Raw genomic sequence first — 144,179 nt, 5'->3', positions numbered from 1 at the left:
GCTTCTGTCTTGTCTGACTCTCTGCGACCGCATGGACTGCAGCCAATCAGGCTCCTCTGTCCATGGAATTCTCTAGGCAAGAATACTGGAGTGGGTTGTCATGCTCTCCTCCAGGGGATCTTCCCAACCCAGGGATTGATCCTGCATCTCTTGTGTCTCCTGCATTGGCAGGCAGGTTCTTTACCATTAGTGTCACCTGGGAAGCCCAAAGGACTTGAGTACCATCTCAAATTCCAGGCATATCGTGGAACCCGGGCAGGGTTCTCAGCCCCTCCTTTCCTACCTTCCTCCCTAAGGCAGTGTGCTGATCTGATTCTTGGGGCAGGGGTGGGGGAAGGGTGGCACTAATGGCCCTAGAATATCACCTCTCACACCGGAAAGTGCAGCACCCTGGGAGGGTATCAGGGGGTTGGAATTTTTTTTTTATCAGAACATTTTGAGGGAAAAACCAAATAGCTCAATTGATAAGATATTTCAAAACATTATAATTTTTAAATTTCATTTTAATTAACTAATTAAAGAACAGAATTTTATTTCTGGAGACTGGCAGAAATTTCAGTTCTGGAAGCTGGAAGGCTGAGGTCAGGGCGCCAGTGCTATTGCAGACTTGTGTCCTCACGTGATGGAACGGGCTGGCAATCTCCCTGGAGCCCCCGTTATAAGAGTACTGATCCCACTCATAAGGGCTCCACCCTCATGATCTAAGCATCTCTCAAAGCTCTCCCCACTACTGCCAGTCCTTTTAGGGGTCAGCATTATAACACGTGAATTTTGAGGAGACACAAGCAGTTCCAACCACAGCACCCACCTGAATCACACTCATTCTTCAAGCCCTCCCCCATCATGTCCTTGCAAACTGATGCTGGTCACCAAGGGCTCCCTCCACAGAGCCGTGAACACATGGAATTCCGTCAGAAGAGCAGGCCATTAGTGCGAGCCGTGAAGACGTTTCTTTTCAAACTTTCCATATTTCCCCTCTTAAAAGCTCCATAGGCAGCCAATCCTGTCTTTAGCTGAGAACCTTCCAGGCTGCACCGCCCCCCCACCACTAGCAGGGACAGAGGGCACAGCCCAAGGATGTGGGATATCTACCTCTGGATGGCTCCACTGTTCCCACAAACCAAAGGGTGATGGCAGAAGGCATAACACATAACACAGTCTCAGCCTCCAGCGAACAGGCTGCTTTCCCAGGGGCCACCCTCCCTCACTCCTAGGTGTGGGAGTGCTTCTATTTTCTGAAAAGTGATCATCTGTGACTCTTGCTATGGCTGCCCCCAACCCTGCCAGGTGAACAGGGTTGAAATAAATTTCCTTGCTGAAGAAGATAGCTAAGTTTCATCAGCAAATCCAGCCTTGTGGGACCTAGAGAAGCCACCCTGGCCTCCTCTTTCTCCCCCATATCCTCTGTCCAAAGTTTTACTGTTAAGCCTCAGAGGAGATGGCATGTGCCAGAGTCACCAAGTCTGGGTGTCTGGGTTCCTAAAAGGTTGCTCTAACCACAGGGAACAACGAAAAAAACCACTGCATATGGTGACTGTAGCCATGAAATTAAAAGACACTTGCTCCTAGAAAGAAAAGCTATGACAAACCCAGACAGCATATTAAAAAGCAGAGACATTACTTTGCCATGGTTTTTGCAGTAGTCATGTATGGATGTGAGAGTTGGACTATAAAGAAAGCTGAGCACCGAAGAATTGATGCTTTTGAATTGCGGTGTTGGAGAAGACTCTTGAGAGTCCCTTGGACTGCAAGGAGATCCAACCAGTCCATCCTAAAGGAAATCGGTCCTGAATATTCATTGGAAGGACTGATGCTAAAGCTGAAGTTCCAATACTTTGGCCACCTAATATGAAGAGCTGACCCGGAAAAGACCCTGATGCTGGGAAAGATTGAAGAGAGGAGGAGAAGGGGATGACAGAGGATGAGATGGTGGGATGGCATCACCGACTCAACGGACATGAGTTTGAGCCTGTTCCAGGAGATGGTGAAGGACAGGGAAGCCTGGTATGCTACAGTCCATAGTAGGGTCGCATAGAGTCAGACACAGCTGAGCGACTGGGCAATAGTAACGCTGGCCTCACTTCTGCCACGTGCATCCCTAGTGCCTGCCCGAGTCCCCTAAGGAGAAGGAGCACAGGAAGCGTCTGTTGATGAATGACCGAGCACACGAATGAGTGGACGTGTCAGGCACTTGCTGGTGGCTGAGGATCAACAGCAAGAACCAACACCTACCAACCTCCATGGAGAGGAGACAAACCATCGGATGCTCGCTCCCCCACCTTGGTTCCACAGCAAGGCTGTGAAGGGAAACCTCGGGGTGCAGGATGGATTGTGAGAGGAAGCTGGTCTCATGGAGGGGCCCAGGAAGTGCCTCCCTGGAAGAGAGATATGATCTGAAGCACCAGGGATTTTTCTGCTTGATAAACTGGTGTTAGCTTAGTCATTCGCTTGACTCTAAGCAGATTACACATGAGAGAAGGAAATCATGTGTGTGTGTTTGTGTGTGTGTGTGTGTGTGTGTGTGTGTGTGTGTGTGTGTGGTGGGGGGCAGTGGCCACTCCACGGAGCCCAGTAGAGTTCTGCTGCACAAGGCTTTTTACACTTGAATTCACTGACTCTCCCCCTTTCCTTCTTTTCTGTTTTTCTTTTTGTTTTTTTGAAAAGCATTAAGAAATTCTCCTCACCAAATACACTGATTTTTTTCAATCCACATATGCATCCCCCCAGTTGTTTATATTTCCAACATGGGTATTTCAAACGCCTATTCCTATATGTTTTTATCTTTTCTGCTTGTCAGATGGTGATGATTTCATGTGTGTGTGATTGGAGTGAAGCTGCTCCTTCTTCTTGGTAGCTTCCCCATGTGTGTCTCACATGTGCACACACACACACACATGTGCACCCATGCACACACAAAGTCAGAATGCTGCAGCCCAGGGGCCCCAGCATCTGTCACGGGCAGGTAGACTGTGTGCCTGAGTCACTCACTTCTCAAAAGGATGATATAGGCAAATAAGATGTCAGCTGGGCTCTGCCAGGTACGTTTTTGTTTCTCCTTAAACTCTGTGCAGGTCAAAAGAGATTTCTTCTGTGCGTTTCCTCTTCATTTAAATCAGCTTCTGAAGAAGGTGGTGGGAAGAGAGATCTGGAGGACGATAAGTTTCTCTGTACATTTTCACCTTTCCCAAAGCACTGAAAGCCAAGTTAAGTACAGGCTAGGGACTTAAGAGCTGCCTGAGGTTTTAGATGCTCTAGCTGGGAAAATCAGTTGTCCCACTGCTCATCGTTAGGGCTATGCTTTTGTAGGGTGGTTCTTCTTTTCAGCTGTTTCAACCTCAAGGTGAATGAAGCACTGAAGTGACCCAATCCTGCCCTTTGCAGAAAAATAGAACTCAGCAGAGTAAATTTTCAAGACCTCATTGCCTTTGTTCAATGATTCAATGAATCAGGCAGCATCCATCTAGCAGATAGAAATGAAAGACTTTTAAAAAAAAAAAAAAACTGAAGTATAGTTGATTTTCAGGGCTCTCCAGGTGGCTCACTGGTAAAGAACCTGCCTGCCAATTGCCAATGCAGGAGACGTAAGAGATGTGGGTTCAATCTCTGGGTTGGGAAGATCCCTTGAAGGAGGGCATAGCAACCCACTGCAGTATTTATGCCTAGAGAATCCCATGGACAGAGGAGCCTGGTGGGCTACAGTCCATAGGGTCTCAAAGAGTTGGACATGACTGAAGTGACTTAGCATGCATACACGCAGTTGATTTTCAATATTGTGTTAGTTTCAGGTACACAGCATCGTGATTCAATATTTTTGCAGATTATATTCCATGGTAGCTTATTAGAAGGTAATGGGTATGCTTCTGTATGGATCCAGTACATATTCTAGTTGCTTATCTATTTCATACCTAGCAGTTTGTGTCTCCTAATCCCATACCACGAATTTGTCCCTCCCCACTTCCCTTTCTCCTTGGGCAACCACGAGTTCATTTTCTGTGTCTGTGAGCCTGCTTCTGTTTTGAATGCGCATTCAAAGTTAAAGACTCTTATAGCCAGAAGGGAGTGGGAACAGAGAGGCAAACAGTGGGTTGGTTTTGACAAGGTCACATTCCTTTGGGGAATTCAGGGGGGCTACCAGGCCTAGTGCTGATCAGGTGATTTCTGATTGGACTATTTTAAGATTCCATTTCTTGGGGTGGGGGGTGGGGTCAAAACTGTAAATAAGTCTGAGTTCAGTAATGTGGAGTTTAGCCTAAGTGGCTCCATTTGGGGTTGTTGTCTTTAACAGCTCCATGCCTTGACTACTTGTACACTTTGAGAAAAGGACTTCCTGTCCCAAATCAGAGAAAGACTTCAGTTATGCCCAGTTAGAAAACACTATTTTTCTGGACCAAGGGTTCAAGTTCCAGCAGCTAGACTGATGAATGAATTCCTCTTTAGCCAGCCGCCACCCTCCAGTTGGACAGAGGAGAGTGCGTTGGAGTCCAGCATCTAGAATGTGCTGTATACCATGAACAGATGATTCTAAACTCTCAGGACACTAAGTTCTCTACGTGTCTCCTAAATACAAGGAGCACAAGTCCCTTTTAGGAGACCTGAAGTCTCCTGTTGTGTGCATAAACCTCTGTGGCTATGATGGAAAGATGAAGACGACTGTTGAAAGCCTGTGAACTTTGAACAACTGATTGAATGCAAAGTTGATGTTAATCCAAAAAACACACATTTTCACAACGATCAGATCTTTGCAGGCAGTAATTATCACAAACAACAACAACAAAAAGAAGTCCTTCTTTGAGGGTAGGGATGCTTCAGTTCAGTTCAGTTCAGTCGCTCAATCGTGTCTGACTCTTTGCGACCCCATGAATCGCAGCACGCCAGGCCTCCCTGTCCATCACCATCTCCTGGAGTTCACTCAGACTCATGTCCATTGAGTCCATGATGCCATCCAGCCATCTCATCCTCGGTCGTCCCCTTCTCCTCCTGCCCCCAACCCCTTAGAAATCAACAAAAGAAAGTATTCTCATGAAAAAATTTTCTGAGATATTCCTGTAAGTCAATCTTGGTCCTCGCTTTAGGTAAAAGTTAAGATGGGAAGAAAAACATATTCAGGGGAACGAAAAAGCTTACAACAGGGTTTTGGAAACAGTCTTTTTAGACAGATGGATGTAGTTTCAGAATTGTTTTTTGGAAATTGTTTCTTAACTCTTTGACCTGAAATTGTGCTTAACATTTTGCAGAATAAAGAATGCTTTCGGTGTTGGTTGTATAATTTCTTGTTAAGAATCCAGCATTTATTTTTATCAAGAGATATTTTTATCTAATAAGATACGAATATATTTTTTCTCTGCCAGTTTCTTCAGACTGAGGGAATGAATGAAAACTATGGAGTTCATCTTTTAGGGGCTGGCTGGCTAGTTGACAATGGGATCTCAATTCAAGAACCTAGGAAGCAGGAAGGTAGGAAGAAAGGAATGGCCCAGGCTCTCTACACTTCTGGTTCATTCAAGGTGAAGTCATATTCATTGAATTGCATGTCTTCCAGAATATACTGTTGTTGTTCTTTAGTTGCTAAGCCATGTCCAACTCTTAGGGACCCCATAGACTGCAGCCCACCAGGCTCCTCTGTCCATGGGATTTCCCAGGCAAGAATACTGGAGTGGGTTGCCATATCCTTCTCAGAGAGATTTTCCCAACCCAGGGATCAAACTCACATCTCCTGAATTGACAGGCGGATTCTTTACTGCTGAGCCACCAAGGAAATCCATTCCAGAACATAAAAGACACTGGTAACCAGGTACTTCTGAATGTTCAGTTCCCATTTTTGCTGACTTTTCAAAATTCTGCTGAAGTTCTCTCACATGCTAGATTTCTCAATATATGTTTCTTGTTAGATGGACTCATGGTTTAGCTTTTGCTTGTTAAAGTTATTTACATGGCCTGAGGTCAAATGGTGTTTTTTTCACATTTTGCTTGATGGAAACCTTACTGGACTCCATTGTTTTTATAGCATAAGATCGGTTTCAATGAAGTGGTAGAGAACTTCAGTTCTAATGTGTCTGTTTAGCAATACATTTACCAGGCACTCAAATCTCCTGGAGAAGATATAAAATCTTGAGGTCTGTATCTGGAGTTTTGATGTGGTGGTTCCTGATCTGAGCCGGGTGAATTCGCACATTGTCAGCCTCGCACACCAGCAAGGGAGAAGGTCAAGCGTCACATTCTTTCCAACAGAGGCAATGGCGAGGTAGCTTTGCTTTCTGGAGGATTATGTAAGAAACTGAGATGTCTGGAGGTCATCGGTGGTAACTGGAGGAGAAAATTGAACTGAACAGGCTGCTTCCACTTAGCCAGGCTTCTCCAGAAGATTATTTACAAGTCTGGGTCCAGCTCTGGTGGAGCTCAGTTTCATGGAGTCAGAGAAACACTGTAAAATAATCCTAAATCAGGCCATCCAACCTTTTGAAAAAAGGCGAGGAGGGAGGGGGGACACTAAGGAAGGGAAGCAAGAGGACTCATTCCCAAATCCGCCCAAATTTATTCCTTTCCTCTTTGTCTTCGTTTCCTTGGCTCTCATCTCTTTCAAGAAGTCTGCAAGCAGAGCAAACAGAGGTGAATAGCCAAAATGGTAGCCCACTCTGCTGCTCTGGTAGGAAAGCCTCCGGACTTAGGCAGCCATTTTCCCTTGGATCATGGATGTCCAAAGTCACATTCTATTAGCTCAGCAGCACATGCAAAATAATAACCATAAACCCAGAAATGTGCTGTGGAATTTTCTCCAGCTCTCTTAACGAGCTCTGCAAAGCTCCTCTGTCAAGGAGAGTGGGGAATGTGTAATTTCAAACACATTTTTAATAGTTTCTCTTGGCTCCCTCCGAAGAAGAGGGAGGCATGCTGACGCGGCTCTAGGAGAGGCAGCAACTTTACAAGAGTAATGTGAAACAAATCACCCAGGTGCTAGTAGCACTTGGAAAGCGTGGGGAGCTGCCTGGGGAGCGGCGGCTCATCAGCAAAGAGCGATGCTGGGGTCTAATGCGTGGCTCTGGAAGTCAAACCAGTGTGGCATACAGTGAGTACAGAGGAAGCAAGGCACCCTCAAAGCTCTGACCAAATCAAGACCCTTTCCCTTTATAACCAAACGGGATTTTGTAAAAACAGAGAAGAGAGGTAACTACAGTGGAAGTGGTAGCAGGTGCCAGACCACCAAGGAGCATCCGTGAGGATGCCCAGAGCTCTTGGCTCTTGGCTGCAGCAACAGATGGACACCTGGTGTAGCTCAGTGTCTTAGACACACTGAAGAGGACTCACAGCTGGAGACCAGGAAGGAGGAGGAGGTGTGTCACTCCTTGGCTTCTCTGGCTCAAGAATCCAAAAAACAATGTATTGGAAAGGATATGGGGTCTTCCCTGGTGGCTCGGCGGTAAAGAGTCTGCCTGCAATGCAGGAGACACAGGTTCGACCCCTGGTCCTGGAAGATCCCACATGCCACGAAGCAACTGAGCCTGTGCACCACAACAGTTAAGCCTGTGCTCTAGAGCCTGGGAACCATAACTCCTGAGCCTGTGCCCCCCAACTGTTGAAGTCCAGGCATCCTAGAACCTGTGTTCTGAACAGGAGAGGCCACTGCAATGAGAAGCCCGCACATGGCAACTAGTTTCACTGGCTAAAACTAGGGAAAAAGCCCTCGCAGCAATGAAGACCCAGCATAGTCAAAAATAAATACATCAGTAAATTATTTAAAACAGTCACATGAAACATGAACTCAAGGCTTTTCTGTCTTTCTCCCTTTTCCCACCAGTATTGTTAAGTACCTGACCACGGTTCCTTAACTGAAAATCAGAACCCATGGTGAGACAGCAGGTCAGAATATTTGAAATCCTGACAATTTTGAAAAACCTATGACTGTGTTTGGTCACCACACTATAGGCTTGATTCATGAATGTACTTAAGTGATTTGCTCTTCAAATTAGGAAATGCTGCTTTTGTTGAAATAAAACCTTTTCTTTTATCTGATAACTGGTCTTGGAGAAGTTATTTCCTCATGATCAATTTCAATGTTTCACCTATTGTGAAGGAAGAGAAGAAATGGACATTTACTGAATCAAGGGAACAGAAAGTTATCTGTTCCCAGCCCCCTCCTCATTTCATAGTAAATGAACCTGGGGCTCAAGGGAACAACCAAAACAGTGGCTGACTACACAGAGCCCCTGTTTTTAAGCTCAGTGTTATTTCTCTGCATTCTGCAGCCCACTGTGTATCTGACTCATGTGGGCTGATTCTCCCTTGAGAGGTCTGCTTCCAGCCACCTCCCCGCCCGCTCTCCGTGTCTGCAGTGGAAGATGGTGGGCTGAGTCTTCAGCTCCTAGCCTCACGTTGGGCAGCTCTGCAGCCCCAGTGGGAAGGGAAATGCTGAGTGGGGTCTGGCTTTGGTACAAGTAGGCTAATCATGGTGAGTGGCTGGTAGGAGCTGTGAGAAAGACATGAGCTCCCTGCGGTCCCATTTTCTTCCCCGAGCCCCGAGTTTATCCTCCTGGCCTCCTTTAGGTCATCTATTTCTTTCCTGACAAAAACATCTGGTTGTTTCAAAACTGAAATTTTCATGCATCTCAGCTCATGTAGGAATGTCGAAAAGCTGTTCTGAAAAACATAGCTCCTCCGGGTGCCAAACCAGTTGGGCTGGATTGAACAACTGTTGTGATAAATCTCTGCTCTGTCGCTTCAACAGCCCCAGAAGGTACAAAACAGAATGTTTCATGAGACCAGCCAGTCGAATTGAATAAGACCTGCCTGGAGGAGCCCTGTGCCTTAAGAGTGTGGAGCCACCCCTTTCTCTCCTCCTCCCTCAGGCTCTCTTCTTCTTTTAGACAATTTCTGGGACTGCTGGAAAGAGGACAGCATGTCAGGATTCTCTGTGTTCACAACAAATTCTTTTGTGTCCTTAAGTGGAAAAATATTTTATGACATGGCAGAGTAACTGCTTGTTCTATGAGTGATTCACAAGGAAAACTCAGCGACTTAATGATGTGTGTCCTTGCCAAGACCGAGGCAAGGAAAAGGATTAAAAAAAAAAAAAAAGTGACCCAGAATCAAAAGTCTGAGAGGAACTTCTAAGATGCTAGACCACCTTTCCACTAAGCAGTTCCCACCATGGGCTATGGAACTTCCACTTGTGCTGTCCTTTATTTCAAACCCACCCTTGTCCACAAGGTGAAACATCCACCCCCACAAAGTCCGTGCACAAAACCTCCTGACCACTCGGGCTTTGTTTTAGTGTTTTGTTCTCTGTCCCCTATTTCCTAGGATATGCATTCTTATCAAGATGGTCTGTTGTAATGCTTGGAGCGTGCATGCGTGCTAAGTCTCTTCAGTCATGTCTGACTCTGTGTGACCCATGGACTGTAGCCCACCAAGCTCCTCTGTCCATGGGATTCTCCAGGCAAGAATACTGGAGTGGGTTGCCATTTCTTACTGCTGAGGCTCTTCCCAACCCAGGGATAGAACCTGTGTCTCCTGCTTGGCAGACAGGTTCTTTACCACTAGCACCACCTGGGAAGCCCATGCTGCTGCTGCTGCTGCTGCTAAGTCACTTCAGTTGTGTCCGACTCTGTGCGACCCCATAGGCGGCAGCCCACCAGGCTCCACCGTCCCTGGGATTCTCCAGGCAAGAACACTGGAGTGGGTTGCCATGCCTATGGAAAGTGAAAGTGAAGTCGCTCAGTCGTGTCCGACTCTTTGCAACCCGTGGACTATAGCCCACCGAGCTCCTCCATCCATGGGATTCTCCAGGCAAGAATACTGGAGTGGGTTGCCATGTCCTTCTCCAGGGGATCTTCCCGACCCAGGGATCGAACCCAGGTCTCCCACATTGCAGGCAGATGCTTTTAACCTCTGCACCACCAGGGAAGCCCTTGAGTATACTTCGGTATAATTCAGTACTGTAACTCAAAGCTTCCGTGGTGCTTCTGGAATCAGAGGACACACAGGTCGTATTTCACCACGTTTTCTATAAAAATGTTGTTGGATGTTTTGTCACATATTTTGCGGAAATCATTGCACAGCGTGTCCACTCAGTTTCCTCATCTATCAACCTGGAGACGCTATAAAACTGGAACTAAATCTAGAATAGAAACCTGTGTTGGTCATGTGGGCAGAAAATTTCCAAGTAACCACATGAACTTATTTGCTCCACTGCCTTTGCTGCTGGCATCCTTCTTGGTTTCCCTTTGGGATCCCCTTGCTTCCTTGTTCCAAAGACCAAGATACCTTTCGTGTACCATGAAAGAATTTACTTAATTTGTTCCCTGAGTTCTTGTTAGCTTGTCCTCTGAGATAACACCTGCATTGTAACGGCAATCCTCTGTGCCTCAACCCAAAAATATGGGGCTAGAGAATTTGTGGCAACGCCAGGGACCAGGGTCATCACATCTCCTGGGATCTGCTGCTTATTCCATAACGGTGACCACTTCTCAGTCTGCTTGTTTCTATGTCTGGCAACTCTTGCTGTGCCATCAACTCCCCAAACCCACCCACCTCCCCCCAGCATGGCAGACAGGTGCTCTGGTTACACAGTGGGACCCCTCCATGGGTCCCCAGCCAGGCTTCTTTTAGCCAGTATTGGAAATGGCCTCAAGGGATTTTTCCCTTTTTGAAGGGAAGTTTAGACTCTTGCCTAAACTGTCCTAAATCAAGTTAGACAAGTCCGCAGTGAAAAACGCCACCTCTTTTTTTTTTTTTTCTCACCTCCCTTCCCAATATGCTCCTTCATTACCAACAACCAAGAGGGTTCATTCATTCAGCAAAGAGTTGTTAAGCATATATTTTGTGCACCAGTCTGAGGTGGTACTGGGGATTCAGAGGTGAGCAACACAGCATGGTTCTGCCCTTGAGAAGTGTCACCAGGTCAACTAGGAAGACAGTTTTTAAATATATAAAAATGGCTGGAGAGAGAGGGTTATGGGGAGGACAAGCTCTTACCTTGCTCCAGAGGGTCAGGGCAATGGTGTGGGAGGTGACATGGACGACAGAAGTGGACCTAAGAGCCTGAGAGAGGCCAGCTGTCCCTGGGGACGGTGCCCAGAGTCCTGTCCACCCAAATTCTTCTGAATGCCCCTGCAGTTGAGGGCTCCCTCGTTGTCTTGGGAAGGTGATCTAATAAGATCTCATTTCACAGCTCATCTCAATTTAAATTCTGGGCTTGTCCCAGACTTTGTTTATCTGCAGAATATTTACCAGCCTGCAGAGTGATTTATTTTTGCAGGAGAAATGCCTGCAGGATTTCTAGCTCCTTTCTGAAGTGGCCAGCTCTCCCCCTTCCTCTTTGAAACTCCATCTACGCTCAGAAGTGCCTCAAAGTAACCAGTTAGAATCAGAATTCCTGGCTGTTCTGTCCCAAGTGAAAGTCGCTCAGCCATGTCTTACTCTTTGTGACCCTATGGGCGGGCTGTAGCCCTGCCAGACTCCTCTCTCCATGGGATTTCCCAGGCAAGAATACTGGAGTGGGTTGCCATTTCCATCTCCAGGGGATCTTCCCAACCCTGGGATCGATCCCAGGTCTCCTGCATTGCAGGCAGATTCTTCACCATCTGAGCTACCAGGGAGCCACTGGATTTCAGAACTAGCGCTGGGACCTGGGTTTCTGAGGACTCTAACCATAGCTCCGTGTATGTGGCCCAGTGGGATCAGCGGAGGGCACTCTTCTGGGGGGCTTCTCGATCTCCCGACACACAGACCCCCTAGACCTGCAGAATCTACGCAACCAGAAGAAAAGCGCAAGTTGATGAGAAGCGTTTGCTCAGCTTTGGCCATCTTGGGAAGGGGCTGCTTCACCCCTGGACGGCCCCCACCCCCTACCCCTATTTGCTTGTCTTGTTCCTACCTCCGTCCCCTCCCCCTCACACCCCACGAGGCTGCACAGGCCCTTTGTCGCCTTGCTGAGCGACATTCCCGTTCCTGGACCATCCCGCGCTCTTTCCCTGCAGAATCTCCTTTGCACAGAGCCTGGGGGTTGGAGCGCCGCGAAAAGCATCTGCAAACGTGGAAAGTTTCCCTTGTGCGTTCTCCTTAAACATTTGACAAGAATTAAAGTTTCCCCCAGGGGAACCAATTTCACATATTAAAACCAAACTTTGTTCCTTCTTACAGTCTCTCTCCCTCGCCCAGGCGCAGACCCGGGAGGAATGATTTCCTGTGAAGTCCGGCCGCTCGCCGCCCCTGCGCAGCGGTGAGCGCGCCGCCGGCGGTCGGACCCAGGGCTGCGCGCGGCGCGACCCGCATCCTCCATCCCCACGCCGGGCCGGGGCGGGCCCCGCTTTCGCTGGAAAAATAATAAAATGTGAGGTCAGTTTCTTTTAAGCTGACTTTCTGTTTCACAATTCAAGTTTTCTGTCAGGAAATGAGTACCGGCTAGCCCTTTAGGGTGGGGGAAGGCGGAGGGGAGCGGGCAGGGGGCGGAGGGGAGGGGGCTGCTCCCCCTGTCCGCAGCAAGGCCGCCTCCGGCTGCAATGGGGGGCGTTAGGCCCTTCGTTTGTCCCTCAAAACCCGCCCGCGTGGACCCGTCCATCAGCGTGGGGGTCTTTTGTGCGGCTCCAGGAGGGGCCCCCTTTAGAAGGGACAGAGTCCAGCATAACCAGACAGAATATACATCTGTAATGAAGCCGGACGGCCACTGGATGTCTGCAGACAGGGTCATTTTAGGACCATGGGGACGCGCCAGTGAAAAAATCCCAGGCGTCCCTGGAGCAGTCTTCTTCCAGGAAAGCAAAAATGGAAATGGGGGCACGGGGCTGGGAGAGGATGGTGGGGGCGTGGGGGTGAGGAGACGCGAGGAGACTAAAGACAGAGTTCCAGGCATAAATATGCATGTCTGGGCAGCGTGTGTTTCAAATGGAATGTTAACGCGCACACGCAGGGTATCCCGGAGGTTGTTTGTGAACGTCCCCCAAAAGGGTGGAGGGGCTCGAACGCACATTTGGAATTTTCATTGGAAACACATGCACAATTAACAAAAATGAAAGCATATCTTAGAAACATTGAACTTGCACCCAAGCAATTAGCAAGCTGGTTCATTCTGATTTGCTGGGTTGTGGGGCTCGGATAGCCAAACCTTTAAGCTGTGGTGGTGGCCGTGGTGGTGGGAATCAAATAACTTTTAAGTCCAGAGAAGACTTTCCAGAGCCCTGCTATGGCTAAGGGGGCAGGATGGAGGCTGGGTTTGTTAACAGTTAACATCCTATGATTCCCAAGCGATCTGGTTTGGAAACAGGGTTTGGAGAGAAAGTATTCATCCTGCTTTAAAAATTCTTATAACATGCGTGCGGAGAAGTGTGTCTCAGGTCAAAGCACTTTCTCATGCTGAACACATCTGTATGATCAGCACCCAGAAGCCTCACTCAGCTGCCAGGCACTGCTCTCTTCTCCTCATCATTATGTTTTAAATTACAATTTTCTTGTCAGTAACTAAAGACAATAATGGTTTATTTTGTGCCAGAACTTCAGGGTAAAGTGAGTCCAGGCCAGGGGTGTGCTGTGCACACACCCAGAGCCTCCTCAGGCTCCACCGGCTGCCTGCATCTTCCTCAGGCTTCCAGCACCACCCAGAGCACAGCGTGAACACTGTGGCCCCCAAACCTCTCCAGACCACTAGCTCCTCCATTCCAGAGGCCCTTGGAGTTTATAAAGTTACTCGTTTTATATGTTGCCTTAATCCGTTCAGGCTGCTGTAACAGAATATCACAGACTAGGTGGCATTTCTCAAGTTTTGGAGGCTGGAAGTCCAAAATCAAGGTGCCGGTAGATTTGGTGTCTGGTGAGGACCTTGATTCTTGGTCTTCTCCCTGTTGCTTCACGTGATGGAAGGACTGAGTGTGTTCGTGTTAGTCGCTCAGTCATGTCCGACTCTTTGCGACCCCAAGGACTATAGCATGCCAAGCTGCTCTATCCATGGAATTCTCCAGGCAAGAATACTGGAGTGGGGGCCATTCCTTTCTCCAGGGGATCTTCCCAACCCAGGGATCAAACCCAGGTCTCCTGCATTGCAGGCAGATTCTTTATTGTCTGAGTCACTGAAAGAGGTTCCTATTCTACCGGCACGAATCCCATTCCTGAGGGATCCATTCTTATGGCCTAATCACTTCCCAAAGTCCCTACCTCCTAATATTGTCTACTTCAGAATTAGGATTTCAACATAAGAATTTGGGGAGGACATAAACATTCAGTCCATGCCGTACATACTGACAGCCAACCAATACCAGAATCTCTACTCCTAAGGAGCTGAACAATCTATAAGAGAGAAAAACAAAGAAACAATAGGGTGTGATCTCTGCTAGGGCTGGAATTAGCACAGGGGAAGGGAAGGATCTGAAAGGGAACACTGATCTTCAAAGGTGGAGGAAGGTTTCCTAGAAGAAGAGCCTCAGCAGAGTCCTGAAGGAACACCCAGGTGAAGGCGAGGGTGGTAAGGAGAACAGAATTCCAGGCAGTGAGAACAGCATGTGCGAAAATGGGGAATGAGTGGGGTGAGGGAGAGGAGATGGGTTTGGACCAGCTCAGGAAGACCCCGTGTACTCCGGGTGACCAGATGGCCCCACTTGCCCTGGGGAGGTATCTACCTACACTTGCTCTTCTACATCACAGCCACCTTCTCCCCTCCTTCATTCTCAGTAGTGACTGATTTGGACCCTAAAATGATGTAGTCACCTCATCCAAGCCATGCCAAAGAAACTGAATTCAATCCTGAAGGTCCAAGGAGCTGGTGAAGGCCTTTGAGGAGGGAAGAAACCACAATCACATTTGCGTTGTAGAAACATTACTTCGGCTGCAATGGAAGAATGTTTTGGAGAAAACAATGATATTTTAGGAGATTATTGCCTTCATCTAAGGTAGAGGTGATGGTAGCCAGGGTTAAGAGCTCAATCATGATGATGGATGAATTCAGAATGAATGAGAAATATTGCGTAAAAGGACTTCCAAGGACTTGGTGATTGTACTTAACTCTGTGTTCATTGAAAGTGAAAGTGTTAGTCGCTCAGTCAAGTCCGACTCTTTGTGACCCCATGGACTGTAGCTCACCAGACTCCTCTGTCCTTGGGATTTTCCAGGCAAGAATATCATGTTCATTGGTCATTTATATATTGCCTTCTAAGATTTCGAGGAAATGGCAACCCACACCAGTACTGGAGAATTCCATGGACAAAGGAGCCTGGCCAGTTACAGTCTATGAAGTCGCAAAGAGTCAGACATGACTGAGCAACTAAGACTTCAAGATTTAAAACTGGATTCTGCTGGCAGCCTGGTGCTCGGGTTCCAGCAGTACAGAAGCCTTGGAGGAGCTGGAAGGGACGACGAGAGTGAGCATAGGGCTGGCTTGGGTTTTCCATCTCTGGAAGGCAGAGCTAACCTGTGCTGAGCCAGGTCACGGCAGCAGCTTGGGTTGAGGCCAAGATTAGGGCCAGGGCAGGGTGGCGCTACCTTGGGGTGGTACAGACAGTATGGTGGCACTGGGGTGCTCAGCAAAGACTTCACTCTTGGACTGGTAGGCAGGTTCACATCCTGTAAGTTTGAGGAGTGTTACAAGCTTGTGAATTACATTTTAAAAATTCTGTTATCAATACCTCTAAAGTAGTAGGAACTCCAGTCCTCACCACATGTGTTTTCCATGTGTGTTGCGACTGTAGAAAGTAACCAAACAACTCTGTATTGAACTTGTCAGAATATAATCAAAAATTCCACTAATTACTTCAGCATGAAGCCCATTGAGCTCTCTCCCTTAATCATCAGAAGTTAGTGAGCACCAGCGCTCAGGAACAGCACTTGACTGTGTTTCTTGGACAACTGCAAAAGCTTATCTTTCACTGCAAGGTTTTCTCATTTTTCAAAACCCCGTCCCCGTTACAGTCATCATTACTAACTACATCAAGAGTGCGCGACTCAGAAAGGTACATGCAAAGAAACTCCTGAAATGGGAACAGACATTCACATTGGAGTGGTAGTTTTTGCCAAAAAAAAGTTAAACTGGAGCAAATGAATTGATTATCCTAGGCTGCTGGCTTCATTGCTCGAGAAAGAAGCAAATGCAAAATTCTGCCAGTGAGTCCACGCTGTTTAGCACATTCGCTTTACCTCTGAAAGCCGGTAATAATGACAGAAGAAAACTGATGGAGTTTTGAGCCCAGGAAGAAAAATTAAGAGGCTTTTAATATTTACAAAGAAAAACATTATTTCCCTTTAATCTTTCTTGTCTCTCCTTTCAGTTCCCATTAAGCATCTGCACCGTGGGGGTGGACGGGGGGAATTGTGGAGAGAAGAAAAAACAGAAAGTGAAAGCAGTGAAAAGAAATAGTAACTTCTTAAACAGAGAGAATGTATAATAATTTATACGGATATGAGAGAGCCTTAGTGCAGAGTCTGTAAATGTTTATATTTGGTTTCTAAATGAAATATGGTAAGCCCTATTTACTATTCAGAACTCCAAATTTATAAAACAGATTTTTTGTTATTGTTGTTAGTGGGAAGAGAAGTGGAAATGAGTTGGAATGGGAGTTTATTCACATTGCATAAAAATTCTTTACTTTGCAAAATGATTCACTGAAAGCTTCCTTTAAATAACAGCTCTGCTGGTGCATTTAATTTACCAAAAAAATCAATTTTAAACAGAATTTTAGGAACAACGTCTGTGTTATGCAGTGAAAATGCAGTAGGCATTTAAAAATAAAAACAGATTGGGGTGAATATGAAAATAAATTTGTATTCTTTGAATAAATTTTTCCTAGGCAAGTATCAGAATGGTGGCCTAGAAGTATGATGGGAGGTCATTGTGCAGGAGTAAGTTGAAGGATTAGGTAGGATTAAGGAAGGGTGTATGGATTTAACTTTAAAAACTGGACATAATATCATCTAAGGAATGAGTTTTACTAGGAGACCTTGTATCAGTAAAAGTAAACAAAGGGATTTCTAATTCAAGTTGCAGATAACCTCCCCTGCATTTAAGCAAGCAGATAATTTTGCTTAGATTCCAAATTCCCATTGAAATTACCAAATACATAACAGAAAACTCTGCATCAGTGTTTAAGTGGTTTTTGCAAAAGCAAATATGACAGAAAAGAGTAGTAAAGGGAAGGAAAACTGATCCTAATATTTTTAGATGCAGCTCCTGGGCAGATTGATAAAAGTTACTGGGAAGGTAATAAACATAATGTAAAAAATTAATATTATTAGTAATCTAGATCCAAAAGCTTAGATTATTTCAACAGCAATTTAGATCTGGGGGACATGAAATAAAAGGCTATTAAGTGTCTTATTTTACTGGAGGGAGGGGCAGTGCTTGATTGTGATCAAGAATTTTGGCTCAAATATTATCAAAAGGCAACTTTTTAAAGAACAAATGTAGTAATAGAGAGAGGTAAAAAATCATAGAGTAAGTTATGTCAAAACAAAAAACGTCTTTATATTGGTCCTTTCAACATATATAGACAATTCGAGGCAAAGACTGAAGTTAAAAACACACGTGGGGACTTCCCTGGTGGTCCAGTGGTTAAGACTTTGCCTTCCAATGCAGGGGGTGCAGGTTCGAACCCTCATCAGGGAACTAAGATCCCACATGCCTTGTGGACAAAAAAGCAAAACATAAAACGAAGCAATATTGTAACAAATTCAATAAAGATTTTTAAAATGGTCCACATCAAAAAATCTTTTAAAAAAAACACATGCAAGTACTTTGGTGCTGGTAAGCACAAGACCCATAAAATGCATGCCCCTTTTCTAACATAACGTGTTTTATTTTTCTAATGTGGACCATTTTTAAAGTCTTTATTGAATTTGTTACAATATTGTTTGTGTTTTACATCTAGCATAGCAAGTTAGTGAGTTTGGGGATCTGCAAAGGTGGGTAGGCATGACTAGCAATGGAGAGCTAAAATATTGTCTATGAAATGTGAACGTCCAGTGAGAGATATAACTCAGATTTACATAGTGAGGGAACAGTCACCTGTGGGGGAATGTGGTTCACAAAGAATCTATAATGTCAGGATAACCAAAGAAGTTTTCAGCAGAAATTTGCCTCATTTGATATTACTCATTATTGTGCTTCCCAGGTGGCACTAATGGGAAAGAACCCGCCTGCCAATGAAGGAGACATGAGAGACCCAGGTTCAATCCCTGGCTCTGGAAGAGTCCCTGGAGAAGGGCATGGCCACCCACTCTAGTATTCTTGCCTGGAGAATCCCATGGACAGAGGAGCCTGGTGGGCTACAGTCCACAGGGTCACAAGAGTTAGACACAACTGAAGCAACTTAGCATGCACACATGCGCTGCTCTAAGTCATAATCTCTTCATCACCTCAAGTCTTCAGTAAAGGCTTTGCAGAAGGTTTGGAAGTAATTAAAAGCTTTAGTATTAGATTTGAATGGGTAGAGAGGTTGAGGAGGAATAAAGAGAAAGTGAACAGAGAAACATCTGGGCCAGGACAAGGCTGTGGGTACTGCACAGCCATGGGAAATGCTCAAGAGATGTTGAGGGCAGAAGACACAGACAATCAGAAGCAAATTTGCCATGAAAATACAAGTCCCCATAAATTTGCCCAGATCTTGGAGAGGATGGTAGATTTCTCATTGAATGTGGTAGCAAGGTCAGTGGTTTTGTTTTGAAATCTCAAGAAGCCATGTGATATCTGTATACATAGTGTCTACAGTATTAGAGGTGAAAAGATAAATCTATCAAAAAGTAAAATGAAAAATAGACACAAAGCATTAAATGAAATACAACAAGTTAGAGCAAATAAAATAGTTATGTGAGTAGTTAAATGTGCCTTTAAATGACAAGGACTTGCACTTTATGGCAAAATAGAGTAGGTCATAGTCACTCAGTGTTCTCACTATATTATCTAGAACAGTCCTGAAAATTTCCAAAATTACATATCAAAGACATAGGAGAGTTGTGGAAACAGAACTAGATGAGTTGGAATTCCAGTTCTGAGGTCTTCTGGAAATTACCAGATATTTTCTTTCTAAAACCAATTGCCAATTTGGTTTTCTGAAAAGAAATGGACAATATGCTGTTTACAAGAGACACATTTTAAACAGAAGACCATTTACAAGAGACTTACTTTATTTATGAGGACACAGGAAGATGGAAAAATAGGAAGAGAAAAATGATATTCCATACAAACACTAACTGAAAGGTAGCTGATATAGTTGTATTAATAGCAAATGATAAGATTTAAGGCAAGAAATGTTAAAAGAGACAGAGGAAAGTCCATAAAGATGAAAGAGTCAATTTATCAAGAAGACATAATAATTTAAAACTTGTTTATGCCTAAAAGTTACAAAAGGTATAAAGCAAAAGTTGATAGAACTAAAAGTAGAAATTGATAATCCACAATTACAGTTAGAGATCTAATACATCTTTCTCAGTAACTGATCATAATTCATACTAATACACAGAGAAAAAAATGGGTGTGATCTGAACCTAATTGATAAATACTGTATAGAACATCACATTCAACTGCAACAAGTCTTTTTCAAGTTTACATGGAACATTTACCAAAATAGATCGTACGCTGGATCACAAAGTAAGTCAAAAAATTTCAAAGTACTAAGGGATATACAGGAAATGTTTTTTGACTACAGTAGAATTAAACTTGAAATCAAGAACAGAAAAGTAGAAAATCTCCAACTTCAGTAACGTATGTATCAATAAAGAAATCACTGTAATAGTTATGAGATATTTTGAACTCAATAATGATAAAAATTTGACAGATCAAAACTTGTGGAATATAATTTCTGACCAAAGAGAAGTTTATAGTTTTAAATGAGTACATAAGAATTGGGAATCAATGATTGAAGTCTCTGTCTTAGGAAGTTACAAAATAAAAGGCAAATCAAATCCTGTTAATAAGTAAATGGAAGGAAAGCTAAAGTTAAAGGGGAGATCAATGGCATAGAAAGCAAAGATATAATGGAAATGAAATAAAGTGACGGTACATACCATTTAAGAAAGCTATATAGCAATATCTATTAAAGCTAAACATGGGGTTATCCTATGATCCAACATTTCTGCTCTTTGGGTGCATACCAAGAAAAATCAGTTTTTATGTCATATATATATAGAAAATAGGATACATATAAGGCATGAACTAGACATATATAAGAATATTAACAGTAACATTTTTATAATAAGTATAAATTGAAGCAACCCACATTTCCATAAATGAAAAAATGGATAAATAAGTTGTATTATGGGTTTAAATGGAATACTGCTGCTGCTGCTAAGTGGCTTCAGTCGTATCCAACTCTGTGTGACCCCATAGACAGCAGCCCACCAGGCTCCGCCATCCCTGGGATTCTCCAGGCAAAAACACTGGAGTGGGTTGTCATTTCCTTCTCCAATGCATGAAAGTGAAAAGTGAAAGTGAAGTCGCTCAGTCATGTCCGACTCTTCGCGACCCCGTGGACTGCAGCCCACCAGGCTCCTCCATCCATGGGATTTTCCAGGCAAGAGTACTGGAGTGGGTTGCCATTGCCTTCTCCGAAGTGGAATACTATATAGCAATAAAAATAACGACTTTTGCCACATGTAGGAACATGATGAACCTCACAGACATATTGTTGAACAAAATTAACCAGAATGAAAAGACTGTATGTTTTGATATTCAATTTAAATGAAATTCAAAATTAAACAAAACTAATTTGGGCTTCCCGATGGCTCAGCAGGTAAAGTATCTGCCTGCAATGCAGGAGACACGGGAAGACGTGGGTTTGATCCCTTGGTTGGGAAGATCCCCTGGAGGAGGAAAATGACAACCCACTCCAGTATTCTTCCCTGGAGCATCCCATGGACAGAGGAGCCCGGCCAGTTACAGTCCAAAGGGTTGAAAAGAGTTGGACGCGACTGAGCGACTAAGCACAATCCACAGTGATAGAATGCTATTTTCCTTGGGAGTTTACTGACAAGGAGGACATGGCAGACACAAGGAGACACTGCCCGGGCCCCCCTTCAGGGCAGGACTTTTTGCTCCAGACTCTGGAAGTGCTGTCAGTGAGCAGCCTTCAGCTAGTTATGCAAATCATACCTCAGGAAAAAAACAAGAACTAAGACTCAAAATGCCTTTAAAAATGCAACTATATGTTGTTTTCAAAAGACTATCTCAGAATAAAGGATAGAAAAAGTTTAAGAAAAAAATAATGGAAATACAGTGTATTGGAAATTCGAGTTCTACTCTCTCCAGAGATTCTCCTGAGATGGCTATAAAAGAATATTGAAAAGGTTTAAATCCACAAACACAAGAAGAGAAGGATAGAGAACAATAGCAAACAATGTCAACATTTTGAAAGCAGGAAAATGGTGACTGACTTAACAAAGTAGAGAGAAAGTTGAAATCTAAGTCTATAGGCATAGAAACCAACAGGAACTGAGGTAGTTTCCACACACAGCTCCAGCAAAGCTCAGGCAAACAGGAGCACAACAAGCGGCTGAGATCAGGACGGTTGGTTGAAAGTCCTCAGAGTGAGCAGTTGGACTCCTGGATCCCTTCCCTTGAGCCCACACTGTCACCATCTCCCCATTTTCAACGGAAGTCTGAAAGCTTTCTCTTTGGAAAGGGTCAGTCTTACAGGCTCCAAACTTGGGCACACCCAGCACAGCAGAAAAGTGAGAGTGAGGTGTCATATTGAACACCGAGGATCAGATGAAAGTTCACGCCCTCAGTGGTGAGACCTTGGTCCTCTTCCTTCATACAGATCTCAGAAAACTAACAGCCAGCATGAACCATCTAGCAGAGGATGAGTTGGTTCTTCTCTGGGGAAACTGCCCAGCCCAGAGAAAAAGACTGCTCTCATCCTTCTTCGCAAGAGCCCTGTGTTCTTGAAGCCCAAGCAACTGGGTTTCAGCAGGACCCAAGTGAGTCAGCCAGTCAGCTGAGGAGCCCAGGCTGCTAGTTCTATCGACTCTGCATGTCACCTGGAGAGCTTTTAACCAATATCCCAACCTATCCCTAGGGTCCACCTACCCTGGGTTTTCTACTCTATCTAGGGGAAGGTTTAGTAGTAAATTCGCTCAGTCGTGCCCAACTCTTTGCGACCCCATGGACTGTAACCTACCAGGCTCCTCTGTCCATAGGATTTTCCAGGCAAGAGTACTGGAGTGGGTTGCTATTTCCTTCTCCAGGGGGTCTTCCCAACCCTGGGATTGAACCCTGGTTTCCCACATTGTAGGCAGACGCTTTTACCATCTGAGCCACCAGGGAAGTCAGGGGAAAGTTTAAGACAACTCAATTTGAATGTTTAAAACTGTGTGATTAATTTTAAAAGAGGAATTAAAAAGAAAATTATAATGATGTTAAAGTGAAAGTGAAGTCGCTCAGTCGTGTCCGACTCTTTGCGACCCCATGGACTGTAGTCTACCAGCCTCCTCTGTCCATGGGATTTTCCAGGCAATAGTGCTGGAGTGGATTGCCATTTCCTTCTCCAGGGGATCTTCCTGACCCAGGGATCGAACCCAGGTCTCCTGCATTGTAGACAGAGGCTTTATCATCTAAGCCACCAGGGCAGTCCATAATGATGTTAAGTGCTCCCTAATTTAATACTCAATGGCCATGAATTTGAGCAAACTCTGGGAAACAGTGAAAGAAAGAGGAGCCTGCTGTAGTGCATGGAGTCGAAAAGAGTTGGACACAACTTAGCAAGTGAACAACAATTTAATGCATTGGAAGGACCATTGCTGAAGCTGAAGCTCCAATACTATGGCCATTTGATGTGAAGAGCCAACTCACTGGAAAAGACCCTAATGCTAGGAAAAGACTGAGGGCAGGAGGAGAAGGGGGCAGCAGAGGATGAGATGGTTAGATAGCATCACCGACTCAATGGACATGAATGTAAGCAAACTCCAGGAGATAGTAGAGGACAGAGGAGCCTGCTGGGCTACAGTCCATGAGGTTGGAAAGAGTCAGACATGACTTAATGACTGAACAACAATAACAACTTAATACATGAATCCTAATCGTCTTTAACAAAATCAGTCAGATGATCCTAAATTTCATCCAGAATAATACATATAAAAGACAATACCTTACTTATCATGTAAGGTATTAAAATTAATCATAAATTTGCAGAAATTAAAAGAGTGAGGCTCTGCTGCCAGAAAGGACAAATCAGTATAACAGAGTAGGATTAAATATGAAAACTTCACAGACAACAAAAGTGGCATTTTATATCAGCAGAGAAGAGTAGATTGTCCAGTGAATTGTGTTGATAATCATGAGAAAAAGGACAGGAAAATGATTTTATTTATTTTTCAGTGGTTAATTAATGAAGATTTCTGGAAAACTGGGTGCTCTGTGTCAAAGCTTGTCCCTGTGATGACTCATGTTACCCAAGCAGTGAAACAAAACACGATCAGATGAGGTGCCCACGAAGATTCCGCTCAGCTCAAAAGTTATGTAGTCATTCTAAACTAAGGTAGTTGCTGCTTTTGTTTGCCTTTTTCAAAGCTCAATGGAGTAGTGGCATTCTGAATGTCAAAATAGAAAGACAAAATTAAAAATAAACTTGCCTGACTTTCTCCCTTGAAAGAAGAGGAAAGATTACTGGCCATTCTAGCCTCAAGGGCCTGAGGGACTTTGGCACTTTTTGACATGAACTGTTTGTTTTCAATGGGAAATTACTCAAAATGTAATAAGGAAATATTTTGCTGAGTAAATAGATTCGTTTACATCTTGTGGCATGGACGGTTAAGAAGAATCCTGGCTTTTAAGCTCCCTTGGCTGAAATTCCCAGTCAAAGAAAGGGATTTCTCTTCTCACTAGTATTTCTGTCTTTCCAAAGGACTCTTCCTCCTCCTCCTTTTGAAATCAGATATTTTAAGATACTTGAAATGCAGGGACTGGATAGAGACTTTATTCTACTGTGGCGGGGAAGAACATCATTAATGTTTTGTGGTCACAACCTTTCTGGAAGCCCTCCTGCCTCTCCCAAGGGTCTAGCTTTGTCAGCTCTGAGTGTGCGGTGTGAAATGGATTCAACGGGTGGGACAGACACACAACTGGATGAGCCAAGACGTGGGGTTTACGTTGGAAGGGACCAGATTATTCATGAGAAGGGCCACTGGAGATGAAAGTGAGGAGGGACAGGGAAGGAGAGAGAGGAGCAGGACTTGGCCACGGAGAGAGCTGGACCGGGAGCTGGGATGGAGGGCAAGGAGGTTTCTGGGGCCAACTGAGATTCTGCGGTGAATATCGAGAGTGACAGAGGCAGAGAAAGGACCCAGCATGATTTCTGTGCATTCAAAGTGTAGTTCTCTCTACACTTCTTGGCAATTTTCCCTTAAGTAAAAGTTGGAGCTGATTTCATTTATATATTTCAGCAGAGTGTGGTTCTTTGAATCAAAATGTATGTGCTGAGGCTACGCCAAGTGGGTTTCAGTTATATTTGGGTTATGCCACAAAAGCCAAAGGTTGTATCACTCTTGGCCCTGTTCACTCACTTTTCTCTTGGCCTCGCCCCGTCTTTTTGCCTCACATAAGGGTTCTCCTGTTTCTTGTTCACGGGCCTTCGCTCCACTGCAGACTTGTTGCTATATAGTCCCTAAGTTGTTTCCAACTCTTTGTGACCCCTTCCTCTCATCATCCCAATAAAGGTAAAAATGTATTAAAAAATATCCATCTTAAATGCTACCAATATCATCTCATCTTTGTCCTCACTTGCAGCCTCTGAAGAAAGTTTGAGTTTGGAAATGATTATTCCTTTCAAAACAGCTGCAGGATGGTCCCTATCAACAGGCTAGCATGACGTTACTTTGAATCACAAACCCAAGCGACAGTGGAAATGCGCCACGCTGGGTCCTTGCTCGTTCACACGCCCATCCTCTGTCTCCAAACACCCAAGCACCCAAGCACCCACTGAAATGGCAGTTGTATTATATTCATGCATTCATGCAGCAAATAGTTTCTGAGCACTGGGTGCCAGGCGCTGCTCAAGTGTTGAGGACACAGCGATACAAAGAGAGAAAGCAAAACAGACGCCCCAAATCCTGCTTTCCTGTTGGTTATAATACCCAACTCAGTGGTGCCATGGACTGTGGATCACCAGGCTCCTCTGTCCATGGGATTCTCCAGGCAAGAATACTGGAGTGGGTTGCCATGCCCTCCTCCCGGAGCTCTCCCTGACCTGGGGATTGAACCCGGGTCTCTTGAGTCTCCTGCTTTGGCAGGAGAATTCTTTACCACCAGTGCCGCCTGGGGAGCCCTAGTGGTGCAAGCTAAGACTTAACCTGAGGCAGGGATACGGATGTCGGGATGGATGGAGGTAGCTGGTGTTTCAGATGGGGTAGCCAGGGGAGTTCTCACTGAGAAGGTGATGCTTGAGGACAGACCTGGAGCACGTGAGCAGGGGAGAGTTTCAATGGACAGAATCTCTAGGGGAAGGCTGTGAGACAGGAAGGTGCCTGGCAGAGCGGCTGGAGCTGCGGATTGAGGCCAAGAGCTGCCCAAGATGTTATAAGAGAGGTCTCAAGGGCCACGGAGGTTATAATGAAGACTCGAGCTTTTTCCTCATGTGAGATGGGAAGCCGTGAAAGGAGTTTGTCGAAAGAAGGGACACGATTTAAATGTTAAAAATTTAACATTTAACAATGTTAAAAATTTAACACGATTTAAATGTTAAATGTGATTTGAATGTTACCAGGATCATTTTGACTTCCTTTTTGAAAACAGACCAGGAATGAGGCAAGGAGACCAGCAATTCAGTCTGTGGGTGAGACAGGATGGAGGTTCGCACAGGGATGGTAACAGTGGAAGTGAGAGAATCTCGATTCTGATTTATTGTCAAGCAAAAACTGATGTGTTGACTAGTTTCCTTCCATTCCTAGTTTTTGAGTGTTTTTATCAGTAAAGGGTTGCACTTTTTCCATTTTTTTTCTGCATGAATGGAGATAATAATGTGGGTTTTCCCCTTCATTCTGTCAATGTGGCATATCACTCTGACTAATTATTGAATGTTTAAGGAATCTCCACACTGTTCTCCATAGTGACTGTATTAGTTTGCATTCCCACCAACAGTGTAAGAGGGTTCCCTTTTCTCCAAACCCTCTCCAGCATTTATTGCTTGTAGACTTTTGGATCGCAGCCATTCTTACTGGTGTGAAATGGTACCTCATTGCGGTCTTGATTTGCATTTCTCTGATAATGAGTGATGTTGAGCATCTTTTCATGTGTTTGTTAGCCATCTGTATGTCTTCTTTTAAGTGCCCTGAGATCCCAGGAATAAATCCCACTTGGTCATAGTGCATAATTTTTTAATATGCTTTTGGGTTTGGTTTGCTAGTATATTTTTGAGGATCGCTGTGTTAGTATTCATCAGGGATATAGGTCTGGAGTTTTGCTTTGTTTGTAGTGTTTTTGTCTGGCTTGGGTATCAGAGTAATTCTGGCCTCATAGAATGAGTTAGGAAGAGTTTCTTCCTCTTCAGTTTTTGGGACGCATTTGAAAAGGACTATTGTTCTTTTTTTTAATGTTTGGTATAATTCATTAGTGAAGCCATCAGGTGCAGGGTTTGTTTGCTCTTGTTGTTGGGAATTTTTGATTACTGATTCTATTTCCATACTGATATGTTATAGGTCTATGCAGATTTTCTATTTGTTGTGAATTAGTCTTGTCAGGTTTTGTGTTTTTAAGAAATCATTCATTTCATCTAGGTTTTCCAACTTGTTGGCATATGATTATTTTAGTGCTTTTTTATAATTCTTATTATTTCTGTAAATCAGTAGTATTATCCTCACTTTGATATCTGATTTTAGTATTTTTAACCTTATCCCTGTTGTTTGTGGTACTCTAGTTAAATTTTGTCTAGTTTTGTCTAAATTTGCTCTAGTCAATATCAATTTTGTTGATCTTTTCAATTAAAAAAACCTGTTGATTCTATTAATTTTCTCTATCTTTCTCTAGTCTCTATTTATCTCATCTCTCCTTTCTTCCACTAGCTTTGGGTTTAGTTTGTTTTTTTCTAAAGTTAGGTTGTTGATTTGGAATCTTCTTTTGAAATGTAAGTTAATATATATTTTACTCGTAGCCTTACTTTTGCTGTTTCGAATAAGTTTTGATATGTTGTGCTTCTGTTTTCATTCATCTCTAGATATTTTCTAATTTCCCTGGTGATTTGATCTTTGACCCATTAGTTGTTTAAGAGTATGTTGTTTAATTGCCACATATTTGTAAATTTTCCAGTGTTCCTTTGTTAGTGATTTCTAAGTTCACCTAATGGTGGTTGGAGAAGAAACTCTGTATATTTATCTTCTTAAATCTATTGAGACTAACTTATGGCCTATCTAACATTGAAGAATGTCCCTATGGGCACTTGAGGACAGTCTGTCCATACCATTGTTGTTGGATGAATTATTTTGTACCTTTGTTTATAGTTTTTTATGTCTTTTTGTTGTTAATATATAATTTCCTTCTTTGTCTCTTACAAATATATATGTTCTTTGTCTCTTGTAAACTTTTTTGATTTAAATTCTACTTTGATTTCTATAGTCATCCCAGCTCTCTTTTAGTTATTATTTTCATGGAATACCTTCTTTCATCTTTTCACTTTTTAAGCTATTTGTGTTTTTGGATCTAAAGTGAGTCTTTGTAGGATATAAGATATAGTTGGATCATTTTTTAAAACCCATTCTGCCAATCTATGCTTCTGATTGGACAGATTAATCCATTTACACATTAAGTTATCATGATAAGAAGGGCTTCTGCCATTTTGTCATTTGTTTTCTATATACCTTGTAGCTTTTTGTTGCTCATTTCCTTCATTTCTGTCTTCTTTTGTGTTTGATTTTGGGGGGGGGGCAATAAAACGCTCAAATTCCTTCCTCATTTTCTTTAGTATATATTCTACAGATATTTTCCTTGTGGTCACCCTGGGCATTGCATTTAACACCCTAAGGTTATAATACTCTAATTTGATGTTAACTTCAATAGCATACAAAAACTCTGTCCCAATATAATTCTGTCCCTATCTCCTCTCAGTTATTGATGTCACAAATTACATCTTTTTTATATCGGGTGCCCAGAAAAACAGCCTAATAAATTTTAAATGAATTATGTAGAAATTTAAAAGTGGCGTTACAAACCAAGATTACAATAAAACTAGCTTTTATGATTGCCCATAAATTTCTCTTCACTAGAGAGCTTTATTTCTTCATGTGACTCCTAGATATTGTCTAGCATGCCTTCATTTCAACATGAAGGACTCTCTTTAGTATTTCTTCTAAGGAAAGTCTAGCAGTAATAAATTCTTTCCATTTTTGTTTATCTAGGAATGTCTTAAATTCTCCCTCGTGTTCTGAAGGACAGTTATGCTGGATGTAAGATTCTCAGTCGAAAGTCATTTTTTTCAGCACTTTGAATATATCATCCCACTGCCTTTTGTCCTCCAAGGTTTCTGACAAGATATCTGCTAGTAAGGAACACATTAATTGTCTCTTGAATCTTCAAGATTATCTCTTTGTCTTTTGACAGTTCGATTATAATGTGTCTCTTGGAGAGTCTCTTTAAGTTTATCATACTTGCAATTCATCAAGCTTCTTGGGTTTGTAGATTTACTTATTGCATCATATTCAGGAAGTGTTTGGCCATTACTTCTTCAATAATCTCTCTGCCCCTTTCTCTCTCTTCTACTTATGAGACTCTCACAGTGCTTATGTTGATCTTCTTGATAAGTCCCACAGGTTCCTTGGGCTCTGTTCACTTCTTCACTCTTTTGGTTTTGTGTTTCTCAGAGTTGATATGTTAGGTTGTTTTTTTTCTTTAAATTCACTGTTATTTTTGCTGCCTGCTCAAATCCACCTTTGAGTCCCTCTAGTGAATTTTTCATTTCAGTTATTGCAATTTTCAATTCCAAAACTTTTTTTCTATATTTGTATATTTGCATTTTGTTCCTACATCAGTTTCTTGAATTTATCTATATCATTCTTTAGTTCTTTGATAATCTTTAAGACAGTCATTTTAAAATCTTTCTGGTAAGCTGCCATCTGATCTTCCTCATAGGTATTTTCTTTTGATCTATTTTTTCCTTTGAATGGGCCATATTTTCCTTTTTCCTTACATGCCTTGTAATTTTTTATTTAAAACTGAACATTTAAATCTTACAATGTGGTAACTCTGGAAATCAGATTCATCCTCTTCCCCAGGGTTTGCTTCAAAAATTCTCATAGGGCATCTCTGCCTGGGAACAGCATGAGGCATAACCTTCAGATCTCAGTTTTGTTTATTTCTGAGTCTGTGTCTTTCCCTTGGGCATGTGTAATGACTTTATAAATTGCCTGGGGTATGTGGTTGCTTTTAAATGTCCTAATCCTTAAATGTTAGGCTCCCAAAAGGGAAAAAGGAGAAAATGAAGAGTAGAGACTTTTTCTTTAAATTCACTGGAACCCACTGCAGTCCATGGATGTGTCTTGCAACAATAGTGGCCCACTTCTGTGTCTGCAACTTTATGATCAGAAACAGCAATCAGAGATCAGAACACAGATCCCCATTATTTGCAAGGTCCTCTTGGCTTCTTGGCTACGCTGGTTCCCAGGAATTACTTTTGTTGGCATGGTTACCTGCCATGGGGCTGGGGCTGGGACCTTGGTAGCCATTACCCTACTAATACCTATTATCAACTAAAATTAACCTCAGTTTACAGACCAAGACTTCCCCTGGAAGCTGCAAGCTTTTGAATAGACTCAAGAGTTACAAAACAGATACATCAGACAGATCCTCAGAGGACAATCGTTGTGAAGGTAGAGAAATGAATTTCTGGAGATTCTTACCCTACTATCTTCCCTGATGTCAGTCCTCCACTCTCTATTTTTATACTATTTCCAGAAATAGTGTCAATAAAATCAGGCTAGGAATAATGCTTGATTACTGTCTGATTCAGCAAATGAATCACTCACATCATGAATGTCAGTTGATAATTTTGTTCATTTTGATTAAGAAAAAAGTGAAGCAACATGGAAGCCTGCCAGATCTTTACTTGTTTGGTAAGGATGTGAAAATTTTCTTTGTTGAACTATACAATAGTTTTTGAATACTGGGAGAATATTTTCCCAATTTTTGTGCTAATCCTAACACTAAAAGTCACAACACTCTCAATTTTAACAATTAAATATCTGCACTCTTTGCGCATCAATAACCTCAGATATGCAGATGACACCACCCTTTTGGCAGAAAGTGAAGAAGAATTAAAGACCCTCTTGATGAAAGTGAAAGAGGAGAGTGAAAAAATTGGCTTAAAACTCAACATTCAGAACACTAAGATCATGGCGTCTGGTCCCATCACTTCATGGAAAATAGATGGGGAAACAATGGGAACAGTGATGGACTTTATTTTCTTGGGCTCCAAAATCACTGCAGATGTTGACTGCAGCTATGAAATTAAAAGACGCTTGTTCCTTGGAAGAAAAGTTATGACCGACCTAGACAGCATATTAAAAAGCAGAGTCTCTACTTTGCCAACAAAGGTCTGTCCAGTCAAAGCTATGGTTTTTCCAGTAGTCATGGATGGATGTGAGAATTGGACTAAAGGAAAGCTGAGTGCTGAAGAATTGATGCTTTTGAACTGTGGTGTTGGAGAAGACTCTTGAGAGTCCCTTGTGCTGCAATCCATTAGGTCACAAAGAGTCGGACATGACTGAGCAACTGAACTGAACTGATTCTTTGGGCTTCGGAGGTGGGACTAGGGGTAAAGAATCTGCTTCCCAATGTAGGAGATGTAAGAGACACAGGTTCGATCACTGGGTTGGGAAGATCCCCTGGGGCAGCAAATGGCTACCCACTCCAGTACTCTTGCCTGGAAAATTCCATGGACACAAGAACCTGGAGGGCTACACCCATGGGGCCACAAAGTATCAAACATGACTGAGCACATCTGCATTCCTTACATTGCCTTTTTATTTCCTTAAATCTAGACCACATTAGAAAATTATTTTTGTAAAGAACAAAGTAAATGTAAAAATAAAATGAAAATGGCATTGCAGGCCATACTGACTCTATTGTAATGATTCAACTTCGGTGTTCTAGCGCAAGTTGTTGTTTAGTCAAGAAGTCATGTCTGACTCTTTTGTGACCACCATGGACTGTAGCCCACCAGATTCCTCCGTCCATGGGATTTCCCAGGCAAGAATACTGGAGTGGGTTGCCATTTCTTTCTCCAGGAGATCTTCCAGGCCCAAGGATTGAAGCCACATCTCCTGCATTGGCAGGTGGGTTCCTTACTACTGAGCCACCAGGGAAGCCCCAGAGCATAAGTTAGCAATAGAGAATAAACATGGCTATGTGCCAATAAAACTTTAAGGATGTTAAATTCTGAATTTCATTTAATTTTCACATCATTAAATATTCTGCTCAGTGAAATGCTTGAACTAAACATTCCTGACTACTCTGTTCAATGTAGTCCCCCCTCAACTTCTCTTGCCCTTCTGATGCAGTCCTTCACATAATCCAGCACAAGCTGGAATTATTTTGTTCATGTGTGTGTTCTCTTACTTACTATCTTTCTCTCCACATTAGAATGTGAGTGTCATGAGAACAGATTTCACGAGAAATCTTACCTTCATATTGTCTGCACCTATAACAGTGCCTGTATCTAGCAAGTGCTCATAATTATGTTTTTGAAGGAAGACTGGAATTTCAATAGTAAACCTGCATTCATCTTACCATTGTTTTCATTCTGGTACACATTTCTATGAAACAGAGCCGGAGAATATTACAAATGGCACGGAGAATTCCCACTCAGTTTTGCCCCTAAAACAGCTGCAAAGGGCCATGCCCTGCGAGTCTGCAGGAGGCCCTACAGCTCCTCACAGAACGAAAGCAGTGTTTCAGCCAGGGCGGCTGCATAAGGAGACGCTCTGTTGGAGGTTGGTTAAAAACATTTGGGAGAAATGTTTTCCTTAGTGTTCACAGCTAATGGAACGTTGTTATTTTAAAGGTGCCGTCCGGGGCCAGTCGTGTTCCTCGAACGTGTTCTCCCTGAAACAGCTCAAAATGAGTTGCAGGCTCTCTGGGGACTTTTTTGATAGAGACCAAGTTTGGCAGTTTCTGACTTGGCTGTGTTTGCTCAGGGAGACTGACTTGCCTGTCCAGCTCCGTCACTGTTAGCCAGAGCTTCTGAAGAGCACAGCAGTCCCATGAAGGACTCCTGTGAGCGCAGCTGATGCTTCTGCTGGCCCTTCCAACATGCTTCAAGTTGCTCTTCTGACTCTAGATGTATCTCCTGACCTGCAGAACTTTGACTAGGTCACCACAAGGCACGCTGTAATAAAAACGGTCGGGGTCACAGTATGGAAATCATGTCCAAGCAGAGACAGAGAATCTTCAGTTATTATTTGCTACTTGTGTCAGACGTTGCAGTTTATAAAGGAATGGTATATTGTCAGTTGGAACCTCAAAATTATCTACATCAACAAACATTCTTATGATTTGTGTGCAGTGACTGTGCTCCAGAAACATAGTTTAAGCAGATGTTCCACACGGGTCTTGCAGGAAGAAGTCCACGAATATCCTCTGAGTTCAAGGGGGAAGAGAGATGACCCAAACAGAGAAGGGGAGCCCCGGCCGGAGTCTTTTTTGGCCCCCCAGCCCAGTGCCCATGTCCGGAAAGACGGCGGGGGAGGGGGGAGGGGGATGTTTCTGCAGCGCGGTGAGGGTCTCTGTCAATTGCCCTCTCTGGGAGGAGCCAGGCCGGGGCAGGGCGGACCGCCTGGGGGCCCGCGCATCCTCAGGTTTCTCTGGCCACAGCATCAGGCAGAGGCTGAGCAGGAAGAGGTTGTCCAGGTCCAGGGCTGCGGCCCCAGGGAGGCTGAGCCCGAGGAAGAAAAGCTGCAGACCTCTGAGCGGGCGGGACTCTGGACCAGACCCTGGGAATGGGCTGGAGGTGGCCTCACCGAGGCCCCCAGAGCCTCTGCCTGGACGGTCAGTCCTCTCCTCATCCCCACAGGTGAGCGGCCAGCACAGGAAGCACGGCGCCTTCCGAGAGGAGGAATCTTTTTGGCACAGATACCGGCTCCATATAGAACCCTCATTGTTCAGAAGAGGAGAAAGGAAACCGGGAGGCAGGATCCTGGAGGCTGAGCTCCAGGATCCACTGCGCTGCCTCCAGGGGTATGTTGGTCCCTGGAGATGCTCATGAGAGGCGGCAGGGCGAGGTCAGCGAGGGCGAGGGCGGGGAGGAGGCAGGCTGAGGCCCCTGGTAGGGGCTCAGGCTCCCACCACACTGGCTCCTCTCCCCTCCCTGTGCCAGAAATACTCACCCCCCCACCAGCCCCCCGTACCCACCCAAACGTCAGGCGGCCGAGGCCCGGCTTGCCCAGGCAGCCCGTTCCATCCTCCACCAGCACCTCCGCTCTTATCCTCCGCCCTGGGCGGCACCTCCGCGTTCCTGTCTGACCTCGCACCTCCTCTATCACCACCTGCCGATTCTCCCTCTGTAACTTGCCGGTTTGAAATATCCAGGATGTTTATGTTTTCCTGATTGAATTCTGACTCACACAGGCCTTAGGAAGAAATTCTCTAATAAGTAGAAAAACACAGATAGTCCAAAGGGTAGAGGGAACCTAATTTTATAAAAGATTTATTGCAGAAAAAAGTAGCCAAGACTCAAAATTTAAGAAAATGTGGAATCTATGCATAGGACCGAAATCGGTCATCAAGCTGAGATTTTCTGAAAAAGCAAAATGGGATAAGAAGAACGCTATGAGATACAAGATGAATGGAAAGATCCGAATTCCCCTCTTGGAATATCAAGTTGGTAATGTTGAAGATGGGGCTTCCTAGGTGGTGCTAGTGGTAAAGAACCCACTTGCCAATGCAGAAGTAAGAGATGTGGGTTCCATCCCTGGGTCTGGAATGACAACCCACTCCAGTATTCTTGCCTGGAGAATCCCATGGACAGAGGAGCCTAACAGGCTATGGTCCATCGGGTCACAAAGAGTCAGATACGACTGAAGCAACTTAACACAAATCTCACAGCTTAAAATATTTGTCCAAATGAAGAGAAAAGGAAGAAAAATTATTCTGAGAAAATAGTTTTAGAAGCTATCTTTGTAGACTTAGCAACAAGTTCTATTAATATATTTTGGTAAATACGAAATGGAAATGTGTTATAAATTGGAGGGACCCTTGGTGAAAATTTTTTTTTTTAAATATTGGGTTCTAAAAAAATGTTTCAGTTTGTACCAGGAATTCTAAAAAGCAACTGTGAAACTGTGAGTCTGATTTCACCTGGGAACAGTTAAACAGAAAGTCACGAATCCTGTTCTCAGAGATTTTTATTGAGTGGATCTGGGACAGGGCCTGAGAATCTGTGAATTTTTTAAATTAATTTTTAAATTTTATTTTACTTTACAATACTGTATTGGTTTTGCCATACATTGACATGAATCCGCCACGGGTGTACATGAGTTCCCAATCCTGAACCACCCCCCACCACCTCCCTCCCCATATCATCTTCTGGGTCATCCCAGTGCACCAGCCCCAAGCATCCTGTATCCTGTATCGAATCTAGACTGTCTCAGTCGGTTTTGACTTGGCTGGTCAGGATCAGGGTTTTAAAGCTACTGGTTTCCAGGAAATGTTACAGCACTACTCCACCTAGTGGTGGAATACCCTAATTGCAGATTCTATGGGGCGCGGTTGCTGGCTAGAATAAGACATTGTTTCTTAAGAGTTTACTCTATTGAGCAAAAGTTAGTAGCTGGCTGGAAATATTTGGGGAAGAAAGAAGATCATTAACAGAACTGGAAGAAGGCAAAAGAAATCCTAACTGCTGTAATAAATTTAATATCAGCAGGGGACCCCTGAGTCTGTCCCTGCCACAGAGCATCATCCATAGGGTCATGCAACCTCAGGGATTCACTGAATCCTTAAGACACTCGGACCTAAACATTAGCAATGAGTTTCTTTTCCTTGACTCCCTAAGAATCCTCTGATTATGGATGGGGATTACCAAAGGGAAATAAACGTAGAAAACACTGAAAGGGGAGGCAGTATGCTTGCTTTGTGAAGTAGAGTTGTGGCCCAAGGTCACAGCAACATGGGGGACCCAGAATGTCACATCCAGCCTTGCTTTTCGACTTTCTTTCCTAGGAGTCAGTTTGAAAACGCCACATTAAACAACCACCATTTAGGAGCGTCCCCTGGATCTCAGACCCTGTGATGCCCAGACCAAGAAAAGCCAAACCCTCTTTTACACCTAACTGGGTTCGTGCTCTCGGTTCCAATTTCCTTTCTGAGGCTCAAGCTTCTTTCCCAAAGAAGCTGGCCCAGGAATCTCTCCAACTTTCCAGTGAGACTCCACCCACCAATGGGGGTGCAATCAACCCTTGTAGACTCAACAGTAAAACTATATTAAAACACAACAACAATCCTGTCATCTTCATTCTATGAGGTCCCCAAAGACAGTACGGTGGAGTTTTCAGAAAGAAGGTCTCGCACTGGAGCTGCTGGGGTTTTGTGTATTATGTGTGTTCTATTTGCTTTGATCACCAGAGCGCTGACTTCTACTCTGAGACAGAAACACCAAGGATAAAGGAGGGAAAGGAGGAGGGGGATGGGCAAACAACTAAAGAGAAGTGAGAACGTAAAACAGAAGCCTGGGGTCCAGGCAGAGCAGAAGCGAGCCTGTGTAGGCTGTTCGGGGACAACAGTGGCGGAAAAGGGAGTGAAATGTAATCCCAGGTTCTTTAGTGCTGTTTGTTGGGCTTTGATCTCAGCCAACAGCACAGGAAGCAGTCAGCTCCACTCTGGTTTAACGGGATCGGGAACCTTCCCTCTGGGGTGAAATGCTAAAATCCACTGGCTCCTTTCTGAAAGGTCTTAATGAGCAGCTTGAAGCTGAGGCTGTTTCTCCATTGGCCAATGGCAAAAAGTATGGAAAATTCCAGGCAGTGGATAAACAAAACTTTCCGATGTATTTGGCTTTGGGGGTGCATGATATATGACGGTGGAGCTCTCAGTAGCAGATTTCCTTCCTAATGATGTTTTTCTTAGGCTAATAGGCAGCCCCCTTATGCTCCTGCACATTTGTGGCCCTGGCGGCCATGCTGCCTCAGAAGCTCTGCCACTTCTTACCACCTCCACCTGCTCATGGGCACGTTCCTCTGATGAGTCTTCACTAATTTAAGCAGACATATGCAGTAAAACTCCACTTCCTGTGTTCCCCAGAACCTCTTTGTCACAACTGAGTACAAGAACTTTACTATTTAATCAATGCATTTGGCATACTACTTCTCTCCTGCTGTGGTTATGTGACACATTTGACCTTTTTGAGAAATCTGAAAATCAACTTAAAAGAACCAGCGTTGGTTCTAAGGGGGAATCACTGGGCTAGACACTCCCATTATCCGAAAGCAAATTTGCTAAACCTCCGTTCACTCAATGACTCATTTCTTGAATTAATAAGGATTCCCTCCCCCCGCCCCCCTAGTTTTGAGCCATGGCTTGACACAAGTCTCCCACCCGGCCGACCTCTGTCCTGTCGCTGCTGTGGTGAGACGGTTTCCTGTTTTTCCTGCTCTGGCAGAGCTGACCCCTGGCCTGGGCCTCTGCTGCAGCAGTTGCCCCTGCCTCAATCGTGGTTTAGAAAGAAGAGAGGTCTTCTTCTTCGAGCACTGTTTAGGGCTTTCTCTGTCTTGGCTGGTCTGTGCTCCACAGCTGCTCTTGAGGCCCTGCCCATCCATGGCCTGGACCTGCCTCTTGCTTCTGGCAGTAAAACCACAGCAAACTGGTCCCCCTGACCTGAAGGATTAAGCCCGGGGGCAGAAGACAAATGGTCACCAGCCTACTCGGTGATTTGGAGCACGGGCCCCATTGTGGCCTGGTTTCCAAGTGGCCGGCAGGGCTGAGGTTATGGTTCTTCACAGCCAAGAAAGGCCAAAAACTCAGGAAGTGACTGCTCCGAGTGCCCTCCTGTCTCTCCTGAGGGGCTGCAGAGGGACAGGAGCCACGGTGGTCTCTGCCCAGCGGTCTCAGAGCCAGCATGGAACTGGGGAGATGTGTTTTATTAAATCTCAGCTGGTTGGAATTGTCACGGCCACTTTCCCATGGCCAGGGGACTCCTGCAGGGAGTGTCACTCAGCTTCAGAAGTGAGCAGAGGGACTTTGCAGTGCGCAAGGGTGGGAGAGAGGAGCCAAGTGGGGCCCCTCCAGGAGGGAGAACAGGAATGGAGAGGGTGGGGAGGGTGATGGTGAGAGAGCTACTAAGACATAGTCCAAGGGCCTTTCTTTCTGAGTGAGGAGAAGGGGTCCCGGGCAGGACCTCCACGGTTCCCTCAGAAGGAGTGGAGGAAGTGAAAGTCCTAAAATGACATCCTGACATTTCAATTTTAGGTAAGTCTTTTTACGAACCATGGAAAGTGTTTTAAAATGCACAGTTAAGTTGCACAACTATCATGACTATCCATTTCCAAAACTTCATTGCCCCCCAAAGAAGCAGTAAATCCCCTTTGCCCACTCCCTCTGCAGCCCCTCAGTTCAGTTCAGTTCAGTCACTCAGTAGTGTCAGACTCTTTTCAACCCCATAGACTGAAGCACGCCAGGCTTCCCTGTCCATCACCAACTCCTGGAGCTTGCTGGTTAATCTATAAAATCCACTTTCCGTCTCTATGAATTCACTTATTCTAGGTACCTCAAGGGCAGTCATACAACATTTGTCCTTTAGTATTTGGCTCATGTTACTCAGTATCTTCAAAGTTCATCCATATTGTAGCATGTGTCAGAAATTTCACTCCTTTCTGTGGCAAGGCTGTATATTGTCACCCTGCTTATTTAACTTCTATGCAGAGTACATCATGAGAAACGCTGGACTGGAGGAAGCACAAGCTGGAATCAAGATTGCCGGGAGAAATAACAATAACCTCAGATATGCAGATGACACCACCCTTATGGCAGAAAGTGAAGAAGAACTAAAGAGCCTCTTGATGAAAGTGAAAGAGGAGAATGAAAAAGTTGGCTTAAAGCTCAACATTCAGAAAACTAAGATCATGGCATCTGGTCCCATCACTTCATGGCAAATAGATGGGGAAACAGTGGAAACAGTGTCAGACTTTATTTTGGGGGGCTCCAAAATCACTGCAGATGGTGATTGCAGCCATGAAATTAAAAGACACTTGCTCCTTGGAAGGAAAGTTATGACCAACCTAGACAGCATATTAAAAAGCAGAGACATTACTTTGCCAACAAAGGTCTGTCTAGTCAAGGCTATGGTTTTTCCAGTGGTCATGTATGGATGTGAGAGTTGGACTATAAAGAAAGCTGAGTGCTAAAGTATTGATGCTTTTGAACTGTGGTGTTGGAGAAGACTCTTGAGAGTCCCTTGGACTGCAAGGAGATCCAACCAGTCCATCCTAAAGGAGATCAGTCCTGGGTGTTCATCGGAAGGACTGATTTTGAAGCTGAAACTCCAATACTTTGGCCATCTGATGCAGAGAGCTGACTCATTTGAGAAGACCCTGATGCTGGGAAAGATTGAGGGCAGGAGGAGAAGGGGACAACAGAGGATGAGATGATTGGATGGCATCACCAACTCAATGGATATGGGTTTGGGTAGACTCCGGCAGTTAGTGATGGATAGGGAGACCTGGTGTGCTGCAGTTCATGGGGTCGCAAAAAGTCAGACATGACTGAGCAACTGAACTGAACTGAATGTTCAAAGTCTCTCTTTTTTTTAACCATTGCATTTCTCCCACTTTGGATACCTTTGCAAAAACACAAGGTCCTCGATAAGATGTGTGAAGTCACATATGTCATCAAAGGCTTTGTTTAAGAAAAGACACCAAGGCTGGTGGAGTAGCAGCTGCTTACGGATCAGGCTAAGGAAGAAAAGAGTTCTGCCTTAGGAACCCAAAGAGGACTCCAGCAAGACTGACCACATATGACCTTTTAGAACTGGTCAGACTTGGAAGAGTGACCCGGCAAGGAGTTAATAAACATGGAGGAAAGACAATTTGATATCCATTTTAATCTTTGCCTACACCTTAAAGAAATGTTCCTAATTTGTGGTTATTTACAACACAGTAAATCAAGCAAACACCATGAGGCGCCAATAAAAATTTTTAAAAATCAGCCTTAAATAGCTAAACTCTCAACAGCAGCTCATAAAGTGAGGCTTGGCAGTTGTTAGGTAGTTATGGTTAAATTGACAGTCCTTTGGGGAGTTAAGATATCCAAAAATGCAGAGGTAGTTAAGACTATAGTGATAAATGGTTGGGCTTGTTGGTTGAAGAGATTTTACAGCACACATTTAAAGCTTAACCGCCTGTGAGAAAGTGAACAGGAAATAGAGGTTATCACTTCTTCGTGGCCACTCCATTCATTATTGACCTCAGGGGGTCGGTGACACACAAGGCAAGACTCAGGCTGTTTGAAGGAAGAAGTCATTTCTAGGTAATATGATACTATCAGGCAGAAAGGGGGGTTAGTGCCGGGGAGTTCCACAAATCTAGCAAAGGTACAGAAAAGAAAGTAAAAACAAAATATCAGAACCAGCATTTTTAAGACTACAATAAAGAAAAATACTAAGACTATAATTCCCCCTGAGACCTCTGTTAGAAGATGACAGAACAAAGTTATATTTACTTGACTCCCTTTCCCAGGGTTTCCCACAAGTTTCAACAAGAGAAACAGAGAGCAAAGCTTTATCTTTGATGAAACTTGGCTTCGACACGACCGGGGAACATGAAGACTGTATGATGTGTACAGAGACATGGGGATCATTCTGAGGGGTGATGTAAGAACTAATGCATAGACCTCTCTACATCTCAAGCAGGATATAGATTGCCTAAAAGTGAGTGAAACAAAATCCTAAAATAGCCAATGAGTAATCTCTTACTTTGGAAGACCAGGGCTTGGGTCTTAAGCAGGTCACAGGAAAAAGGTAAATCCCATGGAGCATTTAGTTTCATAACTTCAAGACTTATTGTCTTCTATGAAAAAATGGTCTAGACTGGAAAAGGAAATGGTAACCCACTCCAGTGTTCTTATTTGGGAAATCCCATGGACAGAGGAGCCTGGTGGGCTACAGTCCATGGGCCAGCAGAGTGGGACATGACTGAGCACAGCACAGCAGCAACTTGCAGAGTATATTCACTGCCCTAAAACTTCATCTGTGCCCTGCCTGTTCATTCTTCCTTGTCTCCCAACCCATGGCAACCTCTAATCTTTTTTCCTATCTCCATAGTTTTGCCTTTTGCAGAATGTCATACAGTAGGAATAATACAGTCTATTGCCTTTTCAGATTGATGAATTTCACTTAGTGATATGCATTTACATTTCCTCCCAGGTCTTTTCATGGCTTGATAGTTCATTTCTTTTCAGTGTTGAACCATGTTCCACTGTCTGTACCACATGATATTTATCTGTGTGCTTAGTCACTCAGTCGTGTCTGACTCTTTGTGACCCCATGGACTGTAGCCCACCAGGCTCCTCTGTCCATGGGGATTCCCCAGGCAAGAATACTGGAGTGGGTACCATGCCGTCCTCCAGGGCCCAACCCAGGGATCAAACCCACATCTCCCACATTGCAGGTGGATTCTTTACCATCTGAGCTACCAAGGAAGTCCAAGAATCCTGGAGTGGGTAGCCTATCCCTTCTCCATGAGAACTTCCCAACCCTGGAACTGAACCAGGGTCTCCAGCATTGCAGGCAGATTCTTTACCAACTGAGCTACCAGGAAGCCTGATATCTATCTATCCAATTACTAAAAAACCTCTTGGTTGCTTCCAAGTTTGGGTGTTGCTGCTGCTGCTAAGTCGCTTCAGTTGTGTCTGACTCTGTGTGACTCTGTAGATGGCAGCCCACCAGGCTCCGCCATCCCTGGGATTCTCCAGGCAAGAACACTGGAGTGGGTTGCCATTTCCTTCTCCAATGCATGAAAGTGAAAAGTGAAAGTGAAGTCATTCAGTTGTGTCCGACTCTTCGCGACCCCATGGACTGCAGCTTACCAGGCCCCTCCGTCCATAGGATTTTTCAGGCAAGAGTACTGGAGTGGGGTGCCATCACCTTCTCCCCTAGTTTGGGTGATTATGAATAAAACTGCTATAACCATCCATGTGCAGGTTTTTGTGTGGACAGGATTTCAACCCCTTTGGATAGATATCAAGGAACACAATAACTGATTCACATGGTAAGAATATGGTTTGTTTCATAAGGAACCACCAAACTGTCTTCCAGAGTGGCTGCACCATTTTGCATTCCTACCAGCTATGGATGAGAATTCCTGTTGCTCCATATATGTACCAGCATTTGGTGATGTCACTGTTCTGATTCTGGCCATTCTGATAGGTGTGTAGTGGTATCTCATTTTGGTTTTAATTGCATATAATGTGAGACATCTTTTCATATGCTCATTTGCCATCTGTATATCTTCTTTGGTGAGGTGTCTGTTAAGATCTTTAGCGTATTTTTAAATCAGGTTGTTTTCTTATTGAACTTAAGAGTTCTCTGTGTTCTTTGGACAAGAGTCTTTTATCACATGTGTTGTTTGCAAATATTTTCTCCCAGTCTGTGGCTTGTCTTCTCATTCTCTTGGCATTGTCTTTCAGAAGTTTTAAATTTTAATGAAGTACAGTTTAGCAATTTTTTTTCTTATGTATCATGTCTTTATTGATGTATCTAAAAAGTCATCACCATACCCAAGGTCATCAAGGTTTTCTCCTATGTCATCTTCTAGGAGTTTTATAGTTTTACATTTCACATTTAGATCAGTGATTCATTTAGAATTAATTTTGGTGAATGCATGAAAGTTCTGTCTAGATTCTTTTTCTTTCCTTTGCATGTGGATGTCCAGTTGTTCCAGCACAAATTGTTGAAAAAACTGTTTTTTCTCCACTACATTGCCTTTGCTACTTTGTCAAGTATCAGTTGACTGTATTTGTGTGAGTCTATTTCTGGGCTCTCTATTCTGTTGCTCTGTTGAATTTGTCTACTTTCAGCAACACTACACTGCCTTGATGACTGGAGCTGGATAGCAAGTCTTGAGGTCAGGTAGTGTCAATCCTCCCACTAAATTCTTCTTCACTGCCTTGATGACTGGAGCTGGATAGCAAGTCTTGAGGTCAGGTAGTGTCAATCCTCCCACTAAATTCTTCTTCAATGCTGTGTTGGCTATTCTGAGTCTTGCTTCTATATATAAACTTTAGAATCAATTTGTCAATATCCACAACAGAACTTGGTGGGATGTTCCTGGGGATTGTATTGAATCTATAGATCAAATTGGGAAGAACTGACATCTTGACAATATTGAGTCTTTGCAATCATTGTAGTGTAGTGAAGTCTCTCAGTTGTGTCCGACTCTTTGCGACCCCGTGGACTGTAGTCTACCAGGCTCCTCTGTCCATGGGATTTTCCAGGCAATAGTCCTGGAGTGGGTTGCCATTTCCTTCTCTGGGGATCTTCCCAACCCAGGGCTTGAACCTGGGTCTCCCGCATTGTAGACAGACGCTTTACCATCTGAGCCACTTTTTACTTCTTCTTTGATCTTTGATTTTGTTCATCAGAGTTTTGTGGTTTTCCTCATATAGATTTTATACATAGTCATTAGATATACACAGAAGTATTTAATTTTTAGAAGTGCCTAGGTCATTTTGAGTGCCAAAATAAATTTCCAAGAAAGGTAAGATTCAATATACAAAAATAAACCAAAGAACTAATAGCAGAAAAGTTAGATGAATTTTTTTATAATCTAGGCACTAACTATGTACCAGGTACTATTGTTATATGTGCTCTTGTATATATAGTGAATTTAATCCTCACAATGCTAGGAAGTAGGTATCATTATGATTCAAATTTTACAGATGAGGAAGCTGAGGTTAAGTGTCTTGTCTAAGATTGTAGAGGTACTAAGCAGAAGAGATAGAACTTGAACCACAACAGTCTGGCTCTAGAGCCGAATTGCATCTATGATGACCAAATGCATGTAGTTCCCGCTTACACACTGTAAGTGTATGCACATGTGATGTTTAAGGTTCTAAATTTTTTTAATATTATAAAGTGAAAGTGAAGTCACTTGGTTGTGTCCGACTCTTTGCAACCCCATGGACTGTGGCCTACCAGGCTCCTCCGTCCATGGGATTTTCCAGATAAAAGTACTGGAGAGGGTTGCCATTTCCTTCTCCAGGGCATCTTCCCAATCCAGGGATTGAACCCGGGTCTCCCGCACCGTAGGCAGACGCTTTACCATTTGAGCCACTAGGGAAGCCCTTTCATTATAACGGAAACAAAAATATATTAAAAACTGGGGAAATATATGCAACCTAATTATAGACAAGGTTGTTGTTGTTGTTCAGTTGCCCAATCATGTCCAGCTCTTGGCGACCCCACGGAGAGCAGCACCTCAGGCCTCCTTGTCTATCCCATCTCCAAGAGTTTGCCCAAGTTCATGTTACTTGCATGGATGATGATGTCCAGCCATCTCTTCCTGTTACGGTAATGAAGTTATAAATACACAAAGAGCTCATACACATCATTAACAAACAGAAAAAAGAAGGAAAGAAAGGGAAAACAGACAGACAGGTAGGCAGTTCACTGAATAGAAATACTAATGGCCAATAAGCTTATGCATAATGTTTCTCATTGTTAAAACAATGATATAATTTTTACTTATGACGTTTTCAAGTATTGAAAAGCATAGTAATAGTCAATGTTTTGACCAAGAGGAGGAAAACAGACACTCATGCCCTATTGTTAGAATTGTAAAATGGTAAAACTTTAAAATGGTAATTTGGCAACGAACATCAAAAATTTAATGTACCTATTGTTTGACATTAATTCCACATCTAGTTATCTATTCAACAGAGGTATAGTGGCTGAGGGCTTCCTAGGTGGCTCAGTGTTAAAGAGTCCACTTACCAGCGCAGAAGACACAGGACACGTAGGTTCAATCCTTCAGTCAGGTAGATCTACTGGAGGAGGAAATGGCAACCCACTCCAGTATTCTTGCCTGGAAAATCCCATGGACAGAGGAGCCTGGTGGGCTACAGACTACAGGGTCTCAAAGAGTCAGACATGACTGAGCAACTTAACAAGCTCAAGTGGCTGAAGACATATATACACAAATACAGAGCTGCTCAAATAGGGTCTGCATAATGATGGTACTCTACAGACGGCTTGTCATTCGCCTGCCAGGAGATCAGAGGCCAGAATGCAGATCAATCTCACTTTTAAGAGCACTGTGACTTCAAGTGACAATTTCTTTTCATAGAAAGACTTTCTTAAGGAAACAGTATATTGATTTGTACTTTGGTGAAAGCTCCTTATCTCACTGTGAAACAGCACTTTGAATAGCACTAGTTTATAATAACTAAAAATTGGAAATAACTCAAAAGTCCTTAGGAGTATTTGTTGGATAAACTTAATAATCCCAAACCCAAATACTATGCATTCATTAAAAATAAGGAAATCTACACATAGTATATACATATATACACCGTATATACATACATGGGCTTCCCCAGTGGATCGGCAGGTGAAGAATCCACCCGCAGTGTAGGAGTCGCAGGAGATGCAGGTTCGATCCTTGGGTCAAGAAGATTCCCTTGGTAGTTATGAAGAACTCACCTGCCAATGAAGGAGGCATGAGACCTGGGTTCAGTCCCTGGGTTGGGAAGATCCCGTGGAGGAGGGCATGGCAACCCACTCCAGTATTCTAGCCTGGAGAATCCCATGGACAGAGGAGTCTGGTAGGCTACAGTCCATGGGGTCACAAAGAGTCAGACACAGCTGAAGCAACTGAGCATGTACCCATGCACTGTATATGTATACACAGGATGGAGAGGAAAAATTTTTGCAAAGCAGGAGGAATATATTAATAGTAAGAGGTACAAGATGAAGAAGTACAAGTACAAAAAGTACAAGATGAAGAAGTACAAGTACAAGATGAAAAAGTACATGTACATAGAGTTTCTGGAAGCATACACAAGACGGTTTGAACCATGGTTATCCTGGGGACATGGGATAGGGTGTGGGGCTTTTATGCTTATGTCCATCTGTACAGCTTAAATGTTTCTACAACTAGCATAAGTTACATCTACAATGTTTTAAAATATGAATTAAAAATTTTGTTTAAAGGTCATGAATCAGACTCACTGCAGAGTGAATTTCCAGAAACTGGAAATTTGAGCTGAAATTTGTTTCAGAATACTTATTGAGGTAATCTTTATATGGGATGGGATGAATTTTCATGGAGGCATTTGTGTGAAGATGTAAGAACACATCAGCTTGTCTTTCCTAACTCAGAAATCCATTTTTCTCACCTTATTATGGCCAATGCACACACCTCTCAAAGCAAATTTTAGTCCATCTCTAGGATGGGTCTCAAAACTAGGAATTGATGAAGTCAGGACTCTGTCCCTGCAGTGTGACAATCAGTGACCTAATTCAGATCTTGACTGTCACAAAGAAGTACAGGACCAAAAGATACTTTGTGCTCAAAAAGACCCAAAGATGGTGGATCATAGCAAGTCTTTTCAAAATCTAGGGTTCCTATATGCTTCATGGAAACCACAATTTATTCTGCCAGAAATTATCGGATATTAGGCCTTTCAGAGTCATCTGGAACATATTAATAATCATTAACGTTTGTACAGTCCCATGCAGTTTGCAAAGCATTTTTTTATCCACTGTCTTACTCAATCCTCATAACAGACCTTTGGGATAGGTAGATTTCATAGACCAGGTTTTATAGATGTAAACACTGGGTACAGAAGGCTTATGCTTATTCCCAAAAGACACTGAGGAGTGAAAAGGCGAAGCCAGGCTGTGGCAGCCTAGATTCTTACCACCATCCCACACTGCCTTCCAAGGCATCTGACCTAAGCGGTGCAGACAGAAGTGTCTGGGCAGCTTGCTTTATTCTCTGTGTTTATTTGCCTGATGTTATGCCTTTGAGCTGGATGAGTTTTAAAGCAGACCTGGCTGTTGCCACTGCTTGTTAAACATCGCTACTTGGAGTGAGCAGAGTACAGACAGCAGTTTGAGTTCTTGGTCGTCTCGAACAGGATCAAGCAGGACAAACAGAGGGGAAAGCGATTCTTGTTGACGAGATGAAGGAAGCCATAGCACATGGTGTGTTTCCTATGGGCGCATCTGTTCTTCCTACTTTGGTTCTACTTTAAGTGACAATAATAAAACAATCTTTCTTGAAGGCCTAATTTTGATACCTACTTTACCTATTTCATGCAATCTTCCATGTCAGAGAGCTTTCCTTTCCCAAGGTTCTTTATTAAACTATCCACATCTCGTATTCCATTTATATTTCTACTTCCTTGCACATAAGCTCTATAGAGAGGAATTAAAATTATGTGATAATACCTTCCAGTTATTGAGCACCTTTTAACTGCCAAACAATGTGGAAGGGGGCTTCCCAGGTGGTGGTAGCTGTGAAGAACTCGCCTGCCAATGAAGGAGGCATGAGACCTGGGTTCAGTCCTTGGTTTGGGAAGATCCCATGGAGGAGGGCATGGCAACCCACTCCAGTATTCTTGCCTAGAGAATCCCATGGACATAGGAGCCTGGTGGGCTGCAGACCCATCAGGTCACCAAGAGTTGGACACGACTGAAGCAACTCAGGACACAGGCACCCACTGTGGCAGGAACTTTGTATATCATATATTATCTTTAAACCTTGCGGCACACTCTACGGGTTATAACTCGTTGCTCTCACTTTGCGGGACTGGGTGTGGACCCGTCAGTGGTGAGTGGCAGAGTTGGGATGCAGGCACAGATCCGTGTAGCCTCAAAGCCAAGGTTCTCTCTAACTCACAGCTTGCAGTAATAATGCGTATTGTATTAGCTACTGGAGGAAGGTATTTAATGAAAACGTTCATTTTAAAGTTCTGTATTTTAACAGTGAGCATCATACATTCTTTTCCTCAGCTCTTAAAAGGTGGGTTGGTGGTGATCTCAGGTGGTCTCAGGTGATGAAATTCAACCCTGATCCAAATGTGAAGCTCCCACATCACATCCCTGACCAACCTTAGGAGAATTATGGCACATAATGGACCCTTTTGTTCTGCTTCTCTTTCCACCTGGTCAGCTCTCAAAGGAAAACAACATTCTTATGATCATTGTGAGGTCTAGAAATTAACTTTTATTTTAAATCTGTCAGGAACTCCTGGCAGTTATTAATTTTATTAAAATGATTACATATGGCAAAACAAAGAATAGAGGTAATTCTATTTCTCTACAACATAAATTATGAGTTAGGGTCTCAGCTGCTGACTCAGCATTGTTGAAGATTTTTTTTTTTTTAAGGATTGGGGGGAGGACTTTAATTTCCAGAAAATATTAAAGCAGCAAGAGAAAAGAAAAAAGTAAAAGTAATTGCAACTGGAGATACTGCCTAGGATGTGCTAATTATATAACTGTCTTGATGTATTTATAGACCGGACTCCAAGCTTTGGTGTTTAAAAACAAAAAATCATGTGAAGAGCTGTCCTTATTGACTTGTCATCCATAGTTTATAACATAGAACAAATTTGCTGATTCTTTTTGAAAAGGTGGTAAAAATCAATTATGACTAATTTAAATTAAAAAGCAACCAGCATTCATTTATCTAACTGAAATATGTAAAAACAAAAACCATTTTATTAAAATATTTAATACCAGAATAACTTATAATAGTATGAAAAAGAGTGAAGTACTTGTCCTTAGTTTTCACTGACATGATCACATTTTGGCAAAATTGTTTTATAAAGATTCCAAAGTTTTTATCATGGATCTATAACTATTTAAGGATCTTATAAACCAAAAGAACTCATACTTCATCTGATCATACAGTCATAACTTACATATCTTGCTTTGCACTTACTGTTACTGCAAACAGCAACTTAGAAAACAAAGTAAAAATATATATATATACAAAATATTTTTATATCAAATTATTTTCATTACACTAAATAAACCCAACCCCCAAATGTTATGGTACATGAAAAAGTGTCCTACAATTTATATCAAGACTGATACTGTCCATATATCAACTAGAGCAGCCTTTCGGTTTAAATGTATTTTGTAAAATAAAGAAAAATATCACCATGCGGCTGCACTGCTGGCTGTCATTCACACTCACAAAAATGCTTTCCAGTTTTTTAAAAAAAAAATTATAAAATAGATTACATACCCAGAAAAAACATCCCACCATTAAAGAGTCAAAGCTCTTTTACTTCTCTGAGCACAAATACTCTGTTATATTTGGCGTCTCTTCTGTTTATTCAAACTTCAAGCCTCCCCAAGCTGATGAGAATACTAAAAAAGATCTTCTTTCTTGATATTGATTATTCTCACTCAATGATAGCCTAATTTAGAAACAAAATGTACTTTATTTTAATGCATGATTTCATTTTAATGTCCTACTTGGCAAAATTCAGAGACTGTTCAATGTTTGTTTTCCATATGTTTTAAATTTAAAAATCAATGTTGTGTATATGTATACCCACAGAGATCCATTTCCTTTATTGCCTGTTTTCAATGCAGTGTAAGTTGCCCATCAGCAATTGTGATTTGAAATGAATCAAATAAAAGGTTTTTCCATATGAAAAGAGCTATTCCATATGAAAAACAGTTTCCATCACAAAACACACTGAACTCTAATGCAAATGGATTATGTTTTAAAACTAAATTATAAATTGAGTTTTACATGGGAAAATTTCGAGTTACTGAGATAATGAAGTTTTTGAAAACTTCGGCAAAACTTGAGAAAAAAAATCCAAATCAATTCTAAAGAGCATCGTGGTGTTTTCCAGCAGTGCTTAAAGACTTATTTTTCTGATCGCATACATTGCCATCTTCCTTGAATGTATACATTATGTGATTCCCAAGCCTTTCCTTTTGGAGGTTTGTAACCTACCAGATATCTAGGCAGGATACACGCATAAAATTCTCACTGTCACTCTGCAAAGCACATTGAACAGTTTTAAATATTGCAGATTTTTTTTTTTAAAGGAACATTTCATTTGGGCTGAAGAGATTTCCAGGCTTTAACATGTGAACTAGTGAACACATTTCAAGGTGTTCAATCCTGGCACCGGTGGCAGGTCCATCCAGAATAAAGCTCACAGTTTAGTAAGCACTGTGGTGCTGTCGTTTTGAGGCACTGCTGCTCTGCTGTGCCCACGTTGTAACTTATTTTCAAGAAGCAAGGCACTTACTGTAACGGCAACACAGACATTTTATGCATACTTGGAGTAACATAAAATAAGTTAATATTTTTGATTAAAGTGGAGTTTTATAATTTATATGTCTTTTATAGAAGCAACTAAATGATACATTTAGGATGATTAAAAATAAGAAGAGGTTTGAGAGGGAGTCATTGTCACTCCTGCTCCAGCTCTTAGGATGAGGGTTTATGAAAAAACACTGATGCGAAGAACAGCCATCCATCTGAAAAGTAACAGACTCTTAAAACTGCGGAACCAGGGGCACTTTGACTGTCTTCACTTCCGCAATGTGGGACGACTTCTGGATGATGCAGCTGGTGGTCCCCTGCGGCTTGTCCTTTCCCTGTGCGAGATTGGTTAAGGCCATGGCTGCGTTGATCTCCTTCCAGTACGTGTCATCCTTGCTCGGTCCCTTTCTAGTAGCTGCACTGGATTTAAGCAGAACAGAAAGAAAATGATCAAACTCACAGCAGCGTACGTAGAAAAGATCATCACTGAAAAGCATGGATGGCAAATAAAAACATACCACTCACCTGTCACCCTTATTAGATCCATTTTCCAGAGTGTCTGTAAAGAAAAGCAAAGATTGGATTACTTTTCCTTTTTTGCTCTCTTTTTTCCAAAAAAAAAAAAAAAACCCAGTACTTACTTATTTTTGGCTGTGTTGGATCTGTGTTGCTGCTTGGGCTTTTTCTCTAGCTGGGGTGAATGGGGGCTACTCTCTAGTTGTGGTGCACGGCCTTCTGATAGGGGCGGCTTCTTTGGTTGCAAAGCACAGGCTCTAGCACACTCAGGCATCAGTAGCTGCGGTGCATAGGCTCAGGATTTGCAGCTCCTGGACTCCAGAGTGCAGGCGCGATAGTTGTGGCATATAGGCTTAGTTGCTCTACAGAATGTGGGATCTTCCCAGGTCAAGCATCAAACTCCCTTCTCCTGCATTGGCAGGAGGATTTTTTTTTTTACCACTGAGCCACCAGGAGAGCCTGAACTATAAAACACGGGCTCCTGGATGGTCTTTGGGGTGCCTGTAGCTCAATAGTCTATGGTTTCCTGGAAATCAAACCTCATCTCAGGGAAAAGACTGGCCATAGTCCCCTCTGGCAAGTCAGCAGGTGAACAAATGACCCAATGCTGACAGCAACCTGGAATTCCTGGTGCATTAGAACAAGCAGCTCAGGTGTGTAATGTCCACATGAGCCCTGCACCCTCCACTGCAGGGAATGAAGGTTAGGGCGTGGCCTCTGCTCATGCATTTTCACCTCTGGTTTAGACTGGCTCCTTCACTCAGAATATGTGTGTCTATCAAAACCACATTATTACAAAGGAGGATGAAATGGGTTTCTGGTCTGGATTAAGCCTCTCTAGGAGAACTGCTTTGGCTAAAAGAACGAGATATTGGGAACACAAAAACAGACATGCTGGAGGGAAAGATTCCAGAGGGTAAAGAAGTAAGGGAAGAACAAAGAATGGGGTTGGGACTCCCCATCAGCCTTAGAGACCCCAAAATACAGTAGTTAAGTCACTGCCATCAACAACCACCACTACCACCAAGAAGCTGCAGGAGGCGCTGTGCCACACACGAGAAGCACAAGAAACATGGCATTTGCTCACAGCTGTCTCTGAGCTCCATGGTTTCTGGAAAGCTTTTTCCTGCTCCCAGTCCTCTCCTTTTCTTCTTCTCTCCTAACCCAGTATTTCTGAAGGCCAATTTTTTTTTTCTCTGCAATACTCAAGGCTAGTTAGGCCATGCACCCTAATGTCCAGCCCTGGGCTCCCAGAGAGCTGTGGAACCAGGAGAGACCTGGGAGGCAAAGCATGAACATGATCATAATATAGTCCAGCCGTGGCAGCACTTCCAGGGATGAGAGGGAAGAGAAAGTAGCAATATGGCCACTTCGACATAGTAGCTAAACTTTGATGCCTTCAGAAAAGAGTCAATGAAATGTGTTCACACATCCTGAGTCAGGCCATGCAGTGAAGACCTGAGATAATAATGGTCACCATGAGCTCTTTGCACAACCTTTTTACTCAAGGCCCACCTCACCCCCGCACCAAAAAAAAAAAAAAAAGAAGACATCAAGAGAAACAAAAGCACTTAGTGAATAAATGACAAGGTTGTTACATGAAACTAACAAATAAATAAATGAGATGATGTGTGGTGCTGTGCTGTGCTTAATCCCTAAGTCCTGTCTGCCTCTTTGTGACCCCACGGGCTATAGGCCGCTAAGCTCCTCTGTCCATGGGCTTCTCCAGGCAAGAATACTGGAGTGGGTTGCCATGCCCTCCTCCAGGGGGTTTTCCCAACCCAGGGATATTACCTAGGTGGATTCTTTACTGTCTGAGCCACCAGGGAAGCCCGGGACTGCATGTGTCTGGCCCCAAATGGAACAATAAATGTTAGTCCCTTTGGTTTTCTTTTGTTTTAAGGCATCTTTGGAAAAATAAGTGGATCTGTGAGGAGTTGATCATCTTCTGGACCTTCTGGCCCCTGCAAGGTTGGCTTGGATGGTTAGCTCCACCTCTGCTGCTTGATAATTTTGGAATTAGAATATTATTCATGTAAATAGAAGAAAAAAATGAAAATTTTGAATTCACAGAACTGTGATAATCCTAGCTTACTGACTGTGCCCTGTGTTCCTTGTATGATTCTAGGCACTTTCAGTTCAGTTCAGTTCAGTTCAGTCGCTCAGTTGTGTCCGACTCTTTGCAACCCCATGAATTGCAGCACGCCAGGCCTCCCTGTCCATCACCAACTCCCACAGTTCACTCAGGTCTAACTTATTTGGCGTTAGTAACTTTGGCCACTTAATGCAAAGAACTGACTCACTGGAAAAGGAGGAAAAGGAGGCAACAGAGGATGAGATGGTTGGATGACATCACCAGCTCAATGGACATGAGTTTAAGCAAGCTCTGGGAGATGGTGAAGGACAGGGAAGCCTGGCGTGCTGCAGTCCATGGGGTCACAAAGAACTGGACATGACTTAGCGACTGAACAACGAGAAAACAACTCTGCGTGTGGACAGCAAGTCTCTGCTGTCTGTTAAGTCTTTCTTTGTGCTATTATCTGCAAATCTTTGCTCAATGACGACAGACACAAGGCACGACCAGAACAGAGAATAAGTCAATGCCTTTGTTTAGGACAAGAAAAGCTAACAACACTGGACATTTTACAGAGAGGGAAAGAGAATAAAAAAGGGGGTTAGCCTTTGCTCACTTTTGTCCACAAATTGCAACCATTCTGTTGCCAAAGAGAAACAATAGGTTTTGGAGATATTTATTCAATGTAAAGTCTTGGCGAAAGCAGAGTAAGGTCCACGATTCTCTAAATAACATTAGGGAAATAACACAACCTAATTTCGAGAAGACCACGTGACTCATGTTCTGGCTCAGGGATGGAGCTCTCTCGAATGGACAGAATCAGATTCCCCACCTGGACTGTCAACAGAGAGTGGTTACAGAGCAGAGGACAGGAAGGAAGCAGGTGGCTGCCGACTGCACATGCAAGGAAGACACAGACATCCCTGTGAAGGTCCACGGAGAGCTTCCTTGGCCCCCTTGCCTGCTAGACACTGCAAGCACTCCCTAACTTCATGACTGCTTGCTGGAATCATTCCACCAAGAAACACCTTGACAACGGCCAACTGTGAAACTGTAAAACTCTGCTTACTCTTGGGGTCTATGTGTTTTACAGTTTGGTGCTTATGAAAATACCTTATGAAAATACACTTCAAAGTGTAAGCACAGAGACCCCATTCCCATTTGGGAGTTCTTCATTAGTTTCAGGAATTTTCACGTCCTTGCAACAAAGAGGATTCCTGTGTTTTATTTCTAGGGCAGATGGGCACTTAGTGTCCTAAGGTATAGGTTCAGGTTCCTTTCCGAACCACAGAAGAAAAGGTTTCATTAAAAAGGAATGAAAAGAAACAGTCTGCTTCTGTATCAGTCCAGTGTTAAAACAGCATGTAACAAACTTCAATGTCGAAGATTTCAAACCGAGAAGGAAAAGCTGACTAGGACTGCCTTTGGGGCTGGGGGTGGGGGGCTCTCTGTGCCCAGGTTTTGGTACAGAACATACGCTGGTGTTAGAAGGGTGTGCTTTTCCTACTACTGGGTATTATGCATCTGAGAGACACCCCCCCCCCCCTCGGAGGCACAGTTCCCAGAGGAAGCAGCCAAGGGAAGACAGCAAACAGGGGCCCTTTTACTCTGAAACATTCATGCTTTTGTAGGAAAGCAAAGAACTATAAAGATCTGGCAGTTTGGGGAGACCTTTCCCCCTCTATTCCTTGTGCTGAGATGAAATCTGGGGAAATGCCCTAGATTATCTGAGGGGAGTTCAGAAAATGCACGACCCCGCTCATTCTATGAAATAGTTGTGTTAAATGTGAATTTTTTTTTTTCCACATGCTCTTTTCCTTTGAAGTATAAACCAGCCGGCAGTTATCTGGTTCAATGGCTTTGTGTCTTTTCAGCCGATCATCAGGCTTTAAGGAAGGGTGGGTTTCTGAACACTACCCCTACTCCCAACTCAGCGCCACTGCAGCAGATGGGCAGTCTCACTGGCTCTCCTCCAGGAGTGGCACCCAGTAGCTCAAGGAAGGATCTGACAGGAGAAGGAAGGGCTCTGAACGCTGCTGAACAGAGGGCAGTCTGAGCCAGAGCAGGCGTTTCCCTGACGCTAATTACCGTGCGCAGACCCGAGGTCTATGCATGTCCTACATTCAGCTCAGCCTATCTCCTACTCTGCAAGAAGCTTGGCTCAGCCTCTCCCACGTCTGAGCTAAAATGCCGTTTTAGATCCTCAGGTTCCAAAAATCAGCTACGCTGTCAATTACCATAAAAGCAACTGGTTGGCAGGAACAACTTGCTGAACCAGCCAAAAGAGCATGTTTTAAGACCAAAAAAGAAAAGGAATGAAAAAGAAAAAAAAAAAAAAAAAAAGGACTTGCGTAGTTACGAAAATCTTGGATGCTGTAAAACCCAAACCATGTTGAAACTTAAAATGGGGCTATCCTCAGTTTGGACATGTGTTTCCTTATAAAGTTAAGTAGAGAAACAATTATAAAGGAAATTCAGTCCTACTGCAGCTCACAGTCGTGTGAGCGCAAAGCCCTGTGGGCAGAGTGTCCATTCAAGTTTGAGAAACATGGTTCAGAAATATTAACTCTGAAATATATACTCCTGAGGTAATATTTCGGGTCATAAAAAGAGACAAAAATAGGGCCAAAGCTTTTGTGCTGAGATGGTTTTCAAATTTAATCAGTTAAGTCCTAAAGTTAGGAATGTCTTGAAACGTTTCCCCAAAGACTACTCACATCACGGAAAGGTAAATAAAATTGTGTCTAAGAACCTGAGTATTTTTAATTAAGTGATCCGAGTCATCCATCCAATGTACGTTTTCCTAAATGAAGGCAGAGAGAGAGAGAGCTCCAGATGCTTGACATCTGTACCCTCTCACCCTTGGTCGGTTTGGGGGCCGCTGCTGGAGAGAGCAGGGGTGGGATAGCCAGGCCTAGTGTTTCTCACCTCAGAGTCCTGAGGGCCCCTTGCACACCACCCAGATCCATCTCTGGAGTTATTTACATACTTGGCACAGCAGAGATAAAGACTGAGACTCTTGGGGAATTGGCCAGATATGAAGCCTCACTAAGATTCCAAAATACCGACTGCTCCAAATTTGCAGGATCTCATAATAGACAGATCCCCATTCCCCTTGTCCTGTCTGTCTCTACTTCCCTAGGCACTAGGTCTGGGCTGGGTTCACACACCCGGCAGACTGATTGATTCCACTGTAACGCTACATTTATTTACTTTTAAAAACAGAATTTCGGGACTTCCCTGGAGGTCCAATGGTTAAGACTTCACTTTCCAAGGCAGAGGGTGTGGGTTCGATCCTGGGTAGGTGAGCTAAGATCCCACATGCCTCCGGCCAAAAAAGGAAAACAAAACATAAAACAGAAGCAATATTGTAACAAATTCAATAAGGACTTTAAAAATGGTCCCCATCCAAAAACAATCTTAACAAATAAACATTAAAGAAAAAATAAAAGTAGCGTTTGTTGCTGTTCTCTAATAAGAAAGCCATGTAGGTTTGCTGCAGATAATACAGGAAAAAGTGGAAAAGAGAAAATCAAGGGCAGTTTAGGGATAACTCGAATAAATATTTGGATGAATGGCCTCCCAAAGTAAGTTTATATACATTTTTTTTTTTAAGAGAGTCATTTTGTACATGTTTTAGAACTTGCTTTTTTACTTAACTTCTACCTTTTGCATACCCTTTTGCTAACAAATAAGATAATCTATCACCTGGCCTACTCTGATGTGGCAATATTTGTTTTTTCTTTTTGAATTTATGAAAAAGAAACAGCTTGAAAAAATTCAAAATCTAGCTCCACTCGGTTTAAACTTGGATATTGAGAATCTTGAATGTTATAAGAAGGGGCTACCGTTAATATAACAATTACTAGCATTTCACGGAGAAGGCAATGGCACCCCACTCCAGTACTCTTGCCTGGAAAATCCCATGGATGGAGGAGCCTGGCAGGCTGCAGTCCATGGGGTCGCTGAGAGTCGGACACGACTGAGCGACTTCACTTTCCCTTTTCACTTTCATGCATTGGAGAAGGAAATGGCAACCCACTCCAGTGTTCTTGCCTTGAGAATCCCAGGGACGGCAGAGCCTGGTGGGCTGCTGTCTATGGGGTCGCAGAGAGTCAGATACAACTGAAGCGACTTAGCAGTAGCAGCGGCAGCAACATCTTTTCTGTACTTTTTGCTAGTATTTTAGACCATAAAGATACTCCCGGCCAAAAAAAAAACTTGGTGTAGCGTTAGTTGCTCAGTCAAGTCTGACACGTTGCGATCCCATGGACTGTAGCCCACTAGTCTCCTCTGTCCATGGGATTCTCTAGGCAAGACTACTGGAGTGAGTTGACATTTCCTTCTCCAGAGGATCTTCCTGACGCAGGGTTCAAACCCAGGTTTCCTGAATTGCAGGCAAACTCTTTACCGTTTGAGCTACAGGGAGGACCTCGAAAAGGCTTAACCCCTTCCTTATTATTTAGTCTGTAATATATATTTTAAAAAATGGTCCAAATCACAGAACAGGAAACCTACGCTCTGTTGAGCTCATCCCTGCACTTTGACAATTTTATTTATTTGTTTATCGGCTGGGCTGGGTGCTCACTGCTGCACAGGCTTTCCTCCAGTTGCAACAAGTGGGGACGACTCTCCAGCAGAAGCGCTCCCGCTTCTCACTGCGGTGGGTTCTCTAGTGGCGAAGCACGGGCTCTAGGGCACGTGGCCTCAGGGGTGGTGAAGGGGCTCCATTGCCCTAAGGCACATGGAATCAATCTCCTGCCATGTTTCCTGCATTGGCAGGAAGATTCTCTACCACTGAGCTACCAGGAAGCCCCACCTTCTCACTTTAAGTTAGAGTTACACTCCCTAGCAACAGCGGTCCCCAGCCTTTTTGGCTCCAGGGAATGGTTTCATGGATAACAATTTTTTTCACAGACTGGTGTGTGAGGGGGATGGTTTCAGGATGATTCTCATAAGGAGCATGCAATCACTTTGCCGACAAAGGTCCATCTAGTCAAAGCTATGGTTTTTCCAGTAGTTACGTATGGATGTGAGAGTTGAACCATAAAGAAGGCTGAGTGCCAAAGAATTGATGCTTTTGAACTGCGATGTTGGAGAAGACTCTTGAGAGTCCCTTGGACTGCAAGAGATCAAACCAGTCAATCCTAAAAGAAATCCACCCTGACAATTCACTGGAAGGACTGATGCTGAAGCTGAAGCTCCAAAACTTTGGCCACCTGATTTTCGAAGAGCCAACTCATTGAAAAAGACTGATGCTGGCGAAGATTGAGGACAAGAAGAGACGAGGGCGACAGAGGACAAGATGGTTGGATAGCATCACCGACTCAATGGACTTGAGTTTGAGCAAACTCTGGGAGACAGTGAAGGACAGGGAAACCTGGCGTACTGCAGTCCATGGGGTCGTAAAGAATCGGACATGACTGAGTGACTGAACAACAACAACCACCTAGATCCCTCGCATGTGTGTTTCACAGTAGGGTTTGTGTTCCTAGGAGACTCTAAAGCCACCCCTGATCTGACTGGAGGCAGAGCTCAGGTAATGCCAAACCATGGGGAGTGGCTGTAAATACAGAAGAAGCTTTGCTCACTTGCCCCGCCCTTCACCCCCACAGGCCAGGGACTGGACCAGCCTTTGGCCCTGCGGGCCTCTGTTCTGTGATCCCCCTTGCATCACCAGGAGGGAATAACTGCTAAGTAACTGCCAGACAGCTGTTACTGCATCACTTTTAGAGGAAATGTTTGTGGTTATCCTCTCTTTAGGGGTAGTGAGAGCTTTTGAATGAGTAAAGATAAATCATCCCGAGTGATTCTGCCCAAAAAGGAAGGGATAAAAACCTATCCAACAACCTGCAACATTTATCTGTTGATGATTCAGCTGCTTTTTTTTTTTTTTCCAGCGCCACAGACCAAAAGTGAATTGCACTTTAAAAGTTCAGCATGACAGGAAAAGACTGCCATAAAAACTCCATGACTATCAAGGCTATTGCTCATGGAAGGATTATGGAGCCTTTTGGAATAGTGAAGTGAAATGAAGTGAAAGTTGCTCAGTCGTTTCTGACTCTTTGCAACCCCATGGACTATACAGTCCATGGAATTCTCCAGGCCAGAATACTGGAGTGGGTAGCCTTTCCTTCTCCAAGGGATCTTCCCAACCCAGGGATCGAACCCAAGTCTCCCGCATTGCAGGCAGATTCTTTACCAGCTGAGCCACAGGGGAAGCCCTTTGGAATAGTGAAAACTACAAAATGAAACCCACCTCAGCTTCATGGATGGAAGTGGTTATTTTTTTCTCCCTTTTGCAATATACTAGCTACATTATTCATCCTGGGGCCTTAAAGAATGAATGGCTTCCAAAATTATTTGAGTTTAGAGAAAAATCTTTTCCAAAAATTAAGCCAGTGTTTCCTCCAGCCATGACTTCCACCATCTGGCTGAGGATTCTTCTCCTTCCTGTTACCTCTCATGTGGGCTGGCCCTGCACTACAGCTAACGGTGCCCAGATGGCCTGTATCCACAGGGTCCCCACCTTCAGTTGCCTTTCTGTCAATGCAGCCTGCTCTCTATCTCCTCCTAGAAAATGAAACATTAGAAACCACACACCTCTACTAGACCAGTAGTGAAGAGGGGGAAGCTTTCAGGATAGGTTATATTGCAGGAACAGAAGCAGAACACCTTCCCTGTTCCAGGAGCACATGCACCTGTGGATAAACCTGTGAATGTTGTCCTTATCAGTTAGGGGGCTATAGAGCCTTCCTGTGACTTTTCTGACTATGCAGGGGGTCTCCTTGTTAATTATGAGCTGAACCTTTGTCCTGGTAAAACAGTTATTCTGACCTCATCAGTCTGGACTAGAGGACTAAAGGCATAGGAAGTGGGATTTGCAACTTGAAAGTAACTTTTCAAATACGCACAGCACCACCCAATTAGAATGTCTCAGCTCCACTTTCCATCTTTCCCACTAAAGATATTAAATGTCCTCAATCCTAAATTACTCTGCGTGGTCCCATTACCAAGATCGCTCCTCTGTGATCTCAAGGGCTCCACCTTCCCAAAGTTGAAACCCTTCAGTCTGAAATTTCACTCTGAAGATCAGAATGTAGTCTCTAGGGAGGAAATTGTTGGTAAGTAACCAGAAAGGGGGTCTGGAAATGTTAAGTATTCTCATTTCTATTCTTAGCACGTCATTACTAACTCTGAGGGTGGTCTGCTGTGAAGTACAGAGGCAGTGTGGGGCAGTGGGTAGAGCCCAGACCCTAGAGCCAGAGGCTGGGGTTGGATCTCTGCTCCACCACTGATTCTCTGTGTGACAGTCTGCCAAAGGACTGACCTCTCTGTGCTCTGACTTTCTTACCTAGGAAGTGGGGCTAATCACATTAGATTCAGTGTTGTTATGAGGAATGTGTGATTTCATATTTTCTAAAATGACTTATAAGAAAGCTTAAGCATATATACCAAGAACGACTGATACATAAATCCTTGTAAAAATTAACCTCTCGGAGAGGTTGAATGTAGTCACCAGAAAAGTTAGTACTGTTCAGAGATTTGATATGAAAACCATTATGTAAGATGAAATATTTTAATTCTGGGCAAAGCCCATCAGCCTAGATTAATGGATTAAGGGTGCAGAATCTATCATCTTCAAAGACAAGATGGCTTTTCTGATGCTATTTTGTGCCAAAGTACAGTAACATGCCAAGACAGAGAACGCTGGAGCCACATTAAAGAATATCCACTGATTTTAAGTGTCTAATGGATTTTGTTACTTCATTTTCTCAAGGGGAATACTGGAGATATCACCCAAACGTTTCATTCATGAAAGCGAAGTTTTCAGCCAAAATCTCAGAAAATGCCTTCCTAATTACACGCGAAGAACTTCTGTGTGTGCCTGTGTGTTACAAGGAGCATTAATTGTTTATAAAAGTGCTCTCTTTTACATGCAAGTTGGGCTACTAGTTCTAAAAACAGGGTAGACTTGCTCTGATTCTTGGCTAAACTTTAGTTTTGTCCCAGGGTGATGACATTGACATTCATCCACCAAGTTTTGCAACAATGCAAAACGACCATGGGTGTGGCTGCCGCACTGCAGTTCTAGAAGGTTGATGTTTAGTAAATATATAGCTGAATAGTGTTATGTTAGAAAGTACGAACACAACTTCCTTTAGCAAAAAAAAAAAAAAAAAAAAAGGGCCTTTTAAATGGAAAAATGTGTATTTGTTATAATCTAGAAATTGGCTGGAAAATCTGGCTCCATCTATGTATTTTTAAGTTCGTCAGTATCTCTGAAAAATCATCAAAAAGTACTTCTGCTTTGATATATGAACCGTAGTGTATCCTTGACTTGGCTCACATTATGGCCATGCTTTTCAAATTCCTTAATACCATCTCCAGAAATGACACTTCAGACTAGGCGATCTTGCTGTTAAACCTGTCTGAATGCATTAACACCAGAAATGACACAATAAGAGAGAGGATGTTTGCCAACTTCTTGGCTCTTTCAGAAGAGGAGCAAATGGCAGTGTCTCTGCTCACAGTTCATCTGCTGTATTTATTAATAGAAAAGCAGCATATTTCAGACATAGATGAACTGTGCTACCAGTCCTTCTCCTACATTTCAAGTACATTTGGATGTTGCGAATACACTTGAAATGTTAAAACTATACTTGGCATGTCAGGGTTCTATGTTCACACATTTCTACACTTAAAGGTTCTGTGATTTTCTGCTTTTAATTCCAGGAACAGTCATTTAAAGTCTAAACCAGGGTGGGGAAGGACTTTCAAATGAAAATTGGAAAGATTTTTGTTGATGGTATGGAAGGCAGGAGGCATAAAGATGAGGTAGAAGATTTTGCTGGCCATGGGTGTGGCTGTAGGTCTAAGCATTCCCCTGGTCTAGAAGTCTTCTGATGACCCCCTTTGACCAAGAGAAGACCACATAATCTCCAGGAATCTATTTGTGAAATGGCACGGGAGCTTCTTAGGTGGCACAGTGGTAAAGAATTTGCCTGCCAATGCGGTAGATACAAGAGATGTGGGTTGGTTCCTGGGATCAGGAAGATCTCCTCGCGTAAGAAATAGCAACCCTCTCCGGTATGCTTGCCTGGAGAATCCCATGGACAGAGGAGCCTGGTGGGTTACAGTCCATGGGGTCACAAAGAGTTGGACATGACTGAGCACACACACAGTGGCGTATACAGGTCCTATTCCACTGCTCTCACCCAAAGGTAGGATACAAAAATTTTCTTTGAAAAAGAAGGGGATAAGTTGTTTACCTCTAACAAGTTGATCAATTTGGGGAGAAATCAAAAACATTTTATAGGTCAAGCCCACGATTTTATACAGTAATTTCTCTAAGTCGTAGGATGCGTCTTAAGATCACAGGAAAATAGCTGTGGGCTCAGTAGGAACAGGACTTGCGTGAGTCACGTTATGTGAACTGCATCTGAAGGGCTCCCCCCAAAAACGAGGAAACAGTAACTGTCCCTCCTGGGCTTGCAATGAGGATTCAACGTGGTGTCCAGTGCCCAGCTCTTGAAACAGAACCTGGCCTGTAGGAAGGGCTGCTACTGCTGCTGCTAAGTCACTTCAGTCATATCTGACTCTGTGTGATCCCACAGACGGAAGGGTTATGACGCTACAGTTGTGGGGTGATGCTGACGCTGTCAGCCGACCTTCACCAACTGTGGGGGCCATTCCAGGCTCCGCGTTGTTGCCAAGTGCCCTAGGCCTCAGCTGGGACAGCCAAGGCTGCAATTAATGCTCCGAGTTCCCGACTCTATCTTTGTATCAGTAGCAGATATAACACTTGTATTAGGAAAATGCCGTTCAGAAATGGGTGACTCCAGGTTCAAAATGTTTTTGTCTATTTTTGCTTGCTGCTGCTGCTAAGTCGCAGCAGTCCGTCCGACTCTGTGCGACCCCATAGACGGCAGCCCAACAGGCTCCTCTGTCCCTGGGATTTTCCAGGCAAGAACACTGGAATGGGTTGCCATTTCCATCTCCAATGCATGAAAGTGAAAAGTGAAAGTGAAGTCACTCAGTCATGTCCGACTCTTAGCAACCCCATGGACTGCAGCCTTCCAGGCCCCTCTGTCCATGGGATTCTCCAGGCAAGAGTACTGGAGTGGGTTGCCATTGCCTTCTCCACTATTTTTGCTTAACACCACTAAAAACAAAAACAAAAACAAAAAAACCTGCCTTTTTATTAATAGGAGGAGTAATAAAACTTTGGGCTTCCTTGGTGGCTCAGCAGTAAAGAATCCACCTAACAAGGTAGGAGATGCAGGTTCAATTCCTGGATCAGGAAGATCCCCTGGAGAAGGAAATGGCAACCCACTCTGGCATTCTTGCCTGGGAAATCCCATGGACAGATGGAGTCACAAAGGAGTTGGATACAACTTAGCGACTAAACAACATATAAAACTTGACTTGCATTATTTTCCCCAGGTGTTACAGTTTTTGCTATGGAGTGATGTATAACTTAGGGGGAGTCATTACAAATACAACTTAAGAATAAAGGAACCCACGATTTCCACTGTAAAACATGGCACAGTTCTTCAAAATAATCAAATCACCCTTCTTCTTCTAACTGGAACAGCTATGGTAATGACAGACTGTTACAAGATCTGTATTTTCTATTTTGAAAATAAACATGTAGACCCACTTCTATATTGCTGTGATGTAGGGCCTTTTATTTTCGAGAGTCTTATATTTTTCTAAATTTTCCTTTGGGAACATAGAGTGACAAATAGTAATCCAGATAGGGGTCATCAAAAAGTAATTATTCAATGTAATGCAGAGTTGTTTTTTTTTTTCTTTCTAGGGTAGGATAAAAAGCCTTCATAAAGTAAAGTAAACTTAGTTTCTGTTGCCCTTAGTAGAAGTAAAGTAAACTTACTTTCTGTTGCCCTTAGTAGACTGTTTTGTTCAGGCCTGCTTCAAAAAGGACAGACCTTGGTTTTATTATACATGGTGATGAGGTTTACAAACAGTTTTTGGTTATTTTTAATCTGTTATTTTTACAGCAGCCCCGAGAGGTAACTGGAGCTATATGATCTCTACAGAGGAACGGGGACAAAGGGAACAGAACCACCATGCAAACAATGTGGTCACCCCTGGGACCAAAATCACTAAAATAGAGCTCAGTGGTCAAGATGCTGAGCTGAGCTGTGAAGGAGGTCAGAGGGGCTCCTGTCTCAGCCTGCTGACGGCTTTGCTTCTGAACAAGAGCAGAGATGGCAGAGACTCTGACTCAAAGGGCTGAAAAGGGTCCAAGTACTAATGGTTGTCACCTCGAAGTCCCCCAGAGATCCAGGGGCAGGCTGAAAACTGGAAACAACCCTCGGCCAGTATCTGCTGGAGAACGAGCTGGGTTCCTTCTTCCTGCAGAGCACATGGGTTCTTCCTGTGCTGGGACCACCGCCCACCAGTGCTGACCCAAACTAGACATACAGGCTCCATACCAAAGCCTGAAGAAGTTCAGTCTCACAAGGGGGTGTTTCTCTCACAAGATAGTAAAAATGTAGTAGTTAAACATGAAGCAAAGAAATTGTAAAGAGAGCACGCTTAGGATCTTAGATTAAAAAGAAAAAATACAAGTGCTTGATCATCAGGAAGAAGAGTGAGCTTAACATACAGAAAAGTTTCTGCACAGCCATTTCATGGAAATTTTAACACAGAAGACTGGCATGCTCGCATGATTTAAATATATTTAAATACTCAACAGCTGCTGTTCACAATGTTCTATAAATGAGTTCCCTTCTCCAGGGGATCTTCCTAACCCAGGGATTGAACCGAGGACTCCCTCATTGCAGGGGATTCCTTACCAGCTGAGCCCTTAGGGAAGCCCAGGAATACTAGAGTGGGTAGCCTATCCCTTCTCCAGCAGATCCTCCCGACCCAGGAATTGAACTGGTGTCTCCTGCGTTGCAGGCAGATTCTTTACCAGCTGAGCTACCAGGGAAGCCCTGTGATATAAGTAAATAAGACACCTCAAAAATAAAAGAGAAAACATCTTTGTTTTAATCATTGAAAGTGACTGATTTAGAGAAAAGGACAATGAATCCAATATTATTTTTGGACTAGAAGCAATCCTCTGCTATTATATTTTCTACCCTTTCGTGTACTTTTTGATGACTTTTAGAGAGAAATATGTTTCAGTTGTGTAAACTAATTTTAAAATAAAAGGGAGAGAGGGAAAGGCAGAAAGCTGTGCAAAAAAAGAGAAGAGAAACAAAAGTTACCTTTCCAGGACCAATCAGATCCACTTAGTCACACTTCAGCATTTGGTGATGAGATATATCATACATACCCAAAAGTGACTTAAGTATTAAATCTCTAGACAGCCAGAAATAGGTGATGAGTGAGCAGAGTGAAGAAGACTGAAGTCATTGCTTTGAATCAAAGGACTAAATCAGCAAGTGTAAACAAACTACATATTGTCATCACGAAACGACAAAAATTTGCTCCTTCTTTAGGTACTAACAGCAGGAAAATCGTAATTCCTTGCAAGATCCCCAAGTTCCTGCAGGCAGGTGGCCTCTCCCCTCCCTTGTGGTGATTCTAGTCACTTTTCCACACTTCTAGACAGGGAAACAGAAGGGACCAGTCTTGGATCTGAGGGCAGAACACTTACAAAAACAGCAGAGCTGTGAAGGCTCCTGAAACTACAAACGTGCCACAGCACTGCTCTCTGCATCCTCCACTATGTCAGCGGTCTGTCCTGTTAGACACACCCCAGTTAAAGCCAGCAGGAGTGAGCCACGCTCTGCTGCACATACGGTTTGCATGTGGGTCCCAAGCCAGGGAAGCTGAAGGCATCTACTGAACACAAGAAGAGAATCCATCCTCCCAGGCCACCCACAATGAGAGCTGAACAGGGGACATTACAAACACGCAGGAAGAAGTGAGCCATTGTTCCTTGGGTTCTGAGGCAGCATTTAATTACACAGCCCTCAGCACAAGAGGAGAACAGGAGTCCGTCCACAGGGTATTTCTCTTATGTTTTATACTCTAAGTAGCTGGATATATTATCTAGCTGATTTTCAGTCTACTTTAGGAGGTTTATAAAAATCGTCTTATAGAGAAAGACAAATACTGAATGGTATCACTTATGAAGTGAAGTGAAAGTCGCTCAGTTGTGTCTCTTTGCAATTCCACGGCCTATACAGTCCATGGAATTCTCCAGGCCAGAATACTGGAGTGGATAGCCATTCCCTTCTCAGGGGATCTTCCCAACCCAGGGATCGAACTCAGGTCTCCCGCACTGCAGGTGGATTCTTTACCAGCTGAGCCACAAGGGAAGCCCAAGAATCCTAGAGTGGGTGGTTTATCCCTTCTCCAGCAGATATTCTCAACCCAGGAATTGAACTGGGATCTCCTGCATTACCAGCAGATTCTTTACCAACTGAGCTATCAGGGAAGCCCAATATCACTTACACATGGAATCTAAAAAACAAAACAAGCAAATGTGTTCAGCAAGACAGAAGCAGGCTCACAGATACAGAAAACGAACTCATGGTTACCAGTGGGGACAGGGAGGGAAGAGGGGCAACCTGGGGTGGGGGAAGGAAAGGTGTAAACTACTGTATATAAAACGCAGGGAGTATACAGCATATATATAATCCCTGTAGACACAGGGAATATAGCCATTATCTTGTAATAACTGTTAATGTAATAGAGGATAACCTGAAGAGGGGCAACCTGGGGTGGGGGAAGGAAAGGTGCAAACTACTGTATATAAAATACAGGGAGTATACAGCATATATATAATCCCTGTAGACACAGGGACTATAACCATTATCTTGTAATAACTGTTAATGTAATAGAGGATAACCTGTAAAAATGTGAATCACTATGCTGTGACCTGAAACTAATATAAATATTGTAAATCAGCTACACTTCAACTTTAAAAATGGAATGATCTGCTTAGAAAAATAATAAAATCATGAGATTTTTAAAAATTAAAAATATTAAAGTTATAAGATAGTTTATTAGACAACATATAGATTCTTATTTGGACAAAAGGATGCCCCAAAATACTTTCAGGAATGTATATTTGTGCTTGTGTATTATAGGAGCTCATGGGTTTCCCTGATGGTTCAGACAGTAAAGAATCTGCCTACAATGCAGGAGACCTAGATTCAATCCCTGGTCAGGAAGATCCCCTGGAGAAGGGAATGGCTACCCACTCCAGTATTCTTGCCTGGAGAATTCCATGGACAGAGGAGCCTGGCGGGCTACAGTCCATGGGGTCGCAAAGAGTTGGACATGACTGAGCGACTAACACTAATAGGAGCCCATGCTGCTGCTATTGCTGCTAAGTCGCTTCAGTCGTGTCCAACTCTGTGCGACGCCACAGACGGCAGCCCACCAGGCTCCCCCGTCCCTGGGATTCTCCAGGCAAGAACACTGGAGTGGGTTGCCATTTCCTTCGCCAATGCATGAAAGTGAAAAGTGAAAGTGAAGTCACTCAGTCATGTCCGATTCTTCGAGATCCCATGGACTGTAGCCTACCAGGATCCTCCATCCATGGGGTTTTCCAGGTAAGAGTGCTGGAGTAGGGTGCCATTGCCTTCTCCATAGGAGCCCATAGGAGAAGCATAAAGAAATGAAGGACATGTAATGATGAAAATGCACTGAATTATTCACATGAATAGTCATCATCGTTATAATAATTAGCAGGGCTAGGAAAAGCAGAAAGTGGGCCCAGAAATGGAAAAAAAGATGATTATTTTTACACTGGAGAAAAAAGGAGGTAACGAGAGTTGTGTGGGGCAAGCGTTGAAAGCATCTGTCAAAAAGTGGCTTTAGAAATGGGAGTCCCAGTTCATGATTAATTGAAAAATTATTCAAATGGAAATTCCATGCTAGCCGTCTTTAAGACAGAGAATAATCAATTAGTTACTCAAATTCCCTCAGCCGCTTTTAATGGGATTCGTGCCTTTTGGGGGGTTTATCTTGCATTGAGAGATTGAGTGCACCTGTTGGCTGCTGATCAGTGTGACCTGTGGAGGGTGGAATTCACTTAACCACATGTTACTCCTCCAACAGTAGGTGCACTGGGAAGAGAGAAGATTTGGAACCAGAGAGCTGGGGGTCCTAATGACAGTTCTGCTGCTTATTAGCGTGTGGCTTGGAGCAAATCAGTTAATATCTCTGTGTGACATTTTTTTTTCTCATCTGTAAAATAGGTACAAAACAGGGAACAATGAAGGCTGTTGTAGAAATTAGTAAGTTTCACTACAAAACATCAGGCAGCCAGGAGTTCTCAATAAAGAGCAGCTACAATTATTTCACATTAGTAATTATGCTTCTTGTAGTGGCAGCCATCAGGGATGCACGTGGAAGATTTACCCTGAAATGGAACAGATAACGAAAAACACAACAGTCCAGCATGGTCTTTGTATTAGAATAGTCTCTGCCAGGTCAAGGGCAGGCATGTTATGTCTATGACACTCTAGTGTGGAAAATTCCCTGAAGGGCAAGACTGCATGTCATGGAGACTTCAGTTTTGCAGTCCGCTTGGAGAAGGTCACTTCCATTGCTTAGTAGCCATAATATAAAAAACATTAGGAGAGTGAGAATAAGCACACCCCGTGGCAAATTCCAGGATTATGTCAGCAACTGGTCTTTGCTATTCATTTCTGGGGTTGGTGCATGTGGCTGTTATCGGACTGGCAGTTCAGACATGTTACCCATGCCATCATATAGGTATGCTGGAGTAGTTTGCCCTTAATGGCTTGGAAAAAGTTTTAGATGTGAAGGTCTTCATTCCAGGTAGAATATAACATTTGGATGTGGAGGAACAGCTTTGGGAATGCCCAATTCTTAAAAGATAGGTCTTTGATCTCTGCTATTAAAAATTTTTTATGAAGAGCTGACTGATATACTTCCACCAGGGAAAAATAACAACTTAAAACATACATTACCTAAAAGACCTTCATTGCTTCATCCTAAACAGCTGTACACAGTGTCCTTAAATTCTTAGGTTGGAGCAAGAATTTATTGATTATTTCAATACTCCTGATAGCTTACAAAGAGACCAACATTCATTAAAAAGTTCTTCCCACTGCAAAGAAGAATGTGAAATACTCAATTTCATAGAGAGTGTATAGTAACACTGCAGTGAAGCTGAACTTATCCAAGGAAAAACCAAAAAAATTTTTTGATTGCCAAATGGAAAATTACACTTTGTACACATTTTACCCCCATCCCTTTTGGGAGCATAATTAACGTCTAGATCAACTTAACACAATTCACAGTGGTGACAAAAATACTTATCAAGCATTTTGCAAGTCATAAATGTGCAATTAATCTCATTTCCATTCTATGCACACATATCATTTTCCCCATTTTATAACTGAGAAGCAGAAAAGCTGACTGGCAGGTCCAAGGCGAAGCTGTTAGTACATAATAGGGCTGGTGTGTGTGTGCGTGCGTGTCCATTTGCTTCAGACATGTCCATCTCTTTGCAATCCCATGGACCATAGCCCACCAGGCTCCTCTGTCCATGGGACTCTCCAGACAAGAGTACTGGAGTGGGTCGCCGTGCCCTCCTCCAGGGGATCTTCCTGACCTAGGGATCAAACCCGTGTCTCCTGAATCACAGGCGGATTCTTTATTGTCTGAGCCTTGGGGGAAGTCCAATAGGGCTGGTACTAGAAGCCACATCTTTCATTTTAAGTTCAGCAGACTGGGCTGTTCTCATGGTGTCTTCATTCACTATTTCAGGGGTTTACTGGTTGGTTCAGCAAACATTTACAGAATGCACCCTGACCATCAGGCACCATGACAGGCCCTAGAAATACCACAAATTACAAATGGGTTCTCATCCCCATGCAGCTCACCATTTACCGAGTTAAGGACAAGAGCTCAGTGTGGGAAGTGCTAAGGGAGCGACGGTGGGGGCGGGGGCACGGTGGGCCTGAAAGCAGCTCTGAATGAGACAATGCCCTTTGGGCAGCAGAGGAGAGGTGCTGGGCAGGTGTGTCCAGCAAGCCTCTTCCTCTATTCATGCCAGGCCCAGCCAGTGTTACGTCATCTGGGCACCAGGGCCCAGGAAAGATGGGAAAGCACAGGCCAGGGCAAAGATAGGCAGCAGGGGCCGGGGTGAAGATGGGGGATGGCGTTCCGGGTAAAGGGGCATCTGTGAAAGCACAGGTGACAACAGCCTCACGGGGCCCTTCGGGGAGCTCTGTCTTTGGTGCAGCTGAAAAAAATGGGGTGTGTGCAGGGTCAGGTGGGAAACGACCCAAGAGAGACTATAAAGGCCAGGAACTGAGGGTTTCTGGGTTTGCACGCCAAGAGCAGGAATGTGAATTTGGTCCTGAAAGGTATCAAAGTGAAAGTGTTAGTCGCTCAGTCATGTCCGACTCTTTGCGACCCCATGGACTGTAACCTGCCACGCTCCTCTGTCCAAGGGATTCTCCAGGCAAGAATACTGGAGTGGGTAGCCATTCCCTTCTCCAGGGGATCTTCCTGTTCAGGGACTGAATCTAGGTCTCCTGCATGGCAGGCGGATTCTTTACCAACTGAGCCACCGGGGAAAGGCATGGGGAATGACCAAAGGATGTGTAACAGTAACAGGATGAGATATGGATTTCAGAATGCTCCCTCTTGCCTTAGGGGAAGACAGGGTCAGAGGAGCCAGGCAAGATCTCGGCGGGAACATCAAGACAGAAGAGGAACCCTGGGAATAGGGAAGATCCCCTGGAGGAGGCACAGGCTACCCACTCCAGTATTCTTGGGCTTCTCTGGTGGCTCAGATGGTATAGAATCTGCCTGCAATGCAAGAGACCCAAGTTCAAATCCTGGGTTGGGAAGATCCCCTGGAGGAGGGGATGGTAGCTCACTCTAGTATTCTTGCCTGGAGAGTCTCATGCACAGAGGAGCCTGAGGGGGCTACAGTCTATGGGGTCACAAAGAGTCAGACATGATGAAGTGATTAAGAACACACAGTGGAACTGTGGTGGTAGAGAAGACACTTGAGAGTCCCTTGGACAGCAAGGAGATCCAACCAGTCCATCCTAAAGGAAATCAGTCCTGAATATTGATTGGAAGAACTGATGCTGAAGCTGAAACTCCAATACTTTGGCCACCTGATGTGAGGAATTGACTCATTTGAAAAGACCCTGATGCTGGAAGATTGAAGGCGGGAGGAGAAGGGGACAACAGAGGATGAGATGGTCGGATGGCATCACTGACTCAATGGACATGGGTTTGAGTAAACTCTGAGAGCTGGTGATGGACAGGGAGGCCTGGCGTGCTGCAGTCCATGGGGTCACAAAGAGTCGGACACGACTGAGTGACTGAACTGATGGGGCAAACTTGCTGAATGGCTAGAGGGTGTTTGGGAGCAGGAGGCAGGATCTGCCTTGCATGACTGGGAGGATGGTGGGTCTCTGAACCAGGAACTGAAGGAGGAAAAACGTGTTTCACCCAGGAGGAGACAGGTTGTCATGAGTGTGATGTTGACATGCTGAGAACATGAGGTGCTTTGAGGACCTTCACGTGTGGATGTGGTCAGGAGCATAGGATGTCACCCTGAACAGTAAAGAATGCAGCATGGCTGCACTGCTTAGCAACATATTTAGGAACACTGTGGTGTTTCCTCCTCAAAATATTCATTTTAACATCAAGACTGAACAGCATTAGGTAAGAGAGGTATGTGTGCTCACTCATTTGTGTCCGACTATTGCGACCCCATGGACTGTAGCCCGCCAGGCTCCTCGGTCCAAGCGACTCTCCAAGCAAGACTACTGGAGTGAGTTGCCATGCCCTCCTCCAGGGGATCTTCCCACCCCAGGGACCAAACCCGAGTCTCCTGCCCTGGCAGGAGGGTTCTGTACCACTGGGCCATTTGGGAAGCCCGAGAGAGGTGTACATGTAAATGAATACGGACAGGTCTTACATGAATCTAGCTAAAGAATGACATTTTAGCACAGATATCTAAATATTCTCCCAAATGCTGGTTAATATTATTCAACATGTAATTTAAAAAACAATCTCCAACACAGAAGTCTCGAAAGATGAATTATTTTACAGTCTTCATGAGTCATGCCCTCTATCCACACTACATGTACTTTCAGAAGGAAATGTACATCCAGAGGGTGAGAAGGAAAAAAATAGTTTCCTTCAATGAAGGAGCAGATGAGAGCAGCCTGTGCACCTGGCGACCTGCCAGTCTAAGGACTCTGAAAAGCTAGGAGTTTCAAGGCAAATCTACACTAATCCATCTTTTACCAAACTTCTCACTTAAAGTCTACCTTTTGACATGAAATATTTAATGGGAACTTTAACCACGAAGTGCCCTTAAAAAAAACGTAACACTGGATTCCATACTAGGCTAAAGGAAGAATGTATTAGGTTAAGTGAAAACAAACAAACAAACATCTATAAAAAAAAAAAACAGAAGAATAAAAGGACTTGTGAAAAGCATAAAGCAGTTAATGAGAATTTCCACTGAGAACCAAAAGTTACTGACAAGGCAAAGTTTCTTTGCTATTGAGGACAGATGCTTCTTAGAGAGTGGATAAGTCAATAAAGTCCATTTTCCAGTGGCATTTGGAGCCACAGTTTTAATCTGTTGAAACAGCACAAAGACAAAAACCAAAATACAAATAAACAACAACAAAAAAGGTTTTCTTTTTAAAAGGAACACCATTTAATTGGCTTCCACTCTCGCGGTTTAAGTTGAGCTCCTTAAAGGGGAGTAACTCCCTCAGGAGGATGGCTTTTTGTTGGGTACGTGCGTGATGTTCATTTGTCTTGCATCTAAAAATTAGAACATAACAAGCTTCTAATCATCACTTGTTAATTTGAAACAAAAAGAATTCTTTTTTCCATTGAAAGCAGATTGCTGTTAAAAAAAAAAAAAAAAACAGCAGCATTCTCCAAGGTCATATGCTGTTGGCAAAGCTCAAAAAACTCTTATAGTCCAACTTGCTTATGTTCAGCTGTGTTTACTTAGACTTAACTCGACAAAGTCTGCCTCTGATTACTCTGAATAGTCATCTGCCCACAGATAAATAGATATTACACAAACTTTTAGAGGGAATGACATTTGGCCTCCATAATTTTGGAATAATTTACTATGTACCCTCCACTTAAAACACCAAAATGCTCCACAATATGTTTTGGGATTGGAACATAAATATTTCATTTCACAGAGGGAGCAGTGTCCATGACCTTCACGGATTTCAGGTGATTTACTAACAAAGTGCCGCCTTGCCCCAGGAGGTGTGGACTTGTTCTGCAACAGGCAATTTCAAGGCAACATCTATTTCAGTCTTTTCAATAACCATCAAGATTTCAAGGAATTTCTGTAAACAAACTGTCACTTAAAGAAAAAATCTTTCCATCAGTGTTTTTGCAACAAAGTCTCCAGAACAGAACATGCATATAAAAATAGGAGTTAACTAAATTATTTCCAGAGACTACATGTTAGAGTAATGTTTACACTATTGGTAGAAAGCAAAAGCTCAGTGTTTTACCACTATTTCTTACACTAAATGCGAAATTTTGCTTTGGGGGTAATGTAAACCATTTGCATGGCAGAGTCTGTTCCTGATTACCTAAGAATTGATGCTGGCCCATCTTATTTACTTTGCTTGCTGTTATATTTACATAACAAAAGATATACACACTCTCCAAACTAAGATTGTCTTGGAGGTGGAAGTATTCATTAAATTCCCCCGCAATCAATCAATGAAGCATCAGTCAACAGATCTTCGCCGCATTTTGCCAACAACCGACAATACAGTAGTGAGCAAGGGAAGACGCTTTCTGTCCTCTCAAGTTTATCTAGGGAGAAAAGTGATACACTGAACACACACTGTCATCTTCTATGTCCTTCACTTTATTTTATATGATTATGAAGTGTTATCCCTGCTGAAACTAACACATTTTCTTCCCTGACTCTTGTCTTATTACTGAATTACCCTGGGGATTATCCTTCATTTGGAATTGCTAGGTGTGTTAAGGGAGCCACGGATACTCACTGGGCCAGCTCCCTCTAGCATTTCAGGCTCTGTCTGTAACAGGGTTAGTTCTTGAGTGATTCATTTAATGCTCTCTATTTTGGCTTTTATACTAATGCGCTATTTTGGTTTGATAAGCTCTCTGTGAAGTGAAATAATGTAAACGATGGTACTGCTACTGTTGGAGTGGCTGCCATTCACGCCTAATGAGACAGTTTCCAAGTTTCTCCTGAAAGGACTGAATCCACTGATGGACCTCAGAGCACATTTTCCATTGTTTTTTCCCATGATGCTTTGGCTTTGAGGTTCACAAAAGATGCTTTTGCATATATAAATAAAGAAGGAATATGCTTCCAAACGTGCCTGCCTTTCAAGACCAGCTAACAAATCCAGAACACATGCTGGAGACTGGAGTGCCTTCAGACTAATCTGTGTGAGAGAAAACAGTTAAGGCCTCCTCATTACCTTTTAGTGCAAAACTGCACCCACAATCATTCTATGGACAGAAAGGGCAGAGCTTTCAAATTCAACGTGTAGTCAGAGAACTGAATCCAGGAAAATGAGGAAGTACGCAGCTGACTTCCGAAGCCCAGCCACGTGACAAAACCAGAGCTCTCTCCAGAGCCACAGAGATACCAGCAAGCCAGGTGAGGAAAGCTGCTCATGCTTGAAAAAGGAACTTTCCACCTCAGTATCTAGGTGCCCTGAGAGCTGCCTAAAAAAGGAAGGTAAGCGGAGTTGGAGAACATGTGGGCACACATGCTAAGTCGCTTCAGTCGTGTCCGACTCTGTGCGATCGTATGGACTGCAGCCTCTCAGGCTCCTCTGTCCACGAGATTCTCTGAGAACGTGCAAGACACGCCAACAACCACACACTGTACATTTCAAGCACGGAGGGAAGGAACAGCTGATACCCTTCCAGTGAAGAACGAAGCTACTTGTGGGTGGTTTCTTACAAAGGAAAAGTCAATTGGCAAATTTTATCAGATTGGACGAAGACATAACTGCACAGAAACTAATACGGAAACTCATCTTGGAAAAGGAATACAAACCCCTACACATGCCAGATACTGTACACGAGAGCAAGGCTACAGAGAGCAATGCGATGTTTGAACAGCCAATCTATCTCCAGACACTCGGTTCATTATCTAAAATGCAAAAGAACTTTACAGAGAGGTAAAATTTAGTTATGGGTCACTGGCCAGAATCAGCTTGCAGAAGATCTGTTGTTGAATAAAATTTATATGGCCCTCTCAATGCTAACTGAAGTAGGAAAAAAAGAGAAAAAAAAAAAAGGAAAGCTTTCACAACCAAAAATCTTGAAAAATTTCCTATATTTTTTGGTTTCGTTTTTCCCAGAACTGAAACCCCACAAAATAACACCACCTCAGTGCACTCACTCACATCCAGCTCAGTCAGGAAGTGCTGAGGTACATAAACATTTTTTATTTCACTTTTTTTACAAGAAGGTGACCAACATTTTCTTAGCTTTCCAAAAAGCTTCAGGTTTGGAAGACATTTTGGTTAAATGTCAGCAAAGGAATTCGCTCATCATTCAAACAGCACTTTTTCTTTCCAGCCTTGGAGTATGTGTAGGAACTGTGCTGTGAATGGAATTACAAAACAGCTCAGAGCCACAGAGGGGAAGGCAGTCCTACGGTAGGAAACATTCATGCAGGAGAAATCCGGAGTCACAGGCATGTTTACACACACAGCTCATCAAGGGCTTTCCCCGTTATCATCAATAACTTTGAGACACTGAGATCTTTCTTTCCCTCATTTTAAAGATACTGACATAAATCAAAAAAGTCATATGATTTACCAGATGTTTCTTAGTTATTCATAATTACTGGTAGAGAAGAAAATCTGAACCCAGATCTCTGAAGTCTAAAACCATAATCTGAAAGGACAGTCACTGAAGCCCAAAAGCCAGCATCACAAGTGATGGGAAAACACTAGCAGTGTGGTCAGCAAGGTCAGAAACAAGACAAGAACATGCCCCATCGTTACTGCTATTTAACACGGAGCTGGAGGTACGATCTAGGCAAGAAGCCAGAGAAAAACTTCATGGCAAGATTTTAGAAAGGAGGTAGAATCATTACTATTTGAAAATAATAGAATTATATTACTGGAAAATGTAAGAAAGTCAACTGAAAAAACTACCCAAACTGATAAGCAAGTTCATGGTGGTGGCAGAGTACAATATTAACATAGAATGTTAACATTGCTTATGTAAAAACCACAGTTAAAAAGCTGTGGGAAAAAGGACCCTGATTACAACAACGTGACAACAAAAAGATAACATGTCTAGGACTAAATTTAACAAGAAATGTTCAAGACCTAGGAGGACTCAACTGAAGCGACTTAGAACGTAACACAAGGGATCAGGGCAGGTAGGTGCTCAGTGGTAAAGAATCCCCCTGCAATTCAGAAGACTTTTTTTTTTTTTTGAGAGACAAGTTGATCCTAAAGTTAATATTGAAAAATAAACCAGCAACAATAGCTTTAAAAGCTACGAAAAAAGAAGACTGGAGGAGAATGAGCACAGCCAGGTGTTAAACATATTCTACAGCCTCAGCAGTGAAGACAGTGTGTGATGGGAACACAAGAAAAAAAAAAAAAATTCCATAGGAGACAGAAAGATAAGATAGACTCAGCTTAAAATGTAGTATTTCCAAACAGGGAAGGAGGAGAAATTGATCAATAAGCAATATTAGAATAACTAGGTAGCTCTATGGAAAAAAATTAAGTTGGACATTTTCTCTACACTGTATTATACCATTTCTCAAGCTAAGATACATTCCAATGAAATAAAATGTTTGAGATACAAATTGAGACTCATAGAAACACCAGAAGAAAACCTGAGGCACTCCCTTTAAGGTTTTGAAGTGAGGACGTTCTATTACATAAAATCTAGCAGCCATACAAAGCAAGATCAATACATGTAATTACATTTCGTTTCAAAGACTACATGGGGAAAACCAAAAGGAAAATCAAAGCATATATAACTAATTGGAACAAAATAACTGTTACTCACAAACATCCTAGGCTTATCTCCCTGTTCCATAAAGTGCTTTTCAAGTTTATAAAACGTTATCAATGGAGGGTCGATAGCAAAAAGATTATGAATATATACACAGAATAAACAGACTGTTGCTGAAGCTGAAATTCCAATACTTTGGCCACCTGGACATGAATTTGAATAAACTCCAGGAGATAGTGGAGGACAGAGGAGCCTGACGTCCATGGGGTCGCAAAAAGTCGGACATGACTTAGCCATTGAATAACAACTATATATATTTATCTCCCCTCCCTCTTGAGCCTCTGTCCCACCCCCCCGACCCCGCCCCCAACCCAGGTTATCACAGAATACTGGCTGGCTGGTTAGGCTCCCTGTGTTACACAGCAGCTTCCCACTAGGCACCTGTTTTACACAAATGGTGGGTGTATATATGTCAATGCCACTCACACCACGCCAGAGGCTGTGGTACTGGGGACCAGGAGACAGGAACCCAACATGCGTAAAGAGATGTAGAAGAAGCACGGAAATTCACCCATGCCACTCTCATGGTCGTGGACGCTCCCCCGCCTCCACACCAGCGTTTATCTACCCTCTCTGACAATTACTGCTGCAACATTTGGCAACCAGTACCATTAAATAGGGGCTATATCTGCAAAAATATCTTAAGTTTTGAATTTCAAAACAAGAAAAATAGAACTTTCTTCCTGCCTTATGCTAATTCACTTGTTTTTCAAGGGAGATTAATTTAAAGAAAACAAACAAACAAACGTGTTTTTCTAAGTGGAAGCTTATATCCTATTTTTTTAAAAATTTTGTTTGAAATCACAGTGACTCATGTCACATGGGTACAGGTTAAATTACACTGGGATCTGTATTATTCTATCAGAAGTGAGCAGGTTAAACCAGTGGCAAATTTGTGCCCTTAAAAAAAATGAGAAAGTGCTATTGTGCCATATTGTGCCATGGAACTCTGCTCAATGTTATTTGGCAGCCTGGATGGGAGGGGAGTTTGGGGGAGAATAGATACATGTATATGTATGGATGAGTCCTGTCGCTGTTCACTTGAAACTATCACAATGCTTTTTGTTAATCAGCTATACCTCAATACAAAATAAGAAGTTAAAAAAAAAAAACGGAAAGTGGATGATGCCAGCCTTTATAAATTTTTTAAAATAACGTTTTCCTACATTTTATCCCTGAAGAGGGAAACTATTACCTCTCCTCACTGATTTAAAGAAATCTTTTTAAAGCTTAAGAAATACTTCCAACCATAGACTATTAAAGAAGTTAACAGCTGGTACAGCATGTACACCAACCAATTCGAAGACATGTTGGCTGGAGAGACCGGAACACGGATGCCCACTATTGAATATTTAACACGTGTTGTAGAAGAAGCTTTGCTCCCAATTTCACATGCTTTCTCCCCAATTTAGTTCACTGACCATCACAAGGTCTTCGCTAATATACCTGAACCTACAGGTATATTATTTTTGTGTACCGTTCAGCTATGTATTTCTGTATTTCTTGAATGCACACAGAAAACCAACCATACACCAGATTATGTTGGGAGCTGGAGGTGAATGAGACAGTCTCTATATTGTAGGGAAGTCAGAATCTAAGGAGGGCAGCAACGTAGTTCTGTTCTTCACACTGATTTCTGAGATCTGGTGACAATAGTGAGACAAAGGTGAACTAACTGATAGATGGCTGTGGTTCGAGGCCACATGCATGAAGGACCCTGAAGACAGCAGAGCTTCCTTAAGATCATCTCTGCACCTTTCACGCACTAGTCTCCCGCCCCCTGCACCACTAAGGCACTGCTGCCCGAGAGAATCACATGAGATGAGAGCACAGTCAGACGACAGCACACATGCAAACCTCAGAAGCAATTTTAAATTGTCTGGTAAACATGCTGAAAAAAGGAAAAGGAAAAAGAAAACATAGTTTTAGTAAAATATTTTCTTCAACTCAATACAGCCAAAATATTATCATTTCAACATGGAAACAATATAAAAATTATCCATGAGATATTTCCCATGTTTCCTCCCTCCCCCTATCCATGCTAACACATATCACTTTGGACTGGTCACGTTTCAAGAGCTGTCACCTCACGTGGCCAGTAGCTAGCATACGAACAGCACAGTTCTAAGAGACTCTGTAGAATGCAAACCTGAGCTATTCATTAAATCTCATAGTGACAGAGTGAATTCTGAGGAATCTTCAAAAATACAGAAATGTTCACAGTTTGCTATAGACTTCCTGTGAAAGCAGAGATTCCCAGAGCTGCCCTGCAATGAAACGGGTGAAGGTAAGTTAGGGCTGGCTTGGTCACCATATATTCTGCTTCCTGTTCTTAATCTCTGGCTTAGTCAGTCAGTTCGGTAGCTCAGTCGTGACCAGCTCTTTTCGACCCCATGTACTGCAGCACGCCAGGCTTCCCTGTCCGTCACCAACTCCCAGAGCTTGCTCAAATTCATGCCCATCGAGTCGGTGATGCCATCCAACCATCTCATCCTCTGTCGTCCCCTTCTCTTCCTGCCTTCAATCTTCCCCAGCATCAGGGTCTTTTCCAATGAGTCAGTTCTTCGCATCAGGTGGCCAAAGTATTGGAACTTCAGCTTCAGCTCTTTCAAAGAATATTCAGGACTGATTTCCTTTAGAATTGACTGGTTGGATCTCCTTGCTGTCCAAGGCACGCTCAAGAGTCTTCTCCAACACCACAGTTCAAAAGCATCAATTCTTCACAGCTCAGCTTTCTTTACAGTCCAACTCTTACATCCATACGTGACCACTGGGAAAAAAATCTCTGGCTCAGTGGAAAGGATTCACGACTTTGGCCACAAAGACCAGATTTCTTCTTCCCAGTCTCTCTTGGTCTTGGTATTGGCCTGAGAAGGAGCTGTCTGCTGAGGTTGCTGACTCAGCGCACTTCAGCACACTGTTTTTCCCTTAAAGATGCCTTCCCTTAAAGGCCCATCTTGCTGATGGGCCCCTGGGAGAAGACTGGACAAACTTATAAAGACTTAAACTAAATCCCTCAGTACTTGGCAAGTAAAGAATACCAGTGTGAAGACTCAGCAGTGCTCCTCTAGATGAGATCCACAAACCTCTCCAAGGGCCCTTTCAGGCCTGATTTGCCTATTGTTGCTGTTGTTGAGTAGCTGAGTCATGTCTGACTCTTTTGTGACCCCATGGGCTTCTCTATCCAGGGGATTCTCCAGGCAAGAATACTGGACTGGGTAGCCATTTCCTTCTCCAGGAGATCTTCCCCACCCAGGGATCCAACCCACGTCTTCTGCACTGGCAGGCAGATTCTTTACTGCTGAGCCACGCAGAAGCCAAGCTTGCCAGTAACTCCTGGTATTTAAGGATCCTCTGATTCTCAGCCGGCAGAATTTGACCCACCCCCCCGTTAGGTTCTGACTTTCTCTTCTCCCTCCAGCTCTCTCCTTTTTAATCCAATCACCTTTCCAAATGTCCTTTTCTCTACATCACTATGAAGTTTTCTCAGATCTTTCTCCTCCAGATTCTCTTTCCTATTACTCACTGTTTCCTTTATCTTTCCGTCTCTGACATCGTTATTTCTTATACCTGGCATGCAATCATATTTATACTTAATATCATTGTCCTGGATGGTTCTTTCTCAAAATCAGATTCTCTAAGTCTTTCGTGATATATTTATTTGATACACAGTCAAATATTACAATATCCCTTCCTTGCCAGGAGAGAAATTTATAAATAAATTGTCCCAAGTGGTCATTGGTTAAAATAAAGAGGTGAACCTAGTGATTTCTGATCCTGGCTGATTCTTTCTACAGAGGCAGGAAGGACTTGCAGAGGCCAGTTGAATCATGGTTAGCCAGCGAGACAAGACAAAATGTGTCTGAAGTCGCTTCTTTGGTTTAACATCCCGATCCTGCTTCCTTCCAGCCTTCCTCCAATCTATCAGAGAGTGGTGCCCCACTGCTGGAAGGAGGAGGCATGGATAGGGCACAGTCTCCAAGTTTAGAATTTCTACCTCTGCAATGCAACTTAGGAACAGCAGTAAGTATAACAACATCCCTGGGCTCACCCCAGCCCCAGACCTCTGTCAGTTTCTTAACACCTGTATTCACCAAGTCACATCATGATCCTGGAGTTTCCTTCAGAAATATGATAAATTCCAGCCCAATCATATCACTGCTTTCAAGTCAGACAAAAAAACTTTTGGGACTGCAGGGTCACAGTAAGAACAAAGCTGTACAGGCCGGGACACCCTGACACAGAGGAAGACTGCAGGAAGCAGTCCTCTGAAGTCACAGACCAAGGAGGGGACCTCGCCAAAGAGAATTCGTCTCTCGGAATAACACAGCTTCAGATTTAAAATCTAATGAAAAATAGAAATTTCTATTCCTATATCATGTTCTTCACTTCTAATAATACATGTATCATTTTCTCTTTAAAGAATATAAGCATGAAAAAAAAAAAAAAGAATACAAGCATGAATCCCAGTGGCTTTTGTTGGATTAATTGATTTGTCTTTTTTTCCCAGAAGTTTCGATACCAATCCTCAGTTTCTAGTCTGGCCAGCTGAGTGGAATAAGGTAGTCCACAAGCAGGGGATCCAAGTCCAGGGATGGCCTCTACACCAAGTCTCCCAACTGAAGAGGACCCTGCACTGGGCATGAGGGTGCTCTGCATCTGATCACTAAGTCTACCCCAAAGAGGAGCCCCAGGTAAGTCCTGAACTCACACAACCCCAAGCAGACCAGAAACCCCAGAGCTATATCCAAATGGTATTCCAGTCCGAGTGGGGTTTTAGGAAATCTCTGAGACCCCTGAAATAATGAACAGGTATAACAGAAGAAGGCAAATGGAGAAGGCGGTGGTAGAGAGTGAGATGGTTAGATAGCATCACAGACTGAATGGACATGAACTTGAGCAAACTCTGGGAGATACTGAAGGACAGGGAAGCCTGCCGTGGTGCAGTCCACGGGGTCACAAAGAGTCGGACACAACTTAGCAACTGAACAACAACCACCACAGAATAAGAAAATTAACTGCCATTTCATCTCACAAATGTCTTAGCAGGAAGGTGACAAGCATGAACTACAAGCCCCTCTGATTTGCTTAGCGCCTGGGGAGGGGCTGAGTACACACAGCAGGCCTGGGACGAAGTTTTGTAGCTAACGCAAGAAAGAACTAGATTACACAAGCAAGAAAGAGCTATACTGTGTGGAAAGAACCTGGAGACTTTGGAGCCACATGGGAGTTAGGCGGTAAGCAGGAAAAGATGGAAGGGGGAGGCATGAGTCTGGGAGATGCTGTGCTGCCAGGGACCCGCTGGGCCAGAGAAGGCAGAGGTGAGTTCCACTTGCAGTGGCTAAGGAGAGCTTAGAAACAAGGAAAGCAGTGCTCTGTAAGCAGTGGGGTGAACCACACTAATGTAAGGGCCTCCTGTGCTCTGGTATGCTCAGTCACTCAATCGTGTTTGACTTCTTGCGACCCCTTGGACTGTAGCCTCCCAGGCTCCTCTGTCCATGGAGATTCTCCAGGCAACAGTACTAGAGTGGGTTGCCATGCCCTCCTCCAGAGGATCTTCCCAACCCAAGGGTCGAACCCAGGTCTCCTTCATTGCAGGTGGATTCTTTACCATCTGAGCCACCAGAGAAGCCCGAGAATACTGGAGTGGGTAGCTTATTCCTTCTCCAGGGGATCTTTCTGACCCAGGAATCGAACTGGGGTTTCCTGCATTGCAGGCAGATTCTCTATCAGCTGAGCTCTCCAAATTCTCCACACAGTCCAGGGCACGCACATGCCTTCTGGGGGTGGGGAGCTGGGCGGTGGGGGCGGAATCTTCTAGAATCTGAGGACAGGACCACATTGCACATCAGAATCAACGTGATATAGAGCAGGGACCACAGGTGTGGGAGGGCAGAATGACCACGGACTGAACGCACTGTGGAAAGTCAACGTTTCTGACACACTTTGAAGATAGAACCCTCAGGCATCATCAGAAACCTTCAGAAGGGTCTGCTCTTCCACAGCAGGAACCGTGTCCTTTTTGGACCTAAATCAGAGTCAGCTCTGTTGCTGTCCCTGGTTGCAGAGAAGTGCAGGCTGGGGACGTGCTTGTGCTTTTTTTTGGAGAAGGATCCAAAGCTTTTTAACCAGTTTCAAAGCAGCCCATGTACAAAAGAAGAAACAGCTCCAAATAAGTTAAGAATCACTGTTTTGGAGAGGTCAACTCTATAAATGATTTTTTTTTTTTTTAATCTGAGTATACTTAACCAGGATGGAAAACACCGTAAAATCGAGTGGAAAGAGTCTGAAGGAGAAGCGAAAGACTCAAGTCCTCTTTCTGGCTCTGCCATTAGGTAGCTGGGCCCCAGCAGGCCCCCTCCCTCCCACCTGGCGAGAAAAGCCAAATAATCATCCTCACTTTTACCTCACAGAGTTGTAATGAGGATCCAACAAAATGACAGATGTCTGTGCACTTTCTACAGGACACAGAGTTACACAATATATTATTAGATCTCATCTGGCATTAGATTTGCTAACCAAATACCAGAATAGTAAGTACAAAAATGACCGTAGTGAAAATATTTTCACAGTTCAATCATGGACATTATCCCCCTCTTCTTGCCATAATAAATAAAGGCATTCAACTTTAAAGGATATTTTGATCATCCATCCGACTTCTGGAGTTTCACCGTGTTCTAGCCTCGCTGTACAAGTTCTGTTTGTGACTCTTCCTCCCTACTGCTCTGCGGGGGCATGCCCAATTTGTGCAATCGCAAAGGAGGCTTCACTGTTTTTTTCTATGCATGGCAATAAGCATGACATTTGATCTTACATAGGGATTAAGTCATTCATGAGCGGAGCCCAAAGGGAAGAACAGCTTCAAAATAACAACCAGCCTTGCTGGTACTACAACATTCAGAAAGTCATAGTCACTTCTGCTACAGTTATAATTTGTAGTCTGTCTGGCACTAAGAAATCTAACTGCAGTCTCTGTGGCTTAAATAAAATGTATCTACAGTAACTTGGAGCCATGTTTTAAAATGTTCCATGTTATTTTAGTTCAAGGACAAGCTTTTAAAATTAAAAGAAAACTTTGGTTTTAATTATAGATTAAAAGTGAAAGGTTTTTTTTTTTTTTTTTTTAAGGAATGCTATGGAGTCCCAGTTTTGGAGAAAGCAATTGAAATTAGCTCTCCTAAGGTAACAATCTTTATTAATATAGGAAGATCAAGAACTGAGAGCACACACACACACAAAGACAACATTTTTGTGGTTTTTAAACTATGATAGTCACAGTTCATCTACTCAGTATTATATTTTCCAGTGATTTCAGATGTATTTTATGACCAGGATGCAATATTTTAACAGGCATTGCTGCGGAAACAATGACAGAACTAATAAAAGGCAGTTGATAGTGTCGTCTAACTTTAAATTTAAGAAAACCCTAGTAGAACCTAAATTTATAAAACACAGAAGTTGAGTTACATTGTTCATAAAACAAAAGGATTCACTGCTGGATTGTTTTAAAATACCAAGTGTCTGTGCTGCCCTTAAAATCTGATTTAATTTAAATCTAATATTTTTAGAATGTGTCTATCTAAAAATTCAAGGCACAAGTTCATTATATTCTGTAGATTGATACAGAGTGGCCGAAAATAGAAGCTTTAAGTCAAGTGCACCAGCAGGAGCAGTAAGTAAATGCTTAAACCCCAGGTTCCAGGCAAGGGCTTCCCAGTTCGTGCCCTCGGCTCTCCTGGGCCACTCAGGATGCTACAGGAAGGAATCTGATTGCAGTCTGCTTATTTTCTCAACTGATGCTCTGCTCCTTCCAAGGTAACATCTCCCTCTACCCCAGCAACCTTGTTCTGTGATTGTTTTTCGACTCCGTAGCTTCAGGCATGGTGTTTCCAGTAGTCATGTAAGGATGTGAGAGTTGGACCATAAAGAAGGCTGAGTGCCAAAGAATTGAGGCTTTCCAAACTGTGATCTTGGAAAAGACTCTTGAGAGTCCCTTGGACTGCAAGGAGATCCAACCAGTCCATTCTAAAGGGAACCAACCTTGACTATTCATTGGAAGGACTGATGCTGAAGCTAAAGCTCCAATACTTTGGCCATCTGATTCTAAGAGCTGACTCACTGGAAAGGACTCTGATGCTGGGAAGATTGAGGGCAAGAGGAGAAGGGAGCGACAGAGGATGAGATGGTTGGACGTCATCACCGACTCAACGGACATGAGTTTGAGCAAGCTACGGGAGATGGTGAAGGAAAGGGAAGCCTGGCGTGGGGTCGCAGAGTCAGACACGACTGAATGACTTAACAATAGCGAGTTTTGTGTTCTCTCATCCTCAAAATAAGGATTGCAACACATGCATCATAGAATCACTGCAGGGACTAAAGTAACACATGTAGGTGGAACACAATGCAGGCGCAGAGTGAGTGCTCAGTAAACTGCAGCAGCTATTGTCAGTAACTGCAGACCACAGGGAACTCTCTAGCCATCAGCCTTAGACACACCTTGTCAGTTGTCTGATGCCTGCCTGTATGTTATAGATAAGAGGTATGTACCCTTCAGGGAAGCAAGACTAACTGAAGGTATAAAGAGAATACATATGTGTGTTTCTTTGTGCTTATATGTAAATAATTATGTAAATTTTAACTAATTTACTTAGACAAGATTTGATTACTCAGTTTACAGATTATCCATACCCAAAGCATTTACAGCAGTATCTTTCTTATACTTTATAATTAACGGATCACACTAACAATGACGCTTGTTGTCTAAACATTTGAGGTTGAAGAGGCAAAACTTCATCCAAATCCCCCTGCTATGTGATCTCTGCTCAGATAAGCAGAATTCTGCCCCCATAACCTTCCACTCTAGTGTCACATCTGTGAATGTGCTATGTTATTCACTAAAAGTGACTCTGCAGACAGAACTAAGATTACCCATCAGCTGACCTTAAATGAAGGGTGGGCTCAATGTAATCACACAAGCCCCTTAAACACAGAGCTTTTTCCTAGTTGGGGCCACAGAGCTGAGGCAGAGCAATTCAAGCTCTTGAAGGATTGGGCATACTGTTGCTGGTTTGAAAATACAGTGACTGGAGAGAAGGAACGGTGCAGCTTCTAGAGCCTGAGATGTGAGGGGGCAGGACCTCAGTCCTACAGCCATAAGGAAACGAATTCTGCCAGCTGCCTAAATAGCTTGTGAGTAGCTTCTTCCCCAGAGCCACCAGGTAAGAACCCAGTATGATCAAAACCTTGATGTCAGCCTAGTGAGACTCTGAGCAGAGCATTCAGCCATGCTGCACCAGACTGTCCACTGAAATAATATGTAATAATATTATATAATACATTTATAATAATATTTGTTTTAAGTTGCTAAGCTTGTTAAGCATTAATAGAAAACCAAAATATAAGCATATGATTTACAACCACATCACTTTTGAACCTGTGATGGTTATTTAATTAAAAAACAGCATACTCCATCCCTAACCATGACACAGAAGCTGCCATTTCTGCCAATGGATGTGCTGTGATCTCAGGCTAGTCTTCTGACATTTCTCTGTCTGTCTTAGATTCAGGGGCCTCACTTAACACTTTCTGAAAATAATTGCTTGGATCTGTACCTGCTCATGTAGCATCTCTCGCAGAGCGTGTGCAGGGTCATTGAAGAAAAAACCCTTCAAATCCCTATATTCCAGGAAAAACCTTGAGAAGAGACATGAGGTCCCTTGGATATTTCCTGTTTATGCTGGTGCCCAACGGCAAGATCAACCGGTGATACCACGTGGTGCTCTCAACCTCATCCTCACTGGGAGGATTCTAGTGCTTCTGTGGACATGCCAAAGCATCAGTACATCGCTCAGGGAAAGAACTCCTCTTCCCCCAGGAAAACAGACACCAAACAGATCATGAGCAAGGGACTCTGGGAACGTTAGACATTCCAGCAAGAGACGGTGCTGCTCTCGGAATGATATTGGGAACAGCAGCCCATTTTGAACTCATTAGTGTTTAATCAGCACAGTGTCCACGTGCTGACAGCTGGACAATCAAGCATATCCCTAAGGGAAGAAAGAAACCTCAGAGAAAAGTATTCTGCGGTGAGTCTACCGCTGCCCAGAGACAGAAATACGGTGAAATATCCATCAACTAAGCCACAGTTGAACAAACCAGCAAAGAATCTGGACAGCAGAGCCCTGAGCAAAGACAAGGGACTTCACTGTTAAAGCAGAGTGAGAAAAAGAGACGGAAGCGGGGAGATAGGGAGACTGGCAGGAGGAAGGAAGGAAAGATGGAAGAAGAAATAAGAGAAAAAAGAAAGATGTTGGAGGAAAGACTAGATATTTAGACATTATTCAAATAACTTGAACATTTACATTTCAATATGTACTTTATTAATGTATTTTTAGGGGCTCCCCTGGTAGCTCAGAGGTTAAAGCGTCTGCCTGCAATTCGGGAGACCTGGGTTCGATCCCTGGGTCAGGGAGATCCCCAGAGAAGGAAATGGCAACCCACTCCAGTATTCTTGCCTGGAGGATCCCATGGATGGAGGAGCCTGGTGGGCTACAGTCCATGAGGTCGCAGAGTCGGACACAACTGAGCAACTTCACTTCACTTCCCATGTCATTATTTTGATAAATACTTTTAATTAAATACATCTGTACCACTAGCTAAAAATCATTAAAGTAATCCAAGTATGAGAGGGGAAAAATAATATAAAGCAAATTTAATGCTCTATTGATACTTTGCTAGAAGGAAAGATTGGCAAAAATGAATGGAATTCTTAGCTTCCTGTTTTTACTTAAAAATTCCCAACAGTACTCGCTCAAACAAAGAACTTAAGTTTTCCACTGGAAGGACGAAAAGAAAAGTTAGTTCTAGCATGTCCTGCCACATGCTTCACTTCAGAGACTTCAGAGTAAAATAGTATCGATTTGGATTCTAATCACATTTCAAAAGCACAGTATTTATTAGGTGCATGACTGTCAAGTGCCACTATATCACAGTGTTATGATTAGAGGCCCTTTTTAAAAAACTACATTGTACTTAGTGCTTTATTTCAAACACTATAGTTGATGGAAAGTCTTACCCATCATAATATGTCATGTTTTTGTACATGAAATCCATCAGATATTTTCCAGGAGTTCCCACATTCCTCTCTGCACAAAATTTCCTTTGATTTTGAGAACTGATGCCTAATTCTAAATGTATGCAAATTCCCAGTAAAACGGAAATAAAGGAAACATCTCTTATGATAAAATCATTTACTGGAAGTCTGTACTAGAGTTCCCTTTAAGATGGTATACTGACTAAGCTTGATTTACTTCTCTCTCAAAACCCCATTAAAATCACAGACTGTAAATTTAAAACCAAATGAATGCCTAGCAGTCCTCAAAAACAATAAAGGATACCATCGCCAAATCAGAAGAGTTGAGAAACTCATGAAAGATGAAATGCATGTGGCATCTAGTGGGTGGGGAAATTCAAACAGAACCACAACTCAAACCATGTGGAGGGCAAGACTGTGGCGGAGCAGGAGCTGCTGCTCCCAGCAGGGTATAGAAGATATTCCAAGTCATAGAGTAAGCAGGTCAGGACTCCTGAGGGTTACCTGTCAAAGGACAGTAAAGGGAAGAGCTAGGCCATGCTGCCTTCCTGAGTCGGGGTTGGTGGGGGTGCACCTCTGGTTAATCTGGCCCAGGACACAGCTTCTGCAAATGTTCTTTACACAAGGTAATTGTTGTTTAGTCACTCAGTCGTGATAATTCTTTCATGACCCCATGGCCTGTAGCCCACCAGGCTCCTCTGTCCATGGAATTTCCCAGGCAAGAATACTGGAGGGGGTTGCCATTTCCTTCTCCAGGGGATCTTCCCGACCCAGGGATCGAATCCACGTTTCCTGTGTCTGCTGCATCGCAAGTGGATTCTTTACCTACTGAGGTATCAGGGAAGTCCTTACACAAAGTAGGAAACCTCTGTAAAGAGGGTGCCTGGCATGAAGGCCATAGAGACATGCAGAGCAGAGACCCTGGCAACCTCTGATCAAGGTGGGATCATGGCTGCTGTGAAGAAGGTGTAATAAGAAAAAAAGATGTTTTTGGAAAACAAAACTGAGATACTACAATGAGAACTGCAATAGGTTGATTAATAGAATGGAAGTGGCAAAGTTGAAAGTTATGTTGGTGACTGGGAGGAAAAAGTTGAGAAAACTGTTCATAAAATAAAGAAGAAAGATGAAAAATGTGAGAGGAAAAGGAGAGGACTAAGGAACACCAGGCCAAGATCATTTCATGGGTGAATTCCTTCAAACCTTCAAGGTACCAGAAAGAGTTAATCCATGCTTCATTTTAACTTTTCTGGAGTAGAAAAAGATGAAATACTTTCCAGCTCATCCCACAATATCAGTGTGACTCTAACCTCAAAACTGTTCAAGGAGAGCATTGGAACAAGAGAAAATTACAGACAAACCTCACTTGAGAATTTTGATATAAAATTACTAAGTAAAATGCTAATAAACTAAATCCAGAAATCTCTTTAAAAGAACAATATATCTTGAGGGAAGAGAACTTTTCCTAAGAATTCAAGGCCAGCTGAACACTAAGAAACTTAGATGGATTAAAGGAGGACAACTAGATGATGCTCTTAAAAAATGTGGAAAAGCATTTGATAAAAGGAGCAACCTATTTGGTTACATGTGTGTTTTGGGCAGGGGATTCCTTATCAAATAATCTAGGAATGGAAAGAGAATCCCTTAACATGACAAAGTGACCATATCAGAAGCTTGCTGTGAAAATTATACTTAAAGGTAAAATATAAGGAAAATTCCCTTAAGTGTCTGTCATCACTGCTATTACTCAACACTGTTTTAGAAAACTTGGTCAGTGTGATGCAATACCTGGAGGATGGAAGAAAGGGAAAGAGGGGAGGAAATAAATACCTGAAACTGTTACTCTCTGAAGGTTATATATGTTTGTGTGTCTTGACAATTCAACTGGATATAAGAAAAATATACAAAATCCAACAGACTTTTAGGATATCTAGTGATGACTATTATAAAATGTAATGGACAAGTCATTCACAATAGAAACAAGAAGAGCAACAAAAGATCCTATAATTAACTTAATGAGAAATATGCAGACCCTATGTAAAGGAAAACTACAAAAACGTGTTGAGCATCATGAAAGATGCTCCTAATAAATAGAGAAATAAACCATATGCCTGAGTGGGAAGACCTGGCATAATAAAGATATTAAATTCTGTGCTATCCTAATTTCCAAGGGATTTTTCTAAGCAGAACTTGTCAAACTTCTTCCAAAGTCCAACTAGAAAAGTATATTCAATAATCTAGATGAGAATACTTTGAAAAAAAGTGAACATAAAGTAGACACAGCCTGCCAGACGTCAACATGTGAAAGTCAACAGTCGTGAAAGCAGTGTGCTACTGACAGGGGAGCAGCGTTTAGGTTTGACGGTATTCAGTACAGCCTAGAAACAGACACACACAGAAGGGAAGCGCTGCAAATCAGTGAGGAGCAGTGGATGCACTCAGGGTGTCGTGCTAGGACAACTGGCTATCAATGCAGGGGAAAAATCAGATCTTTAGCTCATACCATTTATAAAAACACTTTAGGTTTCATTATGAGCATAAACGGAGAAGACAATGGCACCCCACTCCAGCACTCCTGCCTGGAAAATCCCATGGATGGAGGAGCCTGGCAGGCTGCAGTCCATGGGGTCGCTGAGGGTCGGACACAACTGAGCGACTTCACTTTCACTTTTCAGTTTCTTGCATTGGAGAAGGAAATGGCAACCCACTCCAGTGTTCTTGCCTGGGGAATCCCAGGGACGGGGGAGCCTGGTGGGCTGCTGTCTATGGGGTCACACAGAGTCGGACATGACTGAAGTGACTTAGCAGCATTAGCATAAAAGTGAAAGTGTTAGTTGCTCAGTCCTGACTCTTTGCGACTCCATGGACTGTAGCCCACCAGGCTCCTCAGTCCAAGAAATTATCCAGGCAAGAATACTGGAGTGGGTTGCCATTCCCCTCTCCAGCAGATCTTCAAATCTGAGTCTCCTGCATTGCAGGAAGATTCTTTACTGACTGAGCCCCCAAGGAAGCCTAATTATGAGCATATAAGTGTACAAATATAATAATACAAACAGTACAAGTAACTGTGGAAGCAAACTTTTATAAAATTAGGAGAGTCTTCCTAAAATGACACAGATAGAACCCCTGCAGATTTAACAAGGGTCCCTCGCCTACCTCCTGGCCTAGCATCTGGACAGATGGTCTACCTGCCACCAGTGCACTGAGCCCTGCTGGGCTCCCTAATACTCCTGGGAGATGTTCCCCTTGTTGCTCAGAGCCTAGGTTCTGTTTCTAACAGATAATACGGTCTGTATTTAACTATGACTTTCAGTAACCTGTGGGCTCCCTTCTCTCCCTAAAAATGTCACAGGATCTCAGGTGATCAAGGGTAATAAGGTAATTCCCTGGAGAAGGAAATGGCAACCCACTCCAATATTCTTGCTGGGGAAATCCCATGGACAGAGGAGCCTGGCAGGCTCTAGTCCATGGGACCGCAAAGAGGCAGACACGACTGAGAGACTAAACAACAAAAAGGTTCTTATGGATTATCTTGTCATAAGCCCTCATTTTATGGCTAAAGGACCCAAGGCCTTTGGAGCACATTATCAATTGCTAGCAGTTCTGGGTGAATATGGAGAGCCTGATGTCTAAGGCAATGCCATAACTTCCTGTGGCTAAATCTACAAGTGGGTGATTTTAGGTCGGGTGAGAAGGGAGGCTGGAGAGAAATTTGGGGCATAGTAAAGTCATTTTCCAAACCACAGATGAAGCAGCAGGTATTTAACTATAGTAAAATATACATTGAACTGGTCATGCTTCCACTGGGCGTCAACCCAGAGCTTTATACTATCATTTTAATTAAAGCACCAGAGAGAGTGAGGTCAAACACAGATCATTTACCTTTCTGCTTCTTCTCTGAGTTTCCTATTAGCGTTTCACCGAGTGTGTGTAGGGGGGTGGGGATTAGGAATGGTATTTGGGGGTTGGTAATATGTCATGAAATCATAAAGTTGAGCTTTTTTTATATTTTCCTAATGAGAGAAAAGTTATTCTAACTATAAACTAAAAGTTTTACTGCTTCAATCACAGTAACCATGAAATAGAACCCAAACACCTTTCAAGATAGTTGAAAATGACTATTCCAGATGATTTACGTTTATACTTTTAAAAGCACGTTTTAAGAAAAATTTAAAAAAAAAAAAAAAAACTCCTGGAAGAAAAAAGTACACAGGTTAGATAAACTGGAGGTCCCATGGGTCATGAGTAAATCTGAATTGGCGCCATAATTTCTGAAAAGGTCTCAAGTAAAGGAACCCAGGAGACACAGTAAGAAACACAACAAAACCAACTGCACTACTGACAAAGTTGTGAAAAAACTCCTTGATCCAGCTGGAGAGATTTAGCAGCCCTGCAGAGGAGAAAAGGAAGAAAAACTACAGCGAGACGAAATGCAACCAAGACGATCAAGGAAGATGCAAAACAATGATAACATTCGGCCTCGGCTGCAAACCAGGGAAGGCTGGTGGTTCTCAAGCAGCCATTTAGCTCTGTGCTGGGCGAAGACATCACAGCAAAGGCACTTGGCATCAAGCAACTTCTGGTTGGGAGTTTACATTTAGAAATGTAAGACCCAGTAACATCTAAGGAATTCTTGTTCTTGCCAGATAGCCACCCTCTTGCCCCAAAGCCATGTGACAAATGATCCCGAATACCACTCTGCTTTTTACGCATCTGCTCTCTAAATCAGTGCAGAAACTGGAAGCAGCGACTCTGAATTTTGGCCTCAGCAAAAGGGTACATTTTAGTGTCATAATGACAGTCTTGGCAGAACAGGGTCTTCTTCCTTGCAGTGTCTCTGCCATGCTGAGAGCTCTGTCCATCGTAATCTGCATCTGGCTCGAGCGAGGGACCATCAGTCCTCAATTTCAAACACAGGGGCAATGGTGTGGGAGCTTGAGAGCAGCTGTTTCTTGGAAATTCCACTTTATGAATGGCTGTCTCCAACTTCCAGCACTTGAAAAAGGTTTCCTTTTCATCTGCATTGTTTTTCCATTTTAATTTTATCTCACCAAATGAGTCCTCGGAAGCTCAATCAAAGGCAGGACTGCTTTATATAATGGTGCCCAAAAGGGAACACAGTCTTTCCGTCAAAAATGTCCATCGTGGTCCCTCTATCGAAGCACTGAGTCAGTGGGCAAGAGGCTGCTCTCACCCCATCGCAACCCAGGGGTTATGGAAGATGCCACACAAACCCACAGTGCCATCCGGCCACACAGCAAAGTGCTGCCCAGACCTGGGGCCTGGTGATGTCTACACTGCAACTCAGCTTTTCTCACACTCACGTAGCAGAGTGTCTGACCTGAGGGAAAGCTGCAGGTGAACCTGACCCTGAAGCACCTTAGTGTTATCTTTGCACTTCAGCATCCTACTGGCCTGAGGGAAAAAAGACTCAACATTGTGAGAAGCCAATGAGTGACGTCACTGCTAAGCTGAGTCCAATCTACCTTCCCCAAACCACTCTCCAACTGGATTGTTGGTATCACTCCCACGTTTTTCAGACCACTTTCAGGTAATGAGGCGACGTCTTTAGAGTAGACCCATGGCAGAGGAAGAATACCACCGGTCATTTGCAAAAGCCTCTTTGTTTTCCGAACTGTGTTTAATTCTACTGCTACGACTGCTACACACAGACACACAGACACACAGACACACAGACACACACACACACACCAAGAGACTTCTGCCCACAGCAGGGACCACTAAAGATCTTCTGCAAACCATTTCTCTTCTCGGAGCAACACAGCATAAACCCTAGGTACCAGATGTCCATTACAGTCTACCATCTACCAACACGTGTGAAGACCTTTCCACTGCAGCCATTAAAACAGACAAGCTTCTGATTGAAGCCCGTGTGCCTAGAGCCTGTGCTCCAGAAGAAAACCCACTGCAATGAAAAGCCTGTGCACCGTGACAAAGAACAGCCCCTCTTGCCACAACTTGAGAAAGCTCTCACAGCCACGAAGACCCAATACAGCCAAACGTAAATAAATAAATTTTTAAAAAAAAGAATCAGGGAAAGGAAGGCAGCAATAAGAGACCTAAGCTATCAAAAAGCATGAGTTTTCTAAAAATGAACAACCATCTATCCTAAATTCTGAAAAGTTCAACACTAACGACATGATTTTAAAAATAAAATTCAATTAATTGAAATTGCCAAAAACAATAGACTTACGGTACCAATGATCAGGATCACATTTCCAAGCAACGCAACCACCTGCATACAAAACCTCAACCATTTCAATGCTCAGCGTAGAACCCAAAGCAATGTCCTAATCTGCAAGTTAAGGGATTGAACTGGAAGACTCTTTAAAGTTCACTGCTGAATTTATAAAAATCCTTGACCATTTTCCTCTTTAGCAAAATGAAAATAAGACAAATTGGGTAATGAAGAAAGGAAAGGTTCATTACACAGCTGCCATTTAAACATGCCATCCTTCATTTAAACTAAAAACCATGAACAATTCAAATGTGAAAAAAATTGAACAAAGTGAACAAAATTATTATTACTTTTCTTCCTCAAAAACCACAATTATAGATAATATAATGTCTAATAGAAAACAAGAACAAAATTTAAAAGTACCCAAATTCTGGGCTAGAAGAAAACACGTATTTATTCTGAGTAAAAATTCTGTTACATCAACAAGACAAATTTTGACATAGAAAAATACCTGTTTAATTTTAGAAACAAAGTCGGGAGGCAGAAGGGAAAAACTAACTGTGACTCACCAAAAGAGAAAGAAAGAAAAAAAAAAAAGAAACCACTTCCATGTTCATTAAACAGAATGTCTTGTTATTTTCACAGACAGTAAAAACTTTTTGACATCTTTCTCAGTCCCAAGCTGGAGAGGTGTCAACAGATCTTATTTGGTCTTGTCAGTGTGTAAAGAGTTTACAAACCTGACTAAATTTAGAATTAGCAGGAGTTAGGCACTTATATTCCTTATACACAGAAGAAGGGGGAAAAAGGTCCTTTTATGCCAGCTTTGAGTTTGGCTTGAGTTTTTATGACTTATTTAGAAGCCCTAGGGAATGAAAAGAGTCTCTTAATGGAAACACTGACACAGTATTAAATGCAGTGACATGAACCAGCACTTCTATGAAACTACACCAGGTGTGACTGACCACTACAGCGTCTGAAATGCACAGAGTGTCAGAAAATCAATTACCATAGATGGAATGCCAGGAGACAGTCCTGCCAAAATATAGGGATACCCCCACAGAATCAAAAGGTAACACTGATAAACTTGTTTTTAACAGGAAAATAGGTAAAAATGTATGAGATCTATATTCTTACATGTGGAAGACAGAGAAAATCTAAAATTTCTGCAAAGACTTTCTCCAATTTCACCTTAGGATTAGAAACAGTCATTCTTAAAAGGCCGAAGAAGTCACGTCAACCCTGACAGTGAATGGGACAGAAGAGTTTAAATCACTGGATCTAAATCTGCACTGTTTCTTAAATCTCACCCACATGACGACCTAGATGAGTAGACAACAGATATCATTACTTAATGAAGTCAAATCCATAAAAGTTCCTTTTCTATTTGCCTGTCTGCTACACATTTTTATTCTTCAGTGGATTTTTTTAAACTGCTAAACCCTTCCATTTATCGTCCTTACATTTTCCTGAAAGTCACTCTTTTAACTTGAAAATTGGTTTCATTTCATTTTATACTAAGTTTTTATTTCAACTCTCTCAAACATCTCGTAGTTCTAAGCTTCATTCTGTTTAGTTTTTTCCCACCAGTTTTAACTTTCTCTGCGTTTGCCTCTTTTTTAAACCCATTTAAACATATTTGGGACCATTTTCTTTCCCTTGTCATGTTCACAGACACAGATCGACATGTACATACGTACATTACAATGTCTTTGGTGATTTAAGAGGCAGACAGACGAAATCATGAAAACACTAACTTATTCACTTAAGAAAAGAGTTCCAGAGCAAATACGTGAGACACACTGTATTAAGTGCTAGGGGGACAATAAAAAGGAATAAAATACTATTTCAGGGCATTCGAGGGCTTTTAATATACACAAATCGGTGAGCATCAGCACGAAAGGAGAGAAACCATACAGCTGCACTCCAGGAAGCCGTCTCTCTACAGTCATACAAATTTGAAAACAATGTTGCCATCATTCTAAGGCTCCACTTGGAGAAAACAATATAAAAAGACAAAAACATAGTCAGGATCCAACACAGCCCTAAAAAAGGTGCACATTTTCTAAATGAAGCTGCTATGTATTTTCAATTTGTTTGTAAACCAAGTTGTTGAATGGGGTTGCTAAGTCTTAACATCTGCACATAGACTTTTTCAGGCTCTCACATGATACCGTGAAATGAAAATATCTCCTGCCATGCCAATAAATGAGAAATGTCACAGACATCAGTGATTTCTGGCCTTCAAATGTGAATGAGGCCTCCCAAAACTGCGATCCACCGGATGCTGCCAGCCACCACAGGGATTGCTAAGGGGCTGGGGAAATGAAAGAAGCAAGGTGAAGAAGGAAACAGGACTGATCCAGACACATGAGGCGCATATATGAAAGGAATGAATTCAGTGAGCCCAGAGGCTTGCATCTTCGCACGCATAGTAAGCTCCATAACTTATGCCTGAGTTTTGATGTTCAGATGGCCTGTTCCCTTCGTTGAAAACTTGTATATAGTCTGACATCCCTCCTGCCTCCTTGGAGTAGTTTTCTCAGAGCTACTGAAATGGGCTCGAGTCCTAAACATTCCCATCAAATAAAACAACTCTACATTCAGGTCGTGACTATGTATTTTTTTAGTTGACAATACCAAATAACAAACAAAGAAAAGTGAATGAAAAACTAACCCCTGAAGGAGCTTATGCCAAACTGCTTATGCCAAAGCTTGTTCTCTTTTTCTATTTTTGTCTGCCATGAATCTCTTAGCCTTTTAATATTACATGGAACATTTAAGCAGCTTCATCTAAATTTTGCAAGAAGAAAATTTACTTTCAAAACTCAAGCTAATGTGCTACTTCAGAAATAATCCAAGTGAATGTGTTTTGCCATTATCATCACTGATAAACATTTAAACATCTACAGTGTTCATAATATCATGCTTAAATTTTTATAATTCTATCCCAAGCCTCCCCAAAGGTCAGAATTTCTATAAGTCTCATTTCAAAGGTTACTGCTCTGGCATAAGTAATTAGGAAAGACCCCTTTTAAAAAAGGTTATCAGAAAACACTGTTCTTTATTCAAAGGTGTCAGGAGCAAGTTTAGTCTGGAAGCATATAAAAAGCAACAGGAGGAGGAGTTTAGGGAAGATGTGGGGATGCTGAGACACAATCCACAGGCTGTGTCTCATCCTCTATGTCCAGAGGAACAGAAAATTCTATCTTTTTAAAAATCAGTCCTGAAATTTCTATCTGGAAATTTCACTTTGGTGGAAAACCTCATTTCCAGATGGTATCTGATAGGTGAGGTATTATTGTAGTAAAAGACAGAAGACAGAAAAAAAAAAAATTGGATAACCTTTCAAGTATCCTTTAAATGTCACTAACTGGGCTGGTGACAGAGGGTTTTATTATTCTCTGCTGGAGCACATCAACAGTCATTTGCATGCCAGGAAAAGAATGTCTGGAATCATCCAACAGGGCTGAGCTTAATCTTTCACTAAAAACAAGGAAGTGACAAGCATAAAAAGGGAAATAAAAGAAGATGAAAGTATCCAAAGTCGACTTACTGGTCAACAAAATTCCAGAGAGAAAATAGCATGGACACAGAAACCCACACCATCCTTAAGAGTAAAGCCTTCTCTCAGCAACCATGCGGCTTTCTTTAAGTTACCCCCCAAACACCTGAAATTGATGAAACAAATCAAGAGTCGTCATTCAGTGTTCAAAAAGATCTGGCTAGGCAGTTCTTTAAATCTTTCCCTCTGCTTCATTTAAGCTATGCTGTTTTCGACAAGCAGCCCAGCATAAAACCCAGGGCTCTGGTGAGCCTGGAGTGTTTTTGGTATGTGATGTGAATGCCTGAAGGACACCTCGTACTGTGTCCCAGAAGTGCACTGTGAAGTCAGTAGTTGAGAACGGAGACTGCCATTTCTCCAAAGAAACTATGCTATATAGATTACAGTTAAATCCCAGGTTAATCCAATGGTTTAGTCAACCCATGAGCATCCCTATGTTTCACTATGAAAAATACCAGCTTAATTTCTAAAGTACACATGTATGCAGGAAGAGAACGAAAAAGAACATCTCCACCACCACCCCGACTCCCCACCTCCTGGGGTCATCATTAGCCAAGAACAAAATTTGGAAATGGCATTTAGCCTTGCGTCCTCACAGATTTACTTTCTGCTGCTTTGTTTGTCTTTCCCCAGTAACCAAAATCCCTAGTTCCCTCATTTTGCAGGCCATTCAAATGGACATTTCCTCCCAAAGAGTCTGGTTTACGAAATAAATGATTTCTTTCTTCTTTCCATCAAAATCTCCACTGCTTCAGGGATATTCACCTTCATCAAGTGGAGGGAAAGCTAATCTGGTTAATTCACACTAATAAAGAAAAGAGTTCTCTCCACCAGTATGTTTTTGCTATACCAGATGTGTATAATTAAGAGGGATTTCAGGCAGTTTAATAAGATAAAGTTGAAACATTCAGCCTTCAGGGAGCAGAGTAAATTTATGAATTACATACTGGGGAGGCAGGGGGGCTCAGAGAGTAATCATTAGCATGTACTAGCCATTTATAAGCTGATCACTTGTGAGCTGTGAAAAGAAACAGCAGGATAGGAACTTGTCTGCATGCCAGCGACAGAGCAGGGAGGTTCACACATTTTATTTCAAGACTTGCCTGTCCTTCCCCTCATCAAGCATACTTCTTAGAAGTGACTCCTCTCTTCTTCACTGAAGGAGATTTAACAGGCTTGGTTTGGAGGGTAAATTAAACTCAAATCCAAGTTAGGAAAGGCTCTACGAGGACGTCCTCTGGAAGATGCTACAGATGTTCACAGATGGTCCCATTTGGAGAAGCTCAACTACCGAGTGAAGAGGAATGGAGCTGGGCATGAAGCTACAGCCCTTATCCTGATGTCTCTGAGAGCAGACCCATCCAAGGACTAGAGACCTGGAGGGCAGTTTGCAATGGGAAGTTACTCCATCCGATATCTGAAAATTACCATTGGAATGGCACCCCACTCCAGTTCTCTTGCCTGGAAAACCCCATGGATGGAGGAGCCTGGTAGGCTGCAGTCCATGGGGTGGCTAGGAGTTGGGCACGACTGAGCGACTTCACTTTCACTTTTCACTTTCATGTATTGGAGAAGGAAATGGCAACCCACTCCAGTGTTCTTGCCTGGAGAATCCCAGGGACGGGGGAGCCTGGTGGGCTGCCATCTCTAGGGTCGCACAGAGTCAGACGCGACTGAAGCGACTTAGCAGCAGCAACAGCAGAGAAACTAACACTTAACCCAGCATGATGAAGAGGACTGTGATTTTAATTTAGATGGCTTCATTGAACAGATGAGACCGAGTGCCTAGATTTCCTTGCATATTACTTAATTCTATTTAGAAGGAATAACCTTAATAATTCTGATCAATTCTATGTTATGATTGCTGCTGTCAGAATGTGTGTGTGTGTGTGTGAGAGAGAGAGAGACAGAGAGAGAGAGAGAAAGAGTTCAGTCATGTCTGACTCTTTGTGACCCCATGAACTGTATAGCCCACCAGGTTCCTCTGTCCATGGACTTTTCCAGGCAAGAATACTGGAGCGGGTTGCCACTTCCTTCTCCAGGGGACATTTCCAACCTAGGGATCAAACCCGCGTGTCTTTTGTCTTCTGCATTGGCAGGCGGGTTCTTTACCAGCAGAGCCAACAGGGAAGCCATCAGAATACTTATTGATAGCCTGCTATGCCCTTGAAAAAATATCTTTTATTCCTACATGATGTGGTAGATTGAAGATTACAGAGAAATATTTAATATCTACATAAAATTTAAAAAAAACATGTTTGTATCTACTTGGATGGTGTCTAGTAATATCTTCAATTAGGATTACTGCTTTATGATCTTCCAGACTTCTCCCTCCTAGAATTTAACAAGGGAAACGAAATTCAGTGATGGCTCTTCCAAAAACCAACTCTTTCTTTCACTTGGCTTTTTGCCTCCGTATATTTAATGAAATGCATCATGAGATTGCAGCTGTCTTACAAAAATGGGTGGAAGAAATGGATACAATTTCTAAGCACAGATAAATCAATAAATTGTATTTAAAGGTGATCTCTTCTGAGTAGGTCATCTACTCCTATAGAACTAGGGTGGAAGAATGGGTGTTTAATAGCAGTCTTAGAAGTTTGCTGTTAAGGTGAGGAAAAAAGATACAATCAGAAAGAACTGAAGAAATTCAGAACAAGCCTGTGTGCCAGGGAAAACCAAAGCAGTTTCTCAGAAAGTATTTATTGAAATTCCCTGTTCTACTACTCATGCATGACTGCTAACCCAGCGACAACTGCAGCAACATTGTCAGTTTTCACAGAAGACAGTCATTTGGTGTTTTGAAATTTAGTAGACCAGTCTTAGACCAACCCCTCTTGCTTCATTTTCCATCCACAAACTCTACAATTTTATTCTGTTCTTTTAAAGCTTATACCCATGCATGAGAAACCAGAAGCTTATGTGTCTAGGCTGTGATCTCATTGCTTGCATAACTAAAAGATAGGTTTTTATTTAAAAATAGAATTTGGCAAATGAATAGTCCATAACCTGAACCAAGTGCATCTGGAATGCTTTAATAAAAATAAATGGCCAGGCTATTTCACTTTGAAAAGCATCGACTGTACAGGATGTTAGTCCCTCTCTGATTTTAAATTTTGTCACCTTTGAAAAGAGCTTGCATTTTCAGAAGACCCACACACGCTGGGGAAATTTCACAGGCACATGACCTTGTTTTTACTGGGCAACATAAATTTACGAGGAAAAAGAAAAAAAGTTTTTAAAGAACAGATCTCAATTATCCCACCTCATTCAACTGTAATTTTTATTGTTTTTATCTTTCTTGTCTTGTCCATACACACTTGGCATGTTCAGGGCATCCTCAATTAAAATTTTTCCACTTAACATTAGATGATTATCAATATTTCCCATGTTGTTTCATAGTCAGTATCAGTACCACAAATAAAAATTTTGACTTTATGCTGTCTTAATCTGGTTTGAGGTTAGGAAAACATTTACATTTTTAAAAATTGAGATACTTCCCATGTTTTTATATGTTCCAGAAACATATATAAAGCATAAGAATTAATTATTTCTTTAAAGTTTAAAAAAGAAATCCAATGGCTTTATCAAGCATTTGGGAACTGAGTTTACTAAAAACCTTAATTTTTCCTGCATTAGCAGTCATTTAAAAGTTTTCTTACTATGAATTAACAATTCATGTGGATAATAGCAATTCACTCCATCCATACATTTGCATACAGTATATTGTCAAACGATTGTGTATAGTACTTTATAATAAGTTTTTAAAATATTATTTTAATCAAAAATATGTTGATTGCTATATCCTCTTTATCACTTCCAACTTTAATTTGAGTTAATTTTTGCTTATTTCTTTTACTACTGACTTCAAAGAGTCAACTCTTGATTTATTTATCTGTTTTTCAGTCTTTATTTTACCATTTTTTGTTTTCTGTTTATTCCTTTATCAATTATCTGTACTTGAATGACTTGATTTTTTTTTTCCTTTTTCTGAAAATAAACATTCTGAATTATAAGTTCTGGTCTGGCCACACCAGTTAGGTATTAACAGATAGTTTGAACTTTTTTGTTTTTGGCTAAATTACCTTTTATTGTATGTTTTACTTCTTCCTAGACACAATTATTACTTACAAGCCTATGTATTTCTGAGCATCTGGAGATGTTTTCATTGTCAGATTTGGAGATACAAACGGAAAATGGGATTAAGTCATCAAATATGTATTGCAACATCTTCTGAATCCTCATAGATAGTGTATCTTGTACATATTTATAGACACTTGAAAATCAGATTTATGACTAAATAACCTTAAGGATATATTCAGCACACCAACTTTAAATGTCTTTATAAAGCTCTATTGTTTATATATCAGGCTTCTTGATATTCTAAGGACTCCGGGTAGTAGTACAGGCATAGTATTTAGCATAGAACCTAGTATATCACAAATATTCAATTACTGACTGGTGACAACATGTGTAACAATAAGAGTAACAGCAGTCTAGCAGTAATTACACTCCTCGGACCTCTGGTGCAGGCTCAGCTGCACTGCTGATCTATAGAAGAGTCATTAGCTGTCTGTTCCTCGTCTGGGCTTTCTTATCTGTGACATAATACAGCTGGACTCCACGCTTCCCGAAGTTAATTCACGGGGGAGCATTTCTAAATCTCACTGCCTGGCATTTTCAGGACGTGGACTCTACCTGTACCAGATATAGGGCACCCACAATCCTTTGTCCTGAAGCAAACTTGCTCAAACACTCTTTACATGCAAAGCTCTGGGGGAACTGAAGTCAAGACAGAAAATTTTACCAAGCTTGCCACTCCATCTGAAAGCTGAGGACAGGTAGAAATTGATTCATTTTTTCTGAACTAAAAGTAAAAGATTTCAAAGCTATTTACCAGCCCTACCTGTGCTTTTCAGAATTAAAAGTAAGATTTCCAAAGCAATTTAAGGCATTTTTCCTTCACAAACATCTTGCCACCCATGCTAGTTTATATTCATTTTCCATCAATATAAGCAATCAAATAATTTAAGAGAAAAGATAGAATGCAAAATATTCGCATGGCTAGTTACGATCTGGGACATTCCTCCATTATAATTTGCTCTTAAAGCCAACATTTATCTCCTCTAAGTATGTTTATTGCTAAGATTGAAGATCTTCATTGAGGATGAAAACTTCCCAGTAGACCATCATCTGCTAATAAGCATATTTGCTAATGAAGAACAAAATGAAAGGTTTCAAATTGAATTATGGGCCATATGTGCAAATCTGATACGCAGGCTATAAAAATTATGTCTTGACACCTGTAGAAAGAAGGCCATCTGCTGCAGCCTTCATTCTGCTTAAACAAGGTTATCACGAAAAGCACAGACTTACCTGTGCGGTAGACAAAGTTGCCTTCCGTTTCTGACGACGAGGGAGATACCAACTCTTCCTCAAACTCATTGGAACTAAAAGATCCCGAATGGTTTCTTTGCCTTGTCTTTCCCATCATGGCCGCATTTGTGACCATGACGTGTCTCAAAGAGTCGTTAAGGTAACGATTCAACAAGCTGCTCTTGTATTTGGGGGGCGATACGTAGTCCTCACTGGCTCGTGACTCTGGCCGTACTCCAGCCTTTATGACTGAGCTCTCACTTTTAATCACGGGATGGTGAACTGGATTACTATAGCCTCCGTCATTCATGTGGTTTCGTGGAGGGTTTTCTCCATCTAAGAAGGAAAATACCACTAGGTAGTTCTTACACGTACTTTTCCCCAGACACCCACCTGTTATATTTAATGATTTAAAATATACATATAGGAAGAATATTTAAAGTATGTAAAGTTATCTTTGATATTTAAGATTAATTTTTAGGCAAAGAAAAGCAGGAATCTAAGTAATTTCTCCCTTTGGTATTTTAATGTTAATAAACGTCACAGAAAATGTTATTCTGACACATGATAAATCTATGAACAAGAGGAAACAGCCATAATCTGGTTGGTCATTTATAGTATTATAAAAGTCAAGTTACCCTGTGCAATAAAAAAGAACCATTATGACACATTATGTTTTGTGGGATCGACCTTAGAAATAGGAATTGAGGTGAATGACTCCTTACAGAGGCAGAGAAAAGAAACCAAGATAAAAATATCAACAAACCTTCAGAACAGGAGTCATCACTGCTCACACTGAGCCGCTCAGCATTCCCTTGAACATACTTGTTGTACAATTTTATTCTTAAGGCCCAGCTTAAATCCGGCTGTCGAACAGTATTCTTAAGCCGACGTCTTGCATTAGCAAACCAATTTGACACCTAAAAAGGTTTTATTTCTCAGTTAACACAACATAAAAAATTATCCATCATACAGTTACTTTCCCAGAAAGGACCTAAGCCTCTCTTATAATCTCTGATCATTACATATTCTCAGACATAACAGTACTGGAATTAATATCTGTTCATTCATTCATTCAACAAATGTGCTAAGCCCTCACTGTACAGACTGAACACTAGCTATATCCTGGGAATAAAAACATATTAAAGGACTTTGCCCTAAAATTTTGAGGCTAGTAAGAGAGGTAGGAGAATACATAGATAACTCTAAAATCTATTCACTATTGCCAAGACATGGAAACAACTTAAATGTCCATCAACAGAGAAATGGATAAGGAAGATATAGTACATTTACACAATGGAATATTACTCAGCCATAAAAAAGAAAAATGCCATTTGCAACCACATGGATGGACCCAGAGATAATCAAACTAAGTGAAAAAAGTCAGAAAAAGAAAGACAAATACCATATGATATCACTTATATGGTGAACCCAAAAAATGACATGTGAACAAAACAATGAAATAAACACAGAATCAAGGAATACATATATTTATGTCTATAATGGAATACGTATATGTCTGTAACATATAAACAGAATATATATATACATGTCTGTAACATATAAACAGAATACATATATATGTCTATAACAGAATCACTTTGGTGTACAGCAATAATTAACACATTGTAAATCAACTATAATTCAAAAAAATAATTCTAATATAGGAAAGAAGGTAATTGGCTTAAGATGCATTAAAATAAAATGTTACAGCAGTGAAACAGAAGGAGGGGTTACTTTCATGTGACTCTAGAGTTCGTGAAACTAGACTTTGAAGGAATATGTCAGGGACAATGGGGGGGAGAAGTATGTTTCCAGTACAGACTTGGAACAACAGAAATCAAATTACAGAGACATTATGGGAGGTAAATAAGAGGGAAGAATTAGAGATGCCCTTGAGTTATCAAACTTATGTAAGAAGAGAAGACAGTGCCATTCTGAGGAAGGAAGAATTGTTTGAGGGTGAAATGATGGGTTTGGTCTGGGAACGTTTAGCTGGAGGTACCAGAAGAGCATACAGGTGAAATGTGCCAGTGAGAAAATAAAGAGGCCATCTGAGATTCAAGGGCAAGGAAGATCAGATTTGGGTCAAATGCACAGAAGTGAGAGCTGAGGTTGTGACAGTAGATAGAATGAAAAGAGAGTCAAGGAACAAACCCTGGAAACCTCTAGCAATTAAGGAGGTAGCAACTGGCAAAGCAGAGAGAGAGCAATCACACAACCAGAGAAAGAAAAAGGCAAATAACACCCAGCTTTAAGCTAAAAATTAAGTGCTTCTAAATAGGTGATGGCAAAGAAATGAATACTGTAAAATACAGTTAGTCCCATTGGCTTCCCTGGTGGCTCAGATGGTAAAGAATCTGCCTGCAATGCAGGAGACCTGGGTTCAATCCCTGGGTCGGGAAGATCCCCCGAGAAGGGAATGGTTACCCACTCTGGTATTCTTGCCTGGAAAAACCCTTGGACAGAGGAGCCTGGCAGACAACAGTCCATGGGGTTGCAAAGAGCTGGACACAATTTTGCAAAGAGCTGGCCACAATTTCTAGAGGCTAAAATGACACTTGACATTTCTTTTTAAATATCATGTTCTCATCCAAATATATAGATATTAAAAACCTGAAAAGCCAATATTTGCCTTTAAAAGGATGAAATGCGGGAAGAAGATTATGTCTTTCTGTCAATTTTTTCTATAACATGATCCCACAGTATATTAATGGTTTGTGTGGTGGTACTTGCTCTGGAATTTCTTTCTTTTTTTTTTTTAATACTTAGTCTATAAATACACTTTTTTTTTTTGGCGCATTACTCAAGTGTTAATTATTGAATGAACCTGTGGTGAATCCTACTTTTAAAAAAAATCTGTAACTCATTTTCTTTTTCCCCCCATGGGTAAAACAAGGTAGTCTATCCCAGTTTATATACACACAAACCATATCATACATAATACATATATTCAATTCATATATAATATACATATGTTCAATGTTAACCTACCTTTGTGTCTTAAGCAATGATGATTGTCCTCAAATTTATGAGCAGTGGTGTAATTACCTCACCATGGCATTTCAGAAGCCTTGGACACCACCAACCACTCTTCCTGCCAAACTGTGCTATTATTACTATGGCTTTAGCCCGACTTCAAATTCTCCATCTCCTCCAGCCTCTACAAACAGAAAACTCCTGGGGCTATTCATTCAACAAATACACACTGAGAAGGTCTTGTATGCCATGGTGTTAAGTGTTAGGAATGAATAAACTTCGTCCCCTACACACACAGAAGGACTAGCAGTGAAGAGATTGATAATGGCACCTGGGTGAACCTGCACTATGGAGGTATGAAATGCCTGGTCAATTTTTTCTCAAACCTCTCTCAATTCTCCAGGTCATGGCCAAAATGTTCGTCCATGTCCTCGTCAGTACTAACTGGAACATTTAGAACATTATTTTTTGAACTTCCTTATCTGCCCACATGAACTTTCTGCCTACATGAATGGATCTTACAAACCGCCATCAAATTAAAGTGATGATGCACTGTTATGATTTAATTACTTAAATGATACTTAATTACTTAAATCATACTCAATCATACTCAAATCCTCATTCATTTCCTGGGCTTCCTTGGTGGGTCAGAGATTCCCTGGTGCGTCTGCCTGAAATGTGGGAGACCTGGTTCGATCCCTGGGTCGGGAAGATTCCCTGGAGAAGGAAATGGCAACTCATTCCAGTATTCTTGCCTGGAGAATCCCATGGATGGAGGAGCCTGGTGGGCTACAGTCCATGGGGTCGCAAAGAGTCGGACACGACTGAGCTATTTCACTTTCATCCTCCAACTGTAGTGTAGCAGAAAGAGCCCTGGTTTCCTTTTTTGACTTTGCCATAAACAGGCTGTGTGAGTTTAGATAAGTCATTCAACTTTTCAGAATTTCATGGTTCCTGACGTCCTTGCCAGCTCTGGAAAATCCCATGGACGGAGGAGCCTGGTGGGCTGCAGTCCATGGGGTCGCTGGGAGTTGGACACGACTGAGCATCTTCACTTTCACTTTTCACTTTCATGCACTGGAGAAGGAAATGGCAACCCACTCCAGTGTTCTTGCCTGGAGAATCCCAGGGACAGGGGAGCCTGGTGGGCTGCCCTCTATGGGGTCCACAGAGTTGGACATGACTGAAGCGATTTAGCAGTAGCAGCTGCAGTAGAAGCAGTCACTCTACTGAAATATTGAACACCTCATTTTTACATCATGTAGTTAGTTCTCAGTTCAGTCGCTCAGTTGTGTCCAACTCTTTGCAACCCTATGAATTGCAGCATGCCAGGCCTCCCTGTCCATCACCAACTCCCAGAGTTCACCCAAACTCATGTCCATCGAGTCGGTGATGCCATCCAGCCATCTCATCCTCTGTCGTTCCCTTCTCCTCCTGCCCCCAATCCCTCCCAGCATCAGAGTCTTTTCCAATGAGTCAACTCTTAGCATGAGGCGGCCAAAATATCGGAGCTTCAGCTTTGGCATCATTCCTTCCAAAGAAATCCCAGGGCTGATCTCCTTTCGATGGACTGGTTGGATCTCCTTGCAGTCCAAGGGACTCTCAAGAGTCTTCTCCAACACCACAGTTCAAAAGCATCAATTCTTCGGTGCTCAGCTTTCTTCACAGTCCAACTTTCACATCCATACATGACCACTGGAAAAACCATAGCCTTGACTAGGCAGACCTTTGTTGACAAAGTAATGTCTCTGTTTTGAATATGCTATCTAGGTTGGTCATAACTTTCCTTCCAAGGAGTAAGCATCTTTTAATTTCATGGCTGCAATCACCATCTGCAGTGATTTTGGAGCCCCCCAAAATAAAGTCTGACACTGTTTCCACTGTTTCCCCATCTATTTCCCATGAGGTGATGGGACCAGATGCCATGATCTTCATTTTCTGAATGTTGAGCTTTAAGCCAACTTTTTCACTCTCCTCTTTCACTTTCATCAAGAGGCTCTTTAGTTCCTCTTCACTTTCTGCTATAAGGGTGGTGTCATCTGCATATCTGAGGTTATTGATATTTCTTCTGGCAATCTTGATTCCAGCTTGTGCTTCTTCCAGTCCAGCGTTTCTCATGATGTACTCTGCATATAAGTTAAATAAGCAGGGTGACAACATACAGCCTTGATGTACTCCTTTTCCTATTTGAAGAGGACTTCCCTGGTGGTCCAGTGGTTAAGAAATCTGCCTGCCAATACAGGGGACGTGGGTTCAATCCCTGGTCCAGGAAGATCCCACTTGTCTCAAGGTAACTAAGACCATACATGGCAACTACTGAAGCCAGAGTACCCTAGAGCCTGTGCTCTCAAACAAGATAAACCACTGTAAAGAGAAGCCTGTGCACCACAAATAGAGAATAGCTCCTGCTCACCACAACTAGAGAAAGCCCATGCACAGCAACAAAGACCCAGAATGTCTAAAAAAAAAAAAGAATGCAGGACCAATCTGAGATTGTTTTGAAAATTTAACATTAGCCATAAGCCTTGCAGTTGATAACTGCATACATATCTCAGCAGACACATTCAATATTAAGCAAAAGCTATGTCAACATGGAGGCAAAATCTTATAATATAGCAGATTTCACCAAATGATACATGACTATATGACAAGAATTTGGAAAGTCTACTATAAGTGTATGGCTTCCCTGACAGCTCAGTTGGTAAAGAATCTCCCTGCAATGCAGGAGACCCTGGTTTGATTCCTGGGTCGGGAAGATCTGCTGGAGAAGGGATAGGCTATCCACTCCAGTGTTGTTGGGCTTCCCTCGTGGCTCAGCTGGTAAAGAATCTACCTGCAATGTGGGAGTCCTGGGTTCTCTCTCACTGGGTTGGGAAGATCCCCTGGAGAAGGGAAAGGCTACCCACCCCAGTATCCTGGCCTGGAGAATTCCATGGACTGTACAGGCCATGGGGTCGCAAAGAGTCGAACATGACTGAGTGACTTTCAATTCACTTCACTTCACTTCAGTTAAGTGAAGGGAGCATTAACATCCAATCACTAAATACAATCTCAAACTCTACTTGCATTGCACTCTGTATTGTTATCTGAAAAAAAAAATCATTTCACTCTTATAATCCAGAAAAAAATATTTTTTAAATATACATGCATAAGCAATGGGAAATATTGAAACCAGGTACAGCCCCCATTTGCCCTTCTTTGAAAAACTTCTTCAGAGTCAGTTATTGCCTGGGTAAGCTCCACATCCTACAATAACACAAAACCCCAATCACATACTTGTTATTCCACAATAAAGTTGTTTATATTTTGAGAGTAGAGAGTGTATTTTTACAATGTTTGAACAATAGTCAGTCATAGGAAATAAGCACAATGGAATTGTTTTGGTTGGTTAAAGTCAAAACACGTACACAAATCATCTTCCTGTTAATTTTTTATAAAAATCCTTATATCTTATTAGGAAGATAGCAGATTAATAACACAGTTATAACTAATTAAGACAAGTTGACAAGTCTAGTGGGTAGAAAAAGATGAAGTTTGCATAAATACCTCTCTCTGCTTCATCTTCCAGGGATGAACAAAATGTAGTCTTGTTTAATGTTCTTTAGAGCTTCTATTTATTGGAAAAAGTAACTTATGTGATCCTAAAACATTCCCTCCATTAAAGTTTCAGCTTTTTGTTTCTAGGCTTAATGGAGATGACTGATCAGGTTTTATAGCTTTCAGAGTAGCAAAATAAGGCAAAAGCACTTCTTATGAAAAGTTTGAGAGTTTGACCACACAACCAAAAGGGAAATATTGAGTGTAAAAGAAACTTTCAAAAATATGACACTCTTATAGATAATGAATAAATAACTATGCTGACAACTTAATATAAATTAGGAGAAGCAGAGACAAGAAGTATTATAATAAACAAAAAATATAGTCTGGAGCCAGAAATAAAGGAAAAATTCCATATTTGTCTATAGCCATAAAATATGACATATTTCTAGATAAACCGAAAATAATGTCAGTTACATGCTTGTTCTGTAGAACCAGCATATATCATTAAATATAATTCATTCATTTTCTGCTGCTCTCCATGTATTTCCTACAATGACATAAATTTTCAAACCAGAATATCTTCCTCTGATTTCAAAACATTCTCCAGTCTTCAGAAATATGTCTGGGCAAGTCACATGGTGATTCCAGCAGTATTCCCCAATTAAAACCTATTCAAACACGTATGAACAGTTTACTACATGGAAAGTACTGGACTGGGGTGAAATGGGAAGATGAAGATGGATAAGACATGATGACTTGAGTGAATAGGAGAAATTGATTCAATGTGAGAACCTGACTCCTGAAACAAGTCTAATTTCCAGGGCTCAAAAAGCTTTATTCAGATCACAGCTTGACATTTTCCCCCCAGAAGTAAAAGGCATTGATATAATTTATTTGGTTTCCACAGAGTCAAAATTTGCTTTGGATGTTTAATACATGTTTGACTTATATTTATATTCATAAATATATTTTTCTTTGATAGACATTCCATTGTGCCTAATTGAGAATAACTAGATCCAAACTGAATGCTATATAAGGGTCCCTTGGTCATTCTATACATTTTGAATTTTTCCATTTATCACTTTAGTTGTTTTAGAAACTAACTTCATTTACTATAAAACTTGAAATCATTAAATGGGTATCAATTATAATTATAAACAAGTATCTCTGCCCCATTTAAAAATTACATATTTGTGTGCATTTTATTTTCTGAAGACTATAGTGTAATAGAAAAAATAATGGCAAAAGTTTTCATACATTGAATAAAAACTTCATGTAAATTAGAAAAATGCAATAGTTTTACCAAGATCTTAACACAAAAAGAATTAACTGCATTTGAATGACCATTTTAGATAGAAAACAATTTGATTTTGTATTAAAAAATAACTATTTCTATTGCAGCTCAAAAAACTATTGCACATAAAAATTTAAACGTCTCTGCTAATGACAAATACATTTCATGTTTTAAAATGTCCTAAGTCATAAACATTTTTTGCTTTCTATCTGAAAGAATGGCAAGTATTAAATATGGAACTATATAATCAATAATCTAATGCTTTACTGTTGACATCAGAGTGAAATATTCATACAGCTCTATAAAGTAGTATATTTTCAAAATAAATAACATACCAGTTTAAACTGAAATCTGAACACATGCATTTGTTTTCTTAAGTCAAGTTGTTCTGATTGGAATAATTTATTTAAAAACTAATTTTGAACATCACTAGTTTATGTTAAAATAAAAAATCATAGTTTTATGTTAAACATATATTAAGCCAAGAACACTAAATTAATTTTCCCCTCCAGTGCTGCAGCAAATCACTATTAATACTATTGCCTGTTAATATAAAGCAAAACAGATGTTTTTCTCTACAATCATACTCTGAAAATAAGCAGAAAATGCATATTACAGTTTTAATAAGGCTGAATACAACTCAATTTTCATGCTTTGTCAAACTTTCTAGTAATTCCTAAAAGGACAATCTTACACTCTGGAAAGAAATCTTTGTTATCTAATAGTTAAATATTCCCTTTTATTTGGGGGTTCTCACTATAGCTTTCATGGAATGACCAAAATTTCACCATGCAGTGATGCAGTGCTACTATAATGCATGAGATTTCTTGGCTCATTTAGCGCCTCCTCCTCCTCCTTTTTTTCTCAGTTAAATGCTTTGTTTGATGCATAAAAGTTTATCTTACTACATTTATGAAAGAAAACTTGTGTGATGGAAAGAGCACTTGATATAGAATTACATTATTTCCAGGCCTTCCCTACCCCTAGGAACACAACTTCTTCCTGCCTTGATTACATCATCTACAAAATGCTGATAAGTGCTCTACCTATTTCCCCAAGCTTGTGATACGGTTATGGAGGGGAAAAACTTGTCCAATGTAATTCACTAGATTGGCAACAAACTCACACGCTTTCTCTACACTTGATCAAGTAACCCTACCATTTGAAATCTGCCTCTTCTTATCCTGAGTAGAAAGATTAACAGCGGCAAAACTGTGTGGATTCTAGCTAATGCTCTGGGTGTCATTTAGCAAAAAAGAAGAAAAAGAAGAGAAAATCCCAAATCCACTTCTTGCCTTTCCAATCTACCTCCTAGCTCTGTCAGGAATGGTTAATTTAAAAGTTATCCTGTACTTGACCAACATGGGGCCCTGATGTGGGGTGTCTTTCTGCCTGGTTTTCAAAGTGTGGTGTCGGGCCAGCAGCTTCAGCATCACCCCAAGAACTTGTTAGAATGCAAATTATCGTCCTCGCCCAAGGACTACTACAAACTCCGGGTGGGAGTCTGACGCGTACACAAGTTTGAAAATCACCGCGGGACTAGTAGTCCCATCCGTAGCCATCTATACTTGTATAGAATCCGGACACCTCCTCCTAAGTCTGCACTTGACTTTTCACTGTCCTCCTTAACGAACACCACACAATCCCTCCTGGACCAAACAGAGATAAGATGGGAGGAAACCCGGAGGCTCTTCCCGCATTAGAACTCTGCCCTGTGCCGCCTCGCATCATCCACAGGCCGGAGGAGCATCCCGACCGGCCGATCTCGGCCCGTCCTTTCCCAGCAGCGGGGAGGAGAAGGGCGGCCTGCGCCCCGGCCGCACCAAGAGAGGGGCAGGGGCTCGTGGCCCCGATTACCTGCACGAGCGTCATCTGCGAGCCGAGCGCCAGGAGAATCTTCTCGGTCTTGGTGGGATACGGGTTGTCGCGGTGCTTGTACAACCACTGCTTCAGGGGCCGCGCCATGTCCTGCAGGGCCTGCCGCTTGTGCCGCACCTTCCCGCCGTTCTGCCGGGCCCTGAGACAGCGGGAGAGGAGGGGCTGTGAGCCGCGCCCTCCTCTGCGACCCCGGGGGTCGTGTCTGCACGCGTCTCAGCCTGCATGGACCCCTGTCCCACGCGCGCGGACGTGGAGGAGGCATTGGCGGTGCCAGAGGGAGGATGGCCAGGGAGTCACAGGACAAGGCCACCAGCTTTATACTGAAAGGGGGTGGGGGTGGAGAGGGGAGATCCTGAAGCCAGAGGCTGGAGGATTAGGTGGTCAGATCTGCTCAGCAGGGCTGTCCCCGCCAGGGGCCCAGGCCTTGCCGGCCGTGTACACTCTCCAAGAAAGTTCTTTCAGGGATTCAAGCCCGCCGCTGGGGCTTCCCGTCGTCTGTGGTCAAAGGTCGCCACTGGACGGTGGGAATAAAGCGAGAAGGTGATGGCCGGCCCCTGCCCTTGTTCCTCTGCAAAATCTCCCTGTATCCTTGGATCCTCTGAGTAAAGGGGAAAGTGTCCAAGAAAGGGTTTGTGGAGGAAAGATGCTGAACCGGAAAAAATAAACAAGTAACCCAAAACACTGTTGGGGACTTTTCACGACATAAGGAAGAGCTTAAAAGTATGGACAGGTCTGTCCCACCTGCTAAAGTAAAAAGACCTCAGGAAGAGCTTTTTTCCAAGGAGGGAGAACGGGCCGGGGCGCTGGGCCCTGCGCTCCTCTGCGGCTCCGGGAGGGGTCGCCGCGCCGCCGCCCGCGCGTTCTGGCCGCTCCGCGAGCACGCGCGCCTGCGCCGCAACCTCCAGGGCTTTTGCCTCTTTAAACTCTTTGAAATCCAATTCCATCCGTGAGGACTGGTAGTAACATTTTGACGAAACCCGATCTCTACTTCACTAACAGTCAAAGCAGCAGAACAAGCAGCTGATGCAATCTCTCAGATGGACCGGCCAGCACGGCCGCCCGCCGCCCCTCCCCCGCCGCCCCACCCCGCGGGGCGCTCCCGGAGTCGCCCGGACGTGGCGGGGCCGCAGACGGCCTCTGCACCGGAGCAGCTGGCGGCCTGCGAGCTCTTGCGCGCCTCCCACCCCGCCCGCAGCCCTCAGCCGGCTAAACCGAAACCCAGGCCCGCGGCACCCACCCTCCGGGCTCGCGGCGGGCTCCGCCGAGCCGCGCACGCATCCTGGGCGTCCTGCGCAGAGTCGACCTTCCCAACACCTTGGCGGATGCAAGGCCCTGACGTGACACAAGATGCGGAAGCCCGCGGGGCTGGCCTGACCGGGGGAGCCCCTACTGCCTGACCCTGCCCGGTGCTCGTGCATCCCCAGCAGGCCTATCTGCCTCATCCTCAGCCGCACAACTGCATCGCGGTCCGGAGAGGGGCAGTCACCCCCACCCCCACCCCCATCCCTGAGGTCCAGGCTTCGGGAGCACCCAGGGGCGCTTTCAGGTGACCTCCGTTTCCAGCGAGCCTCTTTTGAGCTATTCTGACGAATCGATCCCCCACCCCACCCCCATACTTAGAACTAGTATCTTAAAAGTAGAGTGCGTGAAACCGGGTGGCGGAGACCTGTCCTCCCAGGAAACTCTGGGCCCCTGACCCGCAGGCCCGGGTTGCCACCAACGCGCCGTTTCTCTGTCCCCACCTCTCCCGGCAGCCGGCGGGCAGGGGCCCCGGGAGAGTGAGCTTACCCGGTCCTCCGGTGTCTCAGGCCCAGGTTGTCCTTGAGGGGCGGGCCGTCCGTAATGCCCACTTCGGGGCGAGCGTGAGGACTGTCCAGGACGCCGCCGTAGGGCCGGCCGCCCCGATCCCGCTCCGGAGCCCCGCGGTCCTCAAAAAGCACCGCGCCGCTGAGCTTGTTAAAGACGATCGTGTTCATGGCGCGGGCAGGCAGGGGCGCGCGGCGCGGCCGCAGCGCCTTGGGACCGGGCCGCCAGGAGCTCCGCAGGGCTCAGGTTCTAGGAGATAAAGATGAATCACATTACTCGCTGAGAGTGCTCATACTCCGGAGCGTCCCGAGTCCGAAGCTGGCCTTGGCGCGGGGCTGCGGAGCCCAGGGGAGGAGCGACGCCGCGGCACCTGAACCCGGGGACTCCCGCCTTCCCCTACCTGGTTACATCGCTCCCCGGTAACCCGGGTCACCGCCCCCGAACACTCCCGGGACTGGTACCCACCCTCCTCTCTGCCCCGGCTTCCCAGCCCGCAAGGAATGTCAGCCAGAAACAGTTTACCCGCCTGACAAAGGAAAGTGATTCCTAAACAAGCCTTCCAGAGTTGGTTTTAATCTGGATGAAGCACACTCCGGAAAGCGTGGGAGGACAACGCGGGGCCGTGCGTGATTATTCAATCAGAATCGGAGACTAAAACCTCCCAGAGCTCCCACTCGGGCTCGTCAGGAAGGGTTGGAAGAAAGGAAAAATTGGGGGTAACACGAACGACCGCATCAGCCAGCCCCAGTTAATGAGTCCCAGTGCATAACAGGATTTCAGGGATTTGCTTGTTTGCTAGATCCTGGGTGGTTTGGCTGAAACCTCTGCGTCCTTTTTTTTTTTTTTTCCAGCTGCAGCTCCTGGGGTGGGGGGGGGGGGGCGGTGAGGGCAGGGAAAGTTAGCAGATTCCACAGATAGAAAGTTAAGTGGCTTCAGGGAGTTAAGCGGCCCTCCCTCGAGGTTCCTGCCACCCCTCCCGCTGCTCCGGATGCGCAGGGTTCGGGCAGGTCAAAGGCGCCTGAGTCCCGGCCCTCCAGAGCTGGTTGTCAGCGCTGCCCTTTTCCGCAGCGCGGGCGCGAGCCGCGAGCTCGGAGTCCTTTCCCCCCGGCCCCTTTCTGGGGTCTCGGGGAACCATTGCAGAAGTTGCAAAAGGTGTTAAAAGAGCGGGGGGAAAGCGTCGCGGTCCGCGCTCCATAGAGCCTGCGGAAAAAAGTCCGTAGCTCACCTCCCTGGTCGAGACCGCTCGGAGCCTCTGCCCGCCGCGCGTGAGCCTCGCGGGCCGGTCTGCGCCGCCCGGGAGCAGCCGGGTGGCTGCCCGGAGGCGCGCAGCCGCCCCTGGCCGCCGCACCTCCTCGCCTCGCGCCTGGTGAGGAGGAGGGTACAGCTCGCGTGGCTTCCGAGCCGCCCCCGCTTCGCGATCCGCGTCCCCTCACCCCGTCCCGCCCACCACCCCCAGGCACACACGCCGGTTGCCCACGCTCGCCAACGCCCCCGCCCCGCCCTCGGGCCACCGCAGCAGCGGCCACGCGCGATGTTTAGGGTCGTGACCGCAACGGTTAAACTTCAGCTTGCGGGCAGTGTTCGTGGAGAGGTGGAGTCAGACCTCTGCCGGCTGCCGGTTGTACGGCAGGGCCGAGCCCTCCCGCGCACACAGGTACGTCTGGGGTTCAGACAGCCTCAGCGAGCAGCGGGGAAAGCGGACATTCGCGCTCGCAGCCCACGTTCCCCTATCCGGAAGCGCCTTGTTTTTCTTTTACAATCTGTGCGCTTAGCGATTTGCGTCCAGGCTGCTCTGTTTGGGAAGCACACTCGTTCCTGGCCCGCGGTCTGTCCCCACCTCAGCACTGTCCCTCTGTGTGCGACGGCGTGTTTTCCCTGGCCATTGCGCCGCGAGGTTCGCCTTGCCGACCCTCTCCGCTGCCCCAAGCCCGTAGGTCCCCACTACAGATCCCAGCGCGGCAAAGGGCCGAGAGCTGGGTCCCCGACGTCAGGGGTCGTGTGAACTGCCTCTCCTAACCCTCCCCGGGGGGCCCCGCGCGGTCCCCATTGCCGCCTCTCGGATCCCGCGCTTCCCCACTTACCCAGATTCACTCCACTGTGGCTTGGGGAGAGCCCTCCCTTCGGATCCGCCTCGCCCAACCCCCGCGAACAATTTTAAGCAAAGGGGGCGCAACCAGGTGGGCTTTCCGACTTCTCGCAGACCCTCCAGCCAGCCTCGGCCGCCTCCACCCCCCCTCCCACCCCCCTCCCCGGCGCGTCCCCGAAGGACCTCAGAGGGAGGTGGGGGAAGGGCCGGGAGCTCAAAGCGCAGGGCGCAGAGGGAAGGGGCTGCTGAAGAGGGGAGGGAGCCTCCCTTCCCGCGGCCCTGCGCGGGGACGGCGCGGCCGGGTCTGTACCTGTCGCGGTGGGGCCCGCGGCCGGCGGCAGAGCGGCTGGCTCTCCCGCGTCGAGGCTAGACGTGCTCCCATCCCCGCCGCATGTTTTCCGCGCGGGCTCCGGCGCGCTCACCGCCGCCACCGCCAGCGTCGCGGCTTTATTTACCCGGACCGGCGCGCGCGGCCCGGGAACAGGAATAGCGAGGCCTTCTCATGTTTCCTGACTGCCCAGCCCAGCCAGCGAACATCCTGCGGGCGCGGTATACACGTTCCCGGGCCAACGAAAGGAAGCCACCGCAGGGACCTCTGTTAACCCTCGCCGCAGAGGAGCTGCCGCAGCCGGTGCCGCCGGGGATCCCCAGGCCCGAGATTCCTATCCAGTCGGGCCCGGCTCCCAGATCCCTCGGCATCGCAGGCAGAGAGCAAAAGAGGCGATTTCCTTCTCCCTTCGGGGAGCGATTGGAGAACATGCAGTAGCTCCCGGCTCAGGCTCTGGAGCCGACCGCCTGCGGTGCGCATCCTGTGTCCTCGCTGGCCGGAGCGCCGGAAATTTCGCCACGCGTGGCTAGGCAGAAGAGGGCCCTGCGACGCGCCCCCCACCCCTGTTATTCCCCTCGCGATGAGCTGGAGTGAGGTTAGCTAGAGCTCGGTTTGTGCCTCTAACGCGTGAGAGCGGATCGCAGAAGGTGTTTGTGCCCTTTTCTCGTGTCCTTAGGCTTCTGCGGTCCTGGCTGCCTCCAAGCCAGGCACGAGTCACCTTCCAGGGCCAGCGCTGGAGAAGGGGGAGGCAAGGTGGGGTCAAGGCGGGCCCAAGTGCGCAACCCACGGCGACCCAGGTGTGGAAGAGGCGGCGAGTGCGGCGACCTGCGTGGAGTAAAGGGGATGGAACTCGGAAGGACCCCGAGCCTGGCCACAATGCAAGGAGAGAGAGACTCCTATCAGATTCTCTTACAGGTGAAATTTGCCTTCCCACCATCGCCTCAAATATGAGAGGAGCGAAAGCTGTGGTTTAGGTACTATTGAAGTTGGGGCTTCTGGCAACCTGTATGGTCCCCACGACGCGGCGCGCGTTCTCGCCGCGGGCCCCACTGCGGCAGCGACACCGTTCATCCTTTTTTTTTTTTTTTTTTAAGAGCGAAAGTAGATTTTCCCCAAGCCTGAAAGTTATGACATCATTTGTTCTTTTCTCCCCTAAAGGTGGCTGGCCAGCCTGGCGCGGTGGCCCACCCAAGCCTCTTCCTTTTAATGTGGCTGGAAGTGGTTAAAACGTACACTAAAGCCATTGTTTCCAGCACTGGTCACCCCCGAATTTTCCATTATGTTATCCCCTGAAATACGCGACTGTGCCCCGGTCTAAAGCAGAGAGGGGCGATGGTTTAAATTTGTGTGCATCCGGCAGACAAGTAGTATCATTTGTTCCCGTTTCCAGATGCGTTTGTGGCACTCTCGCATCTTGCCCTGGGCGCTGCACTTGACTTTTGTAGGGTGGGTTCAGTGTAGTCATGGGTCTACAGACCTCGCAGTGGGGACTTGAAGTCAGGGATACACCATAAAATTCGAGCCACTGACTTGCAGGGAGTAAGTTTCACAACAAAAGCAGATCCAGTTTATAATTCATAGGAAGAAGAGGCTGGTTCTCTTCAAAGGACTGTGTGACTGATGGTGGTCATCAGCCATATATAATGGAATTGAATCGGCTGTAACACGCCCCTCTGATATATATTTTGGTCAGCTGTGCTGGATAAGGCACCAGGCATGCATGCAGTTGCTTGCAATTTCACAGTATTCTACTGCTTACCTAACTGTTTCTTGTAGTATTTAGTCTAGTAGAGGACAAGTGAATTTCATTGTTTAGTCTTAACGGTATTTACTCAAATGTAAAATGTATTTGAAGGATTTTGACTTTTTGAGGCATTTTTACATGTAAGATCATTATAAATCTGATATACACAGCAAAAAGTCTTTCTGCAAAATGTTTTTCATTTGTCATAGGAATAACATACACCTCAGTCTCAAGTCCCTGAAAAATTAATACATGGTAATTCCTTTAGACTGTAGCCTAATCATTGGAATCCATTTTTAAAATGAAAAAGTACAGTGGAAGGTCCATTTTAAAGTGAAATAGTGTGGAAAATCCCTAATATACAAACGAGTGTATACTGTGTAATAGACCAGAATTTTATTTTTGCAAGTGTCATCTTCTATGCAAGAGAGAAATTCCTTCTTTTAATCCACAGTCCAGATGCATTTGTCATCTTAAATTTCACCTTTTTCTAAAATGAATTTTACTCAGTTTCTTATGCTATATTCCAATCTCCAGTATATGAAATACTGTTTTATAATCCTCAGAAGTAAAACTTTCAGTTTTAGAAAGAACTATCAGAAGATTTGAGAAAGTGTGTGTAGTTTGTGGATACTGGCCACATATGGGGGAAAAACCGAAAACTTAGGCCACAAGTCACAAAACTTGAACCCTAATCTTAATTCTAATTAACCTGATGTTGGTTTAGCCTGAATTTACTGAAGTGTAAAATACAGATTTTAAGTTTTCCACAAACTTGCCTTATGCTACTAAGATTTTTTTTTATGTGCAAGTAACAATTGCTATTGCTAAAACTAGAAAAATGTTAAGTAAGAGCATTTGGCAGAAATCTTAATCCATCCTATTGAACTTTGAGTGTAATTATAAATGTAAGTAATTTGAACTTTCTAATAAAGAAAAAAATAAGAAGCCTTCATTATAAGCCTTTTGGTTTATTACCAAGGAACCTGACATTTCAGAACAATTATTGGTCAAAGTTTTTGAAACTCATATTGCTTTTAAACTCTCTTTCAGTTATTACTTATAAGCAATGTAATGAATTACAAAGCCAGGGAATGACTGTTGCTCCCCAGCCAAACAGTATAAAGTGGTAAATTTATGAACAAATAGCCAGACCTCCTCACACTTGGCCAGTGTGACTTGTAAAGATACACACTGGAGAGCAAAAGTAAAATAACAGAGCAAGCAGTGAGAGAACCAGCTGTAGAGACATCCTGAGCAAACTAGGAGAACGGATGGCCCCAACGTATCCCATTTTCTTTATAATGTAACTCTAACGGCATACACAGTACAGAATAAACCCCCTCAGAGAGGGCCTTCTCCATAAATGCACTCTCAAACATCAAAGAAAAGAGTACAAGTGAAAGTTCCTCTTCAGCCAGCTCCACCCAGTCACATTTCTGAGAGGCAACAGCCAAGAGGTGGCCATTCTTTTAAACTTTTTCTCCGTGTAGTGACATACACAAATATAACCAGATCATTGTTTTGTTTTATGAGTTTTTGAAATAAATGAGACCGTACTTTACATATGTGTACATACACACACACACACAATAGTAAACTAAAACTTGCTTCTTCATTCAATGATTTCATAAAGAACTTTTATGCTGGGTCCATATAAATGGAACTCCACCTTTTTAACTGGTATGACGTGCACCATAATCTGCTTATGCATTCTCCTAGGAACTTAGTCTTTTCAATTTTCACTATTATAAACATTAAATACTCTTGTAGGGGACTCTTTCTGCATGTATGTGTTTCTCAAGGAATAACTACACAGAAGTAGCATTGCTCGACTGGGGGAAACAGGATTTAAAAATTTCGATAGGTCCTTAGAAATTTCCCCCCATCTTATACCCCCAGTCTTCTCCCAACTTATACCCCTACAATGTTTCCATTTCCTCACATGCTGCATAGCATTTCATATGTTTGGTTTTCATCACATTTGTCTGTATGATGAGTGAAAAAAGGTCTCATTGTTTGAGAGACTTTTCATTAATTTATAAGCCATTTGTATTTCTTAGTTGAAGAAATGTGCTTATATCCTTGTTAGATGCTTATTCACTTATGAAAAGGTTCTTTAAAAAAACATTTTTCCATGAAATATATACTTTATATATTGACAGTGTGAATTAAGAAGACTGCCTTTTACCTAATTTGGTTTTTGTCTTTGGTTTAAACATGGACACAGGTCAATAGAGGGCTTCCCAGATGGTGCTAGTGGTAAAGATCCCACCCACCAATGCAGGAGACATAAGAGACATAGGTTCAATCCCTGGGTTGGGAAGATCCCCTTGAGGAGGGCATGGCAACCCACTCCAGTATTCTTGCTTGGAGAATCCCATGGACAGAGGAGCCTGGTGGGCTACAGTCCATAGGGTTGCAAAGAGTCAGACACAACTGTAGCAACTTAGCAGGCATGCAAAAGTCAATATTTTCTTCTAATACTTCAAAAAATGGTTTTCACTCAGCTCCTTAATCCTTTTGGGATGAATTTGCATGTGCTGTAAGGGAGGACTCAAATTTGATTTTTTTTTCTTCTCCAATTGAATGGTCAATTATTCCTATGGAATTTATGAAAGAGCTTTCCCCCCCATCAATTTGAAATAACTATTCTCATATATGTGGTAAATTCCTTTCCATATGTAGATTGATCTAACAAGGTTTTGAGAGATGTTACACCCAATAGACTGTAATAAATTTAATCTTCAAATTTTTAAAATCATCTTGGGCTCCCAAAACTGTCAATATTATTCTGTTTCTAATTTCAGAACATGTCAAGTATTAGAATAGTAATATGTGCAGCCTGGTTATGGTTCTCATTTAGAAGGCTAATTCAGTACTGTTCTAGAATGAAGTTGCCGGTTTGGGTTTTGTTTCTTTTTTTCTGCTTCATCCTGCTAAGAAACAAGAGAGTAATTTCAGGCAGCCATATTCTCTAGGATAGAATACAGCTGATTGGAGCTCTCCAAACATACCAAGTGATAACCAACCACCAGCAACATAACATTTTTTGTAAAAGTGATGAGTCCCCGCCATCAGTGATTTGAAAAAAGAAAATTCATCTTTTTTCTTACATAAATACTCATAGAATGTGAATTAATCTCCCCCCCCCCCCCCCCCCCCCGCCAAACAGCACATCAAGAAGAGGACCTTTGATAGGATCGCAAATTAGGCAAGTTCACTTGGACAAAAATGCAAAAATGTTATCACTGCAATTAAAAAAATATTACGTACATACAAGTACAGAAAATACTTGTGATAAGCAGTCAGCAGAGCTGAGATCTGGGTGAGTTCATGTCTTCTTCTACCTCATAGAGCTTGAGACAGGACTGGAAGTTAACTCTGGAGCCCTAATTGAGGCTTCATCTTTTCTCTTGATTCCAGAATATTTTCTGTCTTTACTGCATGAGTCCTGAGGAGAACCTGGAAAACATTTTGTCCTCAACATGTGCATTGAAATATGAGAATTTCTTGTAGAAGTTCTAGCTTAAAAATCAATTTGCCTTCACATCAAAAAGTGGCCATTTTAATAAATATCGTGAAGACTTTTCATCATAAGCAAGGATGACTCTCCATATTTGGAACCTAAAATGGACTTAAGGCACTCAATAGATTTTAAGATTTAATTACAATCCATACTCCATGGCTGTATCAAGTTTTTGGTTCACTCCACCCCCTCCTCTATCCACCCTCCCTGCTTTCACTTTCAGCCTCCTTGTTTTCATCTCTGGGTAGAATCTTTCTTAAAAAATTTATTGGATGATTTACATGGGTGATTTACAGTGGTGTGTTAGTTTCTGCTGCACAGCAAACTGTGTAGGATACCTGAATAAGTTCACCCAAGGAAAGCTTGTGAACAAAACTGATAAGTGCAATTTCTGCTTACCATGCTGGAAAAGAAATTTTGTTTGCCCTTCTTTTTAATTGTTCTTTGTTAAGGAGGGCTGGGGCATGGATGTGGGAGTGGCCTGAATCTGCCAATCAGAAAACAATCTCTAAAATGGAGGAGCCAAGGGCAAGATGAAAAGAACCTGGAGCCTTGGATGGACCACCTGAGTTAGAGCTCCCTGGCCTGGGCTCAGCATACTATGTCTGTAAAAGGCCAGATAATAAATGCTTTAGGCTTTGTAGGTCATAACCTCTCTGTTCTATTTTGCCATTTGTAGTCCAAAAAGTAGCGGTAGATAATACTTGACTGTGAATGAGTTGTGGGTCAGTGTTCCTGGAAAAGTTTATTTAATGGACACTGAAGATTGAATTGTATAAAGTTTTCATGTGCCGCGAAATATGCTATCTTTCCTTTTATCCCCCCAGCCATTTAAAGATGTGGAAACTACTCTTACCTTAGAAACAGACAGCAAACTAGATTTGACCCCAGGTGGGCTTCCCTTGTAGCTCAGTTGGTAAAAAATCTGCCTGCAGTGCAAGAGACCAGGGTTTGATTCCTGGCTTGGGAAGATCCTCTGGAAAAGGAAATGGCAACCCACTTCAGTATTCTTGCCTGGAGAATCCCATAGACAGAGAAGCCTGGCAGGCTACAGTCCATGGGGTCCTAAGAATCAAGACACAACTTAGCGACTGACTAAACCACCACCATGTTTGTTCCCCTTCCCCCTCTCTCTCCCCACTCCACCTAGGCTACTGAGCTCTGGACTCTACTGGGGGACAAATTTCCTCTTCTTTAAGTTGCTATATTAAAGGAACTTAGCCAGTACCCTATGTAATACACTCCTCTGCAAAGATGATCTTAGTTACCTTGAGTGAACTTGGAGGAGTGCTTTTTGCACAACTAGAAGCTGCCGCAAACAAGAACTGGAATGGAGATGGAGTGACAAATTGCTTTCTCTTCTCTTCTCCTACGAACAGGCTGTGTGTTTAAAGAATCAGTCTAATTACTCGCACAATAGTTTTGAGGCTATGTACATTTTAAATTTTAAGTGTCTTTTAAGGTATTGATATTTGACTTTTGATGCTTGTTTTTTGTAGTCATGTACAATAGTGATTAATTGATAAGAATGACTATTTCTGGCTTAGCCCTCCCCTACCAAAAAAGTCCCACAAAATTTGAACTGTTTTTTCATTGTTTTCTTTTTTAATAATCAACAGTCAATATTTATGGGGCACCTGTATGCAAAATCCTGCCAACAACTGCATTACATTTACTTTAAAAGACGTGATCCTTGCCTAGCTTTCAGACCTGTTAAGAAAACACAGGGAGACATACCTACCTCATCTCAAAAGTTTTAGAGTGTCTGATAGAAAGATCGCTTGAATCCAGTAATCTGCAAATCATCTGTGGAAACACATGAGGGACCTTGAAGATGATAGAAGGGCCATTTGGTGTGTCTGCTAAAAATTTTGTAACCATATTACAGACAGTCCTTCACAAAAACATGCAAAAAGAGATCGTTATTTCAGAAATTTGAGCCTGATTGAAAAACAGCATCTTGACCTCTTACATCAGACTTTTTCTAGGTGTATGCCCCAAACCTCTGGGTTTCAGGAGAGAATTTTAGGGCTTCTGTTGAACAGCAACAACCAAAACAGTAAGAATAAATAAATATACTGAGGTTAGCACACCATCTTTCTTCCTTCCCATGTCCAGGCCTCTTTGAACCTTCCTCCACTTTTACACTTTTAGGAAAAGTGTTGAAGAGAGAGAGAGGTTGCAGGGGAGAAGTTGTAACTCTGGCCGATATGTCTGGGCCACAGAGCCACAGGAAAGCAGCTGCACCTTGGACTGTGTTTGTGGCCCTGAGTAATTCTCTGTCTCTTTGTTTTGATGTTCATTGACCTTCCTGAAGTGGGCTTTGATGTTGTGTTGTTTAGTTGCTAAGTCATGTCCGACTCTTGCGACCCCATGCACTGTAGCCTGCCAGGCTCCTCTGTCCATGAGATTTCCCCAGGCAGGAATACTGGAGTGGGTTGCCATTTCCTTCTCCAGGGGATCTTCTCGATTTAGGGATCAAACTGGCATCTCTTGCGTGGACTGGGGGATTCTTTACCACTGAGCCAGCAGGGAACCCCTTTGATGTTGTAGGCTATCACAATACTGCTCAGAAGGGAGCTTGGGCTGGGAGAAAGGGAAAAGGCAAAAGATGTCAGGCCAATTAATTTTTCTGTTTAAGTGACCTAAAGTCTAGGATAAGGGGAGCCTTACAATAGACAAATAGCCCAGATTTTTTTCTTGGACCTGCAGTAGTGGCCCGCTCAAAACATATGACCTCATTTTCAATAACTTGGACGGACATGGAGGGTATTATAATAAGTGAAATAGGTCAGACAGAGAAACTGTCCGATATCATATGTGGTGTCTAAAATATAAAACAAAAGAATGAACAACAGATTGGAAATAGACTCAGATAACACTAAACAGAGAATGAGCTAGTGGTTACCAGTGGGGAGACGGCAGGTAAAGGGATGAGACGGGGTAGGGTATTAAAAGAAGTACAAATTACTATGTATAAAATAAATAAGATATAAGGATATATTGTACAGCACATGGAATATAGCTAACATTTTATAATAACTTTAGATGAAGCATTATCTATAAAAATATTGAATCATCATGTTGTATACCTGAACCTAATATAATATTGTACATCTACTACACTATAATTCTTGAAAAGACATATGTCCTAATACTACTCCTTCAGATCTTTTAAATGAGGGCATAATTAAGAATATTTTTATTTGCCCTTACTATATGAGATGGTTAGATAGCATCACCAACTCAATGGACATGAATTTGAGCAAACTCCAGGAGATAGTGAAGGACGGGGAAACCTGGTGTGCTGCAGTCCATGGGGTCGCAAAGAGTCGGACACAACTCTGCGACTGAACAACAGGAACGCATGCTCCCACACTCTTCTAGGAACCCAACCCATATAATTCTCACAGCCATCCTTTGGCGAAAGTACCGATTTGTATCCATCTTGTAAAAGAGGGGTAGAAGTGCCCTATGTCCCTAGTTGGTAACTGGCAGAGTCAGGATTTGAGTGGGATCAGGCAGATACCAGAGCTTGTTTGCTGAGTCGCCCAGCTCAGACTAACCGCTTCTTTGAAGGTCCATAGGCAGGACAGAGATAAAGAGCTGTAAACACTTGCTGGATAATTGTAGGCACAGCTAACTGTGTGGTTGCACATCTTCTGGCTCCTCACTGAACCACACGGCATCTGAGGCCACCGTGTTCTTTTTCCCTTCTGTCCATGGCCTTTCTCCTGGGTGAGGAGAATGTGGACTCTCAGTGTCACCCAGATATGACATCCCATGGCTCAGACATGGCGGTGAAAAGGCTGTAGGTCACATCAGTCTGCCTGTGTGAGCTCACTCAAAAGTCAGTGACTTCTGCATCTTCCGCAGGTTCTCTAAATCCAGAGAGGCTCCTTCCCATTTGGGTATTGAAGTGGTTCAGCAATGAAAAACAGCATGCTTTAGAACAGCCGCAGCAGGCTGGAACGTGGTCTGTTATAGGAGTGGGCACAGCACGGTTGAAAGTGGCCTATCTTGAGTGCGGTTAAAGCCCAGCAGCTTTGATTAAGAAGCTTTGGTTAAGATGACAGTGGTCCTTACAACTTCCTAACCCTCGGCTTGCTGTTTTGTCTCTGTTATGTTTTGTTTTGTCTTGTTTTCCTTTGTCAGGCCTGCCTCTAACATTTGCAGAGCCCACGGCAAGAGTACAAATGAACGCCCACAGACCATATGTCTAAATATTTAAAAGTTATAAAATCAGCTAAAACACAGTTAAATAAAATATGTTCCATCCTTCTACCTTGACAAATATACCATCATGGTAAAAAATGGAAAACTATGTAAAGTTATGGCTTTTGTTGGGAAAATATCAAAGACAAGTAAGCATAATTGTTATTGCATATGTCTGGGTGTTTTGTTGTTGGGCTGGAAATGTTTAGATGAGTGATGAAATGAAAGAGAAATAATTCATAATTTACTGTTTATCCAATTGAATTGATTTTTTTGTCTGCATTTCAGTAAGAATAACTATATCGTTATAATCAATATTCCATAATTTGTCCTGAAGGGTTGCAAATACACTGTAATTCTACTAAAAGTGTCCAAAACTTTGAATATATGTTTATCAAGAATGTGTATTAATATAAATATGGGAAATTTTAAGTTAAATTTATTTAAACATATTATTTATAATATGCTATTTTTATTCTAAAATACTCACATTATACATTCAAATAGAAAAGAAAAATTATAACTAATGAATATAAGATTTTTTTTTTAACTGACATTTTATTTAATTTTTGGAGAACAAATTTGGACTATTTTAAGCAAATACAAGTATTTGCTACGCTAATGTAGCTGGTTTTCAAGGTAAGGTATTGGTATTCGATTTCATGAATTACTTGTGTGGATTTATAGAGTTACCAACCTGGTAGTGATATGAATTGACAGTAGAATGTTCTGCTGCCAGGGGCAACTATTGCAAGGATTTGCTAAATGTTCAAAACCTGCAGAGCCGTGTATTGGAGAAGCAAGAAAACAGTGCGAGGCCTGCTGGGAAATGATACTGCATGAGGGAAGGCCTTTGTGGGGTCTGCCAGGTTGATTCATTTGTCTTTTCTGCCTGCTCTTGGAGCAGTGTTCACCTCCAGTGTTCTAAGAGGCATAGCCCAAACCTTTACAATGTTTGGATGTGAACACCTTCTACTTTGAGGACACACAGCAAACCCATTTCCATGGGTCCTGAATGGAGTTAGTCACAAGAGCAGATGTTGAATTTTAAAGTTGCACTGTATCCTTGTTGATTCCTGACTCCCAAATGACAGGGACATCGTATGTTCTTTAATTTCCCTCTGCACATGTGTGTGTGCGTGTGATACAGGGCCTTTCAAAGAAGGGCTCAGGGCAGTGGCCCTTTGCCTGGGTCTAAAAGTGATACCATTTGGGGAAATGTTTTAAAATTTGTGTTGTTGGTTTACTTACATTTTATTTATTCTTTTATTTTTTTCAAGTTTTATACTTGGACCCTCAGCTGCAACAAAATGAAATCACAGTTATGGGAGTCTTTCCATGAGCTTGTCCTCTGATGATCCTGCAATGATTAATACAGGCCACCGCTTCTGAAACTGCAAAAGGCAGTCATTTAAAAAAATTAATTATTTATTTATCTTGGGTGGCACTGGGTCTTCCCTGCTGCTCTCAGGCTTTCTGTAGTTGCAGTGAGTGGGGGCTACTCTTCATTGCAGTGGCCTCTCTTGTGGCAGGGCACAGACTCTAGGCACACTGGCTTCAGTAGCTGCCGCACTCAGGCTCAGTATTTGTGGCACACGGGCTTACATTCCAAGGCATGTGGAATCATCCCAAACCAGGGATAGAACCCGCGCACCCTGCTCTGGCAGGTGGATTCTCATCTACTGTACCCTAGGGAAGTTCAGAGTCATTTTTAAAGCCCTTCTGGGGGCAATGTAGATTTTCAGCAGGGTTGATTATTCCAGAATCATCCTTTAGGAAGTAATGTCTTCATCAGGAGTCAGAGGTTTATACACTGGGGAGAGGTCAGATTTGCAAAGTTTTTCCTTCAACTTTCAACAAGGCTAGCAAGGAGACAGCTGATGATGGTCATTGCCTATGGCACGTGACTGCCACACACAGGCAGGCACTTGTGGTCCCCATAGGAGGCTTTTTATTTTCTTCAGTACCTTGTATATGTATATATATATATGTGTGTGTGTGTGTATGTGTGTGTGTGTATAAATACATACGTATATATATATATAGCCCATGAACCGTCTTTAGTAGGGGTGCTTGTTAAAAAGGCAGTTTCTAGATCTCAACTATACATGCCCCAAGTGAGGTTTTCTGAGCTTAGGCTCTAGAGTGATACTGACACAGATGCTTTTCAAACCAGGTTTTGAGAAAAATTCATCTAGATTCAGTTCAGTTCAGTTCAGTTCAGTTGCTCAGTTGTGTCCGACTCTTTGCAACCCCATGAATCGCAGCACGCCAGGCCTCCCTGTTCATAACCATCTCCCAGAGTTCACTCAGACTCACGTCCATCGAGTCAGTGATGCCACCCAGCCATCTCATCCTCTTTCGTCCCCTTCTCCTTCTGCCCCCAATTCCTCCCAGCATTGAGTCTTTTCCAGTGAGTCAACTCTTTGCATGAGGTGGCCAAAGTACTGGAGTTTCAGCTTTAGCATCATTCCTTCCAAAGAACACCCAGGACTGATCTCCTTCGGAATGGACTGGTTGGATCTCCTTGCAGTCCAAGGGACTCTCAAGAGTCTTCTCCAACACCACAGTTCAAAAGCATCGATTCTTTGGCCTCAGCGTTCTTCACAGTCCAACTCTTACATCCATACATGACCACTGGAAAAGCCATAGCCTTGACTAGATGGACCTTTGTTGGCAAAGTAATGTCTCTGTTTTGAATATGCTGTCTAGGTTGGTCATAACTTTTCTTCCAAGGAGTAAGCATCTTTTAATTTCATGGCTGCAGTCACTATCTGCAGTGATTTTGGAGCCCAAAAAAATAAAGTCTGACACTGTTTCCACTGCTTCCCCATGTATTTCCCATGACGTGATGGGACCAGATGCCACGATCTTTGTTTTCTGAATGTTGAGCTTTAAGCCAACTTTTTCACTATCCACTTTCACTTTCATCAAGAGGCTTTTTAGCTCCTCTTCACTTTCTGCCATAAGGGTGGTGTCATCTGCATATCTGAGGTTATTGATATTTCTTCTGGCAATCTTGATTCCAGCTTGTGCTTCTTCCAGCCCAGAGTTTCTCATGATGTACTCTGCATATAAGTTAAATAAGCAGGGTGACAATATACAGCCTTGATGTACTCTTTTCCTATTTGGAACCAGTCTGTTGTTCCATGTCCAGTTCTAACTGTTACTTCCTGACCTGCATATAGGTTTCTCAAGAGGCAGGTCAGGTGGTCTGGTATTCCCATCTCTTTCAGAATTTTCCACAGTGTATTGTGATCCACACAGTCAAAGGCTTTGGCATAGTCAATAAAGCAGAAATAGATGTTTTTCTGGAACTTTCTTGCTTTTTCCATGATCCAGCGGATGTTGGCAATTTGATCTCTGGTCCCTCTGCCTTTTCTAAAACCAGCTTGAACATCTGGAAGTTCACGGTTCACGAATTGCTGAAGCCTGGCTTGGAGATGAACCTTAAACTTTTTATTTATACACCCTTATCATTAAAATATTTTGAGCAAGTGGATCTGATATATAGTCAATTATTTACACACTGTATATATGGACTATTATGCTAATATATCATGTAAATAGTAAAACACACAAAACAAAGTTTTCTAAAAGGCAAAATGATATAAACAATATTTTGAAATAATTTTGTTTTATCTCTCGATGATACAAAAATACTTTTTGTTCCCAACAAAATGTCACTGTTAATGGATAATTATTGATACGATAAACAGGCTATTTTTAGTGAAAGCTATATATTTGAATTGCTTTATATATTTTTTAAAAATCTAGATTTAATAATGATTTAAAGATTGGGACTCAAGTTCAGGTTAATGAGAGACTTGTTTTTAATGCCATTCAGGACAAGCTAGGTTCATGCAAAAGAGGTGAATTTCTGACTGCATTTGTTACCTGTTTTCAGTCCTATCCACAAATTATCAGTTTTGGCTGAAGTCATGCTTATAAGTGTTCTTTGAGATCTGTCAGTTCTTGTCAATTTGTCATAAAGTGTTACATTTTTATTTTCAAAAAATTGACTTTAATAATTTGCTGAAACTCTTTGAGAAGTTTTAAAACAGATTTGAAAATTCTGTTTCCAAGTTTTTAAAATGTGATGAGTTTCCATTGGCAATACAGTCATTTCCAGGAATAAAATCACACCATGAAGGGGACATTTTTAATCACATGTGTTTTAGAAAGCAGTTACTTTTGCAATTGTTGTGAAATGTCATCTTTACCTGAAGGGGGCAGATTAAGAGTGTTTTATGGTTTTCGTTTTCAAATAACTGTAGATTCTCATGGAAATCACATCCTGGAGAAGGGGAACAAAGTACTGTGGTTTAGGCTGAAGTTGAAGATGTACTGGGCTTCCCTGGTGCCTCAGATGGTAAAGAATCTGCCTGCAATGCAGGAGACCTGGGTTTGATCCCTGGGTTGGGAAGATCCCCTGGAGGAGGGTGTGGCAATCCACTCTGGTATTCTTGCCTGGAGAATCCCATGTACAGAGGAGCCTGGTGGGCAACAGTCCAGGGAGTTATGAAGAATCAGACACCAGTGAGCACTGACTGAGGAGATACTAAGGAAACAGTGAAAGTCACAATACGGCCAAGAAATGGGCAAAGGCTAAATAAGGAGAGGCCTGTATTTTATGCCCATGGCTGTTGTTTCTATCTTCTGAGAACAGAGCAGTCATAAATGGCAGTCGTGGACATCCCAGATCACTGTGGAAGGGCTCGTGGCCCCAGCGGGTGGACGATGGAATCCTCGCTGTGAGATAGAATAGTAACAGGTACGAGAGCTGACTGTAACAGAGCCCTCGGGTGCAGGCATTGTTCTGGGGCTTCCACGAGTAGTGCTTCATTTAATACACCAACCTAATTAGAGATACCGAGGGAACATTTCATGCAAAGATGGGCTCAATAAAGGACAGAAATGGTATGGACCTAACAGAAGCAGAAGATATTAAGAAGAGGTGGCAAGAATACATAGAAGAACTGTGCAAAAAAGATCTTCACGACCCAGGTAATCACGATAGTGTGATCACTCACCTAGAGCCAGACATCCTGGAATGTGAAGTCCAGTGGGCCTTAGAAAGCATCACTACGAGCAAAGCTAGTGGAGGTGATGGAATTCCAGTTGAGCTATTTCAAATCCTGAAAGATGATGCTGTGAAAGTGCTGCACTCAATATGCCAGCAAATTTGGAAAACTCAGCAGTGGCCACAGAACTGGAAAAGGTCAGTTTTCATTCCAATCCCAAAGAAAGGCAAGGCCAAAGAATGCTCAAACTACTGCACAATTGCACTCATCTCACACGCTAGTAAAGTAATGCTCAAAATTCTCCAAGCCAGGCTTTAGCAGTACGTGAACCATGAACTTCCTGATGTTCAAGCTGGTCTTAGAAAAGGCAGAGGAACCAGAGATCAAATTGCCAACATCCGCTGGATCATGGAAAAAGCAAGAGAGTTCCAGAAAAACATCTATTTCTGCTTTATGGACTATGCCAAAGCCTTTGACTGTGTGGATCACAATACACTGTGGAAAATTCTGAAAGAGATGGAGAATACCAGACCACCTAACCTGCCTCTTGAGAAATCTGTATGCAGGTCAGGAAGCAACAGTTAGAACTGGACATGGAACAACAGACTGGTTCCAAATAGGAAAAGAGTACATCAAGGCTGTATATTGTCACCCTGCTTATTTAACTTATACATCATGAGAAACTCTGGGCTGGAAGAAGCACAATCTGGAATCAAGATTGCCGGGAGAAATATCAATAACCTCAGATATGCAGATGACACCACCCTTATGGCAGAAAGTGAAGAGGAACTAAAAAGCCTCTTGAAGAAAGTGAAAGAGGAAAGTGAAAAAGTTGGCTTAAAGCTCAACATTCAGAAAACCAAGATCATGGCATCTGGTCCCATCACTTCATGGGAAATACATGGGGAAGCAGTGGAAACAGTGTCAGACTTAATTTTTGGGGGCTCCAAAATCACTGCAGATGGTGACTGCAGCCATGAAATTAACAGACACTTACTCCTTGGAAGAAAAGTTATGACCAACCTAGACAGCATATTCAAAACAGAGACATTACTTTGCCAACAAAGGTCCGTCTAGTCAAGGCTATGGTTTTTCCAGTGGTCATGTATGGATGTGAGAGTTGGACTGTGAAGAAAGCTGAGCACTGAAGAACTGATGCTTTTGAGCTGTGGTGTTGGATAAGACTCTTGAGAGTCCCTTGGACTGCAAGGAGATCCAACCAGTCCATTCTGAAGGAGATCAGCCCTGGATATTCTTTGGAAGGAATGATGCTAAAGCTGAAACTCCAGTACTTTGGCCACCTCATGCGAAGAGTTGACTCACTGGAAAAGACTCTGATGCTGGGAAGGATTGGGGGCAGGAGGAGAAGGGGTTGCCAGAGGATGAGATGGCTGGATGGCATCACCAACTCAATGGACGTGAGTTTGAGTGAACTCTGGGAGTTGGTGATGGACAGGGAGGCCTGGCGTGCTGCAATTCATGGGGTCGCAAAGAGTTGGACACGACTGCGCGACTGAAGTGAACTGAAGTACAGTCCAAGTGCCAGCCTTTTTATGGATGAGGACCCTCAGTAATGGAGTCAGGAGTCAGCATGTCAGTCAGCACATCTGGGGATGAAAGCTGTGGACACAAGAAGTCACAGTGTTGTCAGGGCCTGGACCTACTCAGTAGGACTCAACTCTGCCTTCCCAGCCAGACGGAGGAGGCGCTTGAGGATACCTGGGGTCTGAATGCTCCACACTCAGAAACCAAAGTTCCCTCTTGCAGAAGCTGCCCTCTGTGGTCTTAAATCTAAAGAGCAGAGACTGAAATATCTGAGATCATCAGCTGATCTTGTGGGGCATGGATTTCCTGAGGTCTGCAGGCACAGCCACCCACTCCAGTATTCCTGCCTGGAGAATCTCATGGACGGAGAAGTCTGGCAGACTACAGTTCATGGGGTCGCAAAAAGTCGGACTTGACTGAAGTGACTTAGCATGCATGCATGCAGACTTCTTGGCAAGAATTTTGTCTGGCTGTTTTGGACATCATTAACTTCAAAATGTGTTTCTTTAATTTTGGTGACATATACAGACGTAATATTAGTGACTGGGGCATTTTCTTGGACTGTTGTAAGTATTAGTTTATGTTTTCTTGGAACGCTTCCTCCAAAAGTGTCAATGTATAAGCAACCATTCTGTTCCAGATGTTGTGTTAAATTCTTGAGATTCAGAGGTTTCAAAGATCTGTCACTTACTCTCAGGAAAATGAGTCTGGAGAGAACCAGATAACTGGGTATGTAGTTCATATTACTATGTTGAGATTGTTTATAGGGACAAGTGGCTGTTCACAGGACTCCCAGGTGGTTCAGTGGTTGGGAATCTGCCTGCCAATGCAGGGGGCACAGGTTCGATCCCTGGTCTGGGAATCCCACGTGCCGTGGGACAACTTAGCCCACAAGCCACAACTACTGAAACCCATGTGCCCTAAAGCCAGTGCCCCACAACAAGAGAAGCCACAGCAATGAGAACCTCGAGCACTATACCTAGAGAAAGCCTGTGCACAGCAACGAAGACCCAGCACGGCCAAAATAATAATAATAATTTTTTTTTTAATGACTGTGCACAGATGGGAAGACAGACAAGGCTTGCAGAAGGAATGGTCTGTGGCTGCTGGGTGGAGTGGTGGCCTTTTCCATTTGTTCATCTCAGAACCTGAAAACGGACGTCACCTGTCCCTCCTTTCACTCCCCACTTTCCTTCCCATTTCCTCTGCACAAATTTCCTCCCATCCGCACTTCTATTTTTGTCTTCTTTTCATTAAAATAGAATTCCTTTACCATCAGAAGATATATTATTAGCAGGAAACAAGAAGGAGAAGAGCAAATCTTCACCAGTACTCTTTTCCTGGGATTAAAAGTTCTCTGTTTAAAGGAATTTAAATTTATTGCAGTAATAGTGCCAGGTACCAGAAAGGTCTGAAACGTTAAGCTCATTGAATCAAGGCATGTCCAGCTTCAGCGTGTGCTTTTGTTTTTTTTTTTAATAAACAAATAAGTGTTATTGTTACAAAAGCTGTATATGTTCCTTGAGAAAGACAAAAAATAAGATAAAAATAAGAAAATAAAAGCACTGAATTCCTACCACTGGAGATTATCTTTAATATCATTTTGGTTACATTTTCAGGTACCATGTGTGTGTATTTATGAAGATGAAATAATACTTTGCAAGTTGTTTCATATCCTGATTCTCTAGGTTAATGAACTTTACCTTTATAATTCAAAACTTTTGTTTGTCTAATAGTCTATCCACATGTAAATTTCCTCTATTTCCCCCAAAATACACTTTAGACCTAGATTGCCCAAATTTGAGTCTACTTCAGGCCCACATGTTGAATAAAGTTGTTACACCCCTTAGTTTTCTTCTAATGTAGAATCATTTCGAATTTTTTTCCATTACTTTCCCAGACCAAGGATCCCAGAAGAATGATCCACCTTCATTTGTCTGGGTGCCTTCAGGGGCAGTCAGTGAACTTTCCCCATTCCCTCTATTTTCTTACTGTGAAAATTAGGTCTAAAACTCTGCTGGATGCATGTTAAACACTCTGACTAGAATATTCTGCAGCCAATGGTTTACACTTTATTGCGGGTCACATCAGGAGACACGGCATCTGATGGTTCCCCATTCATGGGGCTAAATGTGACCACTGCATTAGGTGATGAAAATCTGATCCCTCCAAAAATTTACGCTTACATTTTTTTTTTTTTTTTACGCTTACATTTATTGTGTGGCTGGGAGGAAATCTCTGTGGTGTTACTTCGGCACCCTGTGAAAGTCAGATTCCCTGTAAACCATGGCACTTAATGCTTTTAACACTAGTTGGCGATCCTTGCCCTGGGTCAATAATTTCATTAGGGATTGACAATGATTAAAGTCTAATTCAAGGGTTTCCTTGGTGGCTCAGTGGTAAAAAATCTGCCTGCCAATGAAGGAGACAGCGGTTTGATGCCTGGTCCAGGAAGATCCCACATGTTGAGGAGCAACTAAGCCCATGTACCACAACCATTGAGCCCATCCACTAGAGCCCGGGAACCACATCTACTGAGCTGCAACTACTGACGCCCACTCACCGCAACTACAGAGTAGCCCCAATTCAGTGCAACTAGAGACAAGCCCTCACAGCAACAAAGACCTAGCACAGCCCCAAATAAATAAAATTATTTTTAAAAAATCTAATTCAGTCCTTCCTCTTCTCTTAACAGGTAGCATACTTCTGTAAAATAAAGCTTTCTCTCATCACATGAAGTTTTTTTGGTGGGGAGAAGTTACTATGAAATACAGTCTTACTGGAAATGCAGGATAAAAATTTACTTTTTCCCATTCAGTTCAGTTCAGTCGCTCAGTCGTGTCCGACTCTTTGCAACCCCATGAATCGCAGCACGCCGGGCCTCCCTGTCCATCACCAACTCCCAGAGTTCACTCAGACTCCCGTTCATCGAGTCAGTGATGCCATCCAGCCATCTCATCCTCGGTCGTCCGCTTCTTCTCCTGCCCCCAATCCTTCCCAGCATCAAAGTCTTTTCCAATGAGTCAACACTTTGCATGAGGCGGCCAAAGTACTGGAGTTTCAGCTTTAGCATCATTCCTTCCAATGAACATCCAGGGCTGATCTCCTTCAGAATGGACTGGTTGGATCTCCTTGCAGTCCAAGGGACTCTCAAGAGTCTTCTCCAACACCTCAGAGGAACTTACCACATGCTCAGTTGGCCAGTTGTGTCCGACTCTTTGTGAATCCATGGACTGTAGCCCACCAGGCTCCTCTGTCCATAGGATTCTCCAGGCATGAATACTGGAGTGGGTTGCCATGCCCTCCTCCAGGGGATCTTCCCGAACAGGGGTCGAACCTGCATCTCTTATGTCTCCTGTATTGGCAGGTAGATTCTTCACCACTGCACCACCTGGGAAGCCCATTGTAAAAGGAAAGAGGTGACCTAATAACTGCTTCAAGATGATGACATATAAGTTGGAGGCTACTTTCTCTCTCTCTCTCTCTCTCTTTTTTTTTTTTTTGGAAAATTATTATCTATTCATGGATTTTCAGTGATTCAATCAGTGCCCCTACATTGTTGCAACATTTTTGGTCTAAGAAGTTGTTAAGTTGAATAATTCAGTATCAGTTATCTTACTGTTTAGTGTTATTCAGGTACAGCTCAATCTACAATTTTATGAACATTTTGAAAAAATGAGATTAACCAGACAGTAAAAATCACTTTCATTACATGGGATGGGTCACTCATCCCAGAAAATGTCCGCCACCAGGTATGGTGTCTGATGTTCAGTGTGTCAACCTCACATGATTAAAATGAATTTACTCTTGTAAAATGGGTTTACTGAGACTTGAAGGGAAATATCATTTCAAGAACTGTTCACCTGTATGCGGTGCAGATAAGATGTTTCTATCTGAGGTGGCACTAGTGGTAAAGAATCCATCTGCCAATGCAGGAGAAGCAAGAGATATGGGTTCGATCCTTGGGTCAGGAAGATCCGCTGGAGCAGGACATGGCACCCCACTCCAGTATTCTTGCCTGGAAAATTCCAAGGGCAGAGGAGTCTGATGGTCTATAGTCCCCGGGGTTGCCGAGAGTCAGACACAACTGAGAGACTGAAAACCACACCACCATGGCTATTGAACTTTATCCTTTTTTAAAAAAATGAGTTGCTAAATGACTTAACTGCACAATTCATTACATAGCACATCCATTGAAAAGAGCTTTATATTTGGTTATTATTCTCCCCTCTAAAATGACTTTAAACCCACATGAAAATGATAATGGTAAACATGTGTGAACACTCACACACACACACACACACGCACACACACTGATAGGTGTTTTGCTAAATTGTAGAGTGACATGTTGTCTCAGTTTTATAACTAAAGTTATGCGTCACAGTAAGCACTCCAGTCCCAGGCAAAATGGGATGGTTAGTCACCCAAAATTTGTGAGATAAGTAAATTTGTCAGCCTGGCATTCAAGCAACAGATCTCTGATGTATTGTCCTAGTCTTGACTCAGATGTTAAACAAAGCCTTTAATTCAGAAACAAACTGATATGTTGAACTGGCAGGAAAATAACCTTTTAAGTACATTTGAATTGTTAGAAATATCAAGAATGCACTAAAAGGATCTAAAACTGCCAGTGTAAAAGAGTCCAAGTATCTCACTACTTTCAAAGAGTTAATATAGTTTCCAATATTTTGAATATTTTAGCCAAAGCTTAGAAAATGGAATGGTGTAAGGAACAATGTGCTTGAGTTGATTTTCACTATGCAATTTTATTTATAATAAGTACTATTTCTAGAGAGACTAGTCATTGAAGGTTAGGTTGAAAGGGACCTTGAGAAGCAATAATGTTTATCTTCCCATGTCTAGTCAAGGCCACAGTTAGACCATAATGGAATTCTGTCCAATGTATTTTTAAATACCCTCAAAGAGGGGAATATTCTATTACTAATTTCATATCTTACCTAAAAGTTCTCACACTTTCCGGAAGACCAATCTTTTTTCTCTGGATGATGCTAGTAATTGTGAACTGCAGGGGAGCATTCTTTGACAAAAGTTTAGAGATTATTTTTTAATTTCCTTTCAGTATTTTAATTCTGAAAGATTTTAATTTTTTTCAAAGTTTGTATTTTCAAAACTTTAGTTACATTTGTGGCTCTCTGAATTCCAGGAGCATAGGATTTGGGTGCCAACAAAGGTCCGTCTAGTCAAGGCTATGGATTTTCCAGTGGTCATGTATGGATGTGAAAGTTGGACTGTGAAGAAAGCTGAGCGCCGAAGAATTGATGCTTTTGAACTGTGGTGTTGGAGAAGACTCCTGAGAGTCCCTTGGACTGCAAGGAAATCCAACCAGTCCCTTCTAAAGGAGATCAGCCCTGGGTGTTCTTTGGAAGGAATGATGCTAAAGCTGAAACTCCAGTACTTTGGCCACCTCATGTGAAGAGTTGAAGTGAAGTGAAGTCGCTCAGTCGTGCCCGACTCTGCGACCCCATGGACAGTAGCCTCCACCAAGCTCCTCCGTCCATGGGATTTTCTAGGCAAGAGTACTGGAGTGGGTTGCCGTTTTCTTCTCCAGGGAATCTTCCCGACCCAGGGATCGAACCCAGGTCTCCCGCATTGCAGACAGACGTTTTATCATCTGAGCCACCAGGGAATCTGTGGCAAAATACAAAAACGTTTTATCGAGTTGACTCATTGGAAAAGACTATGATCCTGGGAAGGATTGGGGGCAGGAGGAAAGGGGGACGACAGAAGATGAGATGGCTGGATGGCATTACCGACTCGATGGACGTGAGTTTGAGTGAACTCCAGGAGTTGGTGATGGACAGGGAGGCCTGGTGTGCTGCGATTCATGGGGTCGCAAAGAGTCGGACATGACTGAGCGACTAAACTGAACTGAACTGAACCAAGCAGGGCTGCAAGCAAAGGTTTTTCTTTGGAAGAAAACAATTTCTACTTTTAATATAAGTTCTTATAGTATAGTGCTCATGAAACTGACATCTTTGTAATGGAGAAAGTATTATATAAAAACCTATTGTTGAAAACCATCAGTAAATTCACATATCAAGGAATAAAATTATTAGCTTAACTTATTAGAGTTTAATAGATTTTGTAGGGTCTACACATGGTTCTACACATATGACTTCCGATTCTTAGGATTTACCACTAAAATCTCATTCTTCATCTCAGGACCACAGATGAGCCTAATCCTGATGCTTTCTAGTTAAAAAACAAAAAAGTGCTTTGAGCCCATAAAAGGGAAAGACTATGATGCTATGAGACATACATTTTAATTTTAGTCCTCTTTCTGGTTTCCAGATATTTGACCTGAGTTATTGCATTTGGTAGGTTGTTTAGGGATTCAGTTCAGTTCAGTTGCTCAGTCGTGTCCGACTCTTTGCGACCCCATGTATCACAGCACGCCAGGCCTCCCTGTCCATCACCAACTCCCAGAGTTCACTCAAACTCACGTCCATTGAGTCAGTAATGCCATCCAGCCATCTCATCCTCTGTCCCCCCCTTCTCCTCCTGCCCTCAGTCCCTCCCAGCATCAGAGTCTTTTCCAATGAGTCAACTCTTCCCATGAGGTGGCCAAAGTACTGGAGTTTCAGCTTTAGCATCATTCCTTCCAAAGAACACCCAGGGCTGATCTCCTTTAGAATGGACTGGTTGGATTTCCTTGCAGTCCAAGGGACTCTCAGGAGTCTTCTCCAACACCACAGTTCAAAAGCAGCAATTCTTCTGCGCTCAGCTTTCTTCAGAGTCCAACTCTCACATCCATACATGACCACTGGAAAAACCATAGCCTTGACAGATCTTTGTTGGCAAAGTAATGTCTCTGTTTTTCAATATGCTATTAGAAGTATTTTATTTAGGTGGTTAGTATTTTGGAGATTCAAAGAGCTAACAGAAGTTAAGGGGTATTTTCCATTTGATGCTAGTACAGAAAAATTGAAAAACAGATTTCCCAGACTTTAACATGCAGGCAAATTCACATGAGGGATCTTATTAAAATCTTTTCCAATACAAGGTAGTCCAAGCTCTATGCTACTAACAAGCTCCTAGGTGGTGCTGATCCTCCAAGAACTACATTTTGAATAACAAGATTGTGAAGAATGTACCTACAGCCTAATTCAGTCTTTCTCTTCTTAACCTAGAAAAACAAATAGCACCCAATAAGATGACATCATTATCGAGATAGGTGGGGACATGGGTAGGGATGAGAAAAAAAACCTTTATGCTATTATTGATATAGCAAAATACTTGAATTTCTAATTAAAACTGTTCATAATTAGTTTAATAAGGCCACTGGTAAACTCATGAACAAAACTTTTAAACTTAAGAAAGCTATTTCTGTAGCACAGTGACTAGAAGGTGGCTATAAATCTGAATGCTATATACAATGGCAGTTGTAATAGCTTGATGTTTTCTTAATAGTTTGAATTTTTAATGCACACTTTGCAGCTAGAGTTACACTTATTTTACTCCCTTTTAATGAAATTTATTTTTCTCTATTTTGTATCAGGAAAATACCAAATAACTTTCTACAGAGAAACTTCATATACTGAAATTTGGTATTACAAATACCATAAACCAATTACAATTTTATATTTTATACCCAAAGTTACATGTACTGCTTACATCAATTCATGGTCATTTAATAATTCAGTGAAACATTTACTGAGCAGCTGTTTATTCATTAATTATACTTTTTGAATTTTTGCCTGATCTATTAGGATTGTTTGGTTGTGAGAGACAGAAGAACACCAAATCAAAATGGTTTCAAAAAGATCCTAGCTTACTTCTTATATCCACAGGTCCACCTAGCATTCTAAGATGTCAAGGATCTAGTAGCCTTCTGTCTTGTTGCTTCCCCATGCTTGGCTTTCGGGCCAGAGATTATTATCTCGGCCAAAATGGCTGCTGGAGTTTCAACCATTACAACCACATCCCAACCAGAAGAAAAGGAGACAGAAGATAAAAATGCATGCTGCTTGCACTCCCACAAAACCTCTCTGTCTCCCCTAGATGATGTGCCACATTTAGCTGCAAGGGAGGCTGGGAAATGTAGTCTGTATTCCAGGCGGCCATGTGCATATCTGCAAAGCGCAAGGTGCTGTTACTATGGGAGAAGGGATTGGCAAACTATGATCGGCTGGCTAGATCTGACCACTGTGTATTTTTGTAAATGACATTTGATTGGGACCTTATCATGCCCATTCATTTACACAATTCTGGAGTTTTGCCCTATGACCTCAGTTCTCTGATGGATCTAAGAAGAGTTGTTGATTCTGTTTGTTCAGCCTTTTTTCTTGAGTGGCCAGGGGAGAGAGATGACTTCCAAGCTCCTTGCATGCTGGGCTGGAAACTGAAAGCCTTCAAAACCTTTTACAAATAAACTGAATAAATCCTATAAGAATGGACAACTTTTGGTTGCTTCACTACCCTTGTTTGCTCTATTGTCACAAATCTGAACCGTATTTTAATCAATCACAACATAATTGTACAGGAAGAGATGTACTGTCATTCCAGCAAAGGGTGCTTCTCAGACGTGATGACGATCCCCTATGGTTGAATATTTTAGTGCACCAGACTGTTTGCATGGTACAGAAAGTCTATATAAGTTATACTACACATTTTAGTTAGTAATTCCCTGAACGAAAAGCAATATATTCTAAATGTATTGATTACAGTATAGCCTAAGCTACAAAAGGAGGAGAGCATGGCAAACCACTCTAGCATCCTTGCCTGGAGAATCCGGATGGACAGGGGAGCCTGGTGGGCTACAGTTCATGGGGTCGCAAAGAGTGGGACTTGGATGAGTGACTAAGCACACACAAGCTATGATAACAAATACTTCTGATGTAATAGAGGTATACTTCTCTCTCGAGGGAACTTTTGGGAGAAGGTAGCTGACCGAAATGGATGGGCCAAAGTTAATGTAGAGACCTGGGCTCCTAATGTGTTGTGCCTGCTGCTGTGTTGTTCTATCTGCATGTTTGAAACTGGTTCAGCTCCTTGTCCAGAATTCAGCTTGAAAAAAGAGAAACTCTAGAGAGCAAGTGGTTTTCTTGGTGATGCAGAGCTTGCACAATCACCTGTATTCCCTCCACTGATACAAACTTAGTCCAGTGGCCATCTAGCTCTGAGGGAGGCTGGCAAATATAGCCACACATCAAGCTGTGTGGCTAGATGTCTGGAGGATGGACTGAGGGTCAATTAGGGATCTTCTCCAACACTATGTGACTCTGGGCCTATGCATGACATAGCCTTGCTTAGAAGTTTTAAAAAGCATTTTGAAGTCTGACAAAAATACCTGTATTTCTAGGTGATATCAATATTAGTAACTTTCTCTTCTTGAAAGTATGTTCAAATAAAAAATCTTACACAGAAGGCACTCTGGAAAATGCGCTTTAGTGACTTTGCAGAGTTTTAAAGAGTAATCAATATATAATCTTGATGCTGGCTGTTTACTTAAGAAATATTGCATATGATCAAAGTATAAAGTGTGTGTGTGTATGTGTGTGTGTGTGTATGTGTGTGTTGAGAGAGTGGCTTCAGATGAATCAGTTTTAACATGGTGTTCCATCTTAATAAATATATATTCCAGTGGCCCAAAGTAACTTAAAAGGAATTTCAATATTTTATATGTATTTCTGCAGAAATGTTAAGATCTATGTTATAACCCACAACAATTATTTTTAAAATATTATTTCTCTTCCATGCTTCTCCATATTTGTTCCAGAGCATCTCGAGCTCCCCCAGTTTTCCTAACATCCACTGTTTATGGTTTCTGTCATCTATCTCCTGCCCCCACATCAAAGCTCCTTCTTATTTAGATCAATTTAGAGTTGAGTTTCTTTTTATAGTTTCATTTCTGCTTTGCTCATTACCTGGACTCTCCTCAAGAAGGAACCCAGGGCTGACCCAGAAAGCAAAAATCCTTTCCCTTTTCTTCATGCATCTCCCCTGTCTCCTAATTTTGCATCACAAAAATGCCAAGAAATGGACTGGCAAAGAAAGGATGCCAAGATGGTGAAGGAAGGATAGATTCTGCCCCAACAGAACAGGCAGGCTGTGAACACTAATGCATTCAAACGTCTTGTTTCCATCACACATATATCATTAAGAGCTCTAGTGAGGATAATGTGGACTGCTATAACTCCAAAACAGATGGAAAAATCTCTCAGTTTAAAAATATTCACAAAGCTGGATTTATACAGATGTTCCACCTGAAGGCAGAACTGCACAAATTAATGCTCACAGTGGACTATGAAACTCTAATCTATAAAGTGCAAAGGGAAGGGACGGGAACTAAAAGTTATCGAGCACTTACTCAAGTGTTGTGTTAAGCTCTTTAAGCAATGTCGAGCCATCTAAAACCCCCATTAACCCTTCAGATCAGTGTTCTCAGCTTGGGGATCTACAGATCATATTCTTGATAGTCCACGAGTGGTGAGATTCTAAAAGGCTTGTGTGTTTGCAACAAAAATAGTATTAAAATGCTTAACACGATGTAGTGTAAATGCCTGACGATAAGTTGAATGGAAGTCCCTGACATTGAGCTTTTGATTGCAGAAGCATCCGTTTCAAAGATGTCATCTATAAATAGATCGCCAGCTGTGTGACAGTTAGTAACTAAACAACTTGATAAGGACCAGACTGAACTCCTTTCCCATGAAGTTCCCCTTTTAGAAAGTCTGGGGTAATCTTGACAGCTGATTGCTGGAGGGATTCCACTTTTTCCTTCCTGCACCCTAATTCCCACCTTATTTTAAAATTTACCAATAAAGAGTAAACCCATAAAACCCTAGGTACCCACCCTCAGACTCCAGTAAAGGCAGAGCCCCAGGTCCACGTTCCCTCTCTTTCCACTTGTGATCTTGCTATGTGGTACCTGGGTGTGTGTTCACCCACCAGAACCTGTGCGCAATAATCCTTGTTATTGCAGTCCCCTGATGCTTGTGGCTGAGGTGCATCTTGTATTCATAATAAGTACGACAAAAGCTGGTCCAGCCATGGCATTGGCTCTGATTGGTCAAAGTCTGCAGGGCCGCACCCCAGGTAATGTGGGCCCTGGTGAGAGCCTTCTGCATTCCTAGGGATAACATCACTGTCAACAGATGAGACTAATACAAAACCCATGAGCATATTCTGGATCGTCAGGAGAACTGATTTCATAATCAAACACTCATAACCAGAGTCACACAGTGTCTCAGTGTGCTACTTTAACTGATGTAGACCAATGAGAAAGGCACAATGGCAGACCTAATAAATGACACATGTGTGCCAAGCAGAGGCCAAAAGACTTCATACTTTGTGAAATGAATGGTGGCTTTGCAGGAGTTTAGATTCAAAAGATGGCTAGGAGATTCCCCTGGCATGTGGCAGTAGAGTCACCTTCTAAAGGACATCATCAGGGCAGTGTTAGGTTAATAATTTTGTACAAATAGGACAATATCATCTGTTAATGTGTTTCTTTGAGTTTTGTTATTTTTATGAGTATTGTAACAAATTTACAAATTTGTGTTGATTTACATTGGTGTGGTAAGTTAGATTTTTCTTCCTCATTTTTCAGTCTTTCTCTATTAGATTATGATACAGCCAAACTTGAGAGTCCCTTGGACTGCAAGGAGATCCAACCAGTCCATTCTAAAGGAGATCAGCCCTGGGATTTCTTTGGAAGGAATGATGCTAAAACTGAAACTCCAGTACTTTGGCCACCTCATATGAAGAGTTGACTCATTAGAAAAGACTCTGATGCTGGGAGGGATTGGGGGCAGGAGGAAAAGGGGATAACAGAGGATGAGAGGGCTGGATGGCATCATGGACTCGATGGACGTGAGTCTGAGGGAACTCCGGGAGTTGGTGATGGACAGGGAGGCCTGGCGTGCTGCGATTCATGGGGTCGCAAAGGGTCGGACATGACTGAGCGACTGAACCAAACTGAACTGACGGGCCAAAATTGTGTCCTGTGACTTTGCAGTACCTTCTATCAGAGAAGGCAGAATGTTATAGATATCTGTGAAAAAAGCAGCCTATATTACTTGGCAGTGAAAATTAGCAAAACTGTTACTTTCAATAACCTAAAGGCCAAAAAAAAAAAAAAAAAGTACCTAATGAACGTAAAGCATTGGACAGGGAGGTTCTGAATCAGGATGTGGAGTATCTGGGCAGGCTGCAATTCACTGCATTTGGAAAAGTACA

General features: G+C 42.9%; 1 protein-coding gene across 5 annotated transcripts; it reads right to left on the bottom strand.

The window, feature by feature from the left end:
• On the bottom strand, positions 47,255-116,605 carry MKX (mohawk homeobox). Of its 5 annotated transcripts, none has more exons than XM_018057217.1 (7): positions 115,904-116,605; positions 113,490-113,756; positions 111,681-111,840; positions 102,777-102,930; positions 102,011-102,346; positions 49,693-49,726; positions 47,255-49,587 (listed from the first exon to the last, which is right to left on the bottom strand). In XM_018057217.1, the coding sequence occupies exons 2-7, from the start codon at positions 113,675-113,677 to the stop codon at positions 49,401-49,403; spliced, it is 1,059 nt and encodes a 352-aa protein (XP_017912706.1). In that variant the 5' UTR covers positions 113,678-113,756; positions 115,904-116,605; the 3' UTR covers positions 47,255-49,400. The 5 variants fall into 5 exon arrangements, with proteins under 5 accessions (XP_017912706.1, XP_017912708.1, XP_017912707.1 ...); XM_018057219.1 differs by lacking the exon at positions 115,904-116,605 and adding an exon at positions 115,589-115,745; XM_018057218.1 differs by lacking the exon at positions 115,904-116,605 and adding an exon at positions 114,733-114,858.

Source organism: Capra hircus, chromosome 13 (genome assembly GCF_001704415.2).
Source record: "Capra hircus breed San Clemente chromosome 13, ASM170441v1, whole genome shotgun sequence".
Taxonomy (NCBI): domain Eukaryota; kingdom Metazoa; phylum Chordata; class Mammalia; order Artiodactyla; family Bovidae; genus Capra; species Capra hircus.
This window is presented reverse-complemented; position numbering and strand designations above follow the sequence as displayed.

Excerpts from the sequence above, each read along its gene's own strand:
- MKX (XM_018057217.1), bottom strand. The coding sequence starts at position 113,677 with ATGAACACGATCGTCTTTAACAAGCTCAGCGGCGCGGTGCTTTTTGAG. Across the intron at positions 111,841-113,489 it reads CTGAGACACCGGAGGACCGG|GGCCCGGCAGAACGGCGGGA; the intron begins GTAAGCTCACTC and ends CCGCTGTCTCAG. Across the intron at positions 49,727-102,010 it reads CAACTTTGTCTACCGCACAG|ACACTCTGGAAAATGGATCT; the intron begins GTAAGTCTGTGC and ends TTTTCTTTACAG.